General features: G+C 33.8%; 1 non-coding gene across 1 annotated transcript; it reads right to left on the bottom strand.

Moving 5' to 3' along the window:
• Window positions 1-18,531: 18,531 nt before the first annotated feature.
• TRNAK-UUU (transfer RNA lysine (anticodon UUU)) lies at window positions 18,532-18,603 on the bottom strand. The gene has a single exon. It is a non-coding gene; the product is annotated as a tRNA-Lys (tRNA).
• Between the last annotated feature and the right edge of the window lie 125,576 nt (window positions 18,604-144,179).

Raw genomic sequence — 144,179 nt, 5'->3', positions numbered from 1 at the left:
CACTACAGGGAATGAGATGAAAGTAAAGTGAAAGACTATTGAAACTTATGTAGGACCTATAGATAATTATGTAGGTTGTATTGTAAAATTAGGTATTTTATTTTATGTTTTATTATTATTGTGTTAAATTGTATTGTGTATTATTATTGTATTGTGTGTAAAATTGTATATATGTTGTAAAATTTTATTGTGTATTGGTTATCATTTTATTGTGTATTGTTAATATTGTATATACCACTGCCACCGGGTGCTTGCCCACTTGCAGTGTAAATAAATACATACATATGAGGAGACAAAATAGGAAAGACTGGAGAAAGCTGGGTCTGCAGTGAAAGACCAGCCCTTGGACATAACACAATGAATGAATATGTTACTAATTTGTCAATACAGAGTGAATCGTAAATAATGTCATTAATTTTAGGGGTTTATTCTTTGAGATATTTCAAACAAAAAGTTTAATGCAATTTTTCTGATTTTTTTTCTCCCTTTTCGAGACAAAAATTGTTTTATATGAAACATTTCGTAGCGTGTTTTGGAAAATCCATTGATTTAATTTCCAATATGCTCAGTCTCTTTAAGAGAGCAGTGTATTATGATAATAAATGATTGAAATAATTTTAGTTTTGTCCTTTAACTATGCAAAAATCTGATCCGAACAAATGTAACTTTTCGTTCTGAAAATAAATTTTTAAACGTTATATTTAAAAAAAATCCATGTCGCTACAGCCCATGAAGAGCCAAGACCGACCAGCCGGCTACTGGCCTCACGTCCACGTCCCGAAGCAGAGGTGGACGATCATCCAACCAGTATGGAGGTATCGTGTGGTTAGCATGACGATCCCCCCAGTCGTTACAGCTGGTTTGCGAAACCGGATTTTCGCTACCTATTGTAGCATCACGATGCTGGGTGGGCACCGGTCCCATACAATGGCCGAAATTTCATGAGAAAATTTCTTCCCCCATGAGGGCTCGAACCAGCGCGCATTCCATAACGCGAGTCCTAGGCGGGATGCCTTAGATCACGACGCCACGGCGCGGGACTTTAAATGTTAGGCCTATATGTAGTCTATACACATTTCTCATAGCAATAATATTCAAATTTCGATTAGTAGCTATTGTGATCACTTCGCATTTATATCCGTAACTACTAAAATTGGTCTCCAGGTACTAGAGTCATACTTAACATCAATTTTATTATCGTTATAATTTTTTACCGCTTAGCAACAGTAGTGTTTTCGTTGAATTTGTATTAGCATTTGCCATTAATAAGATAAAGAATTATCCTTCAAGTACTTGGGATCAATAGTAAACGACGAAAACAATATCGAGGAAGAAATAAACAATAGAAATGTTATGGCAAATAAAGCATACTTTGCAAATCTCAACCTATTCAAAAGCAAATAGGGCTACGCATCCAAACAAGCAAAATTAAGACTATATTTAACAGAAATAAGACCAATTGTAACATATGCAAGTGAAACCTGGACCCTAACTGAATTGTCTAAGCAAAAGCTCCTGGTTTTTGAAAGGAAAATATTACGAAGGATATTTGGCTCAATAAAAGATGCAAACGATGAGTGGAGAATTAGAAATAATAAAGAGTTAAACGAAGGAAAAACAGTTAAGAAAATATATAAGTGGAACCCCATCATTAAAAGAGCAAAAGGAAGACCAAAAAGTAGGTGGAAGGAAAACATAACCAACGATTTGAAAACAATGAATGTAAAGAATTGGCCAAATCTTGTTCATAACAGAAGAGAATGGCGTAAATTAATTGAGAAGGTCAAAACTTCGACGAAGTTGTAGAACCTACTGAAGATGAAGAAGAAGGAGGATAAAGAATTTGTGAACTTTTTTTCTAAGCAAGAGACATTTTACTAACACAAATATGGTGCTCCACTGAAGGAAAATTTAATTTACTTAATTTACTGGCATTCTAGAAAGGTTATTTTGAAATGGCAGTAACTCAACTTTATTAATCGAAAAATAACTTAATACAGTGTAGTACAAAATATAATCTAAAGAAACAGTAATTAATGTTTCATATTTTAATTTCCAACTGTAGTACCAATATCAGCTCACGAATTTTACAATCATCATGTTCTGTACTGTATGACGACATTGTAGTGCCTAAGATACAAGAACTACAACATTTATGATACTAGCGATCGCGGCCCATTCTTTACAAACCGCCAGTTTACAAGATCTAAAAATGTTGATTATTTATAATTGAAATGTGTTTTATGAAGATATGAATTTATTTGTCAGCCGTTGTAGGATGATACAATATCTAAGCCGTACTGCGTTCGTTATTGAAGGAAGGAAACCTTTATCTTTTATCTGATCTACCGTTTAACTGAATTTTCTTCCCGGACTTAATTGGAGACACCACACGTTTAAGCAGGGGAGTATTCAGACTGTATGGGAACAAAATGAATTAACAATGTTGAGGCACTCAACACAGAATAGGCTCATACTTATACCTTTCACAAAATATAGACGAAATTTATCACGAACCATATATTCACAGAGCCAATTAAATTTCTGTACAGCTGGAAAACAAATATTTAATGTACAAAAATGTAAATAACATGTGAAGCTGTGGGCATTGTCCAATATATAATAACTACCACATTATTAAGTATATGTCACCAGTTGCACAATACTTGCGCTCAATATTTAACTCTTCAGTTCTAAAAATATGTACACTGCAATGCAGCACATACCAGTGAAACGAACAGGCTACTCAAAAAATTGAAAGGTGAGTTATGTATGAGTTAGTATGATATGACAAAGCATGGAATGGCAGGACAAGGCAAGATGCCAGAAATTCGAGGAAACGCAGCGTCAATTCAAAAGAAAACGCAACGTCAATTCAAAAGAAAACGCAGCGTCAATTCAAAAGAAAACGCAGCGTCAATTCAAAAGAAAAGCCAACATCCATTCAAAAGAAAACGCAGCGTCAATTCAAAAGAAAATGCAGCGTCAATTCAAAAGAAAACGCAACATCAATTCAAAAGAAAACTCAGCGTCAATTCAAAAGAAAACGCAACGTCAATTCAAAAGAAAACGGAGCATCAATTCAAAAGAAAACGTAGCGCCAGTGTCAGTTCAAGAAAACCCAGCGTCAATTCAAAAGAAAACGCAGCGTCAATTCAAAAGAAAACGCAGCGTCAGTTGAAAATAAAACGCAGCGTCAGTTGAAAAGAAAACGCAGCGTCAATTCAAAAGAAAATGCAGCGTCAATTCAAAAGAAAATGCAACATCAATTCAAAAGAAAACGCAGCGTCAATTCAAAAGAAAACGCAGCGTCAATTCAAAAGAAAACGCAACGTCAATTCAAAAGAAAACGCAGCATCAATTCAAAAGAAAACGCAGCGTCAATTCTAAAGAAAATGCAGTGTCAATTCAAGAAAACGCAGTGTCAATTCAAGAAAACGCAGTGTCAATTCAAGAAAGCGCAGTGTCAATTCAAGAAAACGCAGTGTCAATTCAAGAACACGCAGTGTCAATTCAAGAAAGCGCAGTGTCAATTCAAGAAAGCGCAGTGTCAATTCAAGAAAACGCAGTGTCAATTCAAGAAAACGTAGCGTCAGTTCAAGGAAAGGCAGTGTCTATTGAAAACGCAGTAATTCGAGGCATTGTACTACTAAATCGAGGAAATGTATTATTAAATCAAGGAAATGTGCTATTACATAATGTACTGTTAAGTCGAAGAAGTCAGTGCAATATTGAATAAAGGAACTGCAGTGTTAAGTCAAAGGTGTGCCAAGTCAAGACATGTCGAGAGAGTCAATGATGATGCAAGTAAGATAAGGCAAGGTAAGACAAAGTATGCACGGCAAAATAATGTAAAGAAGATAGATGCAGCCATGTACATTTTTATTCCTAGACACTAAAAAGAAGGATCCAAAGGATGCAATGTAGTCTATACGAGAGGAAATCAGACACCAAGAAAAAGTAAGAACTTCTGAATCAGTAAAATAGCTCAAAACATCTCGTTTAAATGTACTAAAGTCCAAGAAGAATAAGAACCATAGTTATTTGGGTAGTGCTGTATCGTTCTGGACCCTAAATTAACCACCAAATATCCATGTATCGACATTAGAATAGGCCAATAAAAAGTGTGTTATTTTTATAGTGCTATAAAACATAAATTTAAAAACAAAGTATCCAAATATGCGCTGCCTGAACACACGCGGAATATGGAAACACCTTCAATGACCAGGACGGAAGGTTTTTATTACGCAAAAATAATTTATGACCGAGTTGTATGAACCACGCCATCTGCATGGTTATAGTTTATCGATCATTTGTAACACGAAAAAATAATTTATATGTAGATCTCTCTATGCACAATAAAATTAATATCCCATACCGGTAAGTTTTTTCATGGAATGATACACGTTTGTATTAATGAATTCGCTACACCGGATACTTATGCAACGAAACAAAATTGTTCTTACAGACATATACCACCACCATCACCACCACCACCACAATTATATGTTTCGAGTACTGCATTTCTTACATGCCAACATCGGTGATTTATATCCATAACGGGCCTGTAGTCAGCCAAAACTGTGGGTAGTGTTAACGATATTTTAAAATATCTACAATAGTCTAATAATAATAATAATAATAATAATAATATTAATAATAATACTAATATTAATAATAATAATATTAATAATAATAATAATATTAATAATAATAATAATATTAATAATAATATTAATAATAATAATATTAATATTAATAATAATAATAATAATAATATTAATAATAATAATAATATTAATATTAATAATAATAATAATAATATTAATAATAATAATAATAATAATAATAATAATAATAATATTAATAATAATAATAATATTAATAATAATAATAATATTAATAATCATAATAATAGTAATAATAATCATAATAATAGTAATAATAACCATAATAATAGTAATAATAATCATAATATTAGTAATAATAATAATAAGCATAATAATAACAATCATTTATTTATTTATTTATTTATTTATTTATTTATTTCTTTATTTATTTAGAATATTAATGTGCAAAACAACAGCACAAGGCCAATTACAGTTTAGCACAGGTACAAAACGAAACAAAACAACAAATGATGATGAGAATGAATGATAGAAAATGGCAATGAGATGAAATACAATCAATATAATAGTCTACATTAATCAATTGACCAAAATGCAACAAAATAAATAGCACAAATAATATTATTAAAATTAGTTCAATGAGATAATTAAAATAATAGCAATTAAATAAAATGTATTACAAATGAATTAATGAAATCATATAAATGACGACAGGAATCATATAATTAATATTGTAAAATTATGCAAATGACGAGAATAGTATGATACATATCTAACAATGGCATAAATAATAAAACTGACATAAAACTCGAAAAGTATATACTACACATTAAATGGATCCAAGTTCAATCCATACAAATTAGCATATTTAATACATCTGCAGACCGGAGACAGAGATTTAGAATTCTTATTATAAAACAATTTATGAAATGTTAAACCCTTAGCAGGAATACGAAGACTGATATTGCTTATGAAGGATTCACAATCAATATCATCCTTAATGACTTTACAAAAAAATAAATAATCAAGATCCTGACGTCTGGTAAACAAACTACCGCAATTAAAATATTTGCAATTAGTCTCATAGTTATAATCGGAATTTGGTAAAAATCTATAAGAACACAAGGAAATAAATTTTCTTTGAATATTCTCCAATTTAGCCGAGTCAGTGGAAGTAATAGAGTTCCATACTACAGATGCATATTCAAGCTTGGATCTAGCCAATGTATAGTATAAAATTAATAAACACATAGGAGTAGAAAAAGAATAAGTTATAGATCTAATTAGACCAAGCATTCTTAATGAATGGGTATAAATATATTGCACATGATCATGAAAATATAATTTTGAATCAAGTAAGACACCAAGATCTCTAATACAATCTTTCTTAGTAATTACGACATTACTAAGAGAATAATTAAATTTTTGGGAAGTAGTTTCCCTTGAGAAGGAAATAACAAAAGTTTTGGATTGATTAATTTTCATTCCATTTTCAACAAACCATTGTAAAATTGAATTAATGTCATTTTGAAGAATTTGACAATCAGCCGAACTATTAATTTTACGAAAGATTTTGAGATCATCTGCAAATAAAAGGCAGCTAGAACTTATTCCTTTACTTATATCATTTATAAATAATAAAAATAGGAGAGGTCCCAATGTAGACCCTTGAGGAACTCCGCATACACTATTAAATGGAACCGAGAGAGAATTACCTAGTCGAACACAAGACTGTCTATCTGTTAAATAATTTTCAAACCAATTAAGATAGTTAGTGGAGAGACCAAAATTACTTAATTTATTTAATAAAATTTTGTGAGGAACAACATCAAATGCTTTGCTAAAATCAAAATAAATTGAGTCAATTTGACCTTGAGTTTCGACAACAGGCATAATGACATTCAGATAGGAAACTAAATTTGCAGTAGTAGATTTCCCTCTAGTAAATCCATGTTGGGCCGAATTGATCTTATTTTTGACATAAAATGAAATGTGTTCGTGAATAATTTTTTTCAAAAATTTTAGAAAAATTGGTTAGGATAGAAATGGGTTTATAATTAGTAACACTGTTTTTATTACCATTTTTAAAAACTGGAATAATGGATGCTTCCTTCCATAGCGATGGGTAAATTCCTGTTTTTAAACTAAGATTAAATAAAAAAGTTAAAATGGGTATGAAAATATTAGAGCAACCCTTGATTAAAAAATTAGGAATGCTATCTGTACCTTAATAATAATAATATTAATAATAATAACAACAATATTAATAATAATAACAATATTATTAATAATAACAACAATATTATTAATAATAATAACAATATTAATGTAATAATAATAACAATATTATTAATAATAATAATGATATTAATAATAATAATAATAACAATAATATTAATAATAATAATATTTATAATAATAACAATAATAATATTAATAATAATAATAACAATAATATTAATAATAATAATAATAATAATAACAATAATATTAATAAAAATAATATTTATAATAATAACAATAACAATAATAACATTATTAATAATAACAATAATAATATTATTATTAATAATACCAATAATAATAATATTATTAATAATAACAATAATAATATTAATAATAACAATAATAATATTAATAATAACAATAATAATATTAATAATAACAATAATAATATTAATAATAACAATAATGATATTATTAATAATAATAACAATAATGATATTGATATTAATAATAATATTAATGTTAATAATAATATTAATGTTAATATTAATATTGTTTAATTTATTTATTTATTGATATTTATGTGCTGGACAACAGCCATTGGCTAATAAAAGTCCAGCACAGTGATACAATTAATACATTAAAATGAACAACTATGGTACAAATTAAATACTTGTGTTAACAACAAAATAAAGAACATTGACTACAATTTTTAATAATAATAATAATAATAATAGTAGTAATAATAATATTAAGAATAGTAATAATAATAATAATAATAATAATAATAATAATAATAATAATAATAACAATAATGAGGCACATGCAGAAAGTAAGTTTTCTTTGGGGCCGTTTAGAGAAAGAAAACACAATTTCGTTGAGGGATTTATTGGAAGAGATATAGCAATTGTTGAGCTACTTTTCAAAACATTCTCTATCGAAACTGAGACATTTGTCATACCGTGGTATGAACTTTTGTATCCCTGTGTCGTAGAAGTCTGTCACCAGTATATGACAGCCACTTACACCTCTCCGTCACTGTGAAAATTCTGACTGGACAGGAATTTCTTGAGGTGTAAGACAAGATGGTAATCGCTGGGAACGAGATCTGGGCTGTAGGGTGAATATTGAAACACCTCCCCGCGGAACTCCTAAAGAAGATCTGTTGTGCGCCGAGCCATGTGTGTCCGAACGGTTACCATCGTTTCTTACACCTCAAGAAATTCCTGTCCGATCAGCATTTTCACAGTGACAGAGAGGTTTAGACAGCTGTCACACACTAGTTCCGATCCCAGGCGGCAAACTTGTAGGACACAGGATACAAAAGTTGATCCCACGGTATGACAAATATTTCAATTCCGGTGGGGAATATGATGAAAAATAGCTCAACATTGCTATATGTGTGCCAATAAATCTTTCCATGAAATTGTGTTTTTTTCTTCTAAACGGCCCTAGGAACTTACTTTCTGGACGCCCCTCGTAATAATAATAATAATAATAATAATAATAAAATCATGTGCCCAACAGTTAATAGAGGACAAAGCTTGCCAACAAACTGGTCTCTCGTCCATATGCCTCAACACATAAAATGCTGCTAGATAAATTAGATTATTATGGAGGTGTTGCACACCAATGGTTTCACTCATATCTCATAGACAGGAAACAGAAAGTTGAAATCAATACAACTATGAAATCTGCATCGACATGGGGAACTATTAATAATGGAATTCCTCGAGGATAAATATTAGGTCCCCTACTTTTTCTAGTGTTCATAAATGATCTTACCCCCCTAATAAAAGATGTAGGTCATCCCATATTATTTGCAGATGACACAAGTATAGATGACACAAGTATAGTAATTACAGCCAATAACACCCAACACATTCCAATCTTAAACAGAGGAAATTCTCTTCAAAATATCTGACTGGTTCTCAGTCAATAAATTGGTATTAAATTGTAACAAAAGTAACATAATTCAATTTAAATCCTGTCCAAATTCAACCTCGCAAATTTCTAGCGCAATAATTAATAATATATGCCTATTAGAAACAACAACAACCAAATTTCTTGGCTTAAAAATCGATAATGTGTTAAATTGGAAAAATCATATTAAAGAAATTACCCCCAAACTAAATTCAGCTTGTTTTGCTATTAGATCTATGCAAAAGATAGTAAATATCAATACCTTGAAAACAATATACTTTGCATACTTCCACTCGGTAATGAGTTTTGGAATAATATTCTGGGGAAATTCCACAGATAGTAACAATATATTTCTATTACAAAAAAGAGTAATTAGAATAATAGTAGGTGCCAAATCTAGGGAATCGTGTAGGACTATTTTAAAAAAACTACAAATAATGCCCATGGCTTGTCAGTATATCTTTTCATTAACAATCTTCCTCGTATGTAATCGTGAAAACTTTGTCACTAATTCAACAGTTCATAGCATAAATACACGTCAAAAAAAATGACTTTCATACTCCATCGGCAAGTCTATCGTGCTATCAAAAAGGAGTGCGTTATATGGCAGTAAAAATGTTTAATAGCCTCCCTTTCGATATAAAAAATGAAACTCAAAACATAAAATTATTTAGGGCCAAATTAAAGAAGTACCTAATTTCTCACGCCTTCTATTCTGTAGGTGAATTCATGACATTCAATAACACTTCATGAAATTGATACTAAAACTTTGTGTTGTACTAATAGACTATATTGTAAATCTCGTCTGTATATATTTCATCTAGACTGTGACTATAAATTAAGATTTTATAATAGTATTAAGTTTTATGTCTTGTTCCATATTCTAGCTGTAAGCAATGTATGAATACCATGGAATGTTGATAAATACAATACAATACAATACAATACAATACAATACAATACACAGACGAACGATTATTCAATCAGTACAATGGTAACGTATGTTAGGACAATGATCCTTCCAGTCATTACAGGTATATCGCGGAACCGGTTTTCGTTACTTACTGTAGCTCCCAAAAATAATTAGATTTTTGGATAGGCACCGGTCCCATACACTACCGAAATTTCATGAGAAACGTCTTCCCTTATGAAGATTCGAACTGACGCTCATTCCGTAACGCTAGCCTTAGATCACGACGCTAAGGGAAATATTTACAAAGAGGACTAAAATTAAAGCTCTTTATAAGAAAATAAGCTAAATAGTTACAGGTGGCAACAGTAGCCTACATTCTAAAGCTAGTTACAAATTATAAATTCTTAGTTACAGGCTCTTATATTAGTTACAAACAAGACACTGATACAGGATAACAGTAGTAACAATAATTTACTTTGTATTAACATTAACGTAAAATGAACGACATATAAAATTAAGTTGATTAAGAAGGAAGCCAATTGATGATCTTTACGTACCCTGAACATTGAATTCAGTAAGAGATTACGGACTAGTGATGCATGTATTGCATTACATATAACGTACTGTATTACATTGACACTTCTTTCAATAACACACATGCGAGAAATAGCTTCACACTAAACGGCAAAAAATAAAAATAGAATGGAAATAAAATAGAAACAAAGCACGCAAAAATGTTGAGATTTAATTTGGCCGCAGGGTAAGTGCAAACGCAAAAAATACAAGCGCAAGCAGAAGCTGATTTTTTGTAACCTACACATTTTGAACAATTACGTGTCTAGTAAATGTTAAGAGTTCATGTTTGGCGGTTTTCATTTTAGCGTCAGATAGCATGTAGATAAGAATATCGGGAGCAAGATTGTGCACAGGTGTCGTTTTGAGGCTTTAACCCTCCCATAGGAAGAATTAAAAAACGGAATTCATTAAATTAATTAAAACATATTTGTGTTGCACAATTTCTCCTTAGTTTACTGCACTGTGTTACTCTAGCCTATACAGAGAGTAAAAAATATAAACTGCCAAAATTATACAGACTCTACATTTCGATCTACTTTATATGATTTGTGGTGAAATATTGTCTTTTAATCTATTTTTGTTTTTAATTCCTAAAATACCATGTTTTTAGGATTGATAGTAATCTTACTATTCGAGTAAATGTGAACGTCATTGCCAATGACTTTTCGTCCAACACACGCTAACATCACCAGAACAGAGTACCCTGATTTTGTAGGCAAGAATATGACCACAGTTTCAATGTACGTGGCGGACCGAAGTAGATAATGACGGTCTACTATCATGTGTTTCTACAATTTATTCTTCTCTACGTGCATGAATATTGATATTTTTAGATCTTCTCCCTAGAAGAATGAAATTATTAGGTTTTATCTCAATTTTACCCTTCTTAATCTTTAGATGAGGGTAACTGTTTATTAGTTATTCATTTAATAGTAGTATTGTAGAAAAACTGATTCAATATTATGTGCCAACGAACTGTTAAACGCCAGGAATTGACATGTCTTAAATCATAGCCAGGAAGAGAAAGATGAGATAAATAAATGTAAGGAAGTCAGCTACCTAATGGGGTTTGACATATCTCGTGCTCTAAAGCCTTTTAATAGAACAGAATTTCTCAAAAGAGTAATGATTAAAATAACTTAAATTAATTTAATTTATTGGTCTGACCCAATATTTTGGGTTTGCCCTGCGACACAGAATAGCTCACAATAAAATTTAAAATGAAAAATTATATAAACAGGTTTCAGACAAAAGTGAATAAGACATAAGAAAAAAAATAGTACCAAGTATAATTTAAATTGAATGTACGCCATAAAGATGCTGACGAAATATCGCTACAGAAAATTTTATTATGGTGGTGACGATGGCATCTTGAAGATCTCTCATCAGCTTGTATTTTTCTCTCCACTTTACAAAGGCTTTCGGAATGGTGCCTCTCGCTCCGAAGAAGAGACCGGTAACTGTGATTTTTTCTGTGTTGTATTTCGCCGACAGGTACTGAATCGTGGGCTCGTAGATTTTCTTTTTCTCTTCCTTCACTTCAGATGGTTGAGTGGCTGAGATTTCAAATCTGATTGTAGGATCAATTATTTCGGCTGTCTGTTTATTCCTATTTATAGCTATGATATCGATCCTACGATTGCTCCCACCATCATCAATACAATGAACTTCCTCGTGAACGTCTAGATTTTTGGATCGAAGTGCATCTGCGATCATAGAACGTATGATGTTGTGACGGTTTATTCTGAGTACTTCTCCCTGTGGGCAACTCCCAAGCACATGTGGTAAAGTTTCATACTCACTGCAGTGCCTACAGTGGCTTGTGCGTGTAGAGCGACCATCGCAATCATTTTTAGCATTTCTCTCCGCTCAGAACTTGGTAATCCTTCATGCTTGATGATCCACGAGTTGACTGCAGGTACTTCTTCAAACAATACAACTCCTTTTCCTTTCTGGGGGTATTCACACCAGGTTTTAAATTCACGGTGCCGAAGATGTTGCCTTAATTGCTTCACGGATCCTGTAGCCTCATCTCTGCTCACTTACAATTCCGACAAGCAACGAGTTCTTATAGTTTCGTAATCTCGTACAGCATTAACATTGTTCATAAGAAGTTTTTAATCTTGAAAAACTACGTATTTCTCGACCAAGTATCGAGAAAAGAATTTAGAAAATTCCTGATTATACTCAAGAGGAAGGTTGAAAAAAGAAGCAAGAAAAATCGTATATTATTCACTGACTTTTGATGACAGCAGTGACATTACTGAACCAGCAAAGCTTGAGATTTTTATCCGCGGCATTGGTCAAGATGTTAGTATAGGAACCGCCACTGATTGTAGTTTTCATGCCAAGTATCTTTCCTCGTCTCCTTACTTCATAGGCTGTCTGTCGCATGTAACTGCACGTCGAGTTTTGGTCACCGCTGGTCTAGACCACACAGCCACCGCAGGAACTAAAGTAACTAACTATACAGGGTGTTCGACTCAAGCCCGTTCATAAATTGTTTTAGGCATTACGCACTAGTATTAGTCCATGTAGTTTAAAATGCATGCTAAGGCTGTGTCTCAAAGCTATATTTACAACTGAAGCGAACTAGATTGTACATAAGGGCAATTCCATCTCAAATCGACCGAAATATAGAGAAAATTGACTTTCCAATTTCTAAATACAATGAAACTTTTTCTGTCCGTAGACAACTGTGATATAATGCTTTGTGCAAAGATTGAGGCATCAGAACTTAATAGTGTTTAAATTAATAATATTTAAATTTATCGTATTTTCACAAGATTAGCAAATTTAAACTGTTGTGGCTCCGAAACCCTTTCACTCAATGATCAAAATGATGGTTTATTTTGATGCTGAGAAGTTACAGTTTATATTGACATGTAAACAGTTTTTATTACTTTTTATGGAAATGGAGAAATTTAGATTTTTCTTCATTAAGACGCCTTTGGCCATGAAAAAATATTTTTAAAATATATGGTTAGATTCCGCATTGAAAGTACAAATAAACACATATTTTTTACTGGTGCAACGTTGATAAGTAAGTATTGAAAATATCAAATAAAGAAAATAAATAGTACGCGCATGAACTAACCAGCTGACTGTAGGTAGTCGAGACAAGCAAGGCCAGGAGACAAACACGTGATGTGTCGTCTAGCAGTCATGGCTGGGCTAGCTTTAACACTAGTTTTCATAAACACAGGAGTAAAATGATGCCCAACGCTCTTATCTTCGTCTCTCGGCCAGTGCGTGCGGTACTGAGCCGTTCAAGTCCAGGCGTGTGAAAATAATTTATTTAATACCCTCGAAACTTATTGCCGAGCCACTAAGCAAACAATGCCGAATCCCTCTTAATAATGCAAGGTTTTTTCTCAATATTTTTTTACATTTTTACAAATGGGCAAAAAGCCTAAAAGTAAGTAAAATCAGATTATCTCTCTCTCTCTATATATATAATAAAAACAAGGATTACTTCTTATCATAACCTACCAAATGTCAGCTTCAAAATGAGCTCTCGTTTAATGGTTCCAGAGTTCTGAGCGCTGAAAGAGGCTTGTTTTTCTAAAATACGCTAAATTTGTCGCTTAATAATACGAAAACCGTTTGACTTTCGATTATATTTTTGAAAATGCACTCCCCTCAGCACCTTGTATGAGTAGGGAAAAAATTAGAATATAAAAAAAAAATGCGAGAATTTTTTCTGATCGATTTCATATGGAATAGCCCATAAAGACGATGAAATCATAATGGCGAAAATAACAGTTTTTCTTGGTGACGTGGTTTACAGTGTTCGTCACTGGAATCGAAATTAGCAGTTCAAAGGCAACAGTTTTTTTTTTTTTTTTTTTTTTTGTAATAACAAGTACCTAAAACCAGACTTTTAGGAAGCTACGAAGACAGAAGGGGAAAGAAATAAATTCAGAGTGAGAAGTAGAAGAAAAGGAAGGGAGAATGGAGACATGGAAATGCAAAGAGTGGCGAATTAAGAGAATGAGGAAAGTGAAAAGAGAAATAGGGAGGGTGAAAATTAATTAGAAGAAGAAGGTTATAAAGGAAAAGAGAATGGTAAGATGTTAAATTTGTGGGAGTAGAAATAGAACTCAAAAAATAGCAGAAGAGCAAAAATAATTACGTTTTTGTGTCCTGCACCTACAAAATTGATAACATATCAGCTAGCTGACGTCTGCTAGGTTGGCAATACCGAAGCTTCATGTACCCCGCTCGATGGGCTGCGAATCGAAACGACATCGCAACCAAACCTGTTCTTCCATTCTCTCGACCGACATCAATTCTCTTTCTCCGTATCCTTCTTCCACATTTTTTACGTTCCGCCGTCCCTGACATTAGTGCTGTCTTGGGTCAGTTCACACTACTACCCCAGTCACCTAGAGGCAGGTTTTATTACGTCATAAAAGAGGTCCTAGCTTCCGTCTCTCACCCTCCACGACCCAGAGTGACAATAGGGATCGTCAATAAACACGGTTTTCATGGGTATGTGTTTACAAAATTAGTACCAACTCATATAATAAACTTGGTAAATTGTGTTAGCAAATAGTCAAACATTTGTCCTTCGGTCGGCGCTATTGGTAAACAAGTTTCTTGTCAGCGCACAATATAATTCAACTGTTCACTCGATTTCGTTGTTATACAATAGTTATAGTCATGTCGTATTAATTAAGTGAGAAATATGATATTTACCTTCATTCAGAAATGAACTATCCGAGTCCTGAGTACTGTTGCTGACCAAACAATTGAGAAACAAAATTGAGAAGCGTTATGACAAGATTAAGGAATGCGAAGTAAGCTCTCTCAATACGCAGAAAGTCCATTTTGGAAGTACCAGGAATAAAGCACATAAGTATCGGATAACTTTTCATTTTCGGACATGTCAAGAAAGAACTATGAAACTATCCGTCAGAATTTAATATAAGTTCATAGAGCGCGAAAAAAAGTTCTCGCAAAATACAAACTTTATTGAAATGAAAGAAAAGATCTATGGAACTATAGTTCACTATTCTTATGCAGATGACACAGTTTTACTTTTTTGTGGAAAAACCTGGTATGATGCATTTAATAATTCAAATAATGGATTTAAATTAATATAAAAAATGGTTTGACATAAATTATCTTTCTATCAACGAAAATAAAACCATAATTATTCCACTCGCGTTATCTGCAAAATGTAACAAACCTCTTACATCTATATTAAGTATTGAATTACATAATTCTGATTATTGTCTTATACAGTGTAAATGTCCGATTATTAAAGAGTCCTCTGAAATTTAGTATTTAGGCATAATTTTCGACAATCATTTAAAATGGAACCAACACATTAATTACCTTTGTAATAAATTACGTAAAATAGTATATTATTTTGTTTTATTGAGGAATTACTTGTCAATAAGTTTATTACGTACAATATATTTAACTTTATTTCAATCGGTAATTATGTATGGAATTATAGGATGAGGTAGCTCATTTAAATCCAATTTTAATTCACTTTATTTATTACAGAAGAAAATAATTAAAATATGTCTTCATAAACCTATTGATTTTCCATCTCAAAATTTGTTTCTAGACTTTAATGTACTTAACGTAAGACAAATTTATTATATGGTATTAATAAAATTCATACATAAAAATTGAAATAATTTTGAATTGTATTCTCATAGTTATGAAACAAAAGGTATGAATTCTTTAAGATTGTTTGAACCAAAATGCAGCACTGTTACAGTATTTAATCATAGTAGTAATTTAGGCCCAAGAATATATAACAAATTTATATTTAAATATCCTAATCTTGTCAATTCTAATAGTTCTAGCATGGATAAATATATAATATGATGCGAAACTTAACGAGTTTCCCGTAAAACATACTAGAGGCGCTGTTATAGAAATTGATCTTGCTGCCATCTATTTTTGGGAGAGGCGTTATTACAAATAGCAGCGCACCAAGTAGCGAAAAGAGTAATTACTCCATGCATTTAGCAGCGCACCTGGTGACGAAAATGTTAAACTGTGTAGAAAGTATTCCCTCCCACCCTCATCGATATTCAAAACTAACCCAATTTAAAATAAAACATTTACAGTTTTATTCCTCACAGCATATTCTACTGAAAATTCTTACCGGAGCCAACAGGAAGATAAAAGAGACGATGTGTTTTATACTACCCGATTAAAATATAACCAGACAGAGACAAAAAAATAAAGCAAAAGGTTAGATAATTGGGATTGTATTCTTTGGGTATTTATTGTACAGCACAATGGAAAAGTCTGCAAGAACTACTTAGATAGTTCAATTTATTATATTACTATTACTTTACAATACATTCAACACTATTTTTACAATGTCCATAAATTTCACTGTTTAACATACAGTGCTTATACACACTCGTATCACTTTATGTTCACTTATTAGTAAGTTTCAGTCCTCCATCTTCTCTCCTCGACCCTCCCATACAATATCTCGAACGGATAAATAGAGAACTCTCAGTAATGTATCCAACACGTAGTTCTAATGTTCACCACCTACGACATCGGGCGCTGATCACCTTACTTCAGAGCACCAAATCTAGATGGTGCTGACCGCAGTTTCGCATCCTATTATATATTTATCCATGGTTCTAGTATTAAATTTCAAAAGTAATGTATGAATTTTCTAAAAATTGAAAAACTGTAAATTTAAATTTATATACTATAATTTCATAGTAGACATAAGACAAATTGTGTTGTATAATTTGTAATTTCAATTCAGGAATCCGCCCCTGAGCACTAGTTCTACTCTTTCAGGGGCGAGCTAAAGTTTTTCTGCATATGTTACAATTATTAGCAAAACAAACAAATAAATAGTGAAAAGTCATGATAACATTATGGTAAGCGAAATAAGATTTCTCAAGATAGAGACTTTCCGTAAGTGAAGAAAAGCTCTAGAAAACAGAACCGCGAAACGTTATGATAACATCATCGTACTCGAAGTTTTAAAAAATGGATACTTTGAGAAAATAAAGCAAAATAACTAGGAAACAAATTGCAAAATATTGCGATAACATTATAACATGCGAGAAAAGTTTTTTACAAAATGCACACTTCCTGGGAAAAAATATAGGAATCTACTTTCAAAAAACTTATAACATTATGGTATGCGAAATAAATTTAGCAAAATACACATACATAATATACATGGTACCTACTTTGGTCCAAGGTTATACAATAAAATAATTGATAAATACCCAAATTTGAAAAATTTTAGTATCAGGAATTTAAAAAATAGCGTTAGGAATTTAATTTTTAAAGAATATATATTGATTTAATATGTATATGTATTTGTATGACTTAAATTGTTAAAATTGAAATTGTATTTTTAAATTTAATTTATTCCTATAATTTTTTTTCTTGACCCAGTTTGTGTCAAAAAATTATCTTTGTGTTTATCTTCGTGTTTAGATATCTCCCTGAGCACGAGTTTTTTACTCCTTCAGGGAAGAACTAAGATTGTATTTCTGTCAATGTTATTTTATTAACAATAAACAATACATAAAATTAATTTATATCTAAAATAATAGGGTATCTAATTCTAGTTTAAAACAAAAGATTTCACAGCCTCAAATAAATAAGGTCATAATAAATATTAATATTTCTTTCAAAAATAATAAAATAACCTTCAACAAAACTCCTAACTACTTTAACCAAAAAGATTTACTTATATTCATTGTATAACCGCGGATGCTGGCACACATTTTACCAATAATAAATCAAAATAGCAGCTGTAATAGTACATTTATTATTCCTACATCAAACGGGATCAAATAATCCTACAGGTTTAAATAGAAATATTGATAAAATTCCATTTCATTCTTACTTCATAATTAAAGACGTTGTAGGATTTTCAATCCTAATTATATTATTAACAATATTATCACTAAAAGGATTTCATCAATATAATCAAGAAATTCGAAGTGGTGGAAATTTCAAATATCTTTGAGCAACAGTAACAAATATAAATGACACTCGGGAGGAAATTAAACGCAGAATAAATATGGGAAATGCCTGTTATTATTCGGTTGAGAAGCTTTTATCATCCAGTCTGCTGTCCAAAAATCTGAAAGTTAGAATTTATAAAACAGTTATATTACCGGTTGTTCTGTATGGTTGTGAAACTTGGACTCTCACTCTGAGAGAGGAACATAGATTAAGGGTGCAAATCTAGTCTTTCAGGTGAAGCTCCCTGTAAAGCAGATTTGAATAATTTCAAGGGAAAAATTGTTCCGGGGCCGGGTATCGATCCCGGGACCTCTGGTTGAAAGTACCAGCGCTCTACCACTGAGCTACCCGGGAACTCCACCCGGCACCGTCTCAACTTTCCCCTTTATATCCACACAACTCGCGTGGCCTGACGAAACGCCAGAGACCCACAACGAGTGCACACAATCTCTGTGTGACTTGGAATTGTGGTTTTCTGTTAACGTACACAGTAACGTATATATTATGCAAATCTAGTCTTTCAGGTGAAGCTCCCTGAAAAAGCAGATTTGAATAATTTCAAGGGAAAAATTGTTCCGGGGCCGGGTATCGATCCCGGGACCTCAACCAGAGAATAAGGTGCTTAGGAAAATATTTGGGGCTAAGCGGGATGAAGTTACAGGAGAATGGAGAAAGTTACACAACGCAGAACTGCACGCATTGTATTCTTCACCTAACATAATTAGGAACATTAAATCCAGACGTTTGAGATGGGCAGGGCATGTAGCACGTATGGGCGAATCCAAAAATGCATATAGAGTGTTAGTTGGGAGACCGGAGGGAAAAAGACCTTTGGGGAGGCCGAGACGTAGATGGGAGGATAATATTAAAATGGATTTGAGGGAGGTGGGATATGATGATAGAGACTGGATTAATCTTGCACAGGATAGGGGCCGATGGCGGGCTTATGTGAGGGCGGCAATGAACCTTCGGGTTCCTTAAAAGCCATTTGTAAGTAAGTAAGTAAGTAAGTAATGATTGGTATAACTATTATATTATTAACAATGATTAGACAATGCTGTAATTATACCTGCATTATAAGATTTAACATTTTGATAATAAATAATTAAACAATAAGAAACTAAACCCAAACCATCTCAACCTAATAAAATTCTAATTATATTAGGTCTAATAATTAAAAATATTATAGATATCACAAATATCAGAACCAATAAAATAAATCGATTAATATTTATATCACCATCTATATAATCATCACTATACAGTAACTTCGGTACCAGATTGGCCAAGGAGAGAAGCAGTTGCCAAACCAAATTCCGATTAGCAACTGGACATGATTGCTTGGGTAAACATCTATGCCGCATTGGTTTACTCCAGAACCCTAACTGCCTACTCTGCAACCAGAACATCGTAATGGACTCAGACCATCTAATGGATTGTCCCAACCTGTCCTCCACAACACTGGTAGAGAAGTATTAGGAAGCAAGAGAGAAGATGATGATGGCCCTCCAAATATAAATAGGCCTACGTATGGGCTATTCCATCTCAAATCGACCGAAATATAGAGAAAATTGATCTTGCAATTTTTAAATACAATGAAACTTTTTCTGTCCGTTGACAACTGTGATACAATGCTTTGTGCAAAGTTTGAGGCATCAGAACTTCATAAAATATATTTAAATTGATCGTATTTTCATAAAATTAGCAACTTTAAACTGTTGTGGCTCCGAAACCCTTTCACCCAGTGATCAAAATCATGGTTTATTTTTATTCTGAGAAGTTAAATATTATATTGATATGTAAACAGTTTTTCTTACTTTTTTATGGAAATGGAGAAATTTAGATTTTTCTTCATTAAGACGCCTTTGCCCATGAAAAAATATTTTTAAAATATATGGTTAGATTCCGCATTGAAAGTACAATAAACACATATTTTTTTTACTGGTGCACCGCTGGTAAGAAAGTATTGAAAATAGCAAATAAAGAAAATAAATAGTACGCGCGTGAACTAACCAGCTGACTGTGAGGCGGAGCTAGCCTATGCAAGCAAGGCCAGAAAACATAAACACGTGATGTTTCGTCTAGTAGCGCATAGTTGGACTAGCTTTATCACAGGTTTTCATAAACACAGGAGTAAAATGACGCCCAACGCTCGCTTATCTTCATCTCTCGGCCAGTTCGTGCGGTACTGCGCCGTTCAAGTCTAGGCGTGTGATAATGATTTATTTAATACCCTCGAAACTTACTGCCGAGACACTAAGCAAACAATACCGAATTCCTCTTAATAATGCAAGGTTTTTTCTCAATATTTTTTACATTTTTACAAAGGGGCAAAAAGCCTGAAAGTAAGTAAAATCAGATTATCTGTCTCTCTGTATACAATAAAAATAAGGATTACTTCTTATCATAATCTACCAAATGTCAGCTTCAAAATGACAATGTTCTGCAGTAAACGGATCCAGAGTTCTGAGCGCTGAAAGAGGCTTGTTTTTATAAAATACGCTAAATTTGTCGCTCAATAGTATGAAAACCGTTTGACTTTCGATAGTATATTTTTGAAAATGCACTCTCCTCAGCACCTTGTATAAATAGGGAAAAATTAGAGTATTAAAAAAATTCCAGGTTGTTACTGATCGATTTCATATTGAATAGCCCATATATTCCATCATTCTTGCTGAGGTGAACTATTTATGCACTCTTCTCACTGCTTGTTTGTTTATTTTTTTATTTGTTACTTGTCTCACACTATTGCATGTTGCCATTATCACGGCTAAAGATAAACTCTGCAGCACTGCATTAAATATATATACATATATATATATATATATATATATATATATATATATATATATATATATATACATATACAGGGAGAATCACAAAGATTTACCGCCACACAGCTTATTTCGGAAGACATTCTCAGAAAAAAAAAGTCATATAAACATGTGTCCTAATCTCAATATTTTCAGAGTTACACTAATTTGAAGTTGTTTGTAAAATAGCATTATTCTTTAGTTTTAAGGGTAAAACAATATTACAGATAAAGAATGAACTATTCGAAGTATTATTTTTTTATTAGCTAGTATTCTGAAGATAAAAATGTGTTGATAATTCCATGGTTGCTTTGTACAGAATTACTTTTCGATTTTTAACTACAAAACTACATTTTTCTTACAACCTTATCACAATAATAGTTACAAATCACGCCACTCACTGTTGTAAATTCCTTTCGACTGTACATTAGGATACATAATCAAGCACCTAACGTCGCGTCGTATGATTTGTAACAATTGTTGTGATAAGTGCATAAGAATGATGTAATTTTTAGTTAAAAATTGAAAAACAAAATCTATACAAAGCAATTAACAACACATTTTTAGCTTCAGAACAATAGCCTAGTAAAGAAATTATACTGCTTCTGAATAGCTCATTCTCTATTTGTAATATTCTTTATCCTTAAAACTAAAGAAAAAAGATATTTTACTAACAACTTCAAATTAGTGTAACTCTGAAAATATTGAGATTAGGACACATGTTTATATGACTTTTTTGCTCAGAATATCTTCGGAAATAAGCTACGTAATTGACGGTAAATCCTTGTGAACCCTTCTGCGCACGCACGCACACACATGTACCTGATGAAATTATATAATAAGCTTCCAAGTCAATATTAAAAATTACCAATCAATAGCTTCAAAACTAGATTTTACAATTGGTTATTAAATAATCATTTTTATTCTGTTGCTGAGTTTTTCAACACAAATTTGTATGAAATTGTATTTTAATAAATAAGTTATATTGCAATTTAATTAGTTTTCTTTAATTTAAAAGCTTCAAATTGTTTCATGTTTTCATTGTATTGTTTAAATATTACTGTTTCTTTTATTAGTGTCTTTTTAATTGTGTTTATATGTTTTTCAATGCATTCTGACGAGGCCTAAAACTGTATGTCTAATGGCCAAATAAATTGAATTGAATTGATAACTTCTTGTTTCAGGAAGTGCAGGAATGGTATCCAGCGGAAAAAGCTCTATTCCATACAATAATGAATGATCTCCATAGCCACAATATTGAAGTGCTGGATGACCCCTAAACATCTCAGAGAGGATTTCATATTTATGTAGACTGTATACAGAGTGAACCGTAAGTAACATCATTAATTATAGGCGGTCATCTTTGAGATATTTCGAACAAAAAAGTTTAATAGAATTTTGCTCCTTTTTGTTCCATTCCGGAGATAAAAATTATTTCATGTGAAATATTTCACAGAGTGTTTTCGTAAAGCCACCAATTGAATTCCCAATATGCTCAGTCAATTTAAGAGAGCAGTGTATTATCATAATAAATTGAAATAATTTTAGTTTTGTCCTTTAAATGTGCAGGAATTTAATCCAAAAAATGTAATTTTCCGTCCTGCAAAAAAAAATTTTACTGTTACATTTGTTCCCAAAAACATTTATTTATTTACTTATTTATTCATTCATTTATTTTCATTCATTCATGCATTCATTCGTTCATTTTCTTTTATTCATTCATTCATTTTCTTTCATTCATTCATTCATTCATTTTCTTTCTTTCATTCATTCATTCATTCATTTTCTTTCTTTCATTCATTCATTCATTCATTCATTTTCTTTCTTTCATTCATTCATTCATTCATTCATTTTCTTTCTTTCATTCATTCATTCATTCATTTTCTTTCTTTCATTCATTCATTCATTTTCTTTCTTTCATTCATTCATTCATTTTCTTTCTTTCATTCATTCATTCATTTTCTTTCTTTCATTCATTCATTCATTTTCTTTCTTTCATTCATTCATTCATTTTCTTTCTTTCATTCATTCATTCATTTTCTTTCTTTCATTCATTCATTCATTTTCTTTCTTTCATTCATTCATTTTCTTTCTTTCATTCATTCATTTTCTTTCTTTCATTCATTCATTTTCTTTCTTTCATTCATTCATTTTCTTTCACTCATTCATTTTCTTTCACTCATTCATTTTCTTTCACTCATTCATTTTCTTTCACTCATTCATTTTCATTCATTCATTCATTTTCATTCTTTCATTCATTCATTTTCATTCCTTCATTTTCAATCTTTCATTCATTCATTTTCATTCTTTCATTTTCATTCTTTCATTCATTCATTCATTTCCATTCATTCATTCATTCATTCATTTACCTAGTTACTTACCTACTTATTTATTTATTTATTTATTTATTTATTTATTTATTTATTTATTTATTTATTTATTTATTTATTTATTTATTTATTTATTTATTTATTTATTTATTTATTTATTTATTATTTTGCTAATAATTGTAACATAAAATATAAAATATACAGAGAAACTTTAGCTCACCCCTGAAAGAGTAGAACTAGTGCTCAAGGGGCGGATTCCTGAATTGAAATTAATAATTATACAATACAATTATAATTAATTAATTAATTAATTAATAATTATTATTTATTTATTTAATGTGACAGGATTAAGGCCATAACGCCTTCTCTTCCATCCCACCAGATAGCACATATAAATACAAAAAAGAAATACAACCGCTGATGAAAATAATACAAATTAAATTAAAGCCCTATAGAGGGTCAGCAGGGTCAAAAGAACACTATAGAGCTCTCATCGATCTTATACAAGAAAAAACAAAAGAAAAACAGAGATAGCAATGATGATAGTGATAACTGATGATGATGATGATGATGATGATGATGATGATGATAATAATAATAATAATAATAATAATAATAATAATAATAATAATAGTATAGCTTACTTTTAAATATTGCAGATGATAGATGAAGTGAGGGGAAGATAGGTGCAATGATATAGACAAACATAAGTACTCTGAGAAAACTCTCTGCAACGTCTGCTTTCTCCACCACAAATCACATTATGGTCTCGCCGGTGATCGAACCCGGACCGCCTAGGTGGGAGATCAGCGCGTTAATGCTTAGCTACAGTCGCTGCTCTAATACCTCAACAAGCTTATCTTTAAAATAAAGCTTCAAAACTTAGCAGTTTCGAGCTGCCTTTTCCTTTTAACTCAAGTAAATAGAAGGGAATAAATAGGCTACGTGTAAATAACGCCTTCTTCAAAGATACGGTACTTGTATTTCATTGAATAGGTTGATTTTATTCGTATAACGTAATAGAATTCGTTCTGTTTGAAATACTGTAGACGTCCCACAGTGAAATCTGCGATCCCGACAAGAAATGGAAGGTTAATTTACAGTGAAAACATTTTTCTTCTTTCTCCCGCATTCAGATCAGGATTCGACTGAAGCTTATGCATTCAGAAGTATGAGATTTACTCCACCAATACTACTTGGAACCAACATATGCATAGATTTTCTCTCTCACGCATGAAGAGAATTTGCATGCGTTATTGTTAGGAACTCGCAGTGGTTGGATCCAGGTGCTCTACTGTGGTGAAGAATACATTTAGATTCTCTTTAAGAAAGCGCATTCGCACAGAAGATTTTTGTAATCACAATTTCCTTGATAAAGGTCATTTTCCGACTTACTTTTCTAGATTCCTTACCCTTATCATTCTTTTACATCATAAATTAGGATAGCTATTATGTTAGACCTTTAATTCAGATTAATTTATTCATATCTACTTCATTCACAGTGGGTTCATAATTCCATCGAACCCTAAGACTAGACCAATTTTTTCTCAACTACGGTATGGATTTTGTTCTTGTTAAAATGTTATGTTTTATTTAACGAAGCTCGCAACTGCAGAGGTTATATCAGCGTCGCCGGATGTGCCGGAATTTTGTCCCGCAGGAGTTCTTTTACATGCCAGTAAATCTACTGACATGAGCCTGTCTCATTTAAGCACACTTAAATGCCATCGACCTGGCCCGGGATGGAACCCGCAACCTTGGGCATAGAAGGTCAGCGCTTTACCAACTCGCCAACCAGGTCGACTTCCCCCCCCCCATACCTAGTAGTACAGTGCAGTCCCTCCTTTGGAATATTCTGTTATGGAAACTTCTAATTTTGAAAGCTAGGTGACTCCTCCCACTACACGAACACCACTCAATACGTTACTGATAAGGCGATCGCTTTTCTCATGCTCGACGTTGACATCAAAAGATACAGTAAAGAAGAAGAAAGAAATTGGAGAGTCCACTGCAAGAATGATGGATGTCATTTGGAGTACATTTTGCAGGAGAAGCGATTGAAAGTTTGAAATGCTTAGCACTCAAAGCTTAACTGTGATTTTCCGATCATTACTGGACAATGACTATCAGTGTTAATGCCATGTAACCCTCTATGTACATTCTATGTGTCTTAAGCTATGCATTGACAGTCTTGGTTCATTTTCGACAAGAAAGTGACCTCCATCATTCTTGCAGTGGACTCAATTCATTTTCACTTATACACGAAGATACAAACTTAAATAATTATTTTAGAATCTGAATATGTATACAAATAATTAATTATGATGAGATTTTTTAATAACATAGATCCTATACAAATATAAGAGTAAATAATTGCAGTCGTAATCCTCTAAAAACAATAACTGTTTTAATATTAACGACAAAAATATTTTTAATTCATTTATACTGGTACCATTTCATAATAATACATTTACTCAGATAAAAAATTAAGTTGAAACTTGTAGGAAATCTGCAGTGAGGTCCCTCCAACGCTTAAAGACAAGTACATCATCCTCAGTAATACGTAGTGTTAAAACAGTAAATAGTGTTTGTACTCACCCTGTTGCTTACTCCCTACCCTCTTTCTACGAGTCACTGAATTCATCGCTCGGCAGTGGTTGCATCTCCCAAGTATGGGCAGGCACATATGACCAATAACGTAGTACACAGTACGTACAAACTTATTGAATGACCTTTGATTGGGTAATAGTTTTTACCCCCATTTATGAACAAAGGAGGGACTCCACTGTACGTACGTTTGTAAATTTAACCGGGAATGATACACATGATAATATATAATCACTTTACTTCAAAAAGAAATATTACCATAAAGAAATAACATAATCTGGAGACTCAGAACTAAGTCTTTCTCCTCACTAGATTGGGGAGAAGTAATATGCCATCGGTCCCTATTCTGAGCAAGTTTAATCATATCCCATTTTAATATTATCCTCCCATCTGCGTCTCGGCCCCTCCAAAAGGTATTTTTTCTTGAAGTCCCAAACTAACACTCTATATGCATTTATGGATTCTCCCATATGTGCTACAAGCCCTACCCATCTCAAACGTCTGGATTTAATGTTCCTCATTATATAAGGTGAAGAATAAAATACGTGCAATTCTGCATTGCGTAACTTTCTCCATTCTCCTGTACTTTCATTCCTCTTAGCCCCAAATATTTTCTTAATCACCTTATTCTCGAACACCCTTAATCTCTGTCCCTCTCTCAAATTGAGAGTCCAAGTTTCACAGCCATAGAGAACAGTCGGTAATATAACTGTTCCCTTTTTTCATTCAAACTTATATTCTGTAATTGACTTTATTCTGTTTTTATCTTAGTAATTTCTGTTTTGTAACTGTCTTATTAAATTTTGTAATTTTACTGAATTCTTGTTAAATTATATTTTGATACAAAATTGTTATTTACAGGAACTGTCCCATACACGAGCTTGATCAAACGGAAATACATTATGTTTGTTCTTTGTATTCATTTTGTATTATAGTATGTAGCAGAAAATCAAATATAAAATACAAATAAAATATTTACTATTTTAGTTCAATTTCTAATTTATTTGTTCCCGTCACATTTCAATCACATTTGCTGCAGCTATGAATAATGTATTGCTTTTATCTCACGAAGGAGAGCTTTCAAATAGAAAAGCAATTTATTTATTTACTTATTTACTTATTTAAATATTTGCTTATTTAAATATTTAAATATTTACTTATTTACTTATTTATTTATTCATTTGTTAATTTATTTATTGATTTATTTATTTATTTACTTATTTATTTACTTACTTATTTATTTTACAACGCTTTTTAACTACTAGGCCTATATTTTGCAATTCATTTTGCGTAATTTTCAGAAAAGTCTGTGAATATGTTAGAAATTTAATTTTTCAGTCGTTGACTTTACTACTTTATATATTTTGTTAGGTGTTAACCTTTACATAATAAATTGTGTGATGTACGAACGTTTTCGTTGACCATGTCAACATCATCAGATACACTCTGTCATTTTACAATATCAATACTCTCAATGTTATCTACACAATTCACATACAATACATGTTTACTGTCATATGAAGATAAAACCTATTAAAAATTATATGAATTAGTTTTATAATGTTGAATTGTGGATACCCCAACTGTCAACAATTAAAATATACTTATATTATCATGGGTATATTCTTTGCAAATCATCACATGTGAACGATAATATGAACGATGTAATGATATGAGGCTAAAAGTAAGATAAAGTATAAAAATGAGCTAACTCTATTTAATGCTTTACTTTGTATGTGAGGATTTGCAAATTACAATATTTTGTTACAAGGTATTCACTTTTCCATATCATAGTATAAAACTCTGCCTATATTTTGTAGATCTTGGTGTTATTGTTTATGCCAATATGTTGGGTTTAAACTGTTTATAGTTAATCAGATGATGGGCGTATGTTCTGTTGTTGTTCATGTTACACTGAAAAATAATCAAAGTCGTAGGTAGTTAATCTAATTTTGAAACTGATGGATTTGATTTTAATATTTGTAATGTATTAAATGAAACTTACGGATAATTATTCAATGTAGTAGTGATGTTGTAGAAGTTTATTTAACATGGTGTGAATCGAAAGTCTGAAATCGCTGAAAGAAATTAAGTGTTGAAAATTAATATTAGCTTAGTTAAAACAAATGGTGCAATTTGTTATATAAATTTGATTGAAAGTCCGGTTTCAATTAATGTTGAAAAATGGGATGGCTACGAAGTACACTAAATAAAATGTGAATGTCGGTAATAAATTCTAACTTACAGTTTAATTATGCATCCTAATGTACAATCTTGAAGAATTTACAAGAGTGGCGTGATTTGTAGCAATTGTTGTGATAAATGCGTAAGAAAGTGTAATTTTTTAGTTGAAAATCGGAAAAAAAAATTCTGTACGAAGCAACTATGGAACTCACAACACATTTTTAGCTACAGAATACCAGCTAATTAAAGAAATGATACTTCTGACTAGTTCATTCTTTATCTGTAATATTCTTTTATCCTTAAAACTCAAGAATAATATTTTACTAACAACTTCAAATTAATGTAACTCTGAAAATATTTAAATTAAGACAAATGTTTATATAACATTTTTTGTTCGGAACGTCTTCGGAAATAAGCTCAGTAAGTGACCGTAAATCCCCGTGAATCACCCTGTATAGTGTGAGTGCTGAGAAAACGGAGCGTGAAAATGGCAAAACAGATTTAAACGTTTTCATTCTGGTAAGTTTATTAAGAATTCGACATGCCTGAATCTCTCTCTAATGTGGTCGATTCCATTTCATAAAAAGTAAACATAAAGTGTTCGCGCCGAAAGTCTGAGCTTAGGCAACCTGTTCTGTATGTGAATTATACAATCTGTAATGGCAGAATTAGACTCTTCCACACGAAACTATTGTCACAGAAAACTGTTACATATTCTAACATGGCTGATGTAACAAATAGGTATAGCTCAAAATGTCTCTTAGTATTGAACCACACAAAATTATAATACACAATAATTAAATTAAAATTGATTATGAATTGTGCCGGAGAATTATATCCACTGACATCTGTATATGTCATATTGATTCTGAAATATTCCACTGTCTAACACGAATTAATGTTATATGCCATGTTATATAAGCTACACTATAAAATACAATGTTTGTTGCAACACACGACGGCCATTTAAACAATTGACATCAGCATTATTGATGACAAATTCATTTGCCAGTGCATTACTGGAAACTATACGTTATTAAACCCCAGAGTTGAAAGCATTCATTTTGAGGCATTGTATTTATTACTCCTAAAACAGAGTCCCTTATTTACAGAAATTAAAATTTATTTCCTCCTCCCCATTTTCCAAATACATTCAATAAATATATTTCACAATAAAAGCTTCGTTCATACTGATTATATTTACAGATTTATATCAGTTTAACCAACAGAACACATATATATTATCTAAATTAAGTATATATTCATGAATTTGATTGCAGATCTTGCAGATATGCTGCGGTAGAAAGAACACATCCCCTGCAACTCATCCGGTCTACTAAATATCACTACGCGAGTATAGTTCGAAGAAAAATATTTTGTACGTAAACAAGTAAGAGAATTTCATTCCATTTAAAAAATGTCTTTGTGCGAGATCGTGCGTATTTGCTTGGTTTCCGCACAAAATCAATCCGCGGAAAGTCTAAAATTCCACATTCAGTATTCCCAACCTAACACACACAACAATTTCCCTCTTCTTACCGCATAAGTGACATATTGATTTTACTGCTTTAGGCTTTTAACATATTATTTTTAGAGACGTTCAATATAGTAATAATTATAAATTGGAAACTTACCATTGCAATTTCACCTAAATTGCACTGTTAATTATTGTTTTTAAATATTTGCAAAAATTAAGTAAACTCTACAACTCCACTAAAGTTACTGCATTCGTGATGCAACACGCTCTCGTCATGAAACAATACTAACAATACCATCCCATCGCACCTCCTCATACTCATCTTCTTTCACAATAGCCCTGCCAAGACTCTGGAATTCGCTACCTGCTAGCATCAGGGACTGTCGAAATAAAATTGAATTCAAACGAAAACTTACTAGGCACTTGGTCAGTAATTGATTACTTGTAAATAGTTTCTTTAATCTATCACAAAATATTTCAATATTCAGTAATTTCATCACTATACAATTTTGTTATTCTAGATTTAATTTGTAATTCAGTAAATATATAATATTCTTTGTTTCTCTATGATAAATTATCTAGCTTTAATTATTCAGGTAATCTTTTCGTACCTTGATTTTATTGTAATTGTAAATTTAATACTAACTGTAATATTATTTGTAATTGTAATTGTAAATTTAATACTAATTGTAATTTTATTGTTGATATTGTAGTTGGAATCTCCTGGTAGAGGGGCAGAGAAGGCCTGACGGCCTTATCTCTACCAGGTTAAATAAATAAATACTAAAATACTAAAACACTACTAAATACTAATTAAGGAAGCAGTGAAAAAATCAATAAGATTCCAGACTCATCATAGACTGGGGAAAAAAAAAGACAGACGTATATCACGGCCTGCTGGAATATAGTAAACACAGAAAACATTTTAAAGCAACAATGTTGAAGATAGATATTTTTGTTTTGCAAATTTGCCGTCATTGAACAGAAACCAAGATGGAGATTTCATTGCAACTAATTAGAAATTCGTCTTTCAGGTATGTAATAAACGATCTTCGCACAAAATAATGTACGATACACGAGCGGTATGTTTTCTTTCAATTCTCGGAAATTAAAAAAGCTCAACTACGTTTCGCTTTTTCAAACTTTTCCTCGAACATGAAAACTTCAACATACCGCTCTTGTAACGCATATTACTATTACAGCTTTATGATAATAGTTACACAATACATAGCTTCAATCTGCGAGTCACTAACGCAAATACAAAAGAAATTAGTGTCATGTAGATTTCGAAGTTCAGGCACCGGCTGGGGAGATACAGGTTAACTGATAACGGAGTATTGCGTGGAGGTGGAGAGCAGGGTAGGGCATGTTTACTTTCTCCGGTCTGATTAGAGGTTTCATACGTGCTAACACTGAAACTAGGACAGCTAAACTACGTATAGTCTTTGCGACGTCGAAAACGAAGTTCAATTGCAACAAATTTTTAAATATACATTATTAAATTTCATCCACAATAAAAAACTATAAGTAGAAAAAAATAATATTTTTGGTAATGACAAAATGAGCCACAATTGCTGGCAAAAATAGTCTTAATTACCCAGTAAAAATTTATAATGACACGATTCTGAAGTACGGGTATCTTTATTTAAAAATTATAACATATAAATATAAATTAGAAATAGAAGATATTAGAATACGTAATTTAAATTAATATTAATATTGTGAATTTTATTTCCACTCAACAATAGGATTTTATTCTTCCAACAATAATTTCTTTCTACAATTCACCTTAAACGCTCTCGTCAACAATAGGATTTTCACTCAACACAGTATTCGTTATAGCACTCCACTGACGGCAATGACAATTTACTTGGACTATTACGAACAACAATGAACTGTTAATCTTAACTAATATTTACAAAGCACTATTTACAAATCAGAACTATCAGTTCTCAGTTCACAGTTCTTCTAGCTCAGTCACTCGAGTTCACGGTATCTCGAACCACAGACCTTCAGAGACAGTTCACTGTACTCGAACTCAGGTCCCTCCAACTGCGGTCCACTGCACTCGAACTCAGGTCCCTCCAACTGCGGTCCACTGCACTCGAACTCAGGCCTTCGGATGCTGACACAGTTGCGGACGCACACTCGAGTCGAACTCCGGTACTCAAGACTGGCTTGCTTGCTCTGGCTTACTCACTGACTGAATAACTGAAACTGCCTCGCGTTCACTTGCGCGCGTAATTTATACTGACACCACAGTTTCTGGAAAGTACGACTTCTCGAATTATCTGGCTATCTCCACTTCGGACGGACTTCTCTAGAAGATTCGGGAGGGTCCGTCCCCCCTACTCCGCACGCAGCAGTTGCGCGCGCACTCTCCCCTCGTCGCGTTGGCCCTTTCCCCTCTCTTCTCTCCGCCGCGCGCCGTCCCTCAGTGCTCCGTGAAGCCCGCGCGATCTGCTCTCTTGCGGGACGCTGGTCGTGAGTTCGAATCTCACGTCGCTGTCACAATATTTTATATTTGAAATACAACATATTTTTAAAAGTTTAAGTACTTTGTTAATTTGTGATATCGGTACTTCATTTTAATTCATTGCATTCTCAGTTTATTCTATTTTCTTTTCAAGTTAACATACTGAACTTTCATTTTGTCTTTTTACTAATATTAAATTCTTACTAAATAGAATAGGCCTACTTCAGTTATTTTCATTTGAAGTATAATATCATCTTCTTTTCTTGTTCATGGTTTTACTCATACGGGGTTAGGTTTATAAATAGAATATTCGAAATCATGTCATTATAAATTTGTAGTCCACACCTGTGGAGCAACGGTTAGCGCGTATGGCTGCGAAACCAGATGGTCCGGGTTCGATTCCCGGTCGGGACAAGTTACCTGGTTGAGGTTTTTTCCGGGGTTTTCTCTCAACCCAACATGAGCAAATGCTGGGTAACTTTCAGTGCTGGACCCTGGACTCATTTCACCGGCATTATCACCTTCATCTCATTCAGACGCTAAGTAACCTAAGATGTTGATAAAGCGTCGTAAAATATGTGTGTATGCGGTGCTTAGAGTGATGAAAGTGTAATTTGGAAGTACCCGTGCACACAGAAGCGTTACCCACGGAAATAATACTTGACCCGTTGGACAATTGGGAAACGCTGCAAGTTAGGGTATTGGTTCCTATCTTATTTATGTGTGTTATGATGTGGTCTATTATGCTCTGGTCTTCGAAGACGGTATTTAGTATTAATCGTGTAGATAAAGTAGAAGAGATAACATGTGCAGCTCGTATCGCAGTGATGTCAAAGCAACCGCATTTTTCTGACCTTGACGTCGTGCGCGGGCATTAAGCGCTAGGTATGGAAGGAGGAATAAGCAGCCTGTTGGATTAAGAAAACAGTGGTGCACAAACTTCAATCGGAACGTGAAATTTTATGTCGTTATTTTTATATGGCTTCTTTCTGTTTGTTATTTTCTATATTGTCTATAAAACAAAAGTACTAACACCTATTTCTTAGCCTAATATTGCAGTTATGTTTTAAACGTTAACAACATAATAAAGAGTAAAGAAGGAATATACACACAAATTCCATAATAACTACAACTATACTGTACTAAGTGAATTAAACATAAAGAAAGGCACTGAATATGACATGATAAGTTGAAATTCATATTGATGGTATCTTTAGCCTTATAAAAGTAATCAAAACAATATTATAGCACAAAGCGAAGTTGTCTAGGTATATATTTTAACTGTAACTAATATTACATAATAAAACTCTTATCACATTATGCTTTTAGGTGATATTGGTGAGTAACTTTCTGTTATCAGAATATTAAATTATCTCGAAATCTGCTGAAGCTATAGAGCTGATGTTTTACCAACACATAGGCACATATCTTTTGTTTGTGATGTAATAATATTTGCTTTGTTAATTCATTTCCTTACAAACATTTTCCATGCGAATATTTTCAAACATTTTAATACATTATCTTCAGTAATACGTATTTACAATATAATAGAGTTACAAAACATTGTTTCAGTACCTGTAAGGCTACTAAACAAACATATCTGAAAATTTAACTTTTCTGTAAAAAAGTTGAGAAAATATTCCTTTTCAATAAAAAAAAAGCAAACATGTGAAAAATGAGCTTTAAAATTAAAACTTACAATCTTATAATACACTTATACTTCTCTGACAAATCTAAAAATTAACATAGCTACAGTTTTAATAAGTTCTCTTCCCTTTACCCATTGAATCAGTGCTGGCCATCCCTGTATATAGCTCGACCAAGCGACATATACTATGTCTTTCGTCTGTCTCTTTCCTTTCCGCTGTAAAGCGCTCAGGCTCTCCTGGGCTTTAAAGCGCGCGCTTGCTCCTACGGGCATCAGTTGACATCACTGTCGTATTGCAATGGATTTCAGAGTCCAATGTTTGAAAGGAGAGAAGAATATGTTGATAATGAGATGGAAGAAGCGAAGAAGTAAAGGCGAAGAATAGTTAAAGATTAACGGTCTCACTAATAAAAACTCTATACACAGACTTTTAACTGTCTTATACTTATCCAATGAGTAGCTCGTTTATAAGTCGTGTGTAAATTCCTTACTAATAATCACTACATATGTCGCGTATAACAGTACAACTGTTGCACAGCTACATCATAGTTTCGTCATTACTTCGTTACGAAAGATAATAGAATATCTGAGGTTCTCTATTGCATCCGGTAGAGCGCTCTAGTGTGGCGTGTTAAGTATCGATAGTACAACTGGCTCTAATCGATTACCATACTATATTTTTGTCAAAGAGTACAAGCTACAGTAATATTATTCTAATTATTCTGTGCTCTTTGGTTTGTTCTTCTTTGGTTACTAGGCAACCATCATCATAAAATGACAGTCGATACGAACAGCTGTTAGAGGGGCGGCCATTGTTTCTCTATATACAACGCTTAAACAAGGGGTTTCGTGTATATAACTACTGCAAAGCAATTCCCATTGTATAGTTACAGACTGTTTATACGTCCATCGCTTCTGCATGGTTTATTAGTAACGTTTTCTGTCTCAACTCTGCATAACTCTAGTATAAAAACTATACACGGTTTATTAGTAAGACTGTAAGACGATAATGAAGGGTATAAAAGTGGTTGGGTAATGGTGGTAATGGTGGTAGTGGTGGTTGTGATCAAACTATTTTATTTTTCCTGCCGAATTATTTCGTCTAATGCAATCATTTTATTCGAGTATCTTTTACAATCTATTTTACATAAAATTTAAGCACCAAAAATAAACTTGACCTACAAAATGTGACGTATTTTCTGACGAGAGACGAAGTACGGGAGATTGACGGAGCAAGAGAGATTGACAAAGTAAGGGGGACGAAGTTAAGACGACATCGTAAAAGCCACCGCAATCTTCTGAGATGTGTACACGAGGTTATTTCTTACTAACCCTTAAAAAAGATGAGGGCATCAACAGCCCCAGCCCCTCGGAATGGAGGCCATAAACTTGCATCGTGCTTTCATTCTGTCAAATAGAGTCTGCAAGATTTTTATGAAAAGGATTTCAGTTAATATACAGACTACCGCGTCAATTTGTATCCAATTATTAGGGTCCGTAGTAGGGAAATTAATTTTCAGATGGTTTTCATGCCTACAAATGCGGCAGCGTGTATCGTATCATGTGTGGGTGATAATGATCATAAAATGAAATACGATGAAAAGTATTTCTATGCGGAACGAGCGAAACCAACGACTTCATACCAGAGAGCTCCGGTCCATTGCGGAGTGAGTAATAAAAATAGTAATTTATTTAGCATGTTCGAACAAACTGCAGAGCGTACTGGATGTGAATGTAATAAATGGGCAGAGGTTATATTTACCTTCCCACACAAGCATTCCAAGCCATCGCAAATGCAGAAAGTTTATTTTCACTTTTACATTGCTTTATTGTTCTTCCGTTGAAATGTTCAGGATGTGCCACCTCTTTCTAACATTTGCTACACTCCGAAACAAAGATTTTATACCTCTTAGCAGGAGGTTTCCATGCCTTCCTTGAAGTGTCATATAATTTTCTGGAAGTTTTCATTATTACTTGTACAATTCTTTCATTGCAAGTTATACAGAATATCTACAAATTAACCGTACAAATTCAACACTGAATTAAAAAGTACCCAAACAAGATATCGATGGGTAGCTTTCTGCATTTGAAAGAGCATCCCGTCCACAGTTGTTTGCACTTGTGTGTCTGATTTCGTCTCAATAAATCAAGAGACACACTGCGCTTTCTCTTGTGCAATAGTCATTTCACTTAATTTGCAGTCATCAGTTAGTAGTCACACCTGACTTACTTACAAATGGCTTTTGAGGAATCCGCAGGTTCATTGCCGCCCTCACATAAACTCGCCATCGGTCCCTATCCTGAGCAAGATCAATCCAGTCTCTATCATCACATCCCATTTTAATATCATCCTCCTATCTACGTCTCAGTCTCCCCAAAGATCTTAATCCCTCCGGCCTCCCAACTAACACACTATATGCATTTCTGGATTCGTCCATACGTGCTAAATGCCCTGCCCATCTCATACGTCTGGATTTAATGTTCCTAATTATGTCACGTGAAGAATAAAATACATGCAGTTCTACGTTATGTAACTTTGTCCATTCTCCTGTAACTTCATCCCTCTTAGCCCCAAATATTTTCCTAAGCACCTTATTGTCAAACACCTTTAACCTCTGTTCCTCTTCCAAAGTGGGAGTCCAAGTTTCACAACCATGCAGAACAACCGGTAATATAATTGTTCTACTACCACCACCACCACCACCATCACCACCAATTATTCTTCTACTACTACTACTACTACTACTACTACTACTACTACCACCACTTATTCTACTACTTATTCTACTACTACTACTTATTCTACTACTACTACTACTACTACCACTTATTCTACTACTTATTCTACTACTACTACTACTACTACCACTTATTCTACTACTTATTCTACTACTACTACTACTACTTATTCTACAACTACTACTACTACTTATTCTACAACTACTACTACTACTTATTCTACAACTACTACTACTACTAATTCTACTACTACTACTACTACTACTACTTATTCTACTACTACTACTACTACTACTACTACTACTACTTATTCTACTACTACTACTACTACTACTTATTCTACTACTACTACTACTACTACTTATTCTACTACTACTACTTATTCTACTACTACTACTTATTCTACTACTACTACTACTTATTCTACTACTACTACTACTTATTCTACTACTACTACTACTACTACTTATTCTACTACTACTACTACTACTACTACTTATTCTACTACTACTACTACTACTTATTCTACTACTACTACTACTACTTATTCTACTACTACTACTTATTCTACTACTACTTATTCTACTACTACTTATTCTACTACTACTACTACTACTACTACTACTACTACTACTACTACTACTACTTATTCTACTACTACTACTACTACTTATTCTACTACTTATTCTACTACTACTACTACTACTACTACTACTACTACTACTTATTCTACTACTACTACTACTTATCCTACTACTACTACTACTTATTCTACTACTACTACTACTACTTATTCTACTACTACTACTACTACTTATTCTACTACTACTACTACTACTTATTCTACTACTACTACTACTACTTATTCTACTACTACTACTACTACTTATTCTACTACTACTACTACTACTTATTCTACTACTACTACTACTACTTATTCTACTACTACTACTACTACTACTTATTCTACTACTACTACTACTACTTATTCTACTACTACTACTACTACTACTTATTCTACTACTACTACTACTACTACTTATTCTACTACTACTACTACTACTTATTCTACTACTACTACTACTACTTATTCTACTACTACTACTACTACTTATTCTACTACTACTACTACTACTACTTATTCTACTACTACTACTACTACTACTTATTCTACTACTACTACTACTACTACTACTTATTCTACTACTACTACTACTACTACTTATTCTACTACTACTACTACTACTACTTATTCTACTACTACTACTACTACTACTTATTCTACTACTACTACTACTACTACTTATTCTACTACTACTACTACTACTACTTATTCTACTACTACTACTACTACTACTTATTCTACTACTACTACTACTACTTATTCTACTACTACTACTACTACTTATTCTACTACTACTACTACTACTACTACTACTTATTCTACTACTACTACTACTACTTATTCTACTACTACTACTACTTATTCTACTACTACTACTACTTATTCTACTACTACTACTACTACTACTACTTATTCTACTACTACTACTACTACTACTACTACTTATTCTACTACTACTACTACTACTACTTATTCTACTACTACTACTACTACTACTACTACTACTTATTTTACTATTACTTATTCTACTGCTCTCCAGAGTGTATACCACAGCAGTGTCATGCAATTTAATCTATATTAACCGTGTCTTGAAATAGGGCGGACTGCTTGTCATTTCTCTTCTAGTGAGCGATGAAAAAGTCAGGCCCCATTTAGCTCCGAGTCCCCAACTCTGCGTCGCAACTATCCCATCCAATACATCCTCTAGTCTAGACTCTCATCGTGTCGGAAGAAATTTGTACCCGCTCGCATAGCTAAATACAGTGAACAGCTGAGGGAGGAGGTTAAACTTTACAAAATATATAACTTGCAGTAACAGCACTTTGAGTCTTTCAAAGTTTGCAGGCAAAACTTGCCGTGCGGTTTCGATCGATGGTCCTTCCTTAGCCCTGCCCGAGAGGGAAATTAATTAAGGTTTACAGCGCAGTCCACGCGTGTGTATTGCAGATTGAGGCGCTATGTATGGACTCGATACATAATCGTCTTCAACTCGTTAACTGAACTACAACCTTGATGTGACTTACGATGCACATGATGACAGTCCGAAACTACTTCAGGTTTATGTCGAAAATTCACTAGATCTTAATCTTGAATAGAAAAGAAAGGAAGGGAATTCATTTTTCTTTGAAATCTTAAATTAACTTACATACTTACTTACTGGCTTTTAAGGAACCCGGAGGTTCATTTCCGCCCCACATAAGCCCGCCATTGGTCCCTATCCTGAGCAAGATTAATCCATTCTCTATCATCACATCCCACCTCCCTCAAATCCATTTTAATATTATCCTCCCATCTACATCTCGGCCTCCCTAATGGTCTTTTTCCCTCCGGCCTCCCAATTAACATTCTATATGCATTTCTGGATTCGCCCATACGTGCTACATGCCCTGCCCATCGCAAAGGTCTGGATTCAATGTTCCTAATTATGTCAGGGGAAGAATACAATGCGTGCAGTTCTGTGTTGTGTAACTTTCTCCATTCTCCTGTAACTTCATCCCTCTTAGCCCCAAATATTTTCCTAAGCAATTTATTCTCAAACACCCTTAACCTATGTCCCTCTCTCAAAGTGAGAGTCCAAGTTTCACAACCATACAGAACAAACGGTAATATAACTGTTTTATAAATTCTAACTTTCAGATTTTTTGACAACAGACTGGATGATAAAAACTTCTCAACCGAATAATAACAGGCACTTCCCATAATTATGCTGTGTTTAATTTCCTCCCGAGTATCATTTATATTTGTTACTGTTGCTACAATATATTTGAACTTCTCCACCTCTTCAAAAGATAAATTTCCGATTTTTATATTTCCTTTTCGTACAATATTCTGGTCACGAGACATCATATATCATATACTTTGTCTTTTCGGGATTTACTTCCAAACCTATCTCTTCACTTGCTTCCAGTAAAATTCCCGTGTTTTCCTTAATAATTTGTGGATTTTCTCCTAACATATTCACGTCATCCGCATAGACAAGCAGCTGATGTAACCCGTTCAATTCCAAACCCTGTCTGTTATCCTGGACTTTCCTAATGGCATACTCTAGAGCAAAGTTAAAAAGTAAAGGTGATAATGCATCTCCTTGCTTTAGCCCACAGTGAATTGAGGACAGTTTTTGCAAAACTTGCTAACTGCAAAATTGTGCAAAATTGAGATTTTGTTGGATTTGTTAACATAAAGCAGACCTCTACACGATGTTAAAGTTATCTTAGTAAAATTGAATTATTTCTCTTCATTATAGTGTGTCAAAGTGTGATGGTTGCACCTATAACCTATTTGTCTTCATTCAGTTTTTTGTCTCTCCTGTAAAATTTAGTTTTTTCAGTTACCAAGTTTTGCAAAAACGGTCCTCAATTGGAAATGCATCTGACAGAAACTGACTTATACGAACTCTGCTGTACGTTTCACTGAGACATGTTTTAATTAATCGAACTAGTTTCTTGGGAATACAAATTAACTTAAATACACTAATAAAATAAAGTGTACGGCAATGAAAGGATAGTACCTAATATGCTAAAAAAAATTGGAATCAATAACAGAAAAAAAAAATAATCTTCAGCTTGGTGAGATTGCCAAAGAAAAAGAATGTTAAATAGTAACATTTAAGATACATTAAAAATGTCTCACAAGAAATTTGTTTACAATAAACTAAAATTTACAGTAGATAATTTTCACATAATGAAAAATTTGCAGCAAAATAAAAAATACAGATAAAAAAAATAGAATGAGAAAATTAAACTTTAATTTGAATTGAAATACAAGTTTCGCCGTAAAATCTGCATAGAACCCTTCAAAGCTATAATAGAAATTTCCTTAATTATTGTTGTTGGGACTCCAAATTTACGACAGAATGACACAAATTGTTTTGTTATAGTCCCTCTAGCGACAACCATTAATCCGATGACTTCTAAATCCTTGAGTTTATATGGTGTTTTGTAGTAAGTGATAGTTGGTTCATAAATTGTCTTTTTTTCTAGATTAACCTCCTCGGGTTGATTTTGATTCGTCTCGAATCTGATGGTCGCATCAAGAATATAACCTTTTGTCTCTCCAGAGTTTAAATGTTATAATATCAATACGCCGATGACTTATATACAATGATATCCCTGTTTTTTAAGGACAACGAAGGGACGTAACAATCTCTCCACATCGGGAAGGTATGCTTTATTGGGAGGGAGGTTGTACTCTGAGCGCATATATCGGACTGGCCATTCCCATGTTATAAAATGAGGACTCGGATGTAAAACATGATAACTGACATTTTGGTAAAAAAAAAAAAAAAAAAAAAAAAAGAGAGAGAGAAATGTATTGTAACTATAATACGGTATCTTACATTCTGCGTCTAATGCAGTAGTTAGTTTTCCAGCATCTCAATAGATGGCAGAATTATACAGATTTTACTTTTCTGGTAACTGTACAAAGAGTTGCATGTACTATAAATGTTTACCTACCTAGTAATTTCAAAACACTAAAAGAATAGTAATATACGTTACAAGAGCGGTATGTTGACGTTTTCATGGTCGAGGAAAAGATTGAAAAAGCGAAACGTAGTTGAGCTTTTTTAATTTCCGAGAACATGAAAACAAACATACCGCTCGTGTATCGTACATTATTTTGTGCGAAGATCGTTTATTACATACCTGAAAGACGAATTTCTAATTAGTTGCAATGAAATCTCCATCTTGGTTTCTGTTTAATGACGCCAACTTCGGAACACCAAACTATCTATCTTCAACATTGTTGCTATAAACTGCTTTCTGTGTTTACTATACTCCAGCAGGCCGTGATATACGTCTGTCTTTCCCCCCCCCCCCCAGTCTATAAATGCGAACTTAAAACAAACGGTAAGGTTATGTAATGATTTATTTTTCATTTTAATATTTTAACAATATTATTTATATAACATATTGCAGTAATAACATTGGCATCTGGAATCTCGTTGATTTTTTCACGGCTTCCTTAATGTTACTTGTATCAGGAATGCAATAAGTTTCGTGGATTAGTAGACTTTACTTAATTTTTGCAAATATTTAAAAAGAATAATTAACATTGCAATTTAGGTGAAATTGCAGTGGTAAATTTCCAATTTATAATTATTACTATGTTAAACGTCTCAAAAAATAATATGTTAAAAGCCTAAAACAGTAAAATGAATGTCGCGCTTAAGCGGTAAGAAGAGGGAAATTGTTATGTGTGTTACGTTGGGAATACCGAATGTGGTATTTCACACTTACCGCGTATTGGTTCTGTGCGGAAAAAAAAGCAAATACGCACGATCTCGCACAAAGGTTTTTTACACCTTTTCAAAGGATAAATTTCCAATTTTTATATTTCCATTTCGGACTATGTTCTGGTCATGAGACATAATCATATACTCCGTCGTTTCGGTATTACTTCCAAACTTATCTCATTACTTGCTTCAAGTAAAATTCCCATGTTTTCCGTAATCGTTTGTGGATTTTTCTCCCAACATATTCAGGCCACCCGCATAAGCATTAAACAACCAACCGATTTAATCCATTCAATTCCAAACCCCCTTGTGTTTTCGTGGGCTTCCTCATGGCATATTCTAGAGCAAAGTTAAAAAGTGAAGGTGATAGTGCATCTCCTTGCTTCAGCCCGCAGTGAATTGGAAAAGCGTCGGACAGAAACTGGCCTACATGAACTCTGCTTTATATTTCACTGAGACACATTTTAATAATTAATCGAATTAGCTTCTTGGGAATACCAAATTCAATAATAATAATAATAATAATAATAATAATAATAATAATAATAATAGTAATAATAATAACAATAATAACAATAACATTGAAAACAGAAAATATTGATGAATGCTTGGTTTGCAGTGAAAAGACTGCCATTTTTCAGAGCAGTATGTATGTATGTATGTGTGTATGTATGTATGTATGTATGTATGTATGTACGTACGTATGTATGTATGCATGTATAATATTTTATTTATTTTTGTGGGGTTAAGGCCATCAAGCCTTCTCTTCCACACCACCAGAAATACGTATAGATACGAAATTTTAGGACAACATCAAAGAAACTAATCGTATTCGCTGGAACGTGGATAAGATGACTAATATTGGACCTCGTGACGAGTCGGTTGTAGTGAACGGGTTGCGAACTCTTCGCTGGAGCAAAACCGTCGTTATGGTTGCGCGATCACTTGAATAGCGTCGCCACTGTCGACGGCTTTACAAGGCGTAGTTACCGGGTATCCTAATAGGATCGCTGCAGCTATGTTGACGTTGGCGAGTGGGACAGGAACGACGACAATCAGATCAGAATCTCATTTATGGCTGCCATGGATACCATGCCTGAAACCGTCGCGCGACGTGATTCTTGAACTATTCCGTTTAACATTCCACTTGAAAAAATGTGTGCAAGAAGTAATATTTCATATTATAGACAAAGTGAGAAAGTAATGTAGATCCCTAAATAAATTGTGCAGCAACATGTACATTGCAAGAAAAAATTCATTTTCTCAAAGTTAAGCATAAATATAACACCTCCATTCTCACTTTAATTATTGTAGCCTATTAAGTGTCGTAAAATTCAACAAGCATACTACCGGGCATGTTTACAGGTTAGCTTTGGTTCTATAGAGACTCGGCAAACTTGAACCGAACATAAGGCGTCTGACCGGTTTTCAACAGACTCGGTTATTTTAGTTTACATGCATCATTCCCACGTACTGTTGGATGCCTATAGAGTAGGGCGAAGTTTGTAGTATATTGATATCCCTCTCGTGTTCCAACATTGCATAACACTAGAACGAACATATACACAAACAGAGTTCGTAAATAGAGGAATTGATTAATATATGAATATTATGTAAATAGACGAATAAATGAATATATGTAAATAGACGAATAAATGAATATATGTAAATAGACGAATAAATGAATCTATGTAATTAGACGAATAAATGAATATATGTAAATAGACGAATAAATAAATATATGTAAATAGACGAATAAATGAATATATGTAAATAGACGAATAAATGAATATATGTAAATAGACGAATAAATGAATATATGTAATTAGACAAATAAATGAATATATGTAATAAACGAATAAATGAATATATGTAAATAGACGAATAAATGAATGTATGTAAATAGACGAATAAATGAATATATGTAATAAACGAATAAATGAATATATGTAAATAAACGAATGAATGAATATATGTAAATAAACGAATGAATGAATATATGTAAATACTCGAATGAATGAATATACTGTATGTAAATAGTCGAATGAATGAATATATGTAAATAGTCGAATGAATGAATATATGTAAATAGTCGAATGAATGAATATATGTAAATAGTCGAATGAATGAATATATGTAAATAGTCGAATGAATGAATATATGTAAATAGTCGAATGAATGAATATATGTAAATAGTCGAATGAATGAATATATGTAAATAGTCGAATGAATGAATATATGTAAATAGTCGAATAAATGAATATATGTAAATAGTCGAATAAATGAATATATGTAAATAAACGAATAAATGAATATATGTAATAAACGAATAAATGAATATATGTAAATACTCGAATGAATGAATATACTGTATGTAAATAGTCGAATGAATGAATATATGTAAATAGTCGAATGAATGAATATATGTAAATAGTCGAATGAATGAATATATGTAAATAGTCGAATGAATGAATATATGTAAATAGTCGAATGAATGAATATATGTAAATAGTCGAATGAATGAATATATGTAAATAGTCGAATGAATGAATATATGTAAATAGTCGAATGAATGAATATATGTAAATAGTCGAATGAATGAATATATGTAAATAGTCGAATGAATGAATATATGTAAATAGTCGAATAAATGAATATATGTAAATAGTGGAATAAATGAATATATGTAAATAAACGAATAAATGAATATATGTAATAAACGAATAAATGAATATATGTAAATAAACGAATGAATGAATATATGTAAATACTCGAATGAATGAATATACTGTATGTAAATAGTAGAATGAATGAATATATGTAAATAGTCGAATGAATGAATATATGTAAATAGTCGAATGAATGAATATATGTAAATAGTCGAATGAATGAATATATGTAAATAGTCGAATAAATGAATATATGTAAATAGACGAATAAATGAATATATGTAAATAGACGAATAAATGAATATATGTAAATAGACGAATGAATGAATATATGTAATAAACGAATAAATGAATATATGTAAATAGACGAATAAATGAATATACGTAAATAGTCGAATAAATGAATATATGTAAATAGTCGAATAAATGAATATATGTAAATAAACGAATAAATGAATATATGTAATAAACGAATAAATGAATATATGTAAATAAACGAATGAATGAATATATGTAAATAAACGAATAAATGAATATATGTAAATACTCGAATGAATGAATATACTGTATGTAAATAGTAGAATGAATGAATATATGTAAATAGTCGAATGAATGAATATATGTAAATAGACGAATAAATGAATATATGTAAATAGATGAATAAATGAATATATGTAAATAGACGAATAAATGAATATATGTAAATAGACGAATAAATGAATATATGTAATTAGACGAATAAATGAATATATGTAAATAGACGAATAAATGAATATATGTAATAAACGAATATATGAATATATGTAATAAACGAATAAATGAATATATGTAAATAGACGAATAAATTAATATATGTAAATAAACGAATAAATGAATATATGTAAATAGACGAATAAATGAATATATGTAAATAGACGAATAAATGAATATATGTAAATAAACGAATAAATGAATATATGTAAATAGACGAATAAATGAATATATGTAAATAAACGAATAAATGAATATATGTAAATAAACGAATAAATGAATATATGCAATAAACGAATAAATGAATATATGTAAATAGACGAATAAATGAATATATGTAAATAAACGAATAAATGAATATATGTAAATAGACGAATAAATGAATATATGTAAATAGACGAATAAATGAATATATGTAATAAACGAATAAATGAATATATGTAAATAGACGAATAAATGAATATATGTAAATAAACGAATAAATGAATATATGTAAATAAACGAATAAATGAATATATGTAAATAAACGAATAAATGAATATATGTAAATAGTCGAATAAATGAATATATGTAAATAGACGAATAAATGAATATATGTAATAAACGAATAAATGAATATATGTAAATAGACGAAAAAGGAATATATGTAAATAAACGAATAAATGAATATATGTAAATAGACGAATAAATGAATATATGTAATAAACGAATAAATGAATATATGTAAATAAACGAATAAATGAATATATGTAAATAGACGAATAAATGAATATATGTAATAAACGAATAAATGAATATATGTAAACAAACGAATAAATGAATATATGTAAATAGACGAATAAATGAATATATGTAATAAACGAATAAATGAATATATGTAAATAAACGAATAAATGAATATATGTAAATAGACGAATAAATGAATATATGTAATAAACGAATAAATGAATATATGTAAATAAACGAATAAATGAATATATGTAAATAGACGAATAAATGAATATATGTAAGCTTAAATAGACGAATAAATGAATATATGTAAATAGACGAATAAATGAATATATGTAAATAAACGAATAAATGAATATATGTAAATAGACGCATAAATGAATATATGTAAATAGACGCATAAATGAATATATGTAATAAACGAATAAATGAATATATGTAAATAAACGAATGAATGAATATATGTAAATACTCGAATGAATGAATATACTGTATGTAAATAGTCGAATGAATGAATATATGTAAATAGTCGAATGAATGAATGTATGTAAATAGTCGAATGAATGAATATATGTAAATAGTCGAATGAATGAATATATGTAAATAGTCGAATGAATGAATATATGTAAATAGTCGAATGAATGAATATATGTAAATAGTCGAATCAATGAATATATGTAGGCCTAAATAGTCGAATGAATGAATATATGTAAATAGTCGAATCAATGAATATATGTAGGCCTAAATAGTCGAATGAATGAATATATGTAAATAGTCGAATGAATGGATATATGTAAATAGTCGAATGAATGGATATATGTAAATAGTCGAATGAATGGATATATGTAAATAGTCGAATGAATGGATATATGTAAATAAACGAATAAATGAATATATGTAAATAGTTCAATGAATGAATATATGTAAATAGTCGAATGAATGAATGAATGAAACTTTTCATTCTGAAAATAAATTTTAAAATGTCAAATTTGTTCGAATCAAATTTCTACACAATTAAAGAACAAAACTGAAATTCTTTCAATCATTTAGTACCATAATATAGGCTACTACTCTCTTAAATTGACAGAGCATATTGGGAATTAAATCAATGGCGTTTCCAAAAACTCTATGAAATATTTCACATAAAACAATTTCTGTCTCAGAATGAAAGCAAAAATGAGCGTAAATTGTATTAAATATTTTGTTTAAAATATCTCAAAGAATAACCCCCTGAAATTAATGACAATACTTACGATTCATTCTGTATATAAACGAGGGAATGAAGGAATTTATGTCAACGGATGAGTGAAGGAACATATGCGAACGAAAGAATGAAGGAATTTATGTGAACGGATGAATAAAGGAATTTATGTGAACGGATGAATAAAGGAATTTATGTGAACGGATGAATGAAGGAATTTATGTGAATGGACCAATAAAGGAATTTATATGAACAGATGAATGACCGGACGAATAAAGAAATATATGTGAACAGACAAATAAGGGCGAATATAAGAACGGACGAATGAAGGAAAATATGTGAACGGACGAATGAAAGAAAATATGTGAACAAACGAATGAAAGAATTTATGTGAATGGTTGGATGAAGGAAATCGTGTGAACGGTCGAATGAAGGAATTTATGTGAACGGATGAATGGAGTAATTTATGTGAACGGATGAATGAAGGAATGTATGTGAAGGAATGAATGAAGGAATATATGTGAATGGACGAATAATGGAATATATGTGAACAGACGAATGCAGGCGAATATGAGCACGGACGAATAAATGAATTAATGTATGTAAGCGGACAAATGAACGGACATATATAAATAAAAGAATTAATTAACTGACATATTATGTATTGTAAACGGACGAATGAACAAGTACATATACTTACAAATGAATGGACATAGTATGAAGCGACGAATGAATGAATGAATGAATGAATGAATGAATGAATGAAAGGTATGGATAAATGAATTAATGGATGAATGACTCTAGATGTGAATGAATGAATGAATGAATGAATGAATGAATGAATGAATGAATGAATGAATGAATGAATGAATGAATGAATTTTTTAATGGACGAATGAATAAGTTTTTGTTTTTGTACTGACTATGTTGTAGATTATTTTTTAAAATTATAGTTGATTTTTTACAGTATTCTATTTTTTTAATTTTTGTAAATAGATTTTTTATTTTTTGTTGCACCTTGTGTATCAGGGTTTATTAAATTATATTATATATTTCTTAGTTCCCGATTTTGAAGGATCTAAATAATTATTTTAATTATTAAGATTAAGTAGGCTTATGTGAATGGACGGATAAGTGAATATCTGTATCTACAATACATATGACTGGACAAATGAATATTGCATAATTATGTATACGAGTATATTTATATGAATTTATAAATGAATACTTGTGTGAGTGAATGAATAAGCATATAAATAAGCTAAAATTGAGAAAACGAAGGAATTGGTAAATGTTACAAATGTATTGAACTAAATATAATAACTTATTGTACCCACGCCTCAATTAAGAAATTAATCAACTGAAGAGTTACTTAATATAAGAAAAGACGAAATTGGAAGTAAAAGGTACCATTGTTGTCCTTCAGTCGCCATTTTCGAGCAAGTTGTTTGTATAACTTACAGTTACCTAAAGTAGTTGGAACTTTCGTTGAACTTAGTGTGAATTAGTCAATTTTACATCTTCCAATTTGTGTAAGTAGGAAAAAGAAAGCATCTGGAGTTTTCTTGTCATCAGAGTTACAATTACAGTTCTCGCTAGTTATAAAAACTTTTTATAGTCCTCAAATATTTATGAACTCCAGAAAGTGGTCTTATCACAAGAGACCTGTCAGTCGGCAAATTATAAGCACAGAAAATGTAATGTTAGATTATTACTATGTTTAAGGCAATTTAAGCCAGATAGAAAATTGTTCTTACCTTCCTCTCGTTATCGAGCCCCGAAATAACTTAAATTAGAATCTTTCCTGGAAAGTTAGTGCAAAACACACGAGTAAATGCAGTGCACCGCATCGCAGAGTTGTCCACATCTGAATGGGAGTCGGCTAACGAGTTGGAAGCCTCTAATAGCCACGCGTGCTCGGTGTTTCGAGTCTTAATTAAAGATTGACCATTTGGAGCAAAAGGCTGGCGAATATATGTTGCCAAAATTACTGTCTTCAAGTTAAATCTTTACATTTTTATAAGAAAATTTTAGTAGTGCAAATAATCTCATGGAGAAACATGTTACCGTGTTAACGTCCACCGCTGTGGAGTAACGGTTAGTATGCCTCACCGTGAAACGAGAAGGCCCGGGTTCAAATCCTGGTTGAAACAAGTTACCTCGTTGAGATTCTTTCTGGGGTTTTCCCTCAAACCAGTAAGAGCAAATGCTGGGTAACTTTATGGATAAATGGGATGCGAAACTGCGGTCGGCACCATCTGGCGGCAGGGGGCTCAAATAAAATGATCAGCGCCCAACGTCGTAGGTGGTGAACATTAGAACTACGTGTTGGGTACATTACCCAGAGTTCTCTATTTATCCGTTCGAGATATTGATCGAGAAGTCAAGATGGCAGACAGAAACTTGCTAATAAGTGAACATAAAGTGATACTACGTGTGTGTACTCGTATAAGCGGTGAATGTTAAACATTGATATTTATGGACGTTGTAAAATTAATGTTGTTGAATGTATTGTAAAGTATTAGTAATATAATAAATTGAACTGTCTACGTAGGTTTTGTAGACTTTTCCATTGCGCTGTACAATAAAGACCCAAAGAATACAATCCCAATTATCTAACCTTTTGCTTTATTTTTTGTCTCTGTCTGATTATATTTTAATTGGGTAGTGTAAAATAGATCGTCTCTTTTATCTTCCTGTCGGCTCCGGTAAGAATTTTCAGTAAAGATGCTGTGAGGAATAAAAATGTAAATGTTTTATTTTAAATTGGGTTGGTTTTGAATATCGATGAGGGTGGGAGGGAATACTTTCTGCACAGTGTAACATTTTCGTCACCAGGTGCGCTGCTAAATGCATGGAGTAATTAGTTTTTATTTTCGCTACTTGGTGCGCTGCTAGTTGTAATAAGTTCGCCTACTCCCAACAGGTGGCAGAAAGATCAATTTCTACATTAGCGCCTCTAGCATGTGTTACGGGAAACTCAGTAAATTTCGCATCCTATTATATATTTATCCATGGTAACTTTCGGCGCTGGAACTGGACTCATTTCGCTGCCATTAAGTTATTACCATAGATGGAAAGTTCGTAGCAAAAGAGTAGATTTCTGTTGAGTAGAGCGATGAGTATAGATGTCATCCGCGCCTCGCCCTGCTCCCGCTCGCTACAGACGATAATATGTAGTTAACATAAACAACGCATAGTATCATTCTGTGGAGCTGTGTACAGTCGTGAATAGTTTGAAGAATGTTGATAATTTTTTTTTTATATTTTAGATTCTGAACAAAGTGAGCTATTCTGTTATTATTGTATTATTTACGTAATGTTTATATTACGCATGATTCCAAAAAAGTTAACTCATCTGCTATTAAATAATTATGCAAACAGAAGTGTGTAAAACGTTTATTTTTCCCGGATTATTCTTCGTTAAATGTTGATGTCTCGTGCTGCTATGCATTCGGTTGCATTACAGTCCAAGTTCAACATCAGAATTACGATGTGAACATAATAATAATAATAATAATAATAATTATTATTATTATTATTATTATTATTATTATTATTATTATTATTATTATATGATAATTTCCATGGATAGAACTTGGTTCCATTTAATGTGTACCGTAGTATATATTTATTGAAGTTGGATGTTAGATGTTATTAAGTTATGCCTTTTGTTTAGATATGTATTACAATATTATTCTCGTTATCTTTTATATCATTCCTATTATATTCAGTTATATCGTTCCATCCTTTAGTTTTCAATTCATTATTTCTAATTGTCAGTATTTTAATAATTATTCCTATATACTTTTATTGTAATTTATATCATTATTAATGTTTTTGTTATGAACTTGTCATGTGCTGAACTGTTATTGCCCCCTGGTCATTGTACAGCACATTAAATATGGGTAAGTAAATAAAAATAAATTATTATTAAGTTATTATTATTATTATATTATTATTAGGCTATTATTATTATTTACTTACTTACTGGCTTTTAAGGAACCCGGAGGTTCATTGCCGCCCTCACATAAGCCCGCCATTGGTCTCTATGCTGAGCAAGATTAATCCAGTCTCTATCATCATATCCCACCTCCCTCAAATCCATTTTAATATTATCTTCCCATCTACGTCTCGGTCTCTCCAAAGGTCTTTTTTCCTCCGGCCTCCCAACTAACACTCTATATGCATTTCTGAATTCGCCCATAAGTGCTACATGCCCTGCCCATCTCAAACGTGTGGATTTAATGTTCCTAATTATGTCAGGTGAACAATACAATGCGTTCAGTTCTGTGTTGTGTAACTTTCTCCATTCTCCTGTAACTTCATCCCTCTTAGCCCCAAATATTTTCCTAAGCACCTTATTCTCAAACATCCTTAACCTATGTTCCTCTCTCAAAGTGAGAGTCCAAGTTTAACAACATTATTATTATTATTATTATTATTATTATTATTATTATTATTATTATTATTATTAAGTTATTATTATTATTAAGTTATTATTATTATTAAGTTATTATTATTATTACTATTACTAGGGCTAGGATTTTGATGACCTATAAATCATGAAAAAATGTCCTAAAAACAATGCATTTATGACCTAAAAATCTTTCAAAAATGTCCTTAAAATGCCTCAAAGAATTGATCTTACATAATTGGCTTAGTAGGAAAAGAGGTTTTGTACTACTTAATATTTAGACTAGTAATTAAATTAAATTTTACATAATTATTTTCTAAGTAGTACACTTTAATTAATTATTTTACCTGATGTAGTTTCCATGTCGGTATGTGGACGTGAGGTCAGCAGTCGGCTGGTCTGTCATGGCCCTTCATGGGCTGTAGCGCCATGGATTTACTTTACTTTTAGTTTCCATGTAGTCTACCACAAGGCCACTCTTAGTCGGAATTAGCAAATATAAAGGAGTCTATATTGAAGGAGTTGTTGGACTGATCCATTACATGGGGATGTACTACGTTAAAATGGCAATATTAGTGTAGAAAAACTATTACAATATCATACAAACTAATAGGTATTAATGGACAAGCTGTGTAAAGAAAATATCAAAGGAAATGAACATTATTTTACATTAACAATGGGGATTTATAGCCAAAATTAAACGAAAATGTCTAAAAAAAATGACCGAATAAAACAAAAGATGATCTTATGAGTTGAAACAGGCAAAAAATGCAAAAAAAAAATGCCTAACAAATACGTCTTAAAACAATCAGTTTATCACATAACATATAAATACTAAAGCAGCTATGTTTCTGGCTTACTAGAAAAAAGATGCAATTTCATCAAAATCCTAGCCCTAATTATTATTATTATTATTATTATTATTATTATTATTATTATTATTATTATTATTAGCAAATATAAAGGAGTCTATATTGAAGGGGTTGTTGGACTGGTCCATTACATGGGGTACACTACGTTAAAATGGCAATATTTCTTTCACACGTAAAACAACCCCCCAAAAATTTAATTATACTCTTAATAATGTCATAATTACTAGGAAAGATACTATTAGAGATCTTGGTGTCTTATTTGATTCTAAATTATATTTCCATGATCATGTGCAATATATTTACGCCCATTCATTAAGAATGCTTGGTCTAATTAGATCTATAACTTATTCTTTTTCTACTCCTATGTGTTTGTTAATTTTATACTATACATTGGTCAGATCCAAGCTTGAATATGCATCTGTAGTATGGAACTCTATTACTTCCACTGACTCGGCTAAGCTTGAGAATATTCAAAGAAAATTTATTTCCCTGTGTTCTTATAGATTTTTACCTAATTCTGATGATTATAAATATGAGATTAACTGCAAATATTTTAATTGCTGTAGTTTATTTGCCAGACGTCAAGATCTTGATTACTTATTTTTTTGTAAAGTTCTTAAGGGTGATATTGATTGTGAATCTTTCCTAAGCAATATCAGTCTTCGTATTCCTGCTAAAGGTTTAAGATATCATAAAATGTTTTACAATAGAAATTCTAAATCTCTCTCTCCGGTCTGCAGATGTATAAAATATGCGAATTTGCATGGATCAAGATTGGATGCATTTAATGTGTAGTATATATTTTGAAGTTTTATATCAGTTTTCATTTATATCTTTTGTTCAAATATGTATTTTAATATTATTCTCGCTAACTTTTATATCTTTTGTTATTTATTAATTTACTTGATTCCATCCTTTCATTTTCAAATACAATTAGTCTACTTTTATCGCATTATGCTGTGTAGTTTAGTCATCCATTTTATCCTGTCCATTCATTGCCATTATTGTCGTTGTATTATAATCTTGTATATCTTTGTAATACTATTTTATATGATTCCATTCTTCATTTATGATTCCATTATTTCATTTGTAATTATTAAAGATGAGGGGTTTGTGCGCGGCACGAAAAACAGGTTGACTCGACAGGGAGCATAGGTGGACAGACAGGTGAACAACTACGACCAGTGCAACCAAAAGAAATGCAACTACAGGCTATCCATTGCCGTCTTATCTTAACAACACGGAACGAACTAACAGAGGCCTTCGTAGTCCAGTGCACGGACGTAGTGACGGCAGCAAATGGAATAAAAGAACGGTATAAGAACATTATTCACATAACGTGCCTTCCTCATGGTCTCAATAAATTAGCTGAGGAGATCCGTGCTATGTTTAGTGGTGTTGACACCTTCATATCTGCCATGAAGAAAGTACGAGTATTTCTTAAGGCGCTGGAAAGATACAACAATTTCGAGACATTGCACCAGATATTTCCCTTCCACCAAAATCAGTAATTACAAGATTGGGTATCTGGATAGAGGCTGTCTCATATTATGCAGTAAATTACACTTCAGTTCTGAAAGTAAATGACGCTTTAAGTACTGAAATGGATCTCCCATTAATACTGCCAAATCTCTTATTTCCTCTAAACTGTTTGAAGATATAAGGTTCATACACCAAAATCACAAAACGATACCGGAAAGCATAACACAGAAACATCTGATTTGGAAATATCCAAGGGCATAGCAATAATAAAAGAGGTGTAAGAAAAAATCAAGAAAGGGCCTCCAGAACCTTGCACACAGAGAATAAAGAATAAATAACAGAAAAATAAGAGCTATTTAACAATTTGTAACATGCTGAATAATGCAAAATCATCAGACGATAGGATGGTATAGGCTACTTGATATAAGCACCGTTAACGTCCTGTGACGTTGAAAGAAGCTTTTCGCAGTTCAAAAACTGTCTGAGTGATCGACGACGGCGTTTGACATTCATAATTTAAGAATGTCTGTAGTAGTGCAGTGCAGTTCGGCTTGTGATGGCTCTGAAGCTATGGATGAATCATAAAGGCAAGTTTCTTCTTCTAACTACACTAATGTTTCAACATATTCCTCATATTTGTATATTGTCATCTGCTAGACCTTAACGGAGTGTTGCATTTGTCATTTTTAGGCTGTACTCTTCGCGTGGTTTGTTTACGTCGGAAGTCAACACAGGCACTGGGCATACAACTGTATAACGTCTATGCACACGCAACCTGACGACAAACCGCACAAATCCCTCATCTTTAGTAATTATCATTTTAATTAATTGCCATTAATTTAATTATTTCTTTGTACTTTTATTGTAAATTATTGCTAATGTTTTTGTTATATTGTTTGTGCTGAACTGTAATTGGCCTCTGGCTGTTGTACAGCACATTAAATATAAGTAAATAAATAAACAAAATAAATAAATTATTATTATTATTATTATTATTATTATTATTATTATTATTTAGCGTGGATGAAATTGGTGTAGCAAGACGGAATTTTGGAGAAATGAGGTAGAGGATTCGCCATGGATTAACTAACATTCGCCTTACGGTTGGAGAAAAACCTTGAAAAAACTCAACCAGATACTCAACCCCAGAGGAAATAAAAAACCATACCCGAGCACAGCTTTGTCTTCAATTTTGATTTATTATTTGGAAATACCGTAATAACTTTTCAACGTGCTGAACTCGTCCCTTTTATCCTACAGTACATCTGACACCGTCCCTTCTTTCTTCTAAAATTACAGCGGAAAATGATGGATTAACACAAAGAACTGAATTTCACGATACACCGATCTCGAGATGCTCATGCGCTGAGACGGATGGCAAAGAGAGTTTCTCGTCGCGCGCTCGGCAGGGGTGCTAGGGTGCCTGGTACGCAGGTCGGAAGTGCATTCGCACCCCTGTCTTGGTCGTACCTTGCAGACCGCCTGTTGTGGATGACAACTCGCCCGCCGAGGGGCCCAGTGAGTGTCACACCAACTGTTGTGCGGAGCGCTGCAATCCATCATCATCCAAGTCACACGCAGATTCCGGGCCCGGACCCCGGAAACAACGGGGAGGAGAAGCAATTAATTGAATGACAGAATCGTTTTCGGAGAGGGAGGGAGACAGCGTGATATTGCCGGGGAGGGAGTCGGTTATCATTGTCGTGTATCTGCTAGATGTCTAATCTGCAGACGAGTAATCAACCACTCCAGTGCATTAATAGTGGCAGCTACGATACTCGGCGTCACAATCAGACATTAACTTGCTAACAAGGAATTGTCGAAATGTGTCACGAACCACTAGATAGCAACTTCAACTCGATTAGCATTCAATCTTCCATCTTACAGGCGAGGACAGTTTCATCAACTATTAAATCTACTGGCATTTCTTTATCCATATTAGTCAATACTAACGACAAAAAAAGCTATATAAATCATAAATTATTATAGAATATCGATTTAATTGGAAGTACTCCTTTATATAATAATAATAATAATAATAATAATAATAATAACAATAATAATAATAATAATAATAATTCGCAAAATCTGAAAGTTAGAATTTATAAAACAGTTATATTACCGGTTGTTCTGTATGGTTGTGAAACTTGGACTCTCACTTTGAGAGAGGAACAGAGATTAAGGGTGTTTGAGAATAAGGTGCTTAGGAAAATATTTGGGGCTAAGAGGGATGAAGTTACAGAAGAATGGAGAAAGTTACACAACACAGAACTGCACGCATTGTATTCTTCACTTGACATAATTAGGAACATTAAATCCAGATGTTTGAGATGGGCAGGGCATGTAGCACGTATGGGCGAATCCAGAAATGCATATGGAGTGTTAGTTGGGAGGCCGGAGGGAAAAATACCTTTAGGGAGGCCGAGACGTAGATGGGAAGATAATATTAAAATGGATTTGATAGAAGTGGGACATGATGGTAGAGACTGGATTAATCTTGCACAGGATAGGGAGCGATGGCGAGGTTATGCGAGGGCGGCAATGAACCTGTAGGTTCCTTAAAACCATTTTAAGTACAGCTTGCCCAAGTCAAGTCTCCGAGTGGGGATATCGGGATGGAATGTAGAGGAATGTAGAGGCAAAACACAGTTGCCACATAGGTCACTTGACGCTCAGATTTCAACGTGTGCACATCGTTTAAAATACACTACGGAGCTCACGCATTTTTTGTCCTTGTCTTCAGATAAAGGCAACAGTTACGCTGTCTCCCAGCCTCCCCCCTCATGCAACTTTCTCCACGCTTGCCAATCAGAACGCCAAACCTCACTGTCAAGCAGAAGTAGAAGTACAGTCTATTTCAAAGCGTCGTAAATTGTTACCGCTCTATGAACTGAAGCACAGTAGGAAAACTTTGCTGTCATATCAGACTGTACTGGTCTCCTCTCGTTACCGCCTTCTTTCACTACAGAACTGCCTCCAACTTACCCTCTCGGCTCGCAGACTTAACTTGGTCGAGCTGTAAGTCAGTCTATACAGTGCATCTGATATAATCTATACTAGACCTAATAATAAATCTGTAGCCGAAAATTTTCTGGTAATTTTCGATTTTCCAAAAATAATCGGTCCTAACATATACAATTAACCACCCTGAAACCAAAAAATCGCTTTTTTGACATTTTTGTTTGTATGTCTGTCTGTCTGTCTGTCTGTATGTTTGTTTGTTACCTTTTCCCGCGATAATGGCTGAACAGATTTCGATGAAAATTGGAATATAAAATTAAGTTCGTTGTAACTTAGATTTTAAGCTATATTGCATTCAAAATACATTATTTAAAAGGGGGGTTATAAGGGGGCCTGAATTAAATAAATCGAAATATCTCGCTTATTATTGATTTTTGTAAAAAATGTTACATAACAAAAGTTTCTTTAAAAATAACTTCCGATAAGTTTTATTTCTTGAAAAATTTTGATAGGACTGATATTTAATCAGATAAATGAGTTTTAAAATTAAAATAACTGCCATCTAAGGCCGTGTAATGAATTAAAAAACAAATGACTTCGTCTATAAGGGGCCTTGGACAGCAACAATCGAAAGCTATGAAAGATAGCCTACAGATAATGTTTCTGTGTTTGTATGAAGTAATATCAGAAGCTAAATTAACCGATTTGTATAATTAATTATTAATTCACCATTGGAAAGTGTAGTTTCGCTAGATGGACATAATGTTATAATGTTATTACAGTAACTTCTGAGTGAATCGAGGACAGGTAACATTAAAATAGCTTGTTTTGCACAGAAAAATTGATAGGCTATTCTGTACATTCGTTCCCTGTATTTCCTAAAATAATTTTTATGACCAAATGAGTGGTCTCTGGATCAAAATGATCGCATTTTAATTATGCAAATACAATTTAAATTAAGTAACATATTAAACGATTTATCCTTATATCAAACACGAATGTTCCCTGGATCAAATGTCCTATTTTAATTATGTAATTACTTTATATTTATTTGTAACGGGTGCAGCGGAGCGCACGGGTACGCCTAGTGATTTAATATTTGTGTAGTCAAGTTTACCCCAGCGTTCAATTTATTGTACGGAAAATGCAGCGATTGTGGTTGTTAATCCTTACAAACAGTGAATCATCAGAGGGGATTTTGCAAATTAGTGTTTCATTTTAAGGTAGTTCGTTCAAAGAGCCGAAGAATTACATGTCTATGTAAACATCACACACACACACACACACACACACACACACCACACACACACACACACACACACACACAGACATGACGTCACATTCGCCTCCTGCTGGAAAACTTCATTTCACATTTGGGAAACGGAAGTAGCTCGCACCGGCTGAGAGAGGGCGCGAAATTCGCCTGTGGCTATGTCATCAGGAGGAATGCGCCCGGCATTTTAAAAGGACCCGGGAAATTGAAAGATCAAAGTCGTTTATGTGGGGATAAAAGCTAACTGTATACAGTGTTTTATCTACAACACAGTGGAGCCTGATCGACTGTGCATCGAGATGGGAGATTGACGGGTAATGAGGGAGCCACAGGAGACCGGAGGGAAAACAAGAAAGAGAGTGGGGAGCAACAAGAGCGAAACAGGCCGTACCAGCAATGAGCTACATTATGCAGCTCTTCAACATACAGTTTAGTTAGTAGAGAGACCAGAAAATATAATTCTTCATCATCTTCTTCTTCATCTTCTTCTTCTTCTTCATCATCTTCTTCTTCTTCTTCACCATCTTATTCTTCACCATCCTCTTCTTCTTCTTCACCATCTTCTTCTTCACCATATTCTTCTTCTTCATCATCTTCATCATCATCTTCTTCTTCTTCATCGTCTTCTTCTTCATCGTCATCTTCTTCTTCATCATCATCATCTTCTTCTTCTTCAATCTTCGTCTTCTTCATCATCATCTTCTCCTTCTTCATCGTCTTCTTCTTCATCGTCATCTTCTTCTTCTTCTTCTTCATCATCATCTTCTTCTTCTTCATCATCATCTTCTTCTTCTTCATCATCTTCTTCTTCTTCATCATCATCTTCTTCATCTTTATCATCTTCTTCATCTTCTTCTTCATCTTCTTCTTCATTATCTTCATCTTCATCATCATCTTCTTCTTCTTCATCTTCATCATCTTCTTCATCATCTTCATCATCATCTTCATCATCTTCTTCATCATCATCATCTTCATCATCTTCTTCATCATCTTCATCATCTTCATCATCTTCATCTTCTTCTTCATCTTCATCTTCTTCTTCATCATCTTCATCTTCTTCATCTTCTTCTTCATTATCTTCATCTTCATCATCATCTTCTCCTTCTTCATCATCTTCATCATCTTCTTCTTCTTCTGCTAAATGCATTTGGACCGTAGGAAATTCAGAAAAGCTCTAAGTTCAGATACAGTGAAAGCTCACATTTATGGACATACATGGAAGGGACGCAGCAATCTGTACGCGTCTGGAATTGTCCCTTATTGCGAGGCTGGATGCACACTCTAACTTTATAACATGCATATACAGAGTGTGTTAGGAGGAATCTATACTAATAATAAATCTGTAGCCGAAATTTTTCTGGTAATTTTCGATTTTCCAAAAATAATTGGTCCTAACATATATAATTAACCACCCTGAAACCGAAAATCGCTTTTTTGAAATTTTTGTTTGTATGTCTGTCTGTCTGTCTGTATGTTTGTTACCTTTTTACGCGATAATGGATGAACGGATTTCGATGAAAATTGGAATATAAATTAAGTTCGTTGTATCTTAGATTTTAGACTATATGGCATTCAAAATACATTATTTAAAAGGGTGGTTATAAGGAGGCCTGAATTAAATAAATCGAAATATCTCGCTTATTATTGATTTTTGTGAAAAAATGTTACATAACAAAAGTTTTTTTAAAAATAATTTGCGATAAGTTTTATTCCATGAAAAATTTTGATAGGACTGATATTTAATGAGATAAATGAGTTTTAAAATTAAAATAACTGCCATCTAAGGCCGTGTAATGAATTAAAAAACAAATGACTTCGTCTATAAGGGGCCTTGGACAGCAACAATTGAAAGCTATGAAAGATAGCCTACAGATAATGTTTCTGTGTTTGTATGAAGTAATATCGAAAGCTAAATTAACGGATTTGTATAATTAATTATTATTTCACCATTGGAAACTGTAGTTTCTCTAGATGGACATAAAGCTATAATGTTATTTAATATATGTAGTGTAATATTATATAATATAATTTAAGTTATTTGAAGGGTTTAGAACCATAGTGGGCCAAACGCTATTTACTGAATACGTAGAAAACAAGGGTTAAAATTAAGTTATTACCATAATTCAATGGAAACCTATAACAAGTAAAATAAGGTATACACATTAAATCTAAATGATGTCAATGTTCATTAAACTATGATTGCATGTAATAAAAATTAGAAACATGTTAAAGGAATTGTCATTGCACCAAATGAGTGTCTCTGGACCAAAATGATCGCATTTTAATTATTTGGATGCAATTGAAATTAAGTAACATATTAAACGATTTATCCTTCTATCAAACACGAATGTTCCCTGGATCAAATGTCCTATTTTAATTATGTAATTACTTTATATTTATTTCTAACGGGTGCAGCGGAGCGCACGGGTACGGCTAGTGTATAATAAGCTAGGTATCTGTAAGTTTGCCACTGATTATTTTCGTTACGATACAATATTTGACCAAAAGTTGGCAGCAGTAACTTGATTGGTGGATGATGTGTTTGCCTTAACTCTGCCAGTTAAAATAAACTATTATTATTATTTTAATACTATACTATACATTAGTGAGATCGAAACTCGAATATGCATCTGTAGTTTGGAACTCTATTACTAGTTCTGATTCGACAAAACTTGAAAATATTCAAAGGAAATTTATTTCATTATGTTCTTACCGATTCCTGCCTAATAGCTCTGGGTATAACTATGATAAATATGCGAGCACTTTAAATGTCGAAGCCTGTATGCTAGACGTCATGATCTCGATTACTTATTCTTATGCAAAGTCCTTAAAGGTGACATTAATTGTCAATCTTTCTTAAACAGTGTCAGCCTTCGTATTCCTATGAAGGACATGAGACATCACAAACTCTTCTATATTAGAAATTCTAAATCTTCCTCGCCGGTCTCCAGATGTATTAAACATGCTAACTTACATGTAGGCGATTTCGATCCATTCAATGTATAGAAGTATTAGAACATGGCAATGTCTTTGCTAATATTAATTGCATTATCTTTCTACACATTTTGCTAATACTTTTGTATGAATCAACTCCTTTCCATAAAATATAATAGTATTAATTCTTGTAAATTAATCATTGTAATCTATTTTCTTTATTTTGTTGTTATCTCTATTATGTAATGTGTACCATAGTTGTTCATTTTATTGCATTATTTGTATCACTGTGCTGGACTTTTATTGGCCTATGGCTGTTGCAAGCACATAAATATCAATAAATATCAAATATTATTATTATTACTATTATTATTATTATTATTATTATTATTATTATTATTATTGCTAAGAAAAATAGTATTAGAGATCTTGGTGTCTTACTTGATTCAAAATTATATTTCCATGATCATGTGCAATATATTTATACCCATTCATTAAGAATGCTTGGTCTAATTAGATCTATAACTTATTCTTTTTCTACTCCTATATGTTTATTAATTTTATACTATACATTGGTTAGATCCAAGCTTGAATATGCATCTGTTGTATGGAACTCCATTACTTCCACCGACTCGGCTAAATTGGAGAATATTCAAAGAAAATTTATTTCCTTGTGTTCTTATAGATTTTTACCAAATTCCGATGACTATAAATATGAGATTATCTGTAAATATTTTAACTGCTGCAGTTTATTTGCCAGACGTCAAGATCTTGATTATTTATTTTTTTGTAAAGTCATTAAGGGTGATATTGATTGTGAATCATTCATAAGCAATATCAGTCTTCGTATTCCCGCTAAGGGTTTAAGATTTCATAACATTTTTTATAATAGAAATTAAAAATCTCTCTCCCCGATCTGCAGATGTATAAAATATGCTAATTTGCATGGATTAAGCTTGGATCCATTTAATGTGTAGTATGCACCTTTTAAGTTTATCATGATATATCCTTACTTGTTATTATTGGAAGATATTGCTATTTATTTCGTTGCATTTGGTCAAAGATTAGTGATGACTATTACATTGATTGTATTTCATCTCACTGCCATTTCTATCATTCATTCTCATCATCATTTGTTGTTTTGTTCTGTTCTGTATCGTGCTGAACTGTAATTGGCCTTGTGCTGTTGTTTCGCACGTTAATATTCTAAATAAATAAATAAATACATAAATAAATAAATACATAAATAAATACTTAAATAAATAAATACATAAATAAATACATAAATAAATAAATACATAAATAAATACATAAATACATAAATAAATACATAAATAAATATATAAATATATAAATAAAATAAATATATAAATAAATAAATAATAAATTATTATTATTATTATTATTATTATTATTATTATTATTATTAAATATAAAAATATAGCTCAAAATATTCATATTTGTATACATTATAAAAAAACGGCACATCAGTGCACAAAACGGCCACTTTTTGTTATGATAATTACTCATAATGGTGAAACTTTTAATAAATCTGAAAATAGTTTATAATTGCAGAAACAGTGAATACTGAACTTGTCAAATTGAAAGGTGAAAGAGTCTTTAATTATTGTGAAAAAAAATATTGAATTTCCCTAATTTGTTTAATGTTGAAACGTGCATATCTCCCCGTAAGAAGTTATGAGCAATATTCCATACTTTTTGAACACTCTGTATAACTTTTTATAATTATATATATTATTTTAATGTACCGAAGCACATATGATATTTCCATGCAGATATTCTGCGTCACCATACGATGAAAGAGTAATGGAACGGAGAAAAATTCTCTCCGGCGCCGGGATTATACATGATATGCGTAAATCACTTCGTGATTTAAGACGGCGCTTATTCCGTCGGATCCCGGCCAACTAGTCACTCATAACGGGTGCACCTCAGCACATGTGTGGACTTCGGTCCTACGTTCATAGACATTATGACGTAGTGCAGAGGGCGGCCACTAGAGGGAACCCAAGAGTTGGAACTTAATCAGAGACAACTCTGTCCGACGCCGGGGTGGTATCCGGTGTGGCTTAGTGGATAAAGCATCAGCACGTAGAGCTGAAAACCCGGCTTCAAATCCCGGCGCCGCCGGAGAGAATTTTTCTCCGTTCCATTACTCTTTCATCGTTTTTATAATTAGTTTAATTCTGTCTCCTAAATACTTTCACAACTACACACTACAGTTATTAAACACAAACACCAAATTCGATTTGTTTTAATCACATAAATCTGCTATACAAGGTATCAAATAATCATGAACTTTCATTATAAAAGAATTTGCCAATTCCACGATTCTTACGCCAAGTCTAAGCGCACCGACCATTACATTATCATAGGTATCAGCACTCGTTACAGTCATATTTGTAACATCATTCTGCGAGAGAGAAACAGATGATTCGATTAACTCCTGATCTGATTCCTGAAAATCATTATTCGTTTGTTCGATGTACGGCTCGACAGCGCCCTCGAATTCATCTTGTGGGTCCAGAACTTCCGTGTCTGTAACATGCTGTGTGATCTCAGGTGCTCGTGTGTCTGCGCCGAGGTCGAAGGCTGCTTCATGGTCGATCGGATCCCTTCGCGACAGGTTCGCTGCAGTTGCGCAGACTACGCTATCCCGAAAGAAGAGGAAGAACCTCAAAGTGGTGTACTCGGGGAATCCTTGCAACTGTCTCAGGATCATTCGTTCCACTTGAGTCAGCAGAATCATGGAATATTCCCCACCCTCAATTCTCGTTCCGTTTGGAGTTGCCATACTCCGATCGGAGTGTGCGTTACCGAGGAAATCACTCCAAACCACAAATTGTTGCGTCCGCATTATTGGTCATCGCCTATCCTTGTCGCCGCGTACTAACAGTGAGTCCGACGGTCATGCGTGAAGAGGGAAAACTTGAAGACTTTGTGCGATTATAACTCGCTTCTTTTAAGTACGAAAAAGAGAAACTAGGCAGAATAGTAATATACGTTACAAGAGCGGTATGGTGACGTTTTCATGTTCGAGTAAAAGATTGAAAAAGCTACGTTTCTCTTGTTTAATTTCCGAGAACATGAAAACAAACATACCGCTCGTGTATCGTACATTATTTTGTGCGAAGATCGTTTATTACATACCTGAAAGATGAATTTCTAATTAGTTGCAATGAAATCTCCATCTTGGTTTCTGTTTAATGACGGCAACTTCGGAAAACCAAAATATCTATCTTCAACATTGCTGCTATAAAATGTTTTCTGTGTTTACTATACTCCAGTAGGCCGTGATATACGTCTGTCTTTTTTTTCCCCCAGTCTATAAATGCGAACTTAAAACAAACGGTAAGGTTATGTAATTATTTATTTTTCATTTTAATATTTTAACAATATTATTTATATAACATATTGCAGTAATAACACCCGCATCTGGAATCTTGTTGACTTTTTCACGGCTTCCTTAATGTTACTTGTATCAGGAATGCAATAAGTTTCGTGGAGTAGTTAGACTTTACTTAATTTTTGCAAATATTTAAAAACAATAATTAACATTGCAATTTAGGTGAAATTGCAGTGGTTAGTTTCCAATTTATAATTATTACTATTTTAACGTCTCAAAAAATATGTTAAAAGCCTAAAGCAGTAAAATGAATGTCGCGCTTAAGCGGTAAGAAGAGGGAAATTGTTATGTGTGTTACGTTGGGAATACTGAATGTGGTATTTCACACTTACCGCGTATTGGTTCTGTACGGAAAACAAGCAAATACGCACGATCTCGCATAATAGTAATATACGTTACAAGAGCGGTATGTTGATGTTTTCATGTTCGAGGAAAAGATTGAAAAAGAGAAACGTAGTTGAGCTTTTTTAATTTCCGAGAACATGAAAACAAACATACCGCTCGTGTATCGTACATTATTTTGTGCGAAGATCGTTTATTACATACCTGAAAGACGAATTTCTAATTAGTTGCAATGAAATCTCCATCTTGGTTTCTGTTTAATGACGGCGACTTCGGAAAACCAAAATATCTTTCTTCAACATTGTTACTATAAAATGTTTTCTGTGTTTACTATACTCCAGCAGGCCGTGATATACGTCTGTCTTCCCCCCCCCCCAGTCTATAAATGCGAACTTAAAACAAACGGTAAGGTTATGTAATGATTTATTTTTCATTTTAATATTTTAACAATATTATTTATATAACGTATTGCTGTAATAACATCCGCATCTGGAATCTTGTTGATTCTTTCACGGCTTCCTTAATGTTACTTGTATCAGGAATGCAATAAGTTTCGTGGAGTAGTAGACTTTATACTTAATTTTTGCAAATATTTAAAAACAATAATTAACATTGCAATTTAGGGGAAATTGCAGTGGTAAGTTTCCAATTTATAATTATTACTGTGTTAAACGTCTCTAAAAATAATATGTTAAAAGCCTAAAGCAGCAAAATGAATGTCGCGCTTAAGCGGTAAGAAGAGGGAAATTGTTATGTGTGTTACGTTGGGAATACTGAATGTGGTATTTCACACTTACCGCGTATTGGTTCTGTGCGGAAAACAAGCAAATACGCACGATCTCGCACAAAAATTATTATTTTATACATGTACTATATTTAACAGTGTTTTAGCCTTACCTACATTACTCATACTTATCTCCTCTCAAAACATTAGTCGTGCCCTCCTAAACTTTACTGATACCGCAAAAAGTCGGTATATGCATAGCTTTATTATGCTGCATATCTTTATGCAGGCTTGTAACTATGTGCGGGTGACGCGACAAACCCATTTATGCCCAAGACGTTTTTTTTTTTTTTTTCGTTGAACATTTTCATAATTTTTGCACCGCCACATGAAACTGAAATGGAAGTTAATTATTGCGTTGCAGGCACCTTTGATTCTTCTAGTATCCACAGCAATGAAATAAAAGTTAATTTTGTAATTCATTCCTTTGCATTTTTGCAGAAAAACAGTTAATGCAGACTGTTGCGAAAACGCAACACTAGGCAGATATGGGTTTTGTGTTCACAATCATTTATCGGGCGGCAATTCACGGCAAGATAAGTAGAACAAGAGTAATACAACGAGAACAAATGTAAGACAAAGAGAACAAGGGTAACAAGGATAATACAACGAGAACAAGGGTAAGATAACGAGAACAAGGGCAATAGAACAATAATAAGGCTAAGACAACGATAACAAGGGTAAGATAACGATAACAAGGGTAAGATAAGGAGAAGAAGGGTAATACAACGAGAACAAGGGTAAGATAAAGATAAAAAATGGTAACAATGTTAATACAACAAGAACAAGGATAAGACAACGAGAACAAGGGTAATAGAACAAGAATAAGTCTAAGATAACGATAACAAGGGTAAGATAAGGAGAAGAAGGGTAAGACAACGAGAACAAGGGTAAGATAAAGATAAAAAATGGTAACAAGGTTAATACAACAAGAACAAGGATAAGGCAATGAGAACAAGAGTAAGAAGGGTAATACAACAAGCACAAATGTAAGACAACGAGAACAAGGGTAATAGAACAAGAATAAGGCTAAAATGACGATAACAAGAGTAAGATAAGGAGAAGAAGGGTAATACAACGAGAACAAGGGTAAGATAAACATAAAAATGGTAACAATGTTAATACAACAAGAACAAGACACCATCGTGCTGTGTGAATCAACTCAAGTAGTACAAGATGTAGAAGTGAACTTAACATGCTCTCAGGTTAAAAACTGGAATTCCTAACGAAATAAATAAAAGCATAAGTTTAATTGTATATTGTGAGCTATTCCAGGTTGGCTCTAATCGATGTGTGTAACAGCATGCACATCCAAAAAACTGTGTCCATAATTTTCCCAGCTGAAACCTGCGGTTTGAATATTTTCCTGATTTAAAATTGTTATATCGATACTTCACGGACTGACATTTCGTTTCGTTGAATTTCAATTTGAGTAACAACTTGGCCGTCAAAAATTAAATGACAGCACGCTGCTCAAATCTCACTAATGAGGGTTCAGCAGAGGGTTGTATTACACAAAAAGCATCAAAAACACCGTTCAGGATACCGATCTGCCGTCAACTATGGGGCTAGAAGAGCTTACTTATACAACGCATCGGTATACTTATCGAGTGCCTATATTACCATTTCTTTGCAAGTTATGAATGAGACGTTAATTTTTATTCAACTTTAGTACACAATAACAATAACACAGATCTAGGAGAGATGGCGATTTTGTCGGAACTAGTTGAATTAGCCTAGCCATATCTATTATTATTATTATTCTCACTATTATTATTATTATTATTATTATTATTATTATTATTCTCATTATTATTATTATTATTCTCATTATTATTATTATTATTATTATTATTATTATTATTATTCTCATTATTATTATTATTCTCGTTATTATTATTATTCTCATTATTATTATTATTATTCTCACTATTATTATTATTATTATTCTCATTATTATTATTATTGTTATTCTCATTATTCTCATTATTATTATTATTCTAATTATTATTCTTATTGTTATTATTCTCATTCTTATTATTCTCATTATTATTCTTATTATTCTCATTATTATTCCTATTATTCTCATCATTATTCTTATTATTCTCATTACTATTCTTATTATTCTCATTACTATTCTTATTATTCTCATTACTATTCTTATTATTCTCATTCTTATTGTTATTATTCTCATTCTTATGGTTATTATTCTCATTCTTATTGTTATTATTCTCATTCTTATTGTTATTAGTCTCATTCTTATTATTATTCTCATTCTTATTATTATTCTCATTCTTATTGTTATTATTCTCATTCTTATTGTTATTAGTTTCATTATTATTCTTATTATTCTCCTTCTTATTCTTATTATTCTCATTCTTATTGTCATTATTCTCATTCTTATTCTTATTATTCTCATTATTATTCTTATTATTCTCATTACTATTCTTATTATTCTCATTCTTATTGTTATTATTCTCATTCTTATTGTTATTAGTCTCATTATTATTCTTATTATTCTCATTATTATTCTTATTATTCTCATTACTATTCTTATTATTCTCCTTCTTATTCTTATTATTCTCATTCTTATTGTCATTAGTCTCATTATTATTCTTATTAGTCTCATTATTATTCTTATTATTCTCCTTCTTATTCTTATTATTCTCATTCTTATTGTTATTAGTCTCATTATTATTCTTATTATTCTCATTCTTATTCTTATTATTCTCATTACTATTCTTATTATTCTCTTTCTTATTGTTATTAGTCTCATTATTCTCCTTATTCTTATTATTCTCATTCTTATTGTTATTATTCTCCTTCTTATTCTTATTATTCTCATTCTTATTCTTATTATTCTCATTCTTATTCTCATTATTCTCATTACTATTCTTATTATTCTCTTTCTTATTGTTATTAGTCTCATTATTCTCCTTATTCTTATTATTCTCATTCTTATTGTTATTATTCTCCTTCTTATTCTTATTATTCTCCTTCTTATTCTTATTATTCTCATTATTATTCTTATTATTCTCATTACTATTCTTATTATTCTCCTTCTTATTCTTATTATTCTCATTCTTATTGTTATTAGTCTCATTATTATTCTTATTATTCTCCTTCTTATTCTTATTATTCTCATTCTTATTGTTATTAGTCTCATTATTATTCTTATTATTCTCATTCTTATTCTTATTATTCTCATTACTATTCTTATTATTCTCTTTCTTATTGTTATTAGTCTCATTATTCTCCTTATTCTTATTATTCTCATTCTTATTGTTATTATTCTCCTTCTTATTCTTATTATTCTCATTCTTATTCTCATTATTCTCATTCTTATTCTCATTCTTATTCTCATTATTATTCTAATAATTCTCATTATTATTCTTATTATTCTCATTCTTATTATAATTATTCTCGTTATTATTCTTATTATTCTCGTTATTATTCTTATTATTCTCATTCTTATTCTAATAATTCTCATTATTATTCTTATTATTTTCATTCTTATTCTTATTATTCTCATTATTATTCTTATTATTCTCATTATTATTGTTATTATTCTCATTATTATTGTTATTATTCTCATTATGATTCTTATTATTCTCCTTCTCATTCTTATTATTCTCCTTCTCATTCTTATTATTCTCCTTCTTATTCTTATTATTCTCCTTATTCTTATTATTCTCCTTATTCTTATTATTCTCCTTATTCTTATTAATCTCATTCTTATTGTTATTAGTCTCATTATTATTCTTATTATTCTCATTCTTATTCTTATTATTCTCCTTATTCTAATATTCTCATTCTTATTCTTATTATTCTCATTCTTATTCTCATTATTATTCTCATTATTATTATTATTATTATTATTATTCTGATTCTTATTATTCTCATTATTATTCTTCTTCGTATTATTATTATTATTATCATTATTATTATCATTATCATTATTATTATTATTATTATTATTATTATTATTATTCTTTTTTATTATTAATATTATTAAAACTGACAGTTATAATTTATATTACCGGTTGTTCTGTATGGTTGTGAAACTTGGACTCTCACTCTGAGAGAGGAACAGAGGTTAAAGGTGTTCGAGAATAAGGTGCTTAGGAAAATATTTAGGGCTAAGAGGGTTGAAATTACAGGAGGATGGAGAAAGTTACACAACGTAGAACTGCATGCATTGTATTCTTCACCTGACATAATTACGAACATTAAATCCAGACGTTTGAGATGGGTAGGGCATGTAGCACGTATGAAGTCAGAAATGCATATAGAGCAGGCCTGGGCGCTATTAAATAGATTGAGTCAATGCAGACCACCCCTTAACTCCTCACTTCACCTTCCCCTGCTGAGACAGTAATGTTTTGGTGCGATACTAGGGGACAGGAAGGTCAGTGACGGATTGTATCAGAATTTTACGAACTTCCGGCTCTCGCTGTTTGCCTAAATCCACCACTGAAGCACAGAACCTTACTCTGCGTTTGTTTATAAGGCAGTGTGAGCGAAAATGACATTGGGAGGGGGGGGGGAGTTTTTGCGTTCCATTCACTTCCCCTCTCATACCCAGGGCTGATATGGATGTTAGTTGGGAGACTTGAGGGGGAAAATACTTTTGGAGAGGCCGAGATGTAGATGGGAGAGTAACATTAAAATGGATTTTAGGAGGTGGGATATGATGGTAGGGACTGGATTAATATTGCTCAGGATAGGGACATATGGAGACTTAACTGAAGGCGGCAATGAACCTCCGGGTTGTCTAAAAGACATTTTTAAGTAATTTATTATTATTATTATTATTATTATTATTATTATTACTAAATCGGAGAAAAATACCCCAACCCCTTCATGGTAAAGCAACAATTATTCTTGATGGAGTCGTATACACTTTTGTGCGAGATCGTGCGTATTTGCTTGCTTTCCGCACAAAACCAATACGCGGTAAGTGTGAAATACCACATTCAGTATTCCCAACGTAACACACATAATAATTTCCCTATTCTTACCGCTTAAGCGTCATATTCATTTTACTGCTTTAGGCTTTTAACATATTATTTTTAAAGACGTTCAACATAGTAATAATTATAAATTGGAAACTTACCACTGCAATTTCACCTAAATTGCAATGTTAATTATTGTTTTTAAATATTTGCAAAAATTCAGTAAACTCTACTACTCCACTAAAGTTATTGCATTCGTGATACAAGTAGGCCTAACATTACGGAAGCCGTGAAAAAATCAACAACATTCCAGATGCCGATGTTATTACTGCAATATGTATATAAATAATATTGTTAAAATATTAAAATGAAAAATAAATCATTACATAACCTTACCGTTTGTTTTAAGTTCGCATTTATAGACTGGGGGGAAAAAAAAGACAGACGTATATCACGGCCTGCTACAATATAGTAAACACAGAAAACATTTTATAGCAACAATGTTGAAGAGAGATATTTTTGTTTTCCAAAATTGCCGTCATTAAACAGAAACCAAGATGGAAATTTCATTGCAACTAATCAGGTATGTAATAAACGATCTTCGCACAAAATAATGTACGATATACGAGCGGTATGCTTGTTTTCATGTTCTCGGAAATTAAAAAAGCGAAACGTATGAAAACATCAATATACCGCTCTTGTAACGCATATTACTATTCCCTTGTTCCTAGTATGAAAACCTGACACTGTAGCAGTTCGGGTAATGGTGCAGCGTCTACATAGAGTATATCCTCATTTATTTAGAAACTCCTCGATACCCATTCGACGTAGCATGCTGAAGAATTCGATACGTCACCTGAAGTCTGATGCGCAAAGCGGTCTTGCAGAATTGCTAATAGGTCACAAAAAGTCAATCTCATTACTTAAATAACAGATCACGTACGAAGCCAAAGGTACATTTCTCCCAGGTGACGACGCCGAGTATAGAGTGCAGAAAGGAGCCCTTCGTACTTTTAGAAGTCGACTTGAAATGAGGTGGAGAATGACACATTCTTTGCTACAGTTACTTCAATAGGAATAGTCCTAGTAGCCAACCACAGAACGTGTTCTTAGTTCACTAATTCTATTATGGTATGAAGTGATAAATTACAAGTGATTCAATTGTAATTCTTAGTGCTACAGAATCATGGCAGAGATGAAAAATCTTAAGTAAAGTGGGCCTAAAACTTTTTTATTTTTATTTTATTGGGTTATTTTACGACGCTGTATCAACATCTAGGTTATTTAGCGTCTGAATGAAATGAAGGTGACAATGCCGGTGAAATGAGTCCGGGGTCCAGCACCGAAAGTTACCCAGCATTTGCTCGGATTGGGTTGAGGGAAAACCCCGGAAAAAACCTCAACCAGGTAACTTGCCCCGACCGGGATTAGAACCCGGGCCACCTGGTTTCGCAGCCAGACGCTGTGACCGTTACAACACAGGTGTCGACGGCCTGAAACTAAAAACTGGATAAAATAAGGTGTGGAGTTACAAGCAATTAACTCGAAATTAATAAACCATTTATTGAATTACCTATTAAATCAGAAAATTGAATATCGCCAGAAATAAAAATCTAGACGTTGCACCGAAGGTAGGCCTAAGCCTGCCATATAGATTACACCTTGTCGTACTGATGCTTGTAAATAAAAACTTAAACGTGATTTGGAAGAAACGTTCTTTGTGCAATGTGAAGGAAGTGCAATGTTTAATATGTAAAAGACCTTAAAATTCAATTAAATAAATTCAATTTTAAGAGACATTAGTCCGTATATCGAAGCCCACAATGCGATGAGTCATATAAGTGAATCACAAATGAAATTTAATAAATGAACTCAAAGAAGCACTGCTATCAGGAAAAGAACGTGCTAAGTCCACGTCAGGAAAGTAAAAGAAATTTTCACTTTAGCACGTAATACTTTCCACACAGCATGCATAACTCGTTTTCTTTTTATGTGAACAAAGAAAGTTTCTTCCCCACGTTCTTCATTTGTTCCCTTTTAAGATAAGTTTCCGTAAAAGACTAGTTCCGGATTGCTAAGCGAAAGTTTGTACGTTTATAAGAAGACCTATTCTACGTATGTTTCCATGTTTTCTTCTTTTTTTCAGTATGCAAAAAACACAATTAAATTAACAGATTAGTACCGTCAGAGACTTCCGAAGATAAACTGAATAATAATAACAACAATAATAATAATAATAATAATAATAATAACAATAACAATAATAATAATATAGGCCAGTTTCTATCTGATGATTTTCTAATTCACTCCAGGCTAAAGCAAGGAGATGCACTATCACCTTTACTTTTTAACTTCGCTCTAGAATATGCCGTTAGGAAAGTTCAGGATAACAGAGAGGGTTTGGAATTGAACTCGTTACACCAGCGGATGACGTAAATATGTTAGGAGAAAAACCACAAACGATTAGGGAAAACACGGGAATTTTACTTGAAGCAAGTAAAGTGACAGGTTTGAAAGTAAATCCCGAAAAGACAAACTATATGATTATGTCTCGTTATCACAATATTGTACGAAATTGAAATATAAAAATTGGAGATTTATCCTTCGCAGTGGTGGAAAAATTAAAATATCTTGGAGCAACAGTAACAAATATAAATGAAACTCTGGAGGAAATTAAACGCAGAATAAATATGGGAAATGCCTGTTATCATTCGGTTAAGAAGTTAGAATTTATAAAACAGTTATATTACCGGTTGCTCTGTGTAGTTGTGAAACTTGGACTCTCACTTTGAGAGAGGAACAGAGATTAAGGGTGTTTGCGAATAATGTTCTTAGGAAAATATTAGGGGCTAAGAGGGATGAAGTTACGGAAGAATGAAGAAAGTTACACAACGCAGAACTGCACGCATTGTATTCTTCACCTGACTTAATTAGGAACATTAAATCCAGACGTTTGAGATGGGCAGGGCATGTAGCATGTATGGGCTAATCCAGAAATACATATAGAGTGTTAATTGGGAGGCCGGAGGGAAAAAGACCTTTGGGGAGGCCGAGACATAGATGGGAGGATAATATTAAAATGGATTTGAGGGAGGTGGGATATGATGATGGAGACTGGATTAATCTTGCGGGACCGATGGCGGGCTTATATGAGGGCGGCAATGAACCTTCGGGTTCCTTAAAAGCTATTTGTAAGTAAGTAAAGAAGAAGAAGAAGATTTATTCCGTTCCTTTAGAGATTTTTGGACTTCTACCCATCTTGTGTTTTCATACCCCTGTCGAGGTTTGATTTAAGTCCTGTTTCGACCTCATTTCAACTAACACTAGACGGACAAAGACGAACTATCGCAACAAAACATCACATTGTCTTCTGGAAACAATGCTTGTTCTAAATGGACTTCGAACGACGAAGCTTCCACTCAATGTTGAAGATGCGCCGTAGTCCTTGTGTGTAACAATGAAGGCTAGTTCATGAATGACGGACAGTACAGTACCGTATTTAATCAGTCCAACTGCAATTAACTAATTGGCCAAATTTTGTCTTCAAACTCGTGGAATATGCATATTCAGCCAGTAATAAAATCAAACCATTACCGTAAGCGAAATAGTAGTGGTAGTAGTGATAATAATAATAATAATAATAATAATAATAATAATAATAATAATAATAATAATTTATTCATTCATTTATTTACTTATTTATTTATTTTTTATTTATATTTATGTGTTGTACAACAGCCATTGGCCAATAAAAGTTCAGCACAGTGATACAACTATGGTACAAATTAAATACTTGAGTTAACAACAAAATAAAGAACATAGATTACACTAATTAATTTACAAGAATTAAAACTATAAAATATTAAGGAAAGGAGTTGATTCTTAGTACCAATTTGTGTATAAGGATTATGCAAATAATATTAGCAAAGGCATTGCCATATTCTAATACTTCTATACATTGAATGGATCGAAATCGCCTACATGTAAGTTAGCATTTTTAATGCATCTAGAGACCAGCGAGAAAGATTTAGAATTTCTAATATATAGAGTTTGTGATGTCTCATGTCCTTCATAGGAATACGAAAGCTGACACATGATGATGATGATGATGATGATAAATAAATAAATAAAATTATTTATTTATTTATTTTCTTATTTATTTATTTTCTTATTTTCTTATTTATTTATTTATTTATTTATTTATTTATTTATTTATTTATTTATTTATTTATTTATTTATTTATTTATTTATTTATTTATTTATTTATTTATTTATTTATTTATTTATTTATTTATTTATTTATTTATTTATTTATTTATTTATTTATTTATTTATTTATTTATTTATTTATTTATTTATTTATTTATTTATTTATTTATGTGCTGGACAACAGCCATTGGCCAATAAAAGTCCAGCACACTAAAATGAACAACTATGGTACAAATTAAATAATTGAGTTAACAAAATGAAGAACATAGATTACAATGATTAATTTACAAGAATTAATACTGTAAAATTTTATAGAAAGGAATTGATTCTTGCAAAAGTATTAGCAATTTGTGTATAAGGATTATGCAAAAAATATTAGCAAAGACACTGCCATATTCTAATACTTCTATACATCGAATGGATCGAAATCGCCTACATGTAAGTTAGCATGTTTAATACTTCTGGAGACCGGCGAGGAAGATTTAGAATTTCTAATATAGAAGAGTTTGTGATGTCTCATGTCCTTCATAGGAATACGAAGGCTGACACTATTTAAGAAAGATTGACAATTAATGACATCTTTAAGGACCTTACATAACAATAAGTAATCGAGATCATGACGTCTGGCATATAGGCTTCGACATTTAAAGCGGTCGCATTTTTTATTATAGTTATATCCAGAGTTATTAGGCAGAAATCTGTACGAACATAATGAAATAAATTCCCTTTGAATATTTTCCAGTTTTGCCGAATCAGTACTAGTAAGAGAGTTTCAAACTACAGATGCATATTCGAGTGTCAATCTCACTAATGTATAGTATAGTATTAAAAGAGAGTCAGGTGTTGAAAAAGAATAAGTAATTGACCGAATTATTCCTAACATTCTTATTGCATGGTTATGAATATAATCAATGTGGTTGTGAAAATATAATTTATTGTCAATTAATACATCGAGGTCTCTAATACAATCTTTTCTGTTAATTAGTACAATTTTTAATAATAATAATAATAATAATAATAATAATAATAATAATAATAATAATAATAATAAAGCGCACAAATTGTGCATAACTGAGAGTTACTTAGATTGAACAAAGTTAATGACTGATAGCTGCCGATTCCCACAGACTAGGATATGGTATCTATCACATGTCTTGTTGCATAAGACACACACACAGTTGTCATCCGGTTCGTGGAAAGACTGATTTCTGCATATCCTGTAGTGGTATCCATGAACCGCCAGCGATGTCACGAAGTGGCGGAGCTTCTGGTTAGTGTCTGTCCAGGTCCTGTTTATCATGGCTTCCGTTATGTAGAAGTCCTCCCAGATGTCTTCCCTCTTCCTTATCCTCTCGTCTAGAGCTTTCTTCCAGTTGGAAATGGAGGGCAGATCGAGTTTTGTTCTGAGTTCTTCTATCAAGAAGGTTTCTTGGGCGAGCACGTACACCAGCCTGGATAGAGTGTGTTTTGATACTCCTAGTGCAGCCTTCAAGAAGCGAGCCTTGACGTTCTCTAGGGTATGGAGGTCTTTCGTGCGCAGCTTGTCCCACGTTAGATCTAGTCCGTACGTAAGTATGGGGACTATCTTGGTATGGAAGATGATCATCGCTGTTTTGAGAGATAGCTTGGTTAGTTCTCTGATGTCATGAATGGCTTTTGTGGCTGCTGTAGCTCTTTGCTTGGTGTGTACCCTGAATGAATTTGTTGTGGTCTGTAGTGTCAGTCCGAGGTATTTGACCTGGTTTACCGTTTGTAGAGGTTCTTGTTTCTGGAATATTTTGTCTTCTTGGGATATCTTTCCCCCTTTCCTGATTAGTACATTTTTAGATGCTAGTTATATTTTAGTGTAGAGGTTTTCCTTGAAAATGATATTTCGTAAGTTTTGGATTCATTAATCATCATCCCGTTATCAACTGACCAATTGGTAATTGAATTAGTGTCATCCTAAAGAAATTGACAGTCAGCAACACTATTGTTTTTTCGAAAAAATTTTAGATCGTCAGCGAATAATAGATAGAACTTATTCTTTTGCAAATGTCGTCAATGAAGATTAAAAATAGAAGAGGTCCTAAAGTTGATCCCTGGGGCACACCACAAATAATAATAATAATAATAATAATAATAATAATAATAATAATAACAATAATAACAATAATAATAAAAGTAATAATAATAATAATAAAAGTAATAATAATAATAATAAAAGTAATAATAATAATAATAATAATAATAATTTATTTAACGACGCATTCAACTGCAGAAATTATTCAGAGTCGAAACTCAACATGGGAGAGTTGCTTGGAGTCCTCTACCAGAGACAATGTAGGCCAGCTGTGACCAAAACTCGAACGGCAGCGATTACACACGAGAGACAGTGTAAGAAGCAAGGAGACGGGGGAGAGGTACATGGCATGAAAACTACAACCAGTGGTGGTTTGTGCACTAACATTGAGTTCTTCATCATCCCCGCGAATAAAAATCGCAAGCTTTGCTGTTTCAGTAATGTCACCAGTGGCGTAGCGTCAATGTAAGCTAAAAAGCTTAGCTTCCCCAGTTAATAATAATTTCATAATAAACCTGCAATTGATGGAGAAAATTATTTATTAATTTTAATAGAATTTATATTTACGCGTTAAATATTGAGATGCGGCAGCTCAGTATGATTTGTGATGCAGCAGTAAACAAGAAGCCTGCACACACACCAGCTTCCAAGCAGACTGGTTCCTTCTGTGTAATCCACCCCGCAGATTTTCCATCCCTTTGTAACTGAACTACCCTAGTCGTAAGAAGCTAGCGTTAACATTTAAAAATAAGTAGTTTCCGAGTTATCCCTTTTCGTCACTTGTGTTCAGTTGAAGTGTTAGTGTGCATTGTGGCTGATATAATAAATAATGAGCGAAATAACAGTTCCTGACACCAATTTACTTGATTTTTTTTAGGACAATTGTATTATCAAGACTGACTTACGAACAAAAGTGTGATTTAAAAAACAAATGACCGACTCCCTTGCTGTCAATGAAGGACATACTCAAAATACAGACGCATACTTACGTAATGATAGTAATACTGTATCTATTGATCGTTAATATTGTGATTTCTCTAAGTATGACAGGGAGTGAGCGAATGTTATACGTATACGTGTCTATTTGTTAGAGATATGTGTAAACCGTGAAATCATATTTTACTACGTATCATTTGAGGTCATGCCTTATTGGTGTTACTTACGATGCTCCAACCAATCTTCGACTGCTGACTTGACACTGACTACTATTTATTTTAAGACTATATTTTTGTAATAAGTTTTCTCATATTGCATGAAAGACAACTTGAGTTAGCTTCCCCTGCTCAGAATTCCATGCTACGCCACTGAATGTCACTACTGTCATCAAGAACCAATTAAAAATATATACAAATTTTCTTACTTTTTTTAATATTCGTCATGAACAGAATCAGAAATGTCCTGAATGAGTGAGTGAATGAGTCTGTGAATGCCAGAGTGGAGTTACAACATTCGCAATGGCCAAGAATCACCCGAACACAAAAATCACACTGTGGCAAAATCGCTATTACCTGTCACAGCGATTTTTCCGGAGCTGTCACAGTGACGGCAAATTGCTGCCACACTCCACTTCTATAATAGGGATAATTTTATTTTTTATGAAAGATATATAAAGAAAGACACTCTTTCAGCTTTCCCAATAACGGGACTGCCTCATTGGACAAAGCATAACACACAGAGTGAAAACAAAAACAGACCACAAAAGAGAAATGTGGGGAACGAACAAAACGGGGAAATTGAGTACAGGAATGATAATAGCATGCATATAACAGGCCAAAACATAATAAACAAACGGATTAGACGTTCAAACAAATGCTCTTCCTCTTTAGGAAACAAAGTACAGGTGGTATTTTAAAATGGCAAGTGATCCTCTGATAGCAGTAAGGGAAACATCACGAATGAAGTCGTTGTTCAGCTGGAACTTCTTGCAGAAACTGACAAAGAGGCGAGGTATTGTGCCCCTAGCGCCAACCATTAGCCCAACTACTTCAATGGAGGTGAGGTGATATTTCTCCAAACAGAATGGAGCTGTGGGCTCATAAATTCTGCATTTTTGTGCCTGGACTACAGCTGGCTGTTGTTCCTGTGCCTCGAACCTGACTGTCGGGTCGATAATGTAGGCGGATGTAGAGCCTGGTGGAATGGCAAGCATGTCAATTCGCCGACAGGATCCCTCTTGAGAGATGCCATGGACTTCTTCGTGTACAGTGAGACCTTTCTTCCTCAAGGCTTCGGCAATCATGGACCTGATTCTATGATGTCTAGAGTTCCGCAGTGTCTCGCTGAAAGGACAGGCACCCAAAACGTGGCCAAGAGTTTCAATCTTACTGACGCAACGACGACAGTGGTTTCCGTCAGTAACCTTTCCCTATAAGAAAATCAAAGAATACCGCTGTGCTGTACTTCAAAGCGAAAAGCTATGTTTCCTCTAATAATAACTAAATCTCGAGTAACCAGCTGTACTGTCAATTAGAGGGTTGTTAATGCGATACAGTTTTACCACTTAGTGTTTTATTTCAGATCACAGAATAAGACTGAAACATAAACTATCAATGCAGAATCTGAACAATTAGAAATCCTGTAATTATCTGGCGGTTGTCATAAACGAATCTGCCTTAATTGCATCCAACATCGTAATAGGAGAATTTATATACGCAAGGCCACACACAACTAAAATGAACAGTAATTAGAGGATATATAGAACAAATTATTTCTGTGCATAGAGCGCCTATACAGTTATTATTAGGGACATAAGCGACAGTGTTATGTCTAGTTGCTGATTGATTAATCCTCCTGAGAGGACTTCTAAATTGGAATGTTTTCATTATGAAAACAGCGTTACGCACTCGCTGGTGATTGGGTCCGGTGTGCTGCCTTCCCCTTCGGGACTGTGGTCCCATCGTTATATTGAACGTGGGCAAATTAAATCGCATGTAGGTTACTGTGAAACTACGTATATATTCACAGGTCGTTCGAAGCAATTTTGTCTGTGAACACGAGTAAATGTAGGTGGAAGAATGGAACACGTACAGGTTCGCAGCTACACATATAGATGTGGGTACCGTGAACAATCTTATTAAAACCTGGTGAGGAAGGGATATACGTATACAAAGAAAGAAAGGAAGAAAGTACTAAGGGACACAAAGGAGCGTGTGAAATGGACAGACAAAATAAGACAGTTTCATCAATTACACCGGGCCGCGAGATATTCTCCTGGAATTTGTCGCTTTTCTCTTCTAAACATTTTTTCACGGATAAATATTTTATAGTGACTATTACACTTTTACTACGTCATATTACCAATAAGACAGTACGAAAGGACGTCTTTCAATCAATCATGGCTGCTTATCGCACAATTTTATTGCGTCCCTAGCATTTGTTTGTTTTCATCGCTTCCCTAGCATTTGTTTGTTTTTATCACTACCCTAGCATTTGTTTCTTTGTTTGCCAACATTTCAAACTGCTCTGGTTTGGACGTCAAAAAACAGAAAATTACAAACCACTCCAGTCGATGCACAGCACTTTCAAATATATGACTCGCATTGGCATTCAAGAACAAGAATTAATAAAGATCACTGGTCATAGCTATGAATCTTTCTTGAAACCCTATTTACAAATAAATGAAGAGCACCATTCGGAAATGCTGAATAAGTTGAGGAATAAACCATGTACATCAACTAGTTTCACTTCTTTTACGCACACGTCCAATATAACATCTACTGAACCACCAACCACTAAAACATTCAAATTTGAAAATTGTACTCTCAATAACTCTTCCTTTTAAAATTATTCATGTTTATTTTTTATTTCTTTGTCCTTAATTAAAACTTTTTCTAACACTTGTTTATATTATTTAGGTTATGTTATAGCTTCTGCTATATGATATTATAGATAGTCACTTATCAGAGATTGTTTAATATTAAGATTTATTGAAAATCATCTGTCAAGTGACGTTGATTACTGGGATCCGAATAATTGAAGTGGAATGCAACTGTTTTAATAAAAATGAAACAATCAACAAAGCCTTCTTGACTAGTAACCGTCCACAGAGTTCAATGAAGATTCCATAGTTGCCACAACTCATACAGTAACAATAAAATAGCTAGTCATAACACACTACTGCCATTTAGCGTAATATTTGTAATGTTGAGATGGTACAATAATACATTTGAAGACAGTTATATTTCCGTAACTCAATATTTTATTGTATTGGAGTATTTCGTTACTTCTAATCTTTATATACTTTCTTCTAATCGTGTAATAGTCAATTAAATCCAACTCGAGTTTTGATTTTCTCTAGATAAATCAAAACCTCTAGTGAGATTACTGTTGAAAATATTCTTAGGAGAATAATTTTCGTGATTGTGTCGAAAAGCACGAATACAGATCGTCTCTAACCTATAAATTCTAAAATTTAACCAATATTTGTGTAGTAAATGTCAGTGATAAAGCCATTTATTTTTTAATGATCGGGAATTTTTCACACTTAGACCTACTTCAACAAAATAGTCAAGGATCTTCTACCTGTTCATAAATATTTAATTTTTTAATAGTTACCTTCAATATTAAATTTTATAAAATGTTTTATTAAGAAAAAAATATGAAACGTTTTTATTGACTTAGCTTTAATAGTAGCTGAGATATAAAAAAATTAATTTCATTAAATCTTTGCAGGCTAATGGTGTACCTTCCCTTAAACTATTCTGATGCCTCTATTTTTGGTGACCCAGTATTAGTATTTACCCTACTTACTTTTCAGGAGATTTCTAAATATTAAATTGGCACTTTATGGGGAAAAATATGTTATGCTCGACCATGCCGAAATGTAGTAATTATACACCTGGTAGCAGTCCTTTAATGGACCTCATTAAAGTACACCTATTCATTAAAGTTCAGGTGTTCCACCAATCAGAAAATACCATTGTAGCAATATGAAAGCGCAAGTATCGATTATTCTCGGATATGCAATCGAAAGACAACTAGCGAAACGTCACGGAGGCTGGAAATCCAATACTGTCGCAGAAGGTTATGTTGAAGAATCGATCCAAAATAAAATTGAAATCTCAAATACAATATTAAACTCAGTCGAAAAAAACAACACACAAATTAACATCAATTCATCGTCATCTTCCAGCCTTTTACAAAGCATATTCCCGCAAATTCATTTCACCAATTGCACAATAAATCACCTACATTTGAAATAAAATAAGTTCTGTTACTATAATAATTAGCGTTAATTGTAAATAATATTCAAATAAATTCAATGTGTCATCTCTTTTTTCAATGTCTAATTTAATTTCAATGTTATATCAAGATTAATGTTTATTTTCTCTCTAGATTATATCAAGGTTAATGTGGAAAAAATCAACACTTTCACGTCTGCGCACATCTCATAATTTACGAGGTATTGCACAAGGTCAGTTCCGGTCCTCAATCAGATAAGAATAAAATTAATACTTTTGAATAAATTCAAGTTAGAAATATGGTCGAGCATAAAAAGTCGTATGAAACTTGACTATAATGGTAATTAAGACGCTCGTATGAAAATTATGAAACTCGCTTGCGCTCGTTTCATAAACATACTCGCGTCTTAATTACTACCATTATAGGCTCGTTGCATAATGTACTATTAATAACTAACCTACACGATTTTACTTTTATTTACTTCGCATAACGACTAACGAACTCCTTTACCCTCTATCCTCTATAGCCGACATAGTTCGAAGATAATAGCGATCGATGTGAAATTACTGCTTTTCGGCCACGCAGTTCCAATAACCCGTGTTGAATGCTAATTTCTATGTAATTGCCCCGGGCATGATGGGAAATACACGTCAGACAATTTTTGTTCCGACTCGCACGATTTGTTATTCAGGCATAATAATCCCTGCGAACCCTTACAGGAGAGGTCATATTCGTAGTTCAAGTGCGTGTATGGTTGAAAATAATAAGGGGCGATTTCGTATTTTCTGAATCGGGAATTTCAGGGAGGCAATTATCTAGCTATTCAGTGCTCAGTAACTCAAAATACAAACACTGTGTTATTGTGGCCTTTCTCTCACTTCTTGAAATATACTTTTATTAATCTACTAGCCGTACCCGTGCGCTCCGCTGCACCCGTTAGAAATAAATATAAAGTAATTACATAATTAAAATAGGACATTTGATCCAGGGAACATTCGTGTTTGATATAAGGATAAATCGTTTATTATGTTACTTAGTTTAAATTGTATTTGCATAATTAAAATGCGATCATTTTGATCCAGAGACCACTCATTTGGTCATAAAAATTATTTTAGGAAATACAGGAAACGAATGTACAGAATAGCCTATCAAGTTTTCTGTGCATAAGAAGCTATTTTAATCTTACCTGTCCTCCATTCACTCAGAAGTTACTGTAATAACATTATAGCATTATGCCCATCTAGAGAAACTACACTTTCCAATGGTGAATTAATAATTAATTGTACAAATTGGTTAATTTAGCTTCAGATATTACTTCATACAAACACAGACACATTCTCTGTAGGCTATCTTTCATAGCTTTCGATTGTTCCTGTCCAAGGCCCCTTATAGACGAAGTCAATTGTTTTTTAATTCATTACACGGCCTTAGATGGCAGTTATTTTAATTTTAAAACTCATTTATCTCATTAAATATCAGTCCTACCAAACTTTTTCAAGGAATAAAACGTATCGGAAATTATTTTTAAAGAAACTTTTGTCATGTAACATTTTTCACAAAAATCAATAATAAGCGAGATATTTCGATTTATTTAATTCAGATCCCCTTATAACCCCCCTTTTAAATGTATTTTGAATGCCATATAGCCTAAAATCTAAGTTACAACGAACTTAATTTATATTCCAATTTTCATCGAAATCCGTTCAGCCATTATCGCGTGAAAAGGTAACAAACATACAGACAGACAGACAGACAGACATACAAACAAAAATTTCAAAAAAGAGATTTTCAGCTTCAGGGTGGTTAATTATATATGTTAAGACCAATTATTTTTGGAAAATTACCAGAAAAATTTCGGCTACAGATTTATTATTAGTATAGATTTGTTTATGATTATTTTATTTTAATTTGTGAAATGAAATTTTATTGAAACGTTAGGACACTTAGGACATTTTAATATTACTTTCCAGAACGAAAAGTTACATTTGTTCGGATAAGGTTTCTGGACATTTAAAGGACAAAACTGAAATTCTTTCTATATTTTTTGCCAACGATTATTAGAAACTGGGAGTCTCTTACCCCATTTCGAAAAACACACAATCAGAAATTACTTTATGCTCGATCATGCCGAAATGTAGTTATTATACACCTGGTAGCAGTCCTTTAATTCATGTCATTAAAGTACACCTATTCATTAAATTTCAAATTTCAAATTTCAAATTTATTTACAATTTACATTTGAATTGAATACATATGAATAGATACCCGAAATGAGCATATGCTCGTGCTCGGGTACAGTCCAGTAGTCTATATAAATTTTACAGGGTTCAAATAATAATGCTGATGATATAAATAATAGTAACAACAAAAATAATAATAATAATAATAATAATAATTAATAATAATAATAATTAATAATAATAATAATTAATAATAATAATAGTGATAAAACAAAAATATTTACAATAATAAAATAAATACTAAGACGGATAAAATAAAATAAACCACTAGCGAGAGTTAATACAACTTAAATAAGCATATAATAACCGGAAAATATGCCAAACTCGAAAATCAACAGAAAAGTTCGTTGTATCGCAGACGACAGCCATTGACATTGTGTTGTGCATTAATGGCAGTAGTGGGGAGGTTTTCGATTATTCTCGGATATGCAATCGAAAGACAACGCGGGAAACGTCACGGAGACTGGAAATCCAATACTGTCGCAGAAGGTTATGTTCTGTTACTATAATAATTAGCGTTAATTGTAAATAATATTCAAATAAATTCAATTTGTCATCTCGTTTTTCAATTCTAAATCAATTTCCAGGTTATATCACAATTAGTTCCTGTTATTCTCTAGATTACATCTAGGTGAATGACATTATTGTTCCTCGAAAAAAATCAATACTTTCGCGTCTGCGCACATCTCACAATTTACAAGCTATGCACAAGATCACTTCCGATCTTCAGTCAGATACGAATAAAATGAATACTTCTGAATAATTTCAAGTTAGAAATATGGTCGAGCATAAAAAGTCGTATGAAACTTGCCTATAATGGTAATTAAGACGCTCGTATGAAAATTATGAAACTCGCTTGCGCTCGTTTTATAAACAAACATACTCGCGTCTTAATAACTATCATTATAGGCTCATTGCATAATGTACTATTAAAATTGATATTGCTTTACGGAAGCGGGAGATATTAAAATTTTGCATTAGAAAAAAAGTTGGTGTGATTTTGTGCAGTAAACAATTATTGTTTATTTTTAGGCGTACAATAAAAAATGGAGCAATATTCTTAAATAAAATGGTAATTTATCATAATGTTCTGTTAATGAGATTGAAAGTTTGTGCTTCCTGCTTGTTTTATGGAAAAAACAGTTGGTCTGGTCCGCCCTGATTAGAACAGAGCATCTGTTTTGTACCGGTATGTCTGTACCCGCTTGAGCTGTACTGTGTACTTGTAAACCCCCTCCTACCCATCTAGCAACGTTGCCAAACGTCTAATATTGTAAACTTTAATAATTATTTAAATATTGCAATTATAAAAAATGTGAGGACATTTTGTCTTCCTTATAACATGAAAAATCATCAGTTAAAATAGTGACACTTATACCCGTTACAGCCTGTATCTATATATATATATATATATATATATATATATATATATATATATATATATATATATAATTTGAACTGGTAATGGAAATTACGGGAAAACGGCTGAACCGATTTTAAAAAATGATCCCTCATTTTGAAGCTTGGAACTCAAAGTTTTTCAGAAAAATAGTAGTTTTCAGTGAAATGTCAATTTTTCAACATATTTTTCCTATTTTCCAAAATCCATCTGTCGTCAGTTTTGAGAACTAGCTAATTGCATTTCAGAATAAAACAAAACACACACTACAGTAAACAATATTACACGAAGGCCATGATCTGCAAGAATTCTGACATATTTAGATCTCAAATTAAATTCGTTATTAAAAACATAACTTACTAAAAATAATTTACAGGTTCGATTCTGTGGTGTGTAATTTTCTGGATACAGCTGTGTATTGGATATTAAAAACTACAAAATTTGAGGTGGTTTGATGACATTATTACCATTAGAAATGAAATATTATTGTAGTTAATGCCATGATGTGACTATTTTTCATTAATTATACATATTAATGCTATATTGATGATATGAAAGTGAAACGTTTTGGGGTTATATAAGTAGATGTAGAGAATAACTTAAATTAGATTTTGATTTCTATATTTTCCTGAGTGGCGGCTATATAGTATATATAGTATATGCTACTGAAAGCTATAAAACTTACGTAAGATAATAATATTATTAAAAATCAAATATTTTTATAGTTATTAATCAAGTGGGGTTGAGTCTTTTTCATATATTTAATGGCGGTGTGGTGTAGATATTTTATATGCGTGGTTCTCTTCAATATTGGTCCGAGAGGGAGTATCTTTCATTATTATTGAAGCAAATAACTTTCAGAATATCTGGTATTCTTCATTGAAAATAAATCTAAAAAATGTTTATTTGAACGTGACATAATTATGAACATAAAATCCAGACGTTTGAGATGGGCAGGGCATGTAGCACGTATGGGCGAATCCAGAAATTCATATAGAGTGTTAGTTGGGAGGCCGGAGGGAAAAAGACCTTTGGGAAGGCCAAGACGTAGATGGGAAGATAATATTAAAATGGATTTGAGGGAGGTAGGATATGATGGCAGAGACTGGATTAATCTTGCTCAGGATAGGGACCAATGGCGGGCTTAAGTGAGGGCGGAAATGAACCTCCGGGTTCTTTAAAAGCCAGTAAGTAAGTAATGAACTTAGTTTGCAGCATTTGCTTCACAAGCCACTAGTATCATGTATATTGTAGATTCAGTATTTATGGCTTTCTCTTGTAATAGCTTAGAAGTTGAAAGCTGATAAAGAATTGGAAACGAACATACCAGAGGTATCCAATATCTTCATACACACAACCCACTGAGAATACTAGCTTCCTTTTCATGTATATCCAAGTACTGAAACAAAAGTCACTTTTGTTCTATACTAATACCAGGAAATTATTCTGACTCTAATCGCTTTGTAGGGTGTAGCGAAAACGTACAATGGAGTAGTCAATATAAACAACGACTTAGTGTTATGCGTAACTATGGCTCCCAGTCAATAAAACAATCGACAGTACTGCATAGAACAATAGTAACTTCTCTCATGCTGCGTTTTACTGATGTGTATAATACAAGAGATTTTCTTGTAACTTCACGCGCAAATAAATATCAATTCCAAGAGCTATGATGAAGGAAGATGCGTGTTCTTTATTACTTTATTGCTTTGGTGTGTTTTGAAATTAAGCAGAAATACACGCACAGACACACACACACACACACAAATCTTCTTTTTATTTCTCTCACACTAGTGTTTCATTTTTTCGTTCAGAACATCCAAATGGGAAATAAATTAATCTCTACCAGACTTCAGAGGAAAGATTATATACACGATAGGAACCAAAAGATAAAATCAATCAAATTAGAACAAATACGTAAAAGGAAAGACGGACATGAAAGGAAAATGAAACGAAAATAATAAAATAACATAACAGCAAAAGCAAAGATAATGGAGTCATTTTATATGAGTGTTGTAGACAATCCGACGTACTTCTCAGAGAAATCCTCAAAGATAATCTTCACTTCATAATACATTTTACAGGGCAGTTAAGGGTCAACTGATCTACTGGTGAATCGAGCAAGAGTCAGCTATAAAATATTGTACACATATTATGACAAACAAATGCGCATACCTAAACACATATTGTACAGGATGAAACGTAAGTAATGTCAATAATTTCAGGGGGTTATTCTTTTACATATTTCGAACCAAATAGTTGAATACAATTTTGCTCGTTTTTGCTTCCTTTTCGAGATAAAAATTGTTTTATACGTTACATTTCAAAACGTATTTTGGGAAAACCATTGGTTTAATTCTTGTACCAGAACAATGGAATGACTCCGTAATTGTACCCATTTTTAAAAAGGGGGACAACACCAACTGTGGTAACCTTCGAGGAATATTACTTTTGTTGACGTCGTACAAAATTTTGTCCAATATTCTTTTGAGAAGATTAAGTCCGTACGTAGACGAAATTATTGGGGATCATCAGTATGGTTTTAGGCGTAATAGATCGACTATTGATCAGATTTTTTGTATTCGACAGATAATGGAGAAAAATGGGAGTATAAGGGTACAGCACATCAGTTATTTATAGATTTCAAAAAGGCATATGACTCGGTTAAGAGGGAAGTATTATATGATATTCTTATTGAATTTGGTATTCCCAAGAAACTAGTTCGATTAATTAAAATGTGTCTCAGTGAAATATACAGCACAGTCCGTATAGGTCAGTTTCTATCTGATGCTTTTCCAATTCACTGCGGGCTAAAGCAGGGAGATCCACTATTACCTTTACCTTTTAACTTCGCTTTAGAATATGCCATTAGGAAAGTTCAGGATAACAGGCAGGGTTTGGAATTGAACGGGTTACATCAGCTTCTTGTCTATGCGGATGACGTGAATATGTTAGGAGAAAATCCACAAACGATTAGGGAAAACGCGGAAATTTTACTTGAAGCAAGTAAAGAGATAGGTTTGGAAGTAGGCCTAAATCGCGAAAAGAAAGTACATGATTATGTCTCGTGACCAGAATATTGTACGAAATGGAAATATAAAAATTGGAGATTTATCCTTCGAAGGGGTGGAAAAATTAAAATATCTTGGAGCAACAGTAACAACTAGAAATGACACTCGGGAGGAAATTAAACGCAGAATAAATATGGAAAATGCGTGTTATTATTTGGTTGAGAAGCTTTTATCATCTAGTCTGCTGTCAAAAAATCTGAAAGTTAGAATTTATAAAACAGTTATATTACCGGTAGTTCTGTATGGTTGTGAAACTTGGACTCTCACTCTGAGAGAGAAACATAGGTTAAGGGTGTTTGAGAATAAGGTGCTTAGGAAAATACTTCGGGCTAAGAGGGATGAAGTTACAGGAGAATGGAGAAAGTTACACAACGCAGAACTGCACGCATTGTATTCTTCACCTGACATAATTAGGAACATTAAATCCAGGCGTTTGCGATGGGCAGGGCATGTAGCACGTATGGGCGAATCCAGAAATGCATATAGAGTGTTAGTTGGGAGACCGGAGGTAAAAAGACCTTTGGGGAGGCCGAGACGTAGATGTGAGGATAGTATTAAAATGGATTTTAGGGAGGTGGGGTATGATGATAGAGACTGGATTAATCTTTCACAGGATAGGGACCGATGGCGGGCTTATGTGAGGGCGGCAATGAACCTTCGGGTTCCTTAAAAGCCATTTGTAAGTAAGTATTGGTTTAATTCCCAATATACTCAGTCAATTTAAGAGAGCAGTGTATTATGATAATAAATGACTGAGAGAATTTTTGTTTTGTCCTTTAAATATACAGAAATTTGATCCGAACAAATGTAACATTGTACTGTAAAATTCCTTTGCAGAAAGAAAAGTAATATATTTATTTATTTATAACTTTACTGCTTTCTCAAATTTCGAGGTTGCCAGTAGACAAACCATTGTTGAAATACGCACAATGTGCGAAATAAAATTAGTTTCATTCGATTATTCTTTATTCTAAACGCAAATATGTAAGAGTATTTCTTAAATATGACGATAATAAAAACATGTATTTCGTCGAGTATTTAACAAAGAACCAACACACGAGACTATCATTGGATAGATACAGTTGTTAAAAGAGACTGGGAACCCTATTGGAGAAAAAGCATGCTGGAAGACGATCGACAAATGATGGAACAGTAGAAGCCATCCGAAGAGAATTTGTCCAGAGTCCAAAAGAAATCAGTTCGTAAATGTCCCCCCACAATAGGACTTCCGAAAACAACATTTCATCATTTGTCCATTGTCTTCCAGTATACTTTTTCTCCAATAGGCTTCCAGTCTCTTTTAACTGTCTGACCTAACGACAAATGCTATTCTTGCGTGGTGGTTCTTCGTTAAATACGCGATGAAATTCATATCGTACACGAGTCACAGATTCAAATTTTGCCAGCTACAAAACACATTGCTCTTTTGTTTGGACATCCATCTTGTTAAGGGACATCATTTTATTTTTACTAACATTTCTAATATTAACCTGGCTATACCTTTGGATTAACGACTGAGAACCGGAAACATCTTGCTACTCCCTTCTACGACTGGAGTTCGATGATACTGCGTAAAGTACAAACAAATCACTTTACTAGGTATAGGAGGGAAGAAAAGTAGTTCATCCATTTACGGAAACTAGGAAATATTGTGCTTTTGGGTTTGGTCATTTTCATTAGGTTTTTTACTAATCAAAATACAGTACAGTATTAACAATGCGTGTTTTTACTCACGAACTGAGCTGTCCATGTGGACGTATTCATTATGTAGTGTATAGTATACTGTCTACAGCACATTAGCGTACAATATAGAGAACGAAATTAAATTGAAAAATAATCATAATATGAATATTTAAACATATTTTTTTTAAATGGTGGCCGTTCATTTCGATATAGGCTTCAGTTCTAATGTGCATATTATCGCACTATACACTATTGTATCTAATCCCAATTACCAGTTTCTTCCTTCGTACCAATAACTCATATTGAAATAATTATATACCTACTCCATAAAACAGTACCTTATGTACTGTAAATTCAATCTTCACTTCTGCCCGATCCGAAAAGGTAAAATTACTGAGACATGCTATCTACTGTTAGTCCAAGTGGTTATGTCGCAGGATCGTAGAAAGGGGTGAAATCACGTGAAAGTTAATTGCTTAACGAGACCCTTTTATTTAAGTTATTTTAAACAGTTTTATAATATTACGTAGAAGTGCAATTCTTAACAGAAATTAATGTTTTCAGAAAAGAACTAAGACAGCCCAGCCACTAGCCTTTACAGAGGGGCAAACGGACGACGAAAGCAAACGGACGACAGTACCTGTGCGAAAATATGATTCTATATTGAAAGCTCTTTCGTCACTGGAAAACGCGAACGTATTTCTGGAACGTACTATACTAACTCAGTACTGTTCACTTTTACTGCATACGCGGCCTTGGTTGTGTGTGGAGGAAGGTTGGACGTTTACTTGTAGAGAGTGTGGGAGTGAAGTACATTAAAGAACTCGGGTACAATAAAAATTGAAGTAAAAATAAAATGATGTCCCTGTATAATTAGGCTACTTGTAACAGTGAAAATAGTTGCATTTTTTCGATTGTATCCGTCTTTTGTTTCCTTCAGTGTCTCAAACTTACACACGAAAGACTTTGAGAGTTTTATTTTCATCTGACACCAATATCATACATTTCTACCTCTATTCATTAAAAAAAAATATAATCCTCTGAAACCCCACCATAAATTTTGGGACATAGTTACTTTCTATGCAGACGTCCAAATTCTGTCCGTCCAGCTCCTTTTCTAATGCCTCACCCTTTCCAAATATCTGGTGTCATTACCCAGAAGCATGGGTCGCCCATTGTCAATAGCTGGCACTCAAATCAAAAAGCTTGTTCGTTATATCAGTCAATGAAATTTCTCACTGGGTATGTAGGATGCAAACTGTCCACACAAACCTGAAGGGATCTCAAAGTATTTGTCTTGTAATACGGGTTGGTTCCTATGTTAATGATTCCTGGCGCCCCTGGGAATGACGGTGCTGAGAGAATTGTATCTGAGGCGTTGAAAATTTGAAGACATAAGTTATCGTTAGTTCTAAAGAGAAAATTACTAGACCACGACGGTGCAGGCCGGCCGGCCAGCAAGCACGCGAGGGCAGCCTGTGGAAGCGGTCGTACTTTATGAAGACATTAATTTTTTTTTTCTACCCGCAGGCAAAATTTTGCGTTCTAAGCAACGTATCACGATCATCATAAAAGTGCAGGTCGAAGATCTCTCGCCATCAGAGCTAAGTATATAGATGTATTCCTTAGACAGCGCTCTCCTCTGACTGCCTAATCAAAATCTGGGTTGGTCTATTAGACTATAGAAGTCTCTTTAGATTGTTATTCGAATTATGCAGTATTCTAGAGCTACAAACGAATTGAACTACTTTTCTTCTTGAATAATTTGAATAATTTCAAGGGAAAAATTGTTCCGGGGCCGGGTATCGAACCCGGGACCTTTGGTTAAACGTACCAACGCTCTACCAACTGAGCTACCCGAGAACTCTACCCAACTTTTCCCTCTATATCCACAGACCTCAAAGTGGGCTGACAACCGTCAAGCAACCAACATTGAGTGCACATTAACTCTGTGTGACTTAAATTGTGGTTTTCTGTTAACGAACAGTGACGTGTATTATGCAAATCAAGATTTCAGGTATAACTCCCTGTAAAGTTGATTTTAGGTCTGTGGATATAGAGGGAAAAGTTTGATCGGTGTCTGGTAGAGTTTCCGGGTAGCTCAGTTGGGAGAGCGTTGGTACGTTTAACCAAAGGTCCCGGGTTCGATAACCGGCCCCGGAACAATTTTTCCCTTGAAATTATTCAAATCAACTTTACAGGGAGTTATACCTGAAATCTTGATTTGTACTTTTCTTCTTGCTCATATTTCTCCTTCTTCCCTATTCCTAACTGCTGTCACCACCACCACCACCACCACCACCACCACCACCACCACCAATGTCCATTATCCATATTTTTCTTCGGAGACTTTCTCTTCAAGTAACTTAAAATTTTAATGATAATAAATTAATTACTCATTGCAACAAATAGTTCCATAATTCTTTATGTTCTTCTCTGTTACCCTAACCTCCTGAGTCCTGAGACATTTATTTTATTTTTAAATTTCAATATGATTCTTACTAACTTCCTTACTTACTTACTTACTTACTTATGGCTTTTAAGGAACCCGCACGTTCATTGCCGCCCTCACATAAGCCCGCCATTGGTCCCTATCCTGAGAAAGATTAATCCATTCTCTACCATCATATCACACCTCCCTCAAATCCATTTTAATGTAATCTTCCCATCTACATCTCGGCCTCCCCAAAGGCCTTTTTCCCTCCGGCCTCCCAACTAACACTCTATATGCATTTCTGGATTCGCCCATACGTGCTACATGCCCTGCCCATCTCAAACGTCTGGATTTAATGTTCCTAATTATGTCAGGTGAAGAATAAAATGCGTGCAGCTCAGGGTTGTGTAACTTTCTCCATTCTCCTGTAACTTCATCCCTCTTACCCCCAAATATTTTCCTAAGAACATTATTCTCAAACACCATTAATCTCTGTTCCTCTCTCAAAGTGAGAGTCCAAGTTTCACAGCCATACAGAGCAGCCGGTAATGTAACTGTTTTATAAATTCTAACCTTCAGATTTTTTGACAGCAGACTAGATGACAAGAGCTTGTCAACCGAATAATAACAGACATTTCCTATATTTATTCTGCGTTTAATTTCCTCCCGAGTGTCATTTATATTTGTTACTGTTGCTCCAAGATATTTGAATTTTTCCACCTCTTCGAAGGATAAATCTCAAATTTTTATAGTTCCATTACGTACAATATTCTGGTCACGAGACATAATCATATACTTAGTCTTTTCGGGATTTACAATATAATTCTGCACTTCAAAAAAAAAGTCACTGACATGGGGAAAAATGCTGAAAAAATCTGCAGATTACAGTTAGGGCATAAATGCAGGTATATTATACTATACTTTGGGTCTCTGCACATCTTATAATGATGTATGAAGTATATTATAGTATACTGTACTCTCAGGACTCGGGGGGTGGGCTATATTTCCGTACGATTTATTTTCTTGAAGTGTCTTTTCACCACAAGTTTTGGGGTTTTTGTGGCCCCAACACTTGACTCTAATACGACAAATGGGGCATGTCATGACAACTATTTGTTTTTAAGAACTCGGACGCGGTTCGAAATTTTGAAATATGCTAATTAAAGGACAGGATATATGCACTAGTAGGATAGAGTAGGGTATGGAACAAACATCCACAAACCATACAGCATCATGCTATTTGAAAGGGCAGGGTATGTTCATGTGGTCACATCCATTCTGCACGGCAGTCGACTCACAACTGCATTACATATTATGCGTAACATCACTCTCTGTACGATAAACATATCACACTGACATCTCCGTTGTGATGCGGCCACATACACGTTAAATAGATGTATAGCACGGCGGTCGACTCTCAACTGAATTCACATTAGTCTCTGTGCGATAACCTCCTATAACATTTTCTCTAATTCCAACAAACTTGAACATTATACCTTTGTTATTGATATCTCTTTATAAATTCATATGATAATATTTCTTAAACAAAACTGATTGTTAATCTTTGTCAAGAGGCAGCCTTGAATTTCAGGAAGCAAATATAGTACAGCAAAACCCCAATTATCCGTCATCCTATTAACCGATTGGTGGATTATCCGATTGTCTTTGTCTCTCGCAGAAAAAAATATAAACTACTGTACATTATACTAGTACGAATTTTTTTTACAAACCTTTACTCTTACCCATTGTCACCTATTCTTCGAGTGGCCGTACTGTTTAACTTCTATGCAAAATGTTTTCTACAAGTGTCAAAAGAAAACATGTTGTACTACGGGAAAAAGTGCAAGTAACTGAGTGGTTTGGGAAAAGAGAAAATGTGGTTCATCTCACATCACAATACGAGATATGAATTACAACTGTGCGCGATTTAGGCTAATGAAGAACAAAATATAAACTGTATAAAATTTGTAAATCTACAACATGAGACCTTTACTATTCCAATCTTTACACAGACAATCGTCATAAGGAGTTTCCTTGGCCATTAAAAACCCGTCGTTGAAAACCCGACTTAAGTACAATAAATAATGTTTTAATAGGCCTAACTGACTTAAGCTTATCGGAAAATCAAACATGAATTGTAAAAAATCAGATTTAAATCAGTGAACTTCTGATCCACTACCTACGTATTAAAAGAAAAGACCATGGAGTAAATTACAAAAATATTTTGTACTTGATATACGAAAACTTTTTATGCTACGGATTATGCGATTTTTTCGATTAACGTTCACTCCACCCCTTCATTACCACGGATAATAGAGGTTCCACTGTACTTTCAGCCATAATAATTATGAAAGTAGTATTTTACAGTGTCTTGCAGTCATATTTTTTTCTCACTTAACATAATTACTATGAAGTCATAATATGGTGTTACTATTTGTTCTCCTATTACTACCAATTTCTACACTGAACATTTCGAATAATCTGTTATTTAAAACAATTTGTTTCAGATTAATCACACTGTTTATATCATGTTTAAATTTACTTATTCCTGTAGTCGCAAGAAACGTGGATAGAATAGCCGGCTAATTTAAAAATGAAAATTGTTTCTGTGGGAATTCATAAGTATCTCTAAGTAAATTCCACCACTAGTCAAATAAAACAATTTCCCTATTTTGAACAATACAACAAATAAACTAGAATAGATTATTTGTGTTGAAGTGTCACAAACATTGACTATCGAGGGGTGCTGATAGTAAATCAATAATTCCTGTCAGTAAGGAGCTGTTTGTTTATGTCGTTCGCATACCGCAAATCTCTGGTTTTGGTGATGCGTGGCACGATAATACAAATCAGTATTCTCATTACACCGTGTAATGGTAACACACAACAATTAAACTACATTAACAACGTATTATCTCAATAATTAACATTAACAACGCGCAAATATTGTGTAATAAGTAGGGCTAGGATTTTGATGAAATTGCATCTTTTTTCTAGTAAGCCAGAAACATAGCTGCTTTAGTATTTATATGTTATGTGATAAGACATATTTGTTAGGGCATTTGTTTGCATTTTTTTGCCTGTTTCAACTCATAGGAGCATTTTTTGTTTTATTCGGTCATTTTTTTAAGCATTTTCATTTAATTTTGACCATAAATCCTCATTATTAATGTAAAATAATGTTTATTTCCTTTGATATTGTCTCTACATATTTTGTCCATTAGTACCTATTGTTTTGTACAATATTTTAATAGTTTTTCTATACAAATATTGTCATTTTAACGTAGTACACCCCATGTAATGGATCAGTCCAACAATCCCTTCAATACAGACTCCTCTATACCTGCTAGTTCCGGATAAGAGTGGCCTTGTGGTGGACTATATGGAAACTATATCAGGTAAAATAATTAATTAAAGTGTACTACTTAGAAAAAAAAATATGTAAAATTAAATAAACTTGAATGTTGGTACTAGAATTTAATTTAATTGCTAGTCTAAATATTAAGTAGTACAAAACCTCTTTTCCTACTAAGCCAATTATGTAAGATCAATTTTAGGGCATTTTAAGGACATTTTTGAAAGATTTTTAGGTCATAAATGCATTGTTTTAGGACATTTTTAATGATTTATAGGTCATCAAAATCCTAGCCCTAGTAACAAGAGTTTTATTATATTATTTTCATTTCGATCTCGACAGAAAGAAAACATTACTGAAATTTCATAGCTGATAGCAGATTGTGAGAAAATGATTGCTGAAAGCTTGTTCTTCTCAGTAACAAGAATGTTGTAGATATAATAATTTGTCCACACTACATATTCATTTATTCATTCATAGCTTTCTGCAGAAGGGCACGTCTTTCACTACAAACACAGCATTCTCCAATCTTCCCTATTTTCCGCCTTCCTCTTAGTCTCCGCATACGACCCATGTATCTTAGTGTTCTCTATCATCTAATACTTTCTTCTTCCTCCAACGTTTCTCCCGTTCACCATTCCTTCCAGTGCATCCCTCAGTATGCAGTTTCTTCTCAGCCAGTGACCCAACCAATTCCCTTTTCTCTTCCAAATCAGTTTCAGCATCATTCTTTCTTCACCCACTCTTTCCAACACAATTTCATTTCTTATTCTGTCTATCCATTTCACACGCTCCATCCTTCATATCCACATTTAAAATGCTCCCAGTCGTTTCTCTTCATTTCGTCGTAATGTCAATGCTTCTACTCCATACAATGCCACACTCCTTACAAAGCACTTCTCTGGTCTCTTCCGTTGTTCTTTTCCCCACAGAAGACGCTCCTTTTTCTATTAAAAGCTTCATTTTCCATTGTTATCCTCCTTTTGGCTTCCCGACAGCAGCTCATGTTACTCCTTGAAGCAGGTCTACATCCGAAGTATTTTAAGCTGTCCACTTGTTCTACTTCCTCGTTTCGAATTCTCACGTTTACTTTCCTTTTTTTTCTCTCCATAACCATGGTCTTCATCTTGTTTGCATTTATTTTCATCCCATACTGCTCACAGCTGTGATTTAGCTCCAGCAGCATATTCCTTAGTATCATTTCTTCTGCTAACAACGGCATATCATGAACAAACCTTACGCACTTTATTCTTCTTCCTCCTACCGCCATGTTCTGAAAACAGTTCTTCACTAAAGCCTCCAAGTAGATGTTGAACAAACCAGGTGATAAAGAACATCCTTGTCATATTCCTCTCCCTATTCCACTACTAACAAGCAAACGTTCTGATGTTTGCCAGGGACCGTTAACAGGGGAAAAAAAAAAAAAAAAAACAGAATTTCATTGGACAAATTTATTGGAACAGACACGGCAATTGTTGAGCTATTTTTCAACATATTTTCCATCGAAACTGAGACAGTTCTCATATCATGGGATCGACAGAGAGAGGTGCAGACCAAGTCCCCACACTGCCGCCTGCGCAGAAGATACGTTGGACCCAAATTGAAGCGGTCGCTCGCCGCCATCTTGAGGCGGACGGAAAGCAATGCTGATAGAACGCAATCGTAAAACAAACTAAGATTTATTACTATACAACATAAAAACAACCAAACATGAGCCTAAGAGTAACAAGGATAAAGACAAATATAAATAGTAAAACGTAATTACCTGCATTCTTGTGGTATAACATCAAATAATCAAAGATATTAATGCTGCAACTGTCAGTCAATAATCTTCGTCGTCTTTGTGACTTGGGGGTATTTATATTTACATAATTCATCATGTCCGTAGGATGGGCTTCCTGAAATATATTTCAATAACCGAGTGAGAACATTAACTTAATCTTGCACATATTGTGCATCTTGCTGTCGTGAAAAATAGCGGACGAAAAGTAATGCTGATAGAACGCAACCGCAAAAGACACTAAGATTTATTACTATACCATAAAAAACAACCAAATGTAAGCTAAAAGAGTAACAAGGATAAAAACAAATATAAACAGTGAAACGTAATCACATGCATTCCTGTAGTAGTCTACGACAGCAAATAATTAAAGAAACTGGAACTGGAACTGTTAGTCTGTAATCTTTGTGAACAACAAATATTAAGCTGTTATGCTAAAACTGTCAATTAAAAATTCTTGTCTTCGTGATTAGGCCTATTCATATTTACACAATTCATCAAATCTGTACCGATGGAGTTCCTGAAATATTTAATTAATCGAGTTAGGACATTAACTTAATCTTGCACGCAGTGTGCATTTTGCTTAGGCCTAATAATAAATATTTCAAAAAACAAGGAAATGTATCAACTCTTATCATTAAATCAAATATATGCAAGAATGTCAAAATATTGTAACTACAGTTGTATGCAGCACAACTATGCACCATGATTTCACTTACGGAATTTATATAGGAGTACGATGAAAATAAATGATAAAATAACACTATTTGTACAGTTGTATGCAGCACAAGAGCACACGATGGTTTCACTTATAACATGATTAAAATACTATATAAACACTATATGTATAGGCCTCATATGTAGCACAATAGTAGGCCTACACTGTGATTTCACGTATATCACAGGAGAACGATTCATTTAAACTGACACAAAATTCAAGGGATTAGGTTTATTCTGTTCAGCATGGGAATTACACTTACAAAATATAAACGCATGTAAGATATTGCTTAAATTCAATAATTCCTTCCTACATGCTACAAGGAAATTATCCCAAGAAATTACATCCAGTCTCACAGCACTCAATATCACCGAATCAGCAAATATTTTGGACAAGTACGGCACTGTAGATACGCGAAAGGTACGGCAAGTATTAAGAGAAAAAGCGTTTGAGAACTGGAGCCAGAAAAAACATAAAGGCCAAGGCGTGCTCTTATACCAACAATATACCCCGGCCAATAAGTGGATCCGGAATCACAAGGGTCTTTCCTGTAGTGAGTGGAGGGAAGCAATCAAGATGAATGCGAACGTGTCAGCTGTGCGTAGTGTACCTGGCAGGTCTTCGGGCAGTAACCTCTGTCGACGTTGCGACAGGGAGGTTGAAACCCTTGCCCATGTCCTGGGGGCCTGTCCACACGGTGAACTTCTACGAAATACGCGGCATCATACAGTAAGATCTATAATAGCAACTGCCTTAAGGAACAAAGGTTATTCAGTATATGAAGAAGTACACGGCATATCCAGTGAGGGCAGTAATCAAAGAATCGACATAATTGCATTTAAACCTCCCTCTCTTGAAGGTTACATCATAGACCCTACTGTGAGTTTCGAATCGCACGAACACCAGCCAGAAGAAGTACACGAGGAAAAGAGGAATATATATGAACCTTCCATCAGTTTTTATAAGGACAAATACCATCTGGAATCCATCGTCATTACGGGACTAATGATAGGAGCCCGTGGGACCATACCCCGGTTCCTAGTCGACTTCTGTAAATCTTTTGGCCTGCATAAAAGTATTTTAAGAGATCTAACAATTGCAGCACTCAAAGGCTCAATAGCCATTTTCAGGCATCATACATATGGACCATGACTAATTCGCATCTCCTTGACGTTACTTCGTTTAATATCATGTGTTTCAATATAATTCAAATTCTTTCTTTTTCACTCTAACAACAATTTATCACTAAGCCTCAAGGCTTTTACTCTATTGTATCATGGTACTCTTTGTCGACGGCAACCTGTAGTGGTTACAGGAAGAAATTAAATTAATTTATTAACACTATATACACACACTATTGATTAAATTAATACGCACTTACACCTAACACATTCAATAATACTGAATAATCTTCTATGGTATTTCCAAAGACGTTTTATAGTTTCAAATTAAGCGGAATTGTGATGTAAACATATTGTAGTCACATGGCTCTCTGCCTCAAGATGGAGATGCGCGAAAGTGTTCAATTTTTGGTCGAGGAACAGCGCTCGTAGTGTGTCTAGGTTAAACTATAAAACGTCTTTGGTGCAGACGCAGTCAAACGCTGATTCCGATCTGAGGCGGCTGACTTCTACGACACAAAAATTGATCCCATGGTATGACAAATATCTCAGTTCCAGTGGGGGACATGTTGACAAAAAGCGCAACAATTGCTGTATCTGTTTCAATAAATATTTCTATGCAATTGCGCTTTTTTCTATAAACGGCCCCAGGGAAAATCACTTTCTGGACGGCCTCGTAATTGCGGTCGAGTGGCCAAAATTTGTATAAGCACTTCTTTTGGCATTATTAACATGGTGGAAGAAAAAAAAACTTTTCTATCTGCCCCCATTAGAACGTTTGCTTGTAAGCAAATAAAACATATCGGTAGCGTAAATATTATTATTAAAATTTTTGTAATTTCAGTAACAATTTGAACTTCATGAAACAAGATTTGTATCTTCCACAAATTATGAATAATTTTTGTAATATTTGATGATGATGATGATTATTATTATTATTATCATCATTATTATCACCATTATTTTCATCACCCATTTCCTTGTAGCATTTTGTCCCAGAATTTGACACCTGAATGCCCATATTGTCTACCTTATTTCTTACTATATGATAAGTTCAACGTGGTTTTATTTTATTTTATTTCGGTAGGTTATTTTACGACGCTTTGTCAACAGCTTAGGTTATTTAGCGTCTGAATCAGATGAAGGTGATAATGCCGGTGAAATGAGTCAGGGGTCCAACACCGAAAGTTACCCAGCATTTGCTCATATTGGGTTGACGGAAAACCCCGGAAAAAACCTCAACCAGGTAACTTGCCCCGACCGGGAATCGAACCCGGGCCACCTGGTTTCAAGGCTAGACACGCTAACCGTTACTCTACAGGTGTGGACTTCAACGTGGTAAAAATAATCCTACAAGATCTCTGTATCTGACTTCAGTACTTCGGGAATAACTCCGTTAAGGTCAGTATGATGAAGACAAGAATAGCTCAGTGATAGTGAGATTGACTTTTGATCCGAGGCTGGGATCGGGCGTGGGTTCGAATCCCATTTGGGCCAATTATCTCTGTCCCCAAGTGTAAGGCGAATATAATGCAATCTCATGGGGAATCTACTGTCTGATCTTGGTAACACTAATTATACCAACGCTAGATAAACCTGCCGTTAACTCACATATTTAAAAGTGATCCAATTACTTTGTATAGACCTACTCATTTTAGTAAAAAGTAAAGTTTTATGTTGCTATGACTAAGGAAATTATTTTCTTAGACACAAGTTAATGTATGTCTCAAATGAACGGGAAATGAGTTCTGTAACTTTTCAGTTCGTGCTTTTATAGTCTACTAAATATTATACGAATATTAGAAATATTATGACATGTTAGGCTCTCTAAGAATGTTCAAAGAAAATCGCCGCGAGGGGTCCCCCGTAATTTCCTCCTTCCCCTTCTTAAGTTCCGTCCATAACAGAAGATCCATCAGGCAGTGATAGTGGTATTCATCTGCTTTATTTTCTATCATAAAGATTGTCACTTCCTGTTTCCTGTTGTATTCTTTGTCATTTTCTTCAACAATATTACCTAACGTCATATGAAGGTGGTTTCAGTTGCTTGTTATTCCTTTAAGCAGTGAGGCATTTAACAATGTATTAACTCAGTTTCAGTTACATGTCGTCTTTAATAAATTGTTGTTAATGTTATTCACTGTTCAAGGAATTTCTAATTGCTGAGGATCGTGTATACTGTGTTTGTAATTACAGCCATGTTTACAGATTCAAATACACCAGTGACACAGATGAGAAGGGAAGTTGTGGAAAGAAAATTGAATAAATAGGATCTAGAAGACGAAATACGCTTCCTCATACGTTTTATGCGTTTCGCAACAATTTGCATTCATATCCGTATTTTATTTCGTTTTCTTTAAGTATACTTCATAAGCACACATTTATTTATTTATTCATTCATTCATTCATTCCCTTATTCATTCATTCATGCATTCCCTTATTCATTCATTCATTCCTTAATTCCTTTATTCATTCATTCCTTAATTCCTTTATTCATTCATTCCTTAATTCCTTTATTCATTCATTCCTTAATTCCTTTATTCATTCATTCCTTTATTCATTCATTCATTCATTCATTCCTTTATTTATTTATTCATTCATTCATTCCTTTATTTATTTATTCATTCATTCATTCCTTTATTTATTTATTCATTCCTTTATTCATTCATTCATTTCTTTATTCATTCATTCATTTCTTTATTCATTCATTCCTTTATTCATTCATTCATTTCTTTATTCATTCATTCATTCATTTCTTTATTCATTCATTCATTCATTTCTTTATTCATTCATTCATTCATTTCTTTATTCATTCATTCATTCATTTCTTTATTCATTCATTCATTCATTTCTTTATTCATTCATTCATTCATTTCTTTATTCATTCATTCATTCCTTTATTCATTCATTCATTCCTTTATTCATTCATTCATTCCTTTATTCATTCATTCATTCCTTTATTCATTCATTCCTTTATTCATTCATTCATTCCTTTATTCATTCATTCATTCCTTTATTCATTCATTCATTCATTCCTTTATTCATTCATTCCTTCCTTTATTCATTCATTCCTTCCTTTATTCATTCATTCCTTCCTTTATTCATTCATTCCTTCCTTTATTCATTCATTCATTCCTTTATTCATTCATTCCTTCCTTTATTCATTCATTCCTTCCTTTATTCATTCATTCCTTCCTTTATTCATTCATTCCTTCCTTTATTCATTCATTCCTTCCTTTATTCATTCATTCCTTCCTTCCTTCCTTCCTTCCTTCCTTCATTCATTCCTTCCTTCATTCATTCCTTCCTTCATTCATTCATTCCTTCCTTCATTCATTCATTCCTTCCTTCATTCATTCCTTTCTTCATTCATTCATTCATTCATTCATCCATCCATCCATCCATCCATCCATCCATCCATCCATCCATCCATCCATCCATCCATTTATTTAGCTAATAACTGTAACATAAAATATAATATATACAGACAAAACTTTAGCTCGCCCCTGAAAGAGTAGAACTCGTGCTCAGGGACACGAAGATAAGTTTGCATCCCGTTTTGCACACAAAGACAAGCTAGACTTTGTAACCCTATAAAGATGCATAATTTTATCCGAACAAATTTAAGTTTCCCTTATGCAATAGTATTTTACGATACAAGGCAGAGAAGAGTTTTTTACAAAATCGAGGAAAAGTTTTAAAAACGAGCAGAGCGAGTTTTTCAATTTCCGAGATTTTGTAATGCACTTCACAAATGTGTATTGTACAGTATTTTTTGCAAGATAGTATATTTTGAAAATAATATTTTTAAAGATCTTAATAAATACAGTAGGCTACTTACATTACACTATGAACAGCTGACTGAAGATCAGTAGTCTGACCAACGCACAAACTTCACCATCAACTTCAATGTGGAGGAGTAAACATGATTCAAGTACTTGTAACATTTCTTGTTCAATTGGAATAATTTTTATTTCTGTTTGTTAAGTGAAGTTTGAATTGTTTAAATAAAGTTCAGTACATTTTAAAGGCAGTGATTTGTTTCGTGTAATCTATATTAATTAACACTGACTTTTGCTTATGAATTTTACATGCATTGTAGCATACATAGAAGGCAGTGGTTTTCATTACAAATCTAAAGCAGTTATTTGTAATATTTCAACATACTTAAGGGGTTAGGTACAGCTTACAGCTTACAGCAGTAAAATTTTGGAAATATTCAACATTTTTATCCTCCATTATTGTATCTTGTACAATAACGAAAATTAGTATGTGTAAAACGCTGTCCTTCTGTGACATGAAAAAATATTTTTGTGCGAGATCGTACGTATTTGCTTGGTTTCCGCACAAAACCAATCCGCGGTAAGTCTAAAAGTCCACATTCAGTATTCCCAACCTAACACACATAACAATTTCCCTCTTCTTACCGCTTAAGTGACATATTGATTTTACTGCTTTAGGCTTTTAACATATTATTTTTAGAGAAGTTCAATATAGTAATAATTATAATTTGGAAACTTACCATTGTAACTTCACCTAAATTGCACTGTTAATTATTGTTTTTAAATATTTGCAAAAATTAAGTAAACTCTACAACTCCATTAAAGTTACTGCATTCGTGATGCATGTAACACTAAGGAAGCCGTTTGTTTTAAGTTCGCATTTATAGACTGGGGGAAAAAAATTCAGACGTATATCACGGCCTGCTGGAGTATAGTAAACACAGAAAACATTTTAAAGCAACAATGTTGAAGATAGATATTTTTGTTTTGAAAATTTGCCGTCATTGAACAAAAACCAAGATGGAGATTTCATTGCTACTAATTAAAAATTCCTCTTTCAGGTATGTAATAAACGATCTTCGCACAAAATAATGTACGATACACGAGCGGTATGTTTTCTTTCAATTCTCGGAAATTAAAAAAGCTCAACTACGTTTCGCTTTTTCAAACTTTTCCTCGAACATGAAAACTTCAACATACCGCTCTTGTAACGCATATTACTGTTACGACGATCACAAACCACCTCTGCTGTCTAGCTTGCTGCTAACAGTGTACAACTCGCAGTTCAGGCTACGAATGATACAATAGTAGAGAACGTTGTTTCGGCGCGTCCGGTATATTGTAGGTGTGATGGTCTGTATCTGCAGGGTGTACACGTAACTGTCACGGAAAACAACAGCGCCTCAACCTTGTTATGATAATCATATTCCAAAGGTCGGCCATTCCTTATTAAAGAAAGCAGGTGCCAAGTATCAACTCGCTCGGTGCTTGATTTCGACATCCAACAATCCTCTGCTCGAATGCTTGAATGACAGTTATTCTGTGTTCAAATTATAGGGCTTCCGGTGCGACGTCTACAGTAAAACTGGAGCCCTCAACATTACACAGCACAAGGAGCCTCCTGGGTTCGTCAGCTATGACAGAGAGACAGTGATGAATTCGGGAGTTAGCCAGGAGGGGATTTCCCCTCTCCGGAGATTTCGGGCCATTTTAAACCAAAAATATAATTTGTACAACAGCTATTATATTTAAATAAAATACATTTTATGTAGATTTTCAGGTAGTTGTTTCCTTCAAATTATTCTGATGTACCGAAGTACATATGATATTTCCGTGCAGGAATTCTGCGTTATCATATGATAAAAGATGGATAGAACAGAGAAAAATTCTCTCCGGCACCGGGACTCGAACGCGGGTTTTTGGCTATACGTGCTGACGCTTTATCCACTAAGTCACGTCGGATTCAAGTTCCGATGCAGGATCGAATCCCCTCAGTTTAAGTTCTACCCTCAGTTTTCCCTTTGATGGCCTATCCTCATGTACTGTGTCATAGAATATGTGACAGTGGCACAATGTCCAACGCACTATGTACAGAGGTGCACTCATTATGAGTGACCAAGTGGCCGGGTTCCGACGGGATGAGCGCCGTCTTGAATCACTAAGTGATTACTTACGCAAGTTTGGTGATCTTCAGGCCGATCTTGATTGGTTAAAATAAAACCGTCGGAATTTTCAGTCTTGATTGTTACAGGAGAAGTCAGGTGTTCTACTTTTTTTTATTGGCATAATTTTCAGTGTTAGTTTTCTGTAAAAAATATAATAATTTTGTTCACTAAAATGGTTATTACTCTTGCTAGGAAGTTTATGACTTAAAAATCACAGTAAAATGACCTTTAAAATGATCTGAAATTTCTGAAAATATGGCATTAGAATTTTAAAAGATGACCATGATTTTAAGAGTAAAATATAAACAAAATAATATGCTAACATTTGTGAAAAATACATTGTCGGTTCCACCTCAACCCCGGTATTGTACAAATCACCCAGGGGGGGAAAGTCTGAATATAACCTGCAAAGAAGTGTAGTGCTGCGACGTCTGCTATCTCTGAAAGATGGCATCTACCATCCGAATCTATAAATTCGTAGTATTCCCTTCATGGAGAATCCTGTTGGCAGAAAAACTATTACCTTTTATGATTAATATTAGTTCGTTAGTTTGGTCGGTCTGTTGGCTGATAGATTGATTGACCCATTGCTCAATTGATTGAGTGATTGATTGATTTGTTGGTTATCCTGGTTGTATCGTTTTCGTTTTGTTGGTTGATCATTTGCTTGGTTTATGGTCAGTTGATTTGGCTGGTGATTTGACTAGTTGATCGGTTTGTCGGTCAATTTATTGATAGTATCGTTTGGTTATTATTATTATTATTATTATTATTATTATTATTATTTCTCCAATGGGGGGTAGCCCTATTTTACATATGTATGCTAGGGCTATAGTTTTACACAAAAAATATTCCTAACCATAAAACTAATTGAAAAGAAAAATAAATTAGCTTACACAATTGAAATAAAACCTAAACAATCCGTAATTTAAACATTGGTTTGGTTAGTAGTCTGTTGGTTTGACAAGTAATTTTTTTGATTTACTGATTCATTGATTTATTTATTTGTCGATATATTATTCAATTGTTGATTTATTTGTTGATGATTGTTGATTTGTTGGTTTATTTATTTATTAGCAGATTGGTCGGTTTATTTATCTATCTGTTTGTTTCTTTCTTTATTTACTTATTTATTTATTTATTTATTTATGTACTTATTTATTTATGTACTTATTTATTTATTTACTTATATATTTATTTACTTATTTATTTACTACTTATTAGTTATTTATTTACTTATTTATTTAGTTATTTATTTACTACTTATTAGTTATTTATTTACTTATTTATTTAGTTATTTATTTAATACTTATTAGTTATTTATTTACTTATTTATTTATTTACTCATCTCGTTGCCAAACTTTCAGAACGGCCCCGAGGTTCACTCAGCCTTCTATAAAATTGAGTACCGAGTCTTTCCCGGGGGTAAAAGGCGGTCAGAGCGTGGTGCCGACCACACCACCTCATTCTAGTACCGAGGTCATGGAAGGCATGGGGCTCTACCTCCATTCCCCCAAGTGCCTTCATGACATGTTACGGGGATACCTTTTACCTTTTACTTATTTAGTTATTTATTTATTTACATATTTAGTTATTTATTTATTTAGTTATTTATTTATTTAGTTATTTATTTATTTAGTTATTTATTTATTTACTTATTTATTTATTTACTTATTTATTTATTTACTTATTTATTTATTTACTTATTTATTTATTTAAATATTTATTTATTTACTTATTTATTTATTTAGTTATTTATTTATTTAGTTATTTATTTATTTATTTAGTTACTTATTTATTTATTTATTTACTTAGTTACTTATTTATTTATTTAGTTACTTATTTATTTATTTAGTTACTTATTTATTTATTTAGTTACTTATTTATTTATTTAGTTACTTACTTATTTATTTATTTATTTAGTTATTTATTTATTTATTTAGTTATTTATTTATTTATTTAGTTATTTATTTATTTATTTAGTTACTTATTTATTTATTTATTTATTTAGTTACTTATTTATTTAGTTATTTATTTATTTATTTACTTATTTATTTATTTACTTATTTATTTATTTACTTATTTATTTATTTACTTATTTATTTATTTACTTATTTATTTATTTACTTATTTATTTATTTACTTATTTATTTAGTTACTTATTTATTTATTTAGTTACTTATTTATTTATTTAGTTACTTATTTATTTAGTTACTTATTTATTTAGTTACTTATTTATTTAGTTATTTATTTAGTTACTTATTTATTTATTTACTTATTTATTTATTTAGTTACTTATTTATTTATTTATTTAGTTACTTATTTATTTATTTATTTAGTTACTTATTTATTTATTTAGTTACTTATTTATTTATTTAGTTACTTATTTATTTATTTAGTTACTTATTTATTTATTTATTTATTTACTTATTTATTTATTTATTTACTTATTTATTTATTTATTTACTTATTTATTTATTTATTTATTTACTTATTTACTTATTTATTTATTTACTTATTTACTTATTTATTTATTTATTTATTCATTTATTCATTTATTTATTCATTCATTCATTTATTTATAGGGACGAAGAAAAATTTAGTTTCGTAATAGCTGTTATGTTATAATTGCATTAAGTTTTTATTATTATAGACTTATATTTTTACAGTGCACATATTAGCAATTTGCTCATTTGAGATTCACTGTTTCTACAACAATTTGTCCTGGTCGTTTTAATCAATCAGGATAATAGCCTGATCTGTTCGCACAAGTATAAGAAGTAGGGTCCATTGAAAATAATGGCATACCAATCTAAAGGAAGACGTAATTCGCTCTCTGTGCTCGAGAAGCTATCATTCTCGCATCTGGATCCAAGGGTCGTGAATTGAAATCCGGTCACTGTCGATAAAATTTCTTAACGTCACCTCCTTCGAAAGAAAGTGAAACTGTAAGTTCCGTACACAGATTTACGAGACAAAGAATTCTGGTCCTTGAGAAACAATTGGCTATCACTACAAAGATCTCCTTTTCGGTTAGATGTTTCTATGGCTGTGGAGTCGAAGGGTAGAGTTGAATTCGGCGAAGGTATGAACGTACAAAAAAATACGTACACGATTTCAACTACAGAGGCCAATCAGTAACAAGAGTCAACGTGTGTGAGAAAGAGTCCGTACATTTTGCCAGCAGCCATCTATTAAGAACAGAGTTCTTCCAAATGCGCGTAAATATTCTTACCTTCACGTCTATCGCGGAAGAAGTATGCTCAGAATGTTCATTCATTCATTCATTCATTCATTCATAGTTTTCTGCCAAAGGACAGGACTTTCAGGACTGCACAGCAGTTTCAAATATGACTCGCATTGGCATTCAAGAACAAGAATTAATAAAGATCACTGGTCATAGCTATGCATCTTCCCTGAAATCCTATTTACAAATAAATGAAGAGCACCATTCGGAAATCATGAATAAGTTGAAGGATACACCATGTACATCAACGAGTTCACTTCTTTTACGCACACGTCCAATATAACATCAACTGAACCACCAACCACTAAAACATTCAAATTTGAAAATTGTACCTACTTTCAATAATTGTTTATTTTAAAATTATTCATGATTATTTTTTATTTCACCATCGTTAATTAAAACGTTTCTTGTTTATTTCATCATCCCTAATTAAAACTTTTCTAACACTAGTTTATATTATTTAGTTTATGTTAGAGCTTCTGCTATATGATATTATGAATAGTCACGTATCAGAGATTCTTTAATACTAAGATTTATTGAAAATCATCTGTCAAGTGATGTTGATTACTAGGATCGGGATAAATGAAGTGGAATGCAACTGTTTTAATAAAAATGAAACTGTATCAACAAAGCCTTCTTGACCAGTAACCGTCCACAGAGTTCAATGAAGATTCCGTAGTTGGTACAACTGATAAGAAAACAGCTAATCATAACACACTATTGCCATCTACTAGCGTAATGTTTATAATGTTGAGATGGTACAAATTTGAAGACAGTTTTGTATTTTCGTAAGTCAATTAATATTTGATTGTATTGGAGTACTTCGTTACTTCTAATCTTTATACACTTTCTTCTAATCGTGTAATAGTCAATTAAATCCCACTCGAGTTTTGATTTTCTCTAGATAAATCAAAACCTCTAGTGAGATTACTGTTGACTATTTCACTTTTACTACGTCATACTACTTTTGACCAATAAAACGGTACGAAAGGGCGTATTTCAAACAAATCATGGCTACTTACCGCACAATTTTATCGCGTCCCTAGCATTTTTTTTTTGTTTGCCAACATTTGAAACTGCGCTGGTCTGGACTTCAAAAAAAAAAAAAAAAATAGAAAATTACAAACCACTCCAGTCGATGCACAGCAGTTTCAAATATGACTCGCATTGGCATTCAAGAACAAGAATTAATAAAAATCCCTGATCATACCTATGCAGCTTCTGAAATCCTATTTACAAATAAATGAAGAGCACCATTCGGAAATCCTGAATAAGTTGAATCCACCATGTAGGCCTACATCAACGAGTTCCACTTCTATTACGCACACGTCCAATATAACATCAATTGAACCACCAACCACATTCAAATTTGAAAATTGTACATTCAATAATTATTCCTTTTCAAATTATTCATGTTTATTTTTATGTCATCGTCGTTAATTAAAACTTTTCTAACACTTGTGTACAGTATATTAGTTAGGTTATGTTATAGCTTCTGCTATATGATATTATGGATAGTCACGTATCAGAGATTGTTTAATATTAAGATTTATTGAAAATCATCTGTCAAGTGACGTTGATTACTGGGATTCGGATAATTGAAGTGGAATGCAACTGTTTTAATAAAAATGAAACTGAATCAACAAAGCCTTCTTGACTAGTAACACTGCCATCGTGATATAGATCGAGAACTTCTCGACGAGAAGGCATTGCTAGTAATCATAACTCACTACTGCCATCTAGCATGCATCTAGCGTAATATTTGTAATGTTGAGATGGTACAATAATACATTTGAAGACAGTTGTATTTTCGTAAGTCAATTAATATTTTACTGTATTGGAGTACTTCGTTACTTCTAATCTTTATATACTTTCTTCTAATCGTGTAATAGTCAATTAAATCCCACTCGAGTTTTGATTTTCTCTAGATAAATCAAAACCTCTAATGAGATTGCTGTTGATAAAAATATATTCTTTAAAAAATGGAAAATTACTCTCCCTTCTTCTCTACTTAGCACTTACTTGTAGAAGACAATTCTCAACTGCTGAAGGGCGTACACCCCTGCCAGAAGACGGCAGCATCTTCCATGAGCCCCTGCAACAAATAAAATGCAACATGTACGTGCTGCTATGTAGTGCAGATAACATTACTGTCTGGACTAGTTTACACTCTCGGCAGGCCCACGGTATAATTAAATGCATAGAGAGAGAGTCTAATGAAAAACGATTTGTCTTCTGTTAAACAAAGCGTTCTGCCTCTATTTACCCTGACAAATGTTTGAAAATTAGCCCATAGCAAGCTGTTTAATGAATAATGTCTGCAACCTATACGGCTATGAGAAAATACTCCCACTCGCTTTCCGTCACGATAAACATTAATTACATTTAATTAACAAACAGCCAAGTTCCAGCGTGCATGTAGAGCTCGCAATTTTGTTGTACTCGACTTTGTAATAAAAAATTCATTCTTACTTCAAATTGAGGCGAGGCCCTCCAGTCGGGACGGCAATTGCGATGCTTGCCGGGTGCCGCAATGGAAAATATTTTATTGAAAGTATATCAACTGCTAACATTATTACTATTCATTTTGATTAAAGCGCGTCATATTAAATGACACGCAACTTAAAGTTGCATGTGAACACACGTCGTTATTAAAAGTGGCGATGTAATTCATTCATCTAGTAGTTCAGTAATATCCTGTGCTAGAAATGAACTAGTGTGCTTTGTTATATCACATCGACTCCTCTATTTGTTTCTGAAAATAAAATTCTAAAAATGTATTATGTTAGTGAAACTGAAAGCTTATAGCTGAAATTCAATTAAAATAGAAGCTACATCTTTATTAATAGTGCTGAGCGATTGGTAGAAAACTAGTACTAGTAACAATAATAATGATTTATTTTATATAATAATAATAATGATTTATTTTAGCTGGCAGAGTTAAGACCGTAAGGCCCTCTCTTCCACTCAACCAGCAAAAAGTGTATATACATATGGATGAACTTACAAAGAATTCAACAATTTGATTCAGGTGAGAGTTACATGTATACAAGAGTTATTTACGAATTAAACAACAAAATACTATGAACTATTAATTAAAAACTGAAATAAACTGTGTAGCAGAATTAAGCTAAAATACATAGAATGTTAATATATTTCAAATGATATTAGATAATAGAAAGAGATTATTATGAGACAATTTTGAAAATACAGCACTGTCAGGATGATGTCTAAAGAAAGAAGTAACAATGTAGTCAGTGATATTCTAAATCAGTATGATTGGAGTGAAATGCTAATAAGGTTATCTTTTAAGCTGTTTTTAAAGGTGTTTATTGTCTTGCAGCCCCTAATACTTTGTGACAAGGAATTCCATTGACGCGAGGTGGATACTGTAAAAGATGATGAATAACAAGATGTTCTATTAAGAGGTATACTTAGCGTGCCACAGATAAGTGATCTGGTATTTACGTCGTGGTTAGAGCATAGATAAGAGAACCGAGACGAAAGATAATTTGGTGTTGCGGTGTGCAGAATTCGAAAGAGTAAAGACAAAGGGTGTAAAGTTCTGCGTTCTTTAAGTCGGAGCCATGAAAGACTTGCGAAGGACATTGATATGTGATCATATCGTCGGATGTTGCACACGTATCTGACGCACATATTCTGAGCTCGCTGTAGCTTGAATGACAGTTCAGAACTTAGGTCACTTAACAAAACGTCACAATAATCGAAGTGCGGCATTACTAGGGTTTGTACTAGGGCAAGTTTTAGTTGCTGGGGCAAGAAGTTTCTCAAGCGACTCAAACAGTGAATGGAGGAACAGATTTTTTTTATCGTTTCTTTAACTTGAAAATTCCAACTTAGATTATTATCAAAAAAGGAGCCAAGATTTTTTACGACAGATGAATAAGGGATTAGCTTGTTGTTAAGGGTAACAACTGAAAGATTACTGTTATTAAGGGAGTTAACTAAACGCTTATGTCCAATAATTATAGCTTGAGTCTTAGTAGTACTACTAGTAGTAGTAGTAGTAGTAGTAGTAGTAGTAGTAGTAGTAGTAGTAGTAGTAGTATCTATTGCCCAGGCACTTGGAAGTTATCCATTCGCCTTCTACCTTCCCAGTATAATTTAGAATCCGCATACAAAAGATTTTATGCCAAAGCTGGATATTTTCGTAATATTTTGGAAAATGTATTATGTTCTTTCACGTGTTAAATTTTATGTTACCTTCATGGATAAATATATATAGTAGGACGCGAAACTGCGGTCAGCACCATCTGGCGGTGGGGGGCTGAAATAAGATGATCAGCGCCCAACGTCGTAGGTGGTGAGCATTAGAACAACGTGTTCTCTATTTATCTGTTCGAGATATTGCTCGAGAGTCAAGGAGGCAAGATGGCGAACAGAAACTTGCTAATAAGTGAACATAAAGTGATACGTGTGTGTATAAGCAGTGTATGTTAAACAGTGATGTTTATGGACGTTGTAAAAATTGTGTTGTTGAATGTATTGTAAAGTAATAGTAATATAATAAATTGAACTAAGTAGTTCTTGCAGACTTTTCCATTGCGCTGTACAATAAATACCCAAAGAATACAATCCCAATTATCTAACCTTTTGCTTTATTCTTTGTCTCTGTCTGGTTATATTTTAATCGGGTAGTGTAAAATAGATCGTTTCTTTTATCTTCCTGTTGCCTCCGGTAAGAATTTTCAGTAGAAGATCCTGTGAGGAATAAAACTCTAAATGTTTTATTTTAAATTGGGTTAGTTTTGAATATCGATTAGGATGGGGGGGGGGAAATACTTTCTGCAAAGTTTAACATTTTCGTCACCAAGTGCGCTGCTAAATGCATGGTGTAATTACTCTTTTCGCTACTTGGTGAGCTGCTAGATGTAATAACGCCCCTCCCCCCCCCAACAGGTGGCAGCAAGGTCAATTTCTACAACAGCGCCTCTAGTATGTGTTACGGGAAACTCAGTAAGTTTCGCATCCTATTATATATTCATCCATGTTACCTTGTTAACATGTTCCGGCCTGCTATTGGCCATCATCAGAACTGGTTGTTGCTGGTCTTGGCGCCTTTTGTTGTGTTTCCTGTGGGAGTGTGTTTGTGTAGTGTAATGTGGAGTCAAAGAGTGTGTGTGTTCTGAAATTGAGTTGTGTGTTGAGAATTTCATTTGGATATGTTTTGTGTGTTTGTATATTTCGTATTATTCTAGTGTGTTTAGTTTCTGGCTTTTTGGTTGGATTTGTAGAATTTCCATGTCTGTGTTGATGTCTCTGTATGTGTGGTTAGCATTTGTGATATATTCTGCTTATGTTCAAATAAATAAAATAAACCGAAATAAAAATTATATTTCAAAACAAGTATTACTTTTAAACCATGATGATGTCGATCATGATGATAACATGATGATGATTTTAATTGGTAATTTTACGACGCTTTTTCAACTGCTATGGTTATTATGGCTCCTGAATGAGATGGTATGAATGCCAACGAAATGAGTCCAGAGTCCAACGTAGAAAATTATCCAGCATTTGCTCTTATTGGGTTGAGGGAAAACCCTGGAAAAAACCTCAACCAGGTAACTGTCCCAATCAGGATTTGAACCCGGGGCCCGCTTATTTCATGGTCAGGCATCATAACCGTTAGGCCTATTCTACAGTGATGGACATGATGATGATAATAACAACAATTATTGTGGTAATAGGGATAAAGATTATTCATTCATTCATTCATTCAGTGTTTTGCCCAATTGCAGGTCTTTCACTACAAACCCAGCTATCTCCAACCTTTCCTCTTTGTCTCCGCATATGATCCATATATCTTAATTTCGTCTATCATCTCCAGTTCACCATTCCTTCCAGTGCATCCTTCAGTAGGCAGTTTCTTCTCAGCCAGTCACCCAACCAATTCCTTTTCCTCTTCCTGATCAGTTTCAGTATCATTCTTTCTTTACCTACGTTTTCCTTTAGAGTTTCATTTATTATTTTGTCTGTACACTTCACGCGTTCTATTCATCTCCATATTATTGTGGTGATTAAATAACAAAGGTGATGAACGGTTATGATAATGATTATTCACAGTGATTTCTATTAAATTTACGATAAAATGTTGTGTTTAATGAATTTAGCGAGTTAACCACCGTCACAAATGCCCCTTGATTCCAGAACCAACCACTCGTATGTTGTACCAATCTAAATCACGAAGTTTGATTAAGGAAAGCATACAATCTAGCGAAATTGCGGGAACCGAATCCGGCGCGGCTGTTCAAAAGGCTTCCGGTACAGTCCACAAAGCCAGAATTTCATTATCAGCTGGAGAACTGGAGAGTAATTGGAGGAGAACGCATTATCGGCGGTAAGAATTGCGTGCAATCAGACCCGGTTTACCCCTTTGTTAGTCCACCACAAATATTGGCTTCACTAACATGATTGCCTGCCGTCGATCAAGTTTCTTTCCTCCTTTAGCGGTAAATCGCTGCGTATTCTTCAGATACGCTCAGGGATGCACAATGCACACGTTTGTTCTGACAAGCTCTGCGACTTCTCTGAGTTCGCAATACAGGTTATGTTATAGTGAAGCGTTTAAATTCGCCGAGCGCTATGAAATTTGAGAATAAATCTGTAGTGGAATTCGAGCTGTAAAAATGATTTGAATAATTTCGAGAGAAAAATTGTTCCGGGGCCGGGCATCGAACCCGGGACCTTTTGGTTAAACGTACCAAAGGTCCCTGGTTCGATGCCCGGCCCCGGAACAATTTTTCTCTCGAAATTATTTAAATCTGTGGTGTTTGGGTAAAGAGGAATAAGTCATTTTTTTGTGCAGATGGAATTTTGCTCCCCAGATGAACACACAAGTTAAATTATACAAGTGGATGTGGAAAAATCGAAAGAACACTAGCAGTTGATGTGTGTAATTTGTGTAGAAAATTATTTGCAAAAAAGGGTCCCCCTATCACCACGACATGGCGAGTCCTCAGGTTGCGGATAGAGGAGACGGCCTGCAGATATGCAGGGTAGCTGCGAATGTATTGAATATGCAGTCGTGGACAGTGGACAGCCGATAAGGGGTGGTCCTCCAGTTTGGGGGTTGGGCAAAGGGCTAACAACCCATCACCGTAAAAAAGAGCTTGTTACGAAACCACAACATAAGATCTTCACCTGACATAATTAGGAACATTAAATATAGACGTTTAAGATGGGCAGGGAATGTAGCACGTATGGGTGAATCCATAAATGCATATAGAGTGTTACTTGAAAGACCTGAGGGAAAAAGACTTTTGGGAAGACCGAGACGTAGATGGGAGGATAATATTAAAATGGATTTGAGGGAGGTGGGATATGATGCTAGCGACTGGATTAATCTTGCTCAGGTTAGGGATAGATGCGATGGGGGATTTATTTATTTATTTATCTATCTATTTATCTATTTATCCATTTATCTATTTATTTATTCACTCTGGTGGAGTTAAGGCCATCAGGCCTTCTATTCCACACCGTCAGCAATGCAATAAAACTACAAGAAAAATTATAGGCCTACTATAATGCAATTAATCTACAGTAATAACGAGTGACAGAATGAATGTGACATAAAAAAACAACTGAACGTAGAAGTATAAATTCAAAGTAATAAAAATTAGTCTAACATATTAAATGATGCAAAAAAACAAAAAAAACAGAAAGTAAAAACATATAGGCCTACAATAAATAGACACAAAATAACGGTGATACTCAGCATCATTGTCATTAAGGGCGGCAATGAACCTCCGGGTTCCTTAAAAGCCAATTACAAATAAGTAATATTATCTGTAGGATACGGGATACTCATTAGTTTCATTTACGCACGTTTTTTTTTTTTTCAGATTTTTTCTTAAAAAAAACTATATGACCCAGATTTTGACCATTTCAATATAATTGTAACCCTAATCTATTCCACCATTTACCTACCTAAGAGAAGAGAAGAGAAGAGAAGAGAAGAGAAGAGAAGAGAAGAGAAGAGAAGAGAAGAGAAGAGAAGAGAAGAGAAGAGAAGAGAAGAGAAAAATGGAAAGAAAGGGAAAAGTATGGAGGAGAGAAAAGGGAGATTTAAAGAGGAGTGAAGATTAAGGATTAAAGAGGAAATGTTAAAAGAGAATAGGGAAAGGAAATAATAGGAAGGAGAACAGTACAGAAGAATGAAAGGGAAGGGATAGAGTGGAGAGAAGAGAAAGAGAGTACAGAAGGGGAAAAGTAGATAAGAGAAAAGGGTTAAGAGGAGATAAGGAAAATAGTTGGAGTAGGGAGGAGATAAGAGAGAGTAGGGAAAAGAGAGAGATGAGAAGTATAGTGGAGAGAAGGGAAGAAGGAGAGACGAGGAAGGAATAGATGAGGAAAGCAGAAGAATAAAGGGTACAGTGGAATCAAAGGAGAAGAGAAAGGAAAGGAGAGAAGCGGGAAAATGTAGGAGCTAATCAGGTGAGGAAAATGTAATGATGAGGACGAAAGGATGAAAAGAGAAAAATATTGTAAGAGGAAGAATAAGAGAGCAGGGAAGAGAGAATAAAAAGAAACAAGAATGAAGATAAATAGGAAAGGAGGGGTAGAAAGAAGAAACGATGATGACGAAGGTAACTCGCTATTTCACGGGGTACGATTACGTTATGTGCATTTTGGTGTCGTGCAGTTTAGAGAAGTGGGTAAAATGTGAAACACGCAGAGTCCACTTGTCTTGATTACTCTCCCAAGACTGCGATATCGACCGTCGCGGTGTGAAGGCAGCCTGCCTCTGCCCCCTGCACAGGTTCGTGCTACAATTAAACACACAACAAACATTTCGTATGGAGAAATAATACGCCTCATCCAGTGAACGAGTTCAGCGTTTTGTAAACCACAGATTATACAGGGACATCATTTTATTTTTACTAACATTTTTAATATTAACCTGGCTATACCTTTAGAGAACCGGAAACACCGTTCGCTACCTCCTTCCACGACTGGACTTCGATGATACCGGCGTAAAACACAAACAAATCACTTTACTAGGTATAGGAGAGAAGAAAAGTAGTTCATCCATTTACGTAAACTAGGAAATATCGCGATTTTGAGTTCGATAATTTTCATTAGGTTTTTGTTTAATCAAAATGCAGTACTGTATTAAGAATAAGTGTTTTTACTCACGAACTGAGCTATTCATGCGAACGTATTCATTATGCAGTGTATATTATACTGTCTACAGTACATTAGCGTACAATATAGAGAATGAAGTTAAATTGAAAAATAAGCATAATATGGATATTTAAACATATTTTTGAAAATAGTGGCGGTTCATTTCGATACAGGCTTCAGTTCTTTTGTGCATAATATCGCACTATAGACTATTGCATCTAATTCCAATTGCCAGTTTCGTCCTTCGTACTAGTAACTCATGTTGAAATAATTCTGTACCTACTCTATAAAAGAGTACCTTATGTACTGTAAATTCCATCTTCACTTCTACCCGATCCGCACAGATAAAATTACTCAGACATGCTATCTGCTGTCCATTCAAGTGGTTATGCCGCAGGATCGTAAAAAAGGGGGGAAATCACGTAACAGTTAATTACTTAACGAGGCCCTTTTATTTAAGTTATTTTAAACAGGGGGGAAATCACGTAACAGTTAATTACTTAACGAGGCCCTTTTATTTAAGTTATTTTAAACAGCTGTATAATATTACGTAAACGTCCCATTCCTAACAGAAATTAATGTTTTCAGAAAAGAGCTAAGACAGCCCTGCTTTTACAGAGGGGCGTGCAGAAGCAGGTGGGGGAAATCGGGATGCGACGTAGGCAAACGGACGACAGTACCTGTGCGAAAATATGATTCAATATTGAAAGATCTTTCGTCACTTGAAAACGCGAACATATTTCTGGAACGTACTATACTCAATAACTCAGTGCTGTTTACTATATGCGGCCTTGATTCTGTCTGGAGAACAGTTGAAACTTCATCAGTAGGAGGGGTGGGAGTGAAGTACATTCAAAAACTCAGGTACAATAAAAATTGAAGTAAAAATAAAATGATGTCCCTGTAGCTATAGATTAGTCAATGTATTTAGACAATTTACAATTGTTTGAAGACAACAATTCCATCCCAGAAAATTTGCAATTAAGGAATGTTTTCTTTTTTTTTTTTTTTTTTCCAATAGTCGCTAAACGCCTCAAACTATTTTTTTTCAGAAAGCTAATAATGCGATTATATATTTAATATTTTGTAATTTAGATTTATAAATGGAGAAGTCAGAGCAGGCCAGCGTATAGGTAATTAAGTACGGACACTTCGCGTCGGCACCTTTGATGTAGCCGGACTGATTTCAATGACCTTCAAGCCAGCTAGAGCGTGAGATTCTGCTTTTTCCCTAAAGTTGGCGCTGACATCACACCAGCTAGCAGTCGACACAGCGGAAATATAACACATAAAATTAATATATGTAGGTACATTATGTACTCAAATAAAATAAATTGAATCCATAAAATAATAAATCCGTCATTAACTGTAATGTCTAGACTCTAGAGTTCCTTTATAATGAGAGTTGAGACGTTGACCCCCATCAACAATTAAAATATGTAATGATTTGATAGCACTGAAAATGGAAAAACAAAACCCTTATGAGAAGTAAAACCATATACCTATATTATATTATACACAAATATTAAACGAATTTGATACTCAATTTTATAATGCATTATATTATTTTATAATATGATTTATTATATCTGAAATAAAAAAAATATATTATTAGAACTAGTTCGTCACTGAGAAATAAGGAAAAGCTGTTAACTTGAATTTATTTGAAGCAAAGCGTTACTGGATTATGCAATAAGGTAGGCGATGTTTGGATCCTGTGTCTCAACTCTATACTCAATTATTATCTTAGCGTATGGCGCGTATGCTCGATTACACTAACCTCTAGCGCTTGAAAGTGGAACTAGCCGCCGGCGCACAGAGAAACAAAAAGCAGGAAAATTCGCTCAGTGTCCATTCTTTATAATCCCTATTCGCTGTTAGGCCTACATTGTACTGTGTTCAAACTGTTGCGTAAAGGCGAACCCTTAATAAAATATGAATTAGAATATACCTGTAGTGATATAAACTAAATTTATTCATTCAGTATTCTGCCCAAGGGCAGGTCTTTCACTGCAAACCCAGCTTTCTCCGATCTTTTCTATTTTCCATATAAAAATGGTAATAATTGAATCACTTAGTCTACATAAAAAGAAATACTTACTTACTGGCTTTTAAGGAACCCGGAGGTTCATTGCCGCCACCACATAAGCCCACCATTGGTCCCTATCCTGAGCAAGATTAATCCAGTCTCTATCATCACATCCCACCTCCCTCAAATCCATTTTAATATTATCTTCCCATCTACGTCTCGGCCTCCTCAAAGGTACAATAGTGGCAAAAAAACCGGACCGACCCTTGTAGCTGATTTCAGAGCCTTGTTCACTCCAGAACACGATAGACTGGTAACTAAGACTTTTGTGGTTCGAATCCTGCTTGGGAAGGAAACTTTTTTTGTTCCTCATTCAAATTTATTCCCAATACTTTTCGATTGCAGCGATATTTTATACTTAATTAACTTATTATTCCCAGAACATGAATTTTACCAGCAATCGAAAATTGATTTAAATTGAAGCGTATGGGGAAAAAATGTTGTGAAAATCCATTGTAACTTGATGAGCCTTCCTTGTGATCGAGAGGAAAATTAAAAAATAAATATTATGTCTTTATTCATGCAAGAGCATTAACAAAAATAACCGAGTATCACAAGGAATTTTTTCAAGAAACAAAACCGCCTTTTCTTTCAATACATTTCTGAGGCTGATAACGATTATTTATTTAAACTTTGTTCAATATTGCTCCTTAAAGAGCATAAAATGTGCTCTGATAATAGCAGTTCTAAACATTTTCAAACTGAGCCTTCAGTACATTTTAAAGTCTGAATCACATTAGCCCGTCTCTTTTTTCTGTATCATACTAGCCCTACTTGACCCTATATAGCAGGGATGAGACGATATTAGCTCCCAATCATAGTAGAAGGGCTCGACCTTGATCACGAGCGCATAGCGCATCCACTACATAGCCTCGTAGCGTAGACATCAGGGATGTACATGCACATGCAGCGAATAAAGGCAGCAATTATTACAATAACTTGCGTTACTAAATTTCTGGCTATGTAATAGGGCTAATTAATCAGTTATTTGATATAACATATATAAACAAATCGCAAAGGGAAGAGTTTTTTGGAACAAAAAGAGAAATAGGAAAAGTTAATTGTATGTAAACCATTTTATTGTTAAAAGCAATTATTTATTATGTAAATACTTCACTTCATTGGTTAGGAGAAACTAATAGGGTCTACCTGCTCGACGTATGTGATCTCTAAGTACTTTTGAGTATTTGTTGAAAAAATAATAATGATTATATTGATTGAAATAGAGTATATTGACTGTGTGATTGTGAAAATGTAATCCTTACTCTCCAGTCGTGATTATGTAATGAGTTTTCTTAGAGTGATTTGTGAGATGCACGTAACACGAAAAAACAAATTGATTAAATTAAGATATTGAGAGCCATCGTAATTTTTGGGGTCAATCATTTAAGGGGATATGTATTATTTTTAAAACTTCCACAATTTTCGGCCACAATTTGTGAAATTTAAACTATATAAACAGTTCTATAATAATATCTGTACAAAATTTGGTGCAATTAGGTCTAATAGTTTTGAAATTATATTTTTAAGTATATTTTATATTGACGTTACTAAAAAAAGCTCCTTGCATAAAAGTTTTCAAAATGTTTAGTTCATATTTGCTCAAAATCTTGAAAATAGTTATTGGAATAAAAGTGAATTAGCTTTTTGAGCTTAGTAATAGTATAAGTTAAAGTGCAATCAAAGATAAAATATTATTTCTAAATTAAAGAAACACGTAGTCTAATAAAAGTAAATATCCAGAAACAAGCAACAAATAAAACATCAACAATACATTTAAAATAAAGAAATAAAAGGAATCTAGATATAATCTACTAGCCCAAATGTAAATTAATTTACCTTCGATGTTAATTCCGAAATGAATTTATTTCTCTCTTTTCCTGAATAAAGCCTATACAGTATATTTTTTTCATGTTGAGTCTCATAATGCCGTTTTATGTTGCTTTTTTTTTTTTTTTTTTTTTTTTTGCAAATTATATTTTTTTACACAACAAACACTGGACTTCATCATCATGTTCGAATCATAAATATTGTCTCTTCCACTCTTCCTTGAAAGCTTTAAGCGCTTCCGTTCCGTCATGATGCGCTGTGTTCTAAGATCTGTACATCCTTTAGCAATGTTTACAGGTAAAAGAGCTCCGCGCGCGCGCAGCGGGCATAAAAGAGCTCTCTCTCTCTCTCTCGCAATTATTAGTCACCATCGCAAGACTACTATATAGTATATCCGACGTAAAAAAGAGAGATAATTCTCTTCCACTTTCCTAACGGATGTAAAGCTTAAATCTGTCCAAATTTGTAGCTACAAACACCGCCATATTAATCATTTCTTCAGAAGAAAGAGTGGTAATACTAAACTGAGGTCTCTGTTGTACGCTATACGAAGCAACAAGAACTCATCTAAAAGAATTACAAACAAGTTATCATCAGGACTGTGAGGCTTTCGATCATATCAGTGCATCATTAAAGAGCACGTGACGTTTGTAATTAAAGTCAGCATAAAGATGAGCATCAGGATTTATGTTTGTTGTATACAACCGGGAACATGCACTAAATTGTACGTGTCAATGTGTGCCAATCTCAGAGCGCGATCTGGTCCCTCCTCCGAGTTGATCGGCGATCGTTCCGCATTGTTATCTCTGGGATGAAGAGCCAATTCAAGGAGAATCTCGTGCACATATTGATTCCAAATGCAAACAATGCCTTCGAGGAAGTTACGCCTCGTTATTTATAGCAGGTCTCCTATCAAAGGCAGATTAAATAGGATCGCTGCCTGTTATAAATACACAATGAAATATAACTTAATCCCAAACAAGAACTGTCCTTATCAAAGTTATTCTTTTTATCTACAAGGTGTTTAAAATGTATGAGACACTATTCAAAAGCCAAGAGTTCACGTGTTGTTTTCAAATTCGAAGTGGGAAGGATGAAAACCGATTTTTTTTATGTACGTATGGGCGAATCCAGAAATATATATGGACTATTCCATCTCAAATCGACCGAAATATAGAGAAAATTGACCTTGCAATTTTTAAATACAATGAAACTTTTTCTGTCCGTTGACAACTGTGATACAATGCTTTGTGCAAAGCTTGAGGCATCAGAACTTCATAGTCTTTAAATTAAAAATATTTAAATTTATGGTATATTCATAAAATTTGCAACTTTAAACTGTTGTGGCTCCGAAACCCTTTCACTCAATGATCAAAATCATGGTTTATTTTGATGCTGAGAAATTAAATTTTATATTGACATATAAACAGTTTTCCTTACTTTTTATGGAAATGGAGAAATTTAGATTTTTCTTCATTAAGACGCCTTTGGCCACGAAAAAATATTTTTAAAATATATGCTTACATTCCGGATTGAAAGTACAAATAAACACATATTTTTTACTGGTGCAACGTTGATAAGTAAGTATTGAAAATATCAAATAAAGAAAATAAATAGTACGCGCGTGAGCTAACCAGCTGACTGTGATGCGGCAGCTAGCCGAGAGATGCAAACCCAGGAGACATAAGCACGTTATGTTTCGTCAAGTAGCGCATAGCTGGGCTAGCTTTATCACAGGTTTTCATAAACACTGGAGTAAAATGCCGCCCAATGCTTGCTTATCTTCAGCTCTCGGCCAGTGCGTGCGGTACTGAGCCGTTCAAGTCCAGGCGTGTGAAAATAATTTATTTAATACCCTCGAAACTTATTGCCGAGCCACTAAGCAAACAATGCCGAGTCCCTCTTAATAATGCAAGGTTTTTCTCAATATTTTTTTTACGTTTTTACAAATGGGCAAAAAGCCTAAAAGTAAGTAAAATCAGATTATCTGACTCTCTGTATATAATAAAAATAAGGTTTACTTCTTATCATAACCTACCAAATGTCAGCTTCAAAATGAGCTCTGGTTCAATGTTCTGCAGTAGATGGTTCCAGAGTTCTGAGCGCTGAAAGAGGCTTGTTTTTCTAAAATACTCTAAATTTGTCGCTCAACAATACGAAAACCGTTTAACTTTCGTTAGTATATTTTTTTGCAAATACACTCTCCTCAGCATCTTGTATAAATAGGGAAAAAATTAGGGTATAAAAAATTGCGAAATTTTTTACTGATCGATTTCATATGGAATAGCCCATATAGAGTGTTAGTTGGGAGGCCGGAGGAAAAAAGACCTTTGGTGAGAGCGAGACGTAGATGGGAGGATATTAAAATGGATTTGAGGAAGGTGGTATATGATGGTAGACACTGGATTAATCTTGCTCAGGATAGAGACCGATGGCGGGCTTATGTGAAAGCGGCCTCCGGATTTTCTAAAAGCCATTTGTAAGTAAGTAAGCCTTGTATTAGAGGACACAGAACTATGCAAGGATATAAACCAGTACTGGTAATTTTGATCTAATACTCAAGAACAATGATGTCGATTTTATTCCCCTTCCCAACATTTTCGCTTTCAAGCGTATCTCCATTGCTTTGTATTTCTCAGTCAGGCGTGGGGGAAGTGCGGGTGAAATGAACATATCCATAACGTATTATGCATTCAGGCGTCCCGCTCAGAACGAGCTAAACAGCGAGACCGTTATGTAAAGTAGGACAATGAGGTGCCTAAATATGGTCGTCAGGGAAGTGAGAGTTTTCCGATATCAGAACATGTGGACTTCCATTCGCCTATCGATTGATTAAACGCGCAGCCCAAGTGAGGCATTATACGAAACCAATTTCATATTCCATTCAGACAACTGGGCCTCAGCGTTGCCAAGAGCGGCTTGAGCCCCATTATTTAATCTCTGAAACATTGGACACAACTATCAACAATATACCTCTACTAGAAACATCAACAACCAAATTTCTTGGTTTGCATATTAATAATACAGGGACATCATTTTATTTTTACTTCAATTTTTATTGTACCCGAATTTTTTAATATACTTCACTCCCACCCCTTCTACTAATGAAGTTCAACCGCCCTCCACACAGACCCAAGACCGCAAATACAGTTATAGTAGCCTTACGGTCATAGTAAAAAGTACGTTCCAAAAATATGTTCGCGTTTTCCAGTGACGAAAGAGCTTTCAATATTGAATCATTTTCGCACAGGTACTGTCGTCCATTTACCTACGTCGTATCCCGGTTTCCCCCACCAGCTTTTATTTGCCAGCTAGTGACTAGGCTGTCTTAGCTCTTTTCTGAGAACATTAATTTCTGTTAGTAATTAGACGTCTACGTAATATTATACAACTGTTTAAAATAACTTAAATAAAAGGGCCTCGTTAAGTAATTAACTGTCACGTGATTTCCTCCCTTTCTACGACCCTACAACATAACCACTTAGACGGACAGTAGATAGTATGTCTGAATAATTTTATCTTTTCCGATCGGGCAGAAGTGAAGACTGATTTTACAGTACGTAAGGTACTCTTTTATAGAGTAGGTACAGAATTATTTAAAAAATGAGTTACTAGTACGCAGGACGAAACTGGTAATTGGGATTAGGTACAATAATCTATAGTACGATAATATGCACATTAGAACAGAAGCCTCTATCGAAATAAACGGCCACCATTTTAAAAAAGTGTTTAAATATCCATCTTATGTATAATATACACTGCATAACGAATACGTCCACATGGACAGCTCAGTTCGTGAGTAAAAACACTCATTGTTAATACTGTACTGTATTTTGATTAAATAAAAACCTAATGAAAATGATCAAACTCAAAATCGCGATATTTCCTAGTTTACGTAAATGGATGAACTACTTTTCTTCCCTCCTATACCTAGTAAAGTGATTTGTTTGTGTATTACGCCAGTATCATGGAACTCCAGTCGTGGAAAGAAGTAGCAAACGGCGTTGATCCAGAGGTATAGCCAAGTTAATATTAAAAATGTGAGTAAAAATAAAATGATGTCCCTGTACAATAAATTGGAAAAATCATATCAAAGAAATAACCCCCAAACTTAGCTCAGCATGCTTCGCAATTAGGTCATTACAACAATTTCTAAACAGTAATATCTTAAAGACAATATATTTTGCCTATTTTCATTCCATTATGTCCTACGGAATAATATTTTGGGGAAATTCTGCAGATAGTAAAAATATATTCTTATTACAAAAAAGAGCCATTAGAATAATAGTTGGAGCAAAGGCTAGAGAATCATGTAGATTATTTTTTTTTAATTAGAGATTCTAACCTTAACAAATCAATACATATACTCTACAATAAATTTCCTCTTATGTAATAAAGAAAATTTTCCAACTAACTCAGCCATACATAGTATAAATACCCGCAGAAGGAATGATTTTCATACGCCATCATCAAATTTATCATGCTTTCAAAGGGGAGTACGTTACATGGCGATAAAAATGTTCAATAGTCTTCCTGAAGACATTAAGAATCATAGCCAAAACCCTGCATTATTTAAGGCAAAACTAAACAATTATTTAATATCTCACACTTTCTATTCTGTAGATGAATTCTTGACATTTCACAGTACTGTGTAAATATTATAATACTATTAAATGGTAAACATATTACATTGTATAAAATATTATTGTTATTAAGGTATTAATTCTGTCCATATTTCATATTTTCATTTTATATGTATTGTATTTTATTGTTAAACGTAAGAATTGGACATGTTCTTTATTCTATGCTATAAAGCAAATGTAAGAATATTATGGAACGAATAAATCTATCTATCTATCTATCTATCTATCTATCTATCTATCTATCTATCTATCTGTCTGTCTGTCTGTCTGTCTGTCTGTCTGTCTGTCTGTCTGTCTGTCTGTCTGTCTGTCTGTCTGTCTGTCTGTCTGTCTGTCTGTCTGTCTGTCTGTCTGTCTGTCTGTCTGTCTGTCTGTCTGTCTGTCTGTCTGTCTGTCTGTCTGTCTGTCTGTCTGTCTGTCTGTCTGTCTGTCTGTCTGTCTGTCTGTCTGTCTGTCTGTCTGTCTGTCTGTCTGTCTGTCTGTCTGTCTGTCTGTCTGTCTGTCTGTCTGTCTGTCTGTCTGTCTGTCTGTCTGTCTGTCTGTCTGTCTGTCTGTCTGTCTGTCTGTCTGTCTATCTATCTATCTATCTATCTATCTATCTATCTATCTATCTATCTATCTATCTATCTATCTATCTATCTATCTATCTATCTATCTATCTATCTATCTATCTATCTATCTATCTATCTATCTATCTATCTATCTACCTATCTACCTATCTACCTACCTATCTATCTATCTATCTATCTATCTATCTATCTATCTATCTATCTATCTATCTACCTACCTATCTACCTATCCATCTATCTATCTATCTACCTACCTATCTATCCATCTATCTATCTATCTACCTATCTGTTGCTTCACATCCAGATTATCCAAACAATATCATCTCGTAATTAGTGCTTACAATCATCATAAACAAACTGAGAATTAGAGCTTAAGATTCCTTCATCAAAGCTTACGCTATCTGTCTACGTCGTCCAAGACCTCGTCTTCATTTCATTCAACATTAGTCTATGTCAGTGGTTCCCAAACGTTTTAAGGCGCGACCCACTTTTGGGCGAGATACCTAACCACATTCGAAAAATACAAATCCCTGTAAAATCGAAAACAAAGGTCCAGAAATGCATATAGAGTGTTAGTTGGGAGACCGGAGGGAAAAAGACCTTTGGAGAGGGCGAGACGTAGATGTTATGGTTTATTTAACGACGCTAGCAACTGCAGAGGTTATATCAGCGTCGCAGGGTGTGCCGGAATTTTGTCCCGCAGGAGTTCTTTTACATGCCAGTAAATCTACTGACATGAGCCTGTCGCATTTAAGCACACTTAAATGCCATCGGCCTGGCCCGGGATCGAACCCGCAACCTTGGGCATAGAAGGCCAGCGCTATACCAACTCGCCAACGAGGTCGACGCGAGACGTAGATGGGAGGGTAATATTAAAATGGATTTGAGGGAGGTGGGATATGATGATAAAGAGTGGATTAATCTTGCACAGGATAGGGACCGATGGCGGCTTATGTGAGGGCGGCAATGAACCTGAGGGTTCCTCAAAAACCCATTTGTAATTAAGTATGTATGGGACGGATTCATATGCACCAAAAACAGGAAAATATGAATGCATGTATACACTTGGTCCCGCGCCGTGGCGTCGTGGTCTAAGGCATTCTGCCTAGGACTAGCGTTACGGAATGCGCGCTGGTTCGAGTCCTCATGGGGGAAGAAATTGTATCATGAAATTCGGCCAGTGTATGGGACCGGTGCCCACCCAGCACCGTGATGAACTTGGGGAGCTACGATAGGTAGCGAAATCCGGTTTCGCAAACCAGCTATAACGGCTGGGGGGATCATCGTGCTAACCACACGACACCTCCATTCTGGTTGGATGATCTGCTTCGGCATGGGGACGTGAGGCCAGCAGCCGGCTGGTCGGTCTTGGCCCTTCATGGGCTGTAGCGCCACGGATATATTTTATGTATGCACTTAAAAATCAGGATATATGCACTAAAAATAACAAAATATAGCAGCGTGCAAATTAATCCAAACAACGTAATTACTTACGCAAAAACACTCAAACGGGATAAAAAAAAAAGGATCTAAGACATACCTCAGTAATCTATGTGGCCTCCCTTGTTCCTAATAACAGCTCTGAGACGATTTGGCATGGATTCCACTAATTTCCCACAAACATTCTTCATTTCTTCATCGCGAAAACCATACACCAATGAGGGCACAAATCATTTTCTCCTTTGTAGAACAATCCATTTTTTGCATTCTTATTTTGCAAATCGACCACAAGTTCTCAATGGGGTTGATGTCGGGTGAGTTGCCTGGCCAGGGGAGTACCAGAATATTCTTCTTTTTGAAGAATTCTGTAGTTTTTCAAGACGTATGGCATGGTGCCAGGTCTTGTTGGAACACACCTCTGCCATCCGGAAATGATTTTTGCAGCTGGGGTACGACTCTGGTTTCCAATAAGTGAATATATTTGTCAGAATTCATCATTCCCTTGATAGGTATTAATGTTCCAGGCCCTTCATGTGTAAAACAACCCCAAAACATTACTTTAGGGGGGTATTTGTGTGTTTGTTGGAGATGACCTGCTGTTACTTTTTCGGATCCTTTCCGTACGTAAGAAACACGGTGGCCGTGGACCTCGAAATGAGACTCATCGGAAAAAAAGTACATTCTTCCAGTCATTCACTGTCCAGTGTTGATGTAATTTTACCCACATTAAGCGTTTTTTGCACATAACAGGGGTTAGCAGTTGATTCTTAATAGGCTTACGAGCCCTTCGTCCAGCTTCCAAAAGCCTACGCCGCACTGTTGTGACGTGAATATTCGCCCCACTGGTAGCCATTAACTCGCGGGTTAAGTCGACAGCAGTTAGTCTAGGATTTAATTTACTTTTCCTGACAATTAAACGATCATCTGCAGGTGAAGTCTTCCTTTTCCGGCCACAGTTTCCTTTATTCTGGGGTGTGATGGATCCAGTCTCCCTGTATCGTTTTATGATCGAATTAACAGTAGCCAAACCGATGTGACATTCTGCAGCAATTTGCTTGTGTGTCATAGAAGAATGCTCTGCTAATGTTATAATTTTAGATCGTTTTCGTGGAGTTGTATCCATTTGTGAAGACGACAGAATGTACACAGGATTGCAGTATTGAGTCTTCAACACAACTGAAATGCTCATAATTACAAAACGACAGGCAAAACGTCACATTTATAAAAAAAAATAATGACAGACCTTCAACAATGGAATTACACGCACTACAGATGTCAATTAAAGCGGTATGAGCAGCTGTGAGGCCAACAATGACAGAAAATGTAAAAATATGTTGTGTTCGGATTAATTTGCACGCTACTGTATGCACTGTTGAAATAAAAAAACTTGTTTTATTTCAAGCAATTTACTATTATTGATGGATTTTCTGTTACACATAAGAATACTGAGATGCCATCAGTTCCTAAAGTTGCATGTCGTAGTAGCCTATACTTCTGACACATTTTTCGTTCCGCTTTTTTTATAAAACTAATTCAAAATTGATAATTTTCTTGTGGCTAAGCTGTTTTAAAATACAATTCACTTTACAGTACACACTATCTAATTTTCTCTGGTGACCACTTTGCAAAGAAATATTCTGATTTCCCACGTCGACAAGTACAAGACAGAAAACTGCATTATCGAACCTATATTATTGTTGACAGTCGGGGAAATTCGAGTGTAGCGAGCGCGAAGAAATCTATCAACAGTTCCCGCAATTTCCGCGTCGATCATTTTGCAGCGTTCTCTTGAAAACTAAAAATCTTATGCACGTGCGAAGTTGACGATAAAGCGGCTTCTTGTTTTGATTATCTCAACTTTCATCCATCATAACGTCTCTATACTAAACATTTGCACAGTCAGCAGTGCATTTCATTATGAAGTGCTTTGTTGATTGCCGCGGAACTGTCCGCAATGATTCCCCGATAACACAGCACTGTCTGCTTGTCGTAGACTGCAATAAATAAACTATAACTACTGTAATGTGTTTCAATGAGTTTCTTTTGTATTTAATTTTGCGCGTTTTAGTATTCTTAATCTTGGTTTAGGCACCAGATAGTTAAAAAAAATAATAATAAAATACAGTGGACTCTCTGAAGTTCGACAAAACAGAATTGAAAGTTCAGTCCAATAAGGGTAGCGAGTATGGCAGTTGAAATGAATACAAATTCTTATTGGTTATCCATCAACGAATACAGTACTGTACTTGCATTTCCTGCCCGCCCCGAGACTTGTGTATGCGCTTCTAGTACCACAGTGGGTTTCGACAGTTCCGTCTCACAAACGGCACAATTCTCAAATATAAAAACAAGAGTTCATTACTTTAAAATCAGTGATTAAATATGGGTAACCTACTCAATAAAATATTATGTTTTCCTTTAACAAAAGTATCATTACAAAACACAGAACCAATTCCCATTTAAATGGCAAACCCATTTCTTAGTGCCCGTATAGGGGCGTGTTTAATTCTCCTACTTAAGCAGTCGAACTATAGGATGTCGAACTTGATTTCTGTCGAACTTAGGAGCTTCCACTGTATGCTTTTATATGCGCTAAAGGCTTAAATATGCATTTACGTCTTAAATATGCAATATGCATATTATACATATATACAGTATACATGCACTATAAAATCTTGAAAAATATTGCAAGAGTAAAGATTAACCTACATATGGAAAGTACCGATTCAGCTATTTCAGGCTTATGACTTACAGTACGTCGATATCTGCTCACCTATTTGAAATAATAAGTTATTATGTAAAATAAGACCTAAAAATTAAACATAAATACTGGATAAATAGAACAAAAGGAAAGATTGATTTACACTTGTTTATTGTAGAGTTAAAATTAAAAAAGTATTAAAATATTTATGGTAGTAAATTGTGAAAAGGAGCAGATAAATAAGGTTTAAAGTCTTAATGGTTATTATGATTTGTTTAAACATGCACTAAAACCAGACGTAAGTGCAAGTTTGAACCAATAAATTACTGAGATTTGCGATAAATTAATTAGTTTAGGAAATTCTATATTTATTATGTATATTCTAACTACTTTTGTATAGCCTATAGATCTTTTTGTTAATTATGAAGTTTTGTACTTTTGTGAACCAATATCAATAAATCTATCAATCTATAAAATCTTGACCTTTGTTTACAAATAACGTGATATGCATTTATGCAATGGTAGCATATGATTTGCAACTAAGGAATAAAATATGCAAACCTGCTAAAATCCGTCCCGTTAGTATTAGTATATTACGAAATGATTATAATTAGCAGTGTTGCCAATACAAACTCAGGCAAGAATAAAATGCCTCTGAAGTCTTACGTTTTCAATGTAAAGAAATGTTTCTTTTCACATGAGAAGTTAAATAACACCTAAACTCTGCATGTAAACTATTTTTCTCCGTTGAATAATACGCAGGCCTATCTAAAAACAGGTAGAACTAGCGGAAAGTTATTAATTTGGCAGCACTCGAACTGGCGGGTGTGCCGTACTACGTTGAAAATTCAAGCATATTAGATTGAAAACTATGTATTTCCAACAACTTTCCCCTCATTCCATTTTTCGCTATCAGCATTAATAACGAAGGTTGTCTATGACGCCGAACTTTTGAATCACTCTGTATAGGCATTAGTCCATATTGAATTTATCGCTTGTCTCTGACAAAAATCCGATACACAAAATAATAAATGTATTTAATCGATAATGCCTTCTCCACAGTCAGAGATACTCCAGTTTACAGTTAACGCTGAAACAATCTATCGAGTTCAGGATATACTGTACGAATACTTGAAATATTACGTTTTTGGAAATTCTCACAGCGGGGAGGGAAGGTGGGGAGAAGTGGCCGGCCACTCCCGGCCTGAGATACGCCACGTTAACACTGTAAGTAACGTGTATTCAGCCAAACCTTGTTTCCCACTCTTCTTCGCTTTTTTACGTTGGTCTATTTTCTCTTTCTTGTACTTCATCTCGCTGGTCCCTCCAGGGCCTCATCACACAGAAGACAATTAACACATGGGGTGAAAAGGGAGCAAGACTTCGCCTGCTGCCTTCTGGCTCCTTTCTCTCCTGGGACGCGGACTCCAAATGAAGCGCACGAGAAGTTAGCGGACACTCGCCTCCCGATGAAAGTGAACACCTCTCCAAAGAACAAACGTAACTCTTCTCTTTCCTAAGAGGAATCTGTTCTGTGTATTTGTTAACTTGAGACGAGTGTGGCGTAATGTATAAACTACTTAGTATTCTCGACTCATTCCGTATTTAGTTTGACCTACTGTAGATAAAGGGAGATTTACACAGTGCTGGTTTTGACGCTAGTCGCTAGCTTCTTCTGTCACCACATTGACGCTTTTCCGGAGCGAATATCTAGCTACAAAATTCGCTAGCTGATAAACGTTTACGTGATGTTGATTTTGACCCCAGTCGCTAGCTTCTTCTGTCACCACCTTGACGCTTTCCCGGAGCGAATATATGGCTACAAAATTCGCTAGCTAATAAACGTTTACATGGTACTTGTTTTGACGCTAGTCGCTAGCTTCTTCTGTCACCACCTTCACGCTTTTCCTGAGCGAATATCTCACTACGAAATTCGCTAGCTGATAAACGTTTACATGATGTTGATTTTGATCCCAGTCGTTAGCTTCTTCTGTCACCACCTTGACTCTTTCCCGGAGCGAATATATGGCTACAAAATTCGCTAGCTAATAAACGTTTACATGGTACTTGTTTTGACGCTAGTCGCTAGCTTCTTCTGTCACCACCTTCACGCTTTTCCTGAGCGAATATCTCACTACAAAATTCGCTAGATGATAAACGTTTACGCGGTACTGGTTTTGACGCTAGTCGCTAGCTTCTTCCGTCACCACCTTGACTCTTTTCCGGAGCGAATATCTGGCTACAAAATTCGCTAGCTGATAAACGTTTACATGATGTTGATTTTGACCCCAGTCGCTAGCTTCTCCTGTCACCACCTTGACTCTTTTCCGGAGCGAATATCTGGCTACAAAATTCGCTAGCTGATAAACGTTTAACGACGCTGGTTTTGACCCTAGTCGCTAGCTTCTTCTCTCACCACCTTGACGCTTTCCCGAAGCGAATATCTGGCTACAAAATTCGCTAGCTGATAAACGTTTTTTACGGTGCTGGTTTTGACGCTAGTCGCTAGCTTTTTCTGTCGCCACCTTGAAACTTTCTCGGAGCAAATATCTGGCTACAAAATTCGCTAGCTGATAAACGTTTACACGGTGTGGTTTTGACGCTAGTCGCTAGCTTCTTTTGTCACCACCTTGACGCTTTCCCGAAGCGAATATCTGGCTACAAAATTCGCTAGCTGATAAACGTTTACACAACGCTGGTTTCGACGCCAGTCGCTAGCTTCTTCTGTCGCCATCTTGACGCTTTCCCGGAGCGAATATCTGACTACAAAATTCGCTAGCTTGTAAACGTTTACACGATGTTTGTTTATACGCTAGTCATTAGCTTCTTCTGTCATCACCTTGACGCTTTCCCGGAGCGAATATCTGACTACAAAATTCGCTAGCTGATAAATGTTTACACAGTGCTGGTTTTGACGCTAGTCGCTAGCTTCTTCTGCCATAACCTTGACGCTTTCCCAGAGCGAAAATCTGACTACAAAATTCGCTAGCTGATAAACGTTTACACGATGCTGGTTTTGACGCTAGTCGCTAGCTTCTTTTGTCACCACCTTGACTCTTTCCCGGAGCGAATATCTGGCCACAAAATTCGCTAGCTGATATACGTTTACACGATGCTGGTAAAAAGTAGGAATTTGCCAGCGTTAAGTGTCATGGCGTCAAAGGAGGACATTCGAGTCGCTGTTATGATTTGTGCACGATTTATTCAAGCCAAAAATACGCGATTCTGTAAACCGCCACATTGCGTGTCTTTGATCTAAGATACTGTATCAGTATTAAATTTGGAAGGCTCTGCGTTTTCTATAAGACGTGAATCACAACTCATCGATCTGAGGAATTTGATATGCGTAGCTCAATATTAGTTTCTTCTACGTTTACTGCGTTTTTGCTTAGAAGGGCAGAAATATGGTTTGTACTTTGTCTATAGTCAACAGGCCCTCACGCGTATGCGTAGAAGGCACATTTATTCACCACTCGCTCTCTTATCGCTTTGGGGAAGCGTTCAAATTGAAAATTGTCAACTTTTCAGCGAGCGTCTAAAGCTGCGAGTTAAGAATTAGTCCCATGCGCATGCGTAGAAGACAGATCTATTCACCAGTTGCTGTCTTATCGCTTTGAGGGAGCTTTCCAATTGGACATGTTCAACTTTTCAGCGAGAGAGCGTTTAAAGCTGAAAATTAAAAATTAGTCACTAGCAAACAAAAGAAGCAGTGTATTTTAGATGTCAGAGATTTGCCTAACAACTAAAGACGCTTGACTAAAGCGAATAAAACCAGCACCGTGTAAATCACCCTTACAGGGTTAAGATGCAGCTTATAGCAGTAAAATTTTGGAAATATTAAACAAATTTTTCCTCCATTACTTTTTCTTGTACAGTAATGAAAATTAGTACGTGTAAAACACTGTCCTTCTGCTATATGATAAAAATATGTTTACGATTTATTTTTTTTCTTTCAAAATTCAAAATGATGGCAGTTCACTGTGCAGTGATGAAGCGTTTCCCTCATAACTAAAAAACTATCCCATATTCTGAGAAGATGACATTTTTTGTGTCTAATTATGCATGTCATATCTACAATATGACGCAAAATCACTTCTCCAACTTTGATAGATTGATAACAAATAAATTCATTTAAAAATGATCAAATATCAGTATTTTCTTCTAACACAAAATAAAAAAAAATATATTCATTAAAGAATGTAGTTGAAAGAGCATGATATTCTAAACATGAGTTCTGCAATAAAATAAAAGACAGAGAACATGAAAAAGGTAACAGGTTTATGAGTTATGAGGGAAACACTTCATCACTGCACAGTGATCTGCCACAGTTTTGAATTTTTAAAATAAATAAATAAATATATATTTTTTTATTGTATTTTTTTCGTATAGCAGAAGGACAGTGTTTTACACATACTAATTTTCATTATTGTACAAGATACACTAATGAAGGAAATAAATGTTGAATATTTCCAAAAAGTTTACTGCTGTAAGCTGTACTAACCTTTTAAGCGAACATTCCCACTATCACTGTTACAAAACAATAAATTCAAGAATGAAACTGTCCAATTGACACTATTTTATTGCTGAATGTACAGAACTTTCTTCTTATCTTTACTAGCACGAGAGCTTTTCTCACAGCGTTCTGTCATTCGTCACAAGATGTAATGGTCAAGCAGCACAATGTACTGAGTACAATATCGCTATATTCTGTACGAACTTAATAAAAAGAACAAGATTTCTGCTGATTATTAAAAGAAAGACACACCACATAATTGCCATGATAATATGATTAAAAGAAGCAGTTGTCATGGCTACGTAATATGAGGCCTACGGGCTTGAGAACAATAGAAGAATTGATTCATAGCGCTAAGAAGAGCGAAAGGATTGAAGGGACTTTAATGTACATTAAGGACGTGTGAGTTAATGACCGACATGTTTTCGTTTGAAAAATTCATTATAGTCTATGGCATCTTTATTAATCTACCTACAGCTCATATGTTCAATGCAGACGGCTTAATAGTATTCTCTGGTGTCCGCAATTGAAGATGATGTGAGGATTCTTCAATATTCAACATTTTCGCCCATCATTTAAACCGAAATAAACTCCGTCTTGCAAAAGTCCTCACCTCAAATTAAATTCTACTCTGACAAACTAGTGAAATCCAATACAGTCACCGGCATAGCTCTGGCGGTAGCTCGTTTGCCTGCTGATTCGGAGTTGCACTAGGAAGTGGATTCGATTCCCGCTTGAGCTGATTACCTATTTGGGGGTTTTCCGAGTTTTTTCCCAACCATAAAGCGAATGTCAGGTAAGCTATGGCGAATCCTCGGCCTCATCTCGCCAAATACAATCTAGCTATCACCAATTCCATCTACACTAAATAACCCAATAGTTGATTTTTTTATTTTATTGGGTTATTTTACGACGCTGTATCAACACCTAGGTTATTTAGCGTCTGAATGAAATTAAGGTGATAATGCCGGTGAAGTGAGTCCGGGGTCCAGCACCGAAAGTTATCCAGCATTTGCTCGTATTGGGTTGAGGGAAAAACCTCAACTAGGTAACTTGCCCCGACCGGGATTCGAACCCGGGCCATCTGGTTTCGCGGCCAGACGCGCTGACCCTTACTCCACAGGTGTGGACCCCAATAGTTGATACAGCGTCGTTAAATAACCAAGTAAAAAATCTAACACGATATTCATTATCTGTATTTGGAGTGAGTAAAGCTGGAACTATTAGACCCATGTCACAATAACATTATTGTTACGCACTTATCACAACAATTAATTGTTTCCAATCATATGACGTCTAGGTACTTGATTCTTTACAGTGTTCAATTTTGCATCCTAATGTACAGTCTTAAAGAATTTCCAAGAGTGGCGTGATTTACAATTATTGTTGCGATAAGTGCGTAAGAATAATGTAATTTCGTAGTTAAAAATCGAAAAAAAAAAAAATAAAATAAATAAAAATCAGTATGAAGCAACTATTTAATTCACAACACATTTTTAGCTTCAGAATGTTAGCCAATTAAAGAAATGATACTTCTGAATAGTTCATTCTCTATCCGTAATATTCTTTTACCCTTAAAAGAAATGATAAAATATATTTTACAAACAAATTCAAGTTTGTGTAATTCTGAAAATATTGAGATTAGGACATTTTTAGGACTTTTTTCTCTAAATGTCTTCGGAAATTTGCTCAGTAAGTGTGGTAACTCCTCGTGAATCACTCTGTATAGTAACTAATCACTGCCATCAGAGAGATTCATGTCTAATGCTGCTGCCTTTTTTATCATTTACTCTTTAGATAATTTAACAGCGACTAAAAGCATGGGATAGCTTATTAGGAAGATATCCTCCGGATAATACACTATTCCGGGTTCGTACAACACATTTCTTGCGTAACCATGGAATTAATTTTAACAGGACTTCATTTCGACTTCGTGCAACTGGGCCTTCGTCTCTGCATAGGAGGGACCTATACTTACAACTTATTTACAAATGGCTTTTAAGGAACCTGCAGGTTCATTGCCGCCCTCACATAAGCCCGCCATCGGTCCCTATCCTGTGCAAGATTAATCCAGTCTGTACCATCATATCCCACCACCCTCAAATCCATTTTAATATTATCCTCCCATCTATATCTCGATCTTCCTAAAGGTCTTTTTCCCTCCGTCCTCCCAACTAACACTCTATATGCATTTCTGGATTCGCCCATACGTGCTACATGCCCTGCCCATCTCAAACGTCTGGATTTAATGTTCCTAATTATGTCAGGTGAAAAATACAATGCGTGCAGTTTTGCGTTGTGTAACTTTCTCCATTCTCCTGTAACTTCATCCCTCTTAGCCCCAAATATTTTACTAAGAACCTTATTATCAAACACCCTTAATCTCTATTCCTTTCTCAAAGCGAGAGTCCAAGTCTCACAACCATACAGAACAACCGGTAATATAACTGTTTTATAAATTCTAACTTTTACATTTTTTTGACAGCAGAGTGGATGACAAAAGCTTCTCAACCGAATAATAGCAGGCATTTCTGCGTTTAATTTCCTCCCTAGTCATTTATATTTGTTACTGTTGTTCCAAGACATTTGAATTTTTTCACCTCTTCGAAAGATAAATCGACAATTTTTATGTTTCCATTTCGTAGAATATTCTGGTCACGAGACATAATCATATACTCTGTCTTTTCGGGATTTACTTCGAAACCTACTCCTTTACTTGCTTCAAGTAAAATTTCCATGTTTTCCCTAATCGTTTGTGGATTTTCTCCTAGCATATTCACGTCATCCGCATAGACAAGAAGCTGATGTAACCCGTTCAATTCCAAACCTTGTCTGTTATCCTGAACTTTCCTAATGGCATATTCTAGAGCGAAGTTAAAAAGTAAAGGTGATAGTGCTTTAGCCCGCAGTGACCTATAATATATTTTAATCTACAATACGAACATTAGATATGTTGGCGTCGTTTGTAGAGTGGATAGACTCGTGCAGTGATTCTAAGTCATAAAAATGCCTTATACTGGATAGGTCTGACTGAGGCCATGATACTAGGCCTATATATAGCAAACTTTAGTTACTATGACTACGGAAACCTTTGCCTATTAGCATTAAGAACAACTCGGCATACATTCTCGATCCCACCATCAGATTTGAGACACATGCAGATCAGCCGCATGAGGTGGACAGTGAAAAGAAACGGATCTATGAACCAAAAATCCCGTTCTATAAAGATAAATATAGCCTGTCCCACATTGATGTAATAGGTCTGATGGTGGGAGTACGAGGTACCATACCCTCCTTCTTTGCCAACAAATGTGAAAACCTGGGGCTAACACACAGCATTGTGAAGGAAATAGCCATTAGTGCCCTCAAAGGATCGAATTCAGATATTGAGAAATCATTTGTATGGGAGTGATAATGGAAATTTCAAGTTATCTTAACCAATGCCTGTTGATTGGTTTAGATATCAACGCCAATAAATCCGTACTATTATTTTTCTCGCGGTATATGACATTCAAATCATTCTAACCTATCTGATGATATTTTTTTCCCCCTTTCTTAACTGTAAATGAGCACAAACGCTAATTATGTGTAAATTTTTCTGACATTTTGTATATTCTATTCCCTAACCATTTCAAATGTATATCATTTTAACTTTTAGGGTGTGTTTCCAAATTATAACTTATGTAATACGCTTTGTCAAATCTGGCAACCTTTTCATAAGGGAAGCTAAATTTATTTGTTATTTATTATGTTTGAGAATAAGGTGCTTAGGAAAATATTTGGGGCTAAGCGGGATGAAGTTACAGGAGAATGGAGAAAGTTACACAATGCAGAACTGCACGCATTGTATTCTTCACCTGACATAATTAGGAACATTAAATCCAGACGTTTGAGATTGGCAGGGCATGTAGCACGTATGGGCGAATCCAGAAATGCATATAGAGTGTTAGTTGGGAGACCGGAGGGAAAAAGACCTTTGGGGATCCGAGACGTAGATGGGAGGATAATATTAAAATAGATTTGAAGGAGGTGGGATATGATGATAGAGACCGGATTAATGTTGCACAGGATAGGGACCGATGGCGGGCTTATGTGAGGGCGGCAATGAACCTTCGGGTTCCTTAAAAGCCATTTGTAAGTAAGTAAGTATTTATTATGTAGTTTATTCGAACTTTTATCGAAATAACTCTGAGCCTATTATTTCAACTCAAATTGTGTGTCAAGTATCGGAGCTTTTGTACGAGACAGACAAAAGCTTTTTTTTTTTTCGTTCTAACGTAATTGTAATGCTTACGTCAGCGGATTTGTACGTGAAAATCGTGTGACTTGTATGTGCTGTCAAGTTATACTGGCAGCTCGTCGCCCTGAATATTAACTACTGTATAAAATATCAATCCGGAATCGGGGGTCGATCAATGGAGTTCCGAATGCAAAACCCCAGGCTAACAGACTTGCTATCCAATTTCAGACCTAGCACATTCCATTTTATGAATGCAAAAACCAAATATTTCCACTGAAGTTGCTCCATTTCCAGCTAATTTCCTGTGTCTTTTTTATGTCCCACAAAAGAGGACTCTGCACTGAAAAAATGTTATATGGGACAAGAAAAATGCGATTCCGGATAAACAGCCCGCGTGGCTGCAGGACCTTTGTTCCATTTTCAATACTTTGTTGTGATCAGATGACAAAACGAAACCAATCTCTCGACTAGATCTCCACATAACCGGGAGATCGAGATCAACAAATTGTGTGTCTCTGTATAGTATGTTCATAAATGTTTGCACACATTTAAGTAATAATATTTATTTGTGAGGAAATAGACTAATTGACGTAAGTATCTACAGGGACATCATTTTATTTTTACCAACATTTTTAATATTAACTTGGCTCTACCTCTGAATCAACGACGTTTGCTACCCCCCTTCCACGACTGGAGTTCGATGATACTGGCGTAATAAACAAACAAATCACTTTACTAGGTATAGGAGGGAAGAAAAGTAGTTCATCCATTTACGTAAACTAGGAAATGTCGCGCTTTTGAGTTTGATCATTTTCATTAGGTTTCTATTTAATCAAAATACAGTACAGTATTATCTAACAATGAGTGTTTTTACTCACGAACTGAGCTGTCCATGTGGACGTATTTATTATGCAGTGTATATTATACTGTCTACAGCACATTAGCGTACAATATAGAAAATGAAGTTAAATTGAAAAATAATCATTATATGGATATTTAAACACATTTTTTAAAATGGTGGCCGTTCATTTCGATACAGGCTTCAGTTCTAATGTGCATATTATCGCACTATAGACTATTGTACCTAATCCCAATTAGCAGTTTCGTCCTTCGTACTAGCAACTCATGTTGAAATAATTCTGTACCTACTCTATAAAAGAGTGTACTGTAAATTCAATCTTCACTTCTGCCCGATCCGAAAAATAAAATTACTCAGACATATTATCTACTGTCCGTCCAAGTGGTTATGTCGTAGGGTCGTAGAAAGGGAGGAAATCACGTGACAGTTAATTACTTAACGAGGCCCTTTTATTTAAGTTATTTTAAACAGTTCTGTAATATTACGTAGACGTCCAATTCCTAACAGAAATTAATGTTCTCAGAAAGGGCTAAGTCAGCCCAACCACTAGCTGGCGAATAAAAGCAGGTGGAGAAAACCGGGATACGACGTAGACAAATGGACAACAGTACCTGTGCGAAAATGATTCAATATTGAAAGCTATTTCTTCACTGGAAAACGCGAACACATTTTTGGAACGTACTGTTTACTATGACCGTAAGGCTCCTATGACTGTATATGCGGTCTTGGATCTGTGTGGAGGACGGTTGAACTTTATTAGTACAAGGGGTGGGAGTGAAGTACATTAAAAAACTCAGGTACAATAAAAATTGAAGTGAAAATAAAATGATATCCCTGTATTTATATTAGAATTTAGAATTATTTATTAGGGTGAAATTAAGGACATCAGACCTTCTCTTCCACTTCAGCATAAATCAGCCTCAGGTACAAATTAATTCGGACAATTTAATTCCAAAGTAGAGGGAGAATATGCATAGATTTTATGTTGGAGGATTAGAAGTACACCTAAATCACTTGCTTTTCATATTAACAATCTTTGAAAGCTGAAGAAAGATAGTGAGAAGTAGAGGGATGCGGTGTTTTCAATAATAGTGATACACTGTATAGCTGACGGCGCTCCTTTAGACACAACCACGATAACATTTGGAAGCATGAAGTGACATGGTCTCGCCGGCAAGCTTTACAAATATTACATATAGCCTAAAAGAAAACAAAAATTGTCTACCTACAGTAAATAAAAATCATATTTTCCAGTTAAATAAAATTTTACAGTGGACAGAATAACCTACTTTTACTAAGTGAAATTAGTGTTTTTTAATATCAGCTAATTGACCCTTTTTTCCTGTTCTCACAGTAACACGAACACCAGGCTTTGACATTTAACGCTTGTAATGTTTCTCTATAAAGTTTAATTCTCTTTAACTGGATGGCAAACTATGTAACATTTGACTCACTTCATCCGTAAATAATAATATGAAATAGGTACAAAGTTTTCTACTTCTTGGCAAATTTATTTATTTATTCATTCATTTATTTATTGATTCATTGATTGGATTGATTCATTGATTGATTGGATTGATTCATTGATTGATTGATTCATTCATTCATTCATTCATTCATTCATTCATTCATTCATTTTTGTTGTTAGTAAGTTTGAAATGAATACAAATTAATACAATGTAAGATAAACTAGCCCACTCCTGAATAAGTAAGACTCGTGCTCAGGAGGGGATTACAATACAAACAAAAATTGAATTAAAATTGAGAGTGAATAGAGATTAAGAAGTATTAAATGTCTTTAAGCCTAAACTATAAAACCAATACAAATGTTTTTATTTTTTTATTAACTTGGAAATGATTAGTTGTTAAAATAATATTAAAATAAAATTTGTTTAATAATCTAGGACCTTGACTCATGCTATGATTAAAAGATATACTGGTTTTACATTCACGTTCAGATATTTATTTACTTATTTATTTATTTTATATTTATTCATTCACTTATTCATTTATTTGCTTATTTACTTATTATTTACTTGCTTGTTTACTTATGTACGTATTTACTCATTTACTTACTTACTCACCGACTTACCGACTTCGACATCTGATTGACCTTTGTATATCATTTAATTCCGAGGCCCATTGGGTCAATTTAATGCTTTACGCTTACATTGCTCTTCGTGTTCCTGAAAAGTCTACTAATAAATCACTAATCTCCAAGATTAAGGAAAACATAAACAATTTTCAAAATCCTTCTTTCACCGAGTCTATTCGTACTAAGAAGAAGTCACCACATATCTCCCTGGCACAACGTATAGAGAGGAAAATTGCTGACGGAGACATTCGCAACGCTGTTCGTATATTATCATCCGATATGGGGATAGCTGAATACAATCAACTTACTTACGAAGAATTATTATCAAAACACCCGCCTCCTTCTCGACCATCTACTTTTCCTGATGCTCCTGTTATTACTGCTAATCACCCATCTTTTTCTGAATCTGATGTCCTACACGCCATTAAAAGTTTCCCTCAAGGATCTGCTTCTGGTATTGATGGTCTGCGACCTCAGCATCTAGTTGATTTAGTGTCCATTTCCGCTGGTGACTCTGGTAAAAAGCTCCTTTCATCCATAACTAATCTCTGCAATTTTTTGTCTCAAGGTAAATTAAATGATAATGTACGTACAAATTTCTTTGGTGCCTCTTTGCTTGCAGTTAATAAACCTGGCGGTGGCATACGCCCAATCGCAATAGGTAATACTTTCAGGCGCCTTGTTTCTAAAATTATTTGTCACGCTATTAAGATTGAAAGTGGTCATATTTTTCGACCTCATCAACTAGGATTTGGTTCTCCTAAAGGTTGTGAATCTGTTATACACTCTGTACGATCCTTCTTACATACTTATGATAACTCAGATAAAATTCTATTGAAGATAGATTTTAAGAACGCATTTAACAGCATTGAACGTGATATCATGTTAAATTCTTTTTTAGAAAAATTCCCCAGCTTTTACCCTTTTGTT

The sequence above is a fragment of the Periplaneta americana genome, chromosome 13 (genome assembly GCF_040183065.1).
Source record: "Periplaneta americana isolate PAMFEO1 chromosome 13, P.americana_PAMFEO1_priV1, whole genome shotgun sequence".
Taxonomy (NCBI): Eukaryota; Metazoa; Arthropoda; class Insecta; order Blattodea; family Blattidae; genus Periplaneta; species Periplaneta americana.
Note: the sequence above shows the minus strand (reverse complement) of the source record. Positions and strands in the feature narration are given on the sequence as shown.